The sequence below is a fragment of the Malaya genurostris genome, chromosome 3, assembly GCF_030247185.1.
Source record: "Malaya genurostris strain Urasoe2022 chromosome 3, Malgen_1.1, whole genome shotgun sequence".
Classification (NCBI taxonomy): domain Eukaryota; kingdom Metazoa; phylum Arthropoda; class Insecta; order Diptera; family Culicidae; genus Malaya; species Malaya genurostris.
Window position 1 is genome coordinate 174,532,891 of NC_080572.1, and position 115,672 is coordinate 174,648,562.

The window sequence follows — 115,672 nt, forward strand, 5'->3', positions numbered from 1 at the left end:
AATTTATCATAATGTTCTACGAAAACATTATTTTTGTGAGTCGTTCCAGATTGCACATTCACGGAAAATCAACGTCATGATGTAAACATGTAGCGTGTATCAAATCATGCTAAGCTATGAAACACCTTGCGATAAAGTTGCATCAGTATGTTTCATGAACTTTTTGTTTATTCAATACATTTCAATAAGTAACTGAAGAAAAAAAAATTGATGCAGATTCTGAAGATTCCAAAGCATATGGATATTAATGAAGTTATGTTACATACTCTGCGAACAATCCCTTTTTCACGAAAACACAAATCGATTGTTGGTTGAAATGCCCAACGTTAACATCCTAATTACCAATTGTTTACTTTCCGCAAACTGGTTATTCTCTGATTTTCCTATATAAATGCCGAACAAACCTCATCCGGATACAGTTATTCAGCAACTATCGAACAACTACATCGCATTAAAAATGAAACTATTTGTATGAATCGCGAAACTATTTGTTTTTAAATGTTAATTCTAATTCCATATATTTTTTCTAAAAGCAGATCTGTTTACTCGTAACTACATCCTGTGCGTTTGCTCTGCCAGTAGATCAGCAGACGTCGACACAAACTAGTACTTCAACAATCAGGAACTTTGGAGATCGTTTGCAACCCAAAACCAGTGATGATAAACCGTTGATTACTCAACAAAATCCAGCTCAATGGGTTAGTCAAACTTCAACCAGTGACAAACAGATCAAAACAGAGACCGCTACATTGAATTTGAACAACCAGGATACTGATACTAGCACCAATAGTCAAACAAACAACAAAAACACTCAAAAACGAGATACACAGAGTTCATCGGTTCAGCCAGCATCCGCCGTAAGTCCTGCCTCTGTTACAAATGTAAACAACAAGCCACCGACAAGTAGTGTCTCTACTTCAACTAAACAGACACAAACGGTTCGACGTGCTGCAAAAAATCCGGCAACTACTTCGGCTGTTCAACAAAACAACAACGACAACAAATATCAACCTGCTCCACTTTCTAACAATCAACCTTCCAAAGCAGTTCCAGCTGTGCAGCCAGTAAAAGCCAACTGAACAAATCTTCGAAATGATTATTTGAACTGAAAAATAGAAGAGGTTATCTTATATTTTTTTTCTTTAATAAAGTTACTCAATTAGCAAAACAATTATTATTTGTTTAAAGTTGTTCATACAAAACGAAATTTTTCATGTTTTTCCATGTCATATCAGAAACTTATCATAAAATAGCGATTTGCTTTGGCCTTGTTAAGGCTTAGAGCCGTCTTCAGCATTTTTATGAATTTTTTGTTGTAATATAAACGGAATTAAAATGGTGAAGAATTAAAATGGGTTTTCAGACACAAGTAATCACTTCTCATATCTCTTGTATACATGATATGGTTATTACCATTAGGACATAATTTGCTTCCGCAATTCTGTGATATTCTGTATAGGGAAAATTATAAACCTACTTCTAAACGAGGGAGAGGAACTTATAAACTAACTCAAGACGCCCCTTTAGCCCCCCTCTAGATACGCCAGTGCCCCTTTCGCCCCCCTCTAGATACGCCACTACTTTCCATGTCCATTTGCAGAGCACAGCAGTCCACTAGAGTAGTGATGACGCGATAAATTTTTAGATCATCAGCGTACATGGTTTTAAAAGATGTTAGTCTATCACTAGATCTTTGATAAATAGCACAAATAGTAGAGGCCCAAGATGACTTCCTTGGGGTACTCCAGATGTGATAATGAAACCGCTCGAAAACGAAGAATCAAGTCGAACAGATGCATTACGATTTTTAAGATATGAAAAAATCCAAGCGGTTGGCCAGTTTGGAAAGCCATTTCGTTTCAATTTCTCAACAGCAAGTAGATGTGGTACGCAGTCAAAAGCTTTCGAAAAGTCAACATATATCGCGTCGATCTATTGTCGTTTTTCCATTTTGCTAACATGCGTCGACTCATAGCTCATCGAATTCGTTGTGTCCGACCGTTATTTGATACAACCGTGTTGGGCCGATGAGATTACGTTGTTAACTGCTGGATACAGAATCCCTAGTAGCATACTTTCAAAAATTTTGGGAAGGCAACTCTGGATTGAAATTCCTCTGTAATTTATGACATCATGAACGTTTCCGTTTTTGTGACTTGGTAAAGTTAGAGCCTTCTTCCACTGAGTCGGAAAAGTATTCTCAACATTGTTTGACGATCTACGGTTTGAGTCCATCCGGTCCGGCTCCCTCTGTACTGTCGAGAATACAAAGACAATACAATTTGACGGACGGAATGTTATTTGGGTTTATTCTACACTGAAAATAATTTCAACTAAAGAATATTAGAAATTTCATTGCAAGATTTTTTTCAGTGTCGGAAAATAACCATCGATCTGTCAAAAATCAAATTAACCGCTCGAGTGTCAGATTTTTACCAAAAGTTAAAATTAACCGCGAAACGGTTCACAGCCTTAGCACACTTTGAAAGAAAGACGCGAATAGTTTTTAGTCCTTGGCTGACGACGAGTATTGTCCCTGATGGTTGACACATTCTTGAAATCCACGGCTAGTTGTTTTATTACGCATCGAAATTCCAAAATAGCTTGGGATCATCCGTCAGACAGTTCTCAATACGAGATATGTATGAATGGAATGGACTAAAAATTGGAAAAGTGCCCTTAGTTTGGAAAATCTATTTAAGTTTTCTTTAATTTTTTTGCAAGAACTGTACAAAAACATTCGAATGTAAAAATCGGACAAGCGGGTTCTTCCATTACAAATGTTTTTATCCTGTTTTTGCCGACTGTCACTGTGTAAAGTTTCCTGCGCATTTCACACAAGCACTGTATGTATTGGAAAAAAGTACACCCACTCCTCACTAGCAACGCTCTCAGTGTCTCTGTACAGTGGAAAATCTATGAGCAAATTCAGCAGCTGCAAGATTCATATGGGTGGTCTATAATATACACGCTTAAAAATAGTTACTCAAAAATGAGTAAGATCTCACTCATCTACAGAAAAAGTGGAACAACTCTAATTTAGAGTAACTCCGAAGTTACTCAAATTTGAGTTCTTCCACTGGAAACGATATTTGGGTAAAATCTACTCATTTACTGAGTAATACTTTATTCATACATGTACAAAAACAGAGTAACTATCACTCAAATTTTGTGTGAAATTTTATTTCACATATACCAAATTTGCAAAAAAATTACTCCTTTTCTGAGTGTATTGTATTAAAATGTTAAATAATTGAACTCAATACTATATCAAGTGGTGGTCGCTTGGAGTAGTGTGTTATGCTCAGGCACCAATCATACACTTATTCCTCATAAATGACATTTGAGCATATTCGTTTCCATTTTAAAGCACAACACGAAGCTGATCATTCCGGTTTTTGCAGACACAACACCGTTTGTTTTGATCGACTCACCCTCGAAATACGCGTCTCACTAACAAAAAATACAACCTGTTGCTACAAATGGTTATTGCAACTTTTAGACTTATCGCGAATGCGAATAGTAACTATAAAACGAGATTTTGCGTTAAACTCAAATTTAGAGTAGGAGTTACTCAATATCATTGATGATAACTACTCAATTTTTGACGTTTCCATGTATCATTTGAAAATGAGTAACTAGTACTCAAACTTTGAGTAACTTTTTCTAAGCGTGTAACTGAAATTAAAACAAACGTTTCCCCAGCAAGCCGTTTTAGTTTTATTTATTCGAACAGTTCTACTGTCAAATTTAAAACTGGTATATGTTGCCGTTCTATTTTTTTTCTATAATTGAAACACAGATAAAACGCTACTGGGGCTGCCAGTTTATTTTGTTATAAATTATAAATTTAAATTTTAATACTCATAAATTATGCATCTAGAACTAGAACACTCCTGAACATGCCCTAAGTTTACTTCATTTATGGTTTTGACCCAAATTTCCAGAACCGAGACTCGCGGCTGGCTGTAACCGAAGTCGATTCATTTGGCCATCATTTAAAAACAAAATCAACATAAAGTTCTTTAGAATTACCCGGGTTTTATTTATTTTTAATTTTTTTTTCTGCGCGTGTGTTAAAGTATTTTGCCGAGTGAACACGCTTCAAAGACTTAGCGAGCGCGAATGAATTCAAAGAACTATGTTTTCGAAAATATTCGAAGTTTGACTTTGAAACTTTGCAATTATGTTCTCACATAATATATCTATCGATTATATTTGAAACCCGTTTTCCCTTTCATGCCAACTGCATAAAGTTCTACACCAATAAGTTTTTTGCGAAGCGGCATGATATCAAATCTTTATAAAATGAAGAAGTTTTATTACGTTGTATTAAAGTCAGCAAAATGCTCTGTTTGATACATTTTTTCGATGATGAAGGCGAAACACAAAAAAATCTTTGCTTGCCACAAAGAACAGTTCGGCTGAAAAGTTCGTATCGTTTAATAGAAACACACATTTTTTTGCCAAAATTCGTTTTTATTATTCAACATAATTGCCATCAGAGGCGATACAGCGATTATAGCGATCTTCCAACTTTTCGATACCATTTTTGTAGTACGATTTGTCCTTTGCCTCAAAATAGGCCTCAGTTTCAGCGATTACCTCTTCATTGCTTCTAAATTTTTTACCAGCGAGCATTCTCTTGAGGTCTGAGAACAGGAAAAAGTCACTGGGGGCCAAATCTGGAGAATACGGTGGATGAGGGAGCAATTTGAAGCCCAATTCGTTCAATTTCAGCATGGTTTTCATCGACTTGTGACACGGTGCATTGTCTTGATGAAACAAAACTTTTTTCTTCTTCAAATGAGGCCGTTTTTTTTAAATTTCGTCCTTCAAACGCTCTAATAACGCTATATAATAGTCACTGTTGATGGTTTTTCCCTTTTCAAGGTAGTCGATGAAAATTATACCATGCGAATCCCAAAATACAGACGCCATAACCTTACCGGCCGATTGTTGAGTCTTTCCACGCTTTGGGTTCGGTTCATCGCGTGCAGTCCACTCAGCTGACTGTCGATTGGACTCCGGAGTGAAGTGATGGAGCCATGTTTCGTCCATTGTTATATATCGACGAAAAAAATCGGTTTTATTTCGATATAACAGCTCCAAACACTGCTCAGAATCATCAATTCGTTGTTGTTTTTGATCGATTGTGAGCTCACGCGGCACCCATTTTGCACAAAGCTTTCTCATATCCAAATATTCGTGAATAATATGTCCAACAAGTTCCTTTGATATCATTAGGGTGTCAGCATTTTCGATCAACTTCACTTTACGGTCATTGAAAATCATTTTGTGGATTTTTTTCACGTTTTCATCGGTAACAGACTCTTTTGGACGTCCACTGCGTTCATCGTCTTCGGTGCTCATATGATCAGTACGAAATTTTGCAAACCACTTACGAATTGTTGCTTCGCCCGGGCAGAGTCTGGATAACACTCATTAAGCCATTTTTTGGTATCGGCGGCACTTTTTTTCATCAAAAAGTAGTGTTTCATCAACACACGAAATTCCTTTTTTTCCATTTTTTTCACAATAACAAAAGTAGCTTCACTCAAAATGCAATATCTCACAAACTAATAATCAGACAGCTGTCAAATTTATGCACGTATCTTTTGAAGGTTGGTACTAACTGAAAATGGTATGGATTTAATTCTAGTGGCGCCCTCTCATAGAAACGATACGAACTTTTCAGCCGATCTGTTACATATTACCTCATTTAGGGGTTAGCCAAATTTTGTGGTAGGGCACATAACCGTTTTCATTATTTTTACGTTTCGTCTTTGACTCATCAGTGCAGAGCAGTTCAAATTGAACTGCTTAGTGCTAAACTCGGCAGTTCAATTTGAACCGCTAAGCAGACGTAAAGTTTCTGCTTCTTACAGAATATTACCTGCCAAATAATGTACTTTGATTTCTACTTCGAGAGTATCTTCGTCTTAAAATGGTTATCTATTTCAAACTTGTCCGTTACTGTTCTATACACTTGATCTGACAAATATTTGAAGTTAAATTTGATTTAATTTTCATAATCAATACCGATATGTATAACAAAAGTTTCGTATGAAGTTTTCGGTAGTAAGTTTGGGCTACCCTTTGAGCACACGTGATTACAGATTATAGTTCTTCATTCAATTCTCAAAATTACATTAAAAACAAAAACTTGAATAATACTATAACAAAATACTTTTGAATCATTCAGTCTAATCAATAATGCTTTTTAGCGTTTGCTATCATGTGTAACACTGTTAGAACAATAACGGTGAATCATGGTTTGACACCATTTTTAACCGGTTTACAGAAAGATCCCCAGAGGCTTCATGCTTGTTCAAACATCGAAAGCTATACCATAATAACAGATGACACATTTCTTCTGTAAATATGTGCTTGCCAAATTTTCAATTTGTGCAATTAACACCTATTATCGTGCGAAGGTCTTCTTTTTCGTGGTCAGAAATTCGAGACATACGATAACGAATATTTCGTCATTAAACATTGCAGTATCGAGTTCAGTAATCTGTTCTCAGTTTTTAATGTAACTGTTATGTAACGACAGTAGAGAAACTTATTACAAGGGTACTATATTACAGGGACATATGTTGCTCTCATGAATAGTTTATATCATTCAGCTTGTATTTTTGGACATCGGCTTAAAAAAGGTTCAAAATAATTGTTTTGTTTGAAATACATGTGAATGCTTTGAAAGAAACAGTTACCTATATTTTTAGCTGCTGTATATGTCATTCGGATTGTAATTGTTGAAGTTAGTGCTGGTATAACGAAAGTAAGACATTCAGTCGTACTGAAAAAGCATGGTTCGAAAATTCCGACCCCCTATTTTTTCTTGAGCTTGAGCGACCACCTGAGTTAAATTATCTCATGTCTATTTGCATTTCTAGTGATAGCTACGTGGTGTCTTCAATATCAGGTCAAATATATAAGATAAATAAGTTTCTATATGACTTCTATAAATTATACGACGCATACGATTCATTTGACGAATCTAATAAATACAAATGAGACTTTTGTTTCAGTGATCCGTTACTGATCGGAATTAGCAAGAATTGTACAGCAAAGATGGTTGGTAAGCTACCGGACAATGCGTAATTCAGGTTCTTAGCCTCTTGTCCAGTAACTCCTATCCCTACCACTCCGCGGGGCCGGCTGGGGTACGAGTAACCATAGGAAAGACCTTGGTCGTATACTGACAGAGAAGGGGGGCTTGCCTTTTCTTTACACAGAGCGAGCCTACCCGAGCGTCTGTTCCCCATGTTGGGGGGGCTCGAAACAGCGTCTGTTCTCCATGTTAGGAGCGGCTGATTACCGTCCTTGTGTCAGTGTGGGATTCTAAACAGTGCTGACACGATGACCCTCGGGTGAGATATGAGGTTGGTGCAGGCCTAACATGCCGCCCGGAAAAACCATGTTACCCACAATCAAGGAAGGAATACGACTAGGAACAAAGGACTACGATTGGAAGCTTGGCATGTGGAACTGCAATTCGCTTGGCTTCCCAGGACGACCGAATGCTGCAAGATGAGCTTCAAATCCGCGGCTTTGATGAAGGTGTGAAAAAGTGGGCATCGAGCGGTTAACTTCTACCAAAGCTGTGGCACAACAAGCGTTCTCGAAACGGGAGCTGTAGTGTTGGGCAAGATGCGCCAGCACGTGATTGGGTGGCAGCCAATCAGTGATAGGATGTGCGTATTGAAGATCAAGGCCCGTTTCTTCAACGTGCACGTGATCTGTTGGAGATAAGTGAGGAGATCGGCAAACTGAGGCACAACAAAACCGTGGGCAATGACCAGATACCAGGCGAGCTGCTCAGACATGGAGGTGAGGCACTGGCTAGAGCGCTGCACTGGATGATTTCTAAGATTTGGGAGTAGATTCTACCGCAGGAATGGATGGAAGGAGTGGTATGTCCCATCTACAAAAAGGGTGATAAGCTAGATTGTTGCAATTACCGCACAATCACACTTATTATATTTCTCCTGAATATAATCTGGATCCAAATGTTTTCTAAATGAAATTGATTGCTGCAGTATAAACGAATGAAGAGCATTTAAACACAATAGTTATTATTATAATACTACATAATCTGCCTGTCACTTAGGAAAAAAATATTAATTTTTTTACTTTAAATCTGAAGTTTGATGGTAACCTCTCCTATCGGAGTTAGGTGATCAAATATTTACAGGTGATCAAACAAACAAGTTTCCTACTATTTATTAAATATACCGATCTATGCTATCTCTGTTATTAACACTGCACTGTAATATTAACGGATTTTCGCGATTGTTGATTTCTATCATTCAATTAAAAATCTTGAAATACAACCAATCACATGAAAGATGAAAAACTAGCAAATAAAACTTTTCTCAGGAGTTAGATAGATCATTTTGTCGTAAAGTTATGAGAAAATATGTTGGAAAAAATTGTTTGTTGAATGATGAGATAACTAAGTAAAATAGAGCGAGCAGATGTAAAACGTAAAATCTGGTAACTGAAGGAAATAGGAAAGTCCTACATTTATAAGCTTTTACGACATGAAAAAAAAGCAACCTTGAGTGGATCTATTATAAGTCAAGTTGTTTCGCGCCTGATTCAATACGGCTTCTAGGCTGTTTCTGGCAAGAGGAAGACAATAGGTTGTAGAATAAACTTACCTACGGAATAATAGTAGCGGCTTACTTCCAAATTGTCGGTAATATAAAGGCTTTTGAGGTAGCACGAGAGCTGAGAAACATTGGAAAGTCAAGATGGGACAACCGATCAGGATGGGACCACCCTTCCCTATACCAGGTTTACCGGTGTCGAATTTGGTACCAGAAAATTATGATTTACAGAAAGCATTAATTTTTTGTTTTAATTTTAAAGACATTCACTCTTCGGGCCAGAAACACTTTCTGATCCTATGTGCGGGGTTGGGAATCGAAACCAGGTGGGCTGCGTGAAAGGCATCGATTTACCCATCACGCTATACCCTTCCCCTATTGAGATATATGGTGATCATGCTCTATCGGAAGCAACATACAAAAGAAAGAGACAACCCCTATTCAGGATAATACAATTGTCAATTAAGGGTAAAAACCATTTCATCTTTTGTATAGTTTTTGTATAGATAGTTTCTTGAGTTTCTGGAGGGTTTGCACGCCTCAGTCTACAACCCCCCCCCCCCCCCCCCCCTCACCTTTCCCTGTACACGTACACTAAAACTATATATTAATTTTAATATTGCATTGTGGATTTACACTTAAACAGAAAATTAACCCTCTAAGTCTATCCTTTAAAAACATCACATGAAATGGAAAAAATCAAAACATTCAAAGACACAGTCAGTCACGTACCCAGAGGGGGGACCCGAGGAACCCTGGTCCATCCCGAAATCAAAAACAAAACAAATATTTTTTTATACGAAGCGAACAGTTGCAAAACTAAACAGTATTTATTTTAAAATCGGGGCAAAATAAACAACAAAAGTAATAAAATTGTACTGGATGACCGGAAAGAGAAAGTGCACGAGCTTGCCATAATTGGACAAGGTTCTGCAGAAGAGAAATATATGATGCCGCTGGATTCGGTACATACTTATTTATAACCAAAAAGACGAACGCAAGCGCACTTCGAGTACATGTTTGGCTGGTTCCAATATTAAACGCCAGAGAACAGGATGATTACCCGACAATGGACTGAAGTCGTGCTTCGAAGCGGCACGAGTGCTTGGAAGGAAGACTCAATGGGTCGGAAAGATCATGATGCCAGTTTTCTGGGATTGTCATAGTATATTTTTGAAGTATACACTCTTACCAGCCGCTGCCTAATTTTGGGTCAAAATCTACCCAAAAAATCAAAAAATCTCCCCAAATTTGGGTAACGAGTGATGAGATCAAAATTTAGATAAATGTAAGTTAAGTACTAGAGCTATGCCATAACAAAGCACGCTACCCTTTTTGACCGATCAACTCAAAGTTTGAGTAGATAACGACCTAGTTTTGGATAGCTATAGAATAGCTCGACAATGTGTGATTTCTCCTAAAAAATGGGTAGAAATGATTTTCATTGTACTTTAATGCAAGTATTAGCGTGCATTAATGAAGCGATGAAAGACTGAAATCGCTATGAAAGGGCCTTACATGGAACACATGAGCATCGTTGGTTGAAATCTTTGGCTTACTCGAACTATTATCTGTTCCCAAACCTGAAGTCATCTCTGAGAAATCGATGTGAGTTTCATTATGAAATTTTAAACCGCTAGTTACGGAACATGAAATCGAAACATGTATAGCTAAAGTAAGTTTGTATGATGATATGTTTCAATGATGATAGTTCCAGTAGAAAAGTTAAAAGTGTCTTGTATTATGTACACAAGAAATATTTAGTAACATTTTTTTTTATCTGCGGGCCCCTCCCGAAACGAAATCCTGGGTACGTACCTAACTATTACACATTCTCCTTATGAGCTCGTTTTGCCCATAGTCAGTACGCTGAAAGTCAAATCAAAAGCTCCGCGATGAGAGAATATTAGGAGCATAAATTTGTCCCATCAATATTTTTTGTATTTTATTTATGCTATAAATAATGAATGGAAAATATGATGCCTCTTGAGTGAGCAAGGATCTTTCGGTATTAAGAGTGTGAAGTCCTTGCCCGGTTGACACTGACCGAATGTAACAAAATCATTTGCATTTAAATTTCGACAACTGATACGTACTGGCTCTTGGTTTCCGAGAAAGACGTTGTCAAACAACCCATCTATGATGATAATGTTTGTTGTTGGCCGCGGTGGACAATGTGTGAATTAGTAAGATATATATTTGCTGGGATAAAAAAATCCCTTCCATTTAGTTGCAAATAACACAAAGTGTGAGAATTTTATCACATTATAAATATAATCGGAATCGCACGAGCTATATTCATTTAGTATCTAACCTCGTATGACATTAGAAGGAAATGTTTCAAGCCGTAAGTTATCCGATTAATCGCAAAACCCCTCATGCTTATATGTTTCCTTTTCTGTGACAGGCTATAATAATTGTTCTGGCAATAGGCAGCATAGGCTGCATTCCTATTGAGTCATCATCTAGCAATGTCGGACTAGATCGGCCTTCTCCCATCAACCCGGAAGTTGTCAGTGATCCTAAACCAAAGGAAACCTTGGTGAGTGCCTCAGAAAAGCCAAAATCGGGGGAGAGCTGGTTACAAAAAATTCCTGCAAAGGGAGACAAGCTAAGTACCGAGCTGGATCAAGCTGAACCTAGCATATCGCAAGAACCAAAAGCAAAACGTCAAATTGATCAACCGGAGGCTCCCATCTCCAAACCAGCATTCAAACGAGACCAGCAAATAACCACAACGACAAGTAGTCCAAAGCGTTTGAGCACAACTACAGCTGAACCGGTGTCTCTAAAGACACCGATTGTCCACACATCCGGTGCTAAAACAAAACGAAGTGCAGATGATGGTTCATCTACCAGCACTAACAGCACTCGCCCAACCAGCACTCGAGCACCGCTCATCAGTAGTGACAACAGTGACAATGATAACAGCGGTCCACATTTCGTACGACCGGTTCCAGTGGAACAGATTCTGAAAAATATTCACGAGGGTAGTCGAGCCCATCAACCATCACCAATTGTGTTGCATCACGACGAAAATAAAACTGAAGCAACGAATGTAGCTAGTGATACTACAGGCAGTAGTAGTGACAAAAAAGTATACCATAAAGCAGCTAGTAAGAAATCGGAATCTGAAGAACACGAGCAGGAGCACGATGACGAGGACTCATCAGAGGAAAAGAAAGTTCAATGAGAATAGAACTTTCAATTAGTGAGACAGACTGTTGTGATACGAACCAACGTATTACGGTTGATGAAAGATTGTAGCAGAGAGCAGACCGACACGTTCAATAAATGAAAAACTATGTCTATAGTTCCACAAATGGGCCTAACTGCAAACGAGAGCCCCTCTTAGTTTACTTTTTCTTTTGATAATTACGGAGTCGTTCCCGAAATCTTTGGAAAGTTTCCAATATAAATCTAAAGCTTGTAGATTTAACTGGAAAGTTATTCGAAGAGTAAGACGTCAAATATAAAATAAATTCGGTAAATCGTGAAAGCAAAACTAACAAAGAAAAACTGTCATTTTCAGTTAGGACCTTTTGTTTTTGAACTATAGATATGTTGTTTTCACAAGCATCTTTTTTTAAATGAATTATTCTTTGCAATATTGTTAAAACTTAGATTGGGTATTTGGTAACAAGTGGCGATGTTTCTGTTCTATTATATACCTGGTTTAGTTATTTCCGTTAGGACATCATTTGATTCTGTCGTTCTGTGATTTTTTTCGTAGGGAAAATTGTGAACCTACTTGTATTTGAATTTTCGCTAGCATACAACTTGCATACTTGGTGTAGTGACGCCATTCTCATAAACGTATACTATGAACGTATTGTCCCCTTCAAACACAAACAACAGACATCCCAGTAGAGATGTCAATGTGTGTAAGAAATTTAACGGTTGTTTTAAAACGCAATCACCAAGTAGCAATTCTCTTGTAGAGGCGCTTCGAGTAGCCCAGCAATCCATTATGGGCTCTTGCGTTCGAGCTTTTATACAATGGTCATTCATGCGTGCACTTGTATGCTTTACACAGCTTTGTTTTTTGCCTTTCTCATATAGAAAGGTTATGCAATCACTTGAAAAACCGACTAGTGAAAATTGGTCATATACCATTCGACTCAGTTCATCTAACTGAGCAATGTCTGTGTGTGTGTATGTGTCAAATAATCTCACAAGGTTTTCTCGGAGATGGCTGAACTGATTTTGACAAACTTAGATTCAAATGAAAGGTCTCGTGGTCCCATACGAAATAGGGTAAAGTGTGTTCAATATTGTACACCGTCACTTAAACCGGCGAAACAAAAAACGTAAAAAAATTTCTAAACTGGTCTCAAAACTACACAAACCGATAGTCATTATCAGTAGGCAACTAAACAAACCGATTCCGGCTATCCTGGTTCCCGGTATCCGGTTCCGGAAGCACCGGAAATAGTGGTCATATATACCAAAATGGATCTCACTCACTTTTCTCAGCGATGGTTTGACCGATTTCTACAAACTTAGATTCAAATGAAAGGTCTTCCGGTCCCATATGGAATTTCTTAATTTCATCTGGATTCGACTTCTGGTTCAGAGGTTATAGGGTAAAGTGTGTTGAATATTGTACACCGTCACTTAAACCGGCGAAACAAAAACCGTGAAAAATGTTGTAAACTGGACTCAAAACCGTTATTCCCAATCTTAGGCTCAAATGAAAGGTCTTATGGTCCTACCAAAAATTACTGCATATTTTCGGATACAACAAACATTTAAATCTTCATTTAGAGTGCGATGGCAAAATTGTATAAAATCTTCAAAATTTGAATGAAAACTAGTAGAGTTTGTACGTCATGTTAGTTGGTGGCCGTTAGAACTGACTTCTATTATACCGGTTCTCGGGTTCCGGTGCCGGAAGTGCATTTAATAGCACTTCGTTTTCTTAAGGATGACCTTTGCGAGCAAAGCACTGTTTCATTCTGTACCTTATGATCAAAAAAGAACCGGAATTTTATTAAAAAATGCAAAATTTCAATTTTTGATAAATTTTTATGTTATCGCCTTCAAAGTACTCTCCTCCTGCGGCAACACATGCATGCCAACGCTTGATCCAATTTTCCATACAAGTTTTATAGGCCGCCGAAGGTATGGCCTTTAGTTCACGCAGCGAATTCTCTTTTATGGTCTCTATGGTCTCAAAACGCGTTCCCCGCAATGGCAATTTGAGTCTGGGGAAGAGGAAAAAGTCACACGGAGCCATATCTGGAGAGTATGGTGCTTGGTTGATGATATTGGTTGAGTTTTTGGCCAAAAACTGCGACACACACGACGCTGTTTTTGAATGAAATTCAGCTTTTTTGGCGACGCGTTTCAAACCCAAAACATCAGTTAAAATGTGTTCGGCTGATCTATAAGAGATGCCAAACAACACAGCAATCTCTCTAATCGGTACAGAACGATTTTGCAACACGATTTGCTTCGCCGATTCAATGTTTTCTTCAGTAACAGATGTTGTTGGGCGGCCAGGGATCTCATCATGATCCAAGCTTGTACGACCACCTTTGAAGCGTTTATACCACTCGTATGCCTGTGTTTTTCCTAGACACGATTCACCAAAGGCCTTTTCTAACATTTTCAACGTTTCGGAACACTTAAATCCATTTGCAACACAAAATTTGATGCACGCACGTTGTTCTAAATTTTAATCCATTATAAAAATCGCCTCACGAAAATTTTTCAACTTCTTTGTATAGACGCCAAACAAAAACTCTTCGTACGATATGCGTCAAAATTTGACAGAATGTGTATAAAAGTGTCGCCAACGTTGAGAGAATAAAAGTTCACTGATTGGGCAAGCGCGGGAATTTTAAAATGAAAATTCCGGTTCTTTTATCATAAGGTATGTTATACTAGTAAATACACAAGCAACTCCTTGGTTTCTTTCAAAAATCGAAGAGAAAAATTTCTAATAGAATATCACAATCAGAGCTGCTAAATGTCACTATCAACGAGCAACTTTGCACGACGAAGATTGGAAAGTTTATGTCACTGGACTGCTGCCAACCAGGCTCTACCAATCATCATACATTGACTGTCTGAGAGCCGATCTGTCATAACTTAAATTCTCTTCATATTATACTCACCAGGACGCTCATTGATTGCCGATGCGATTGATATTATCTTCATTTCTCCTGTCACTGCTTGATTACGATGTGACTAAATATTAATCAAGCACCATAAACATTGAATTAGATTCATGTACACCAATAAACTCCGAAATCCAATGACTTTTTACAAAGAACAATGAACTTTATCAATTTATGTTTATGTTAGTACTCTCATGGAATTTTTTTACTTCAACAGGGAATAGGAGAATGAGAGAGAGAACAAAATGCGTCACCTGTCTTTGACTGAGTTTACTTCTACTTGGTCATTGAACTATCGAGTATCTTATTTGACAGACACTTTGATCGTACCGTACAGTTGACGATGATTTTAGTTAGTCTGTCAAGGTCATTTGACATGACTGACAATTTGCAGCTCTGATCACAATACACTAAGGTCTTTTTTATGCGACTTCTTTTATGCGAATTTTCAGAGTTATGCGGTTTTTTATGCGAATTTTCAGAGTTACGCGTTTTTGCCTTTCTCATATAGAAAGGTTATGCAATCACTGTGAAAATTGACTTTTTAACCGAGGCCCGGAGGGCCGAATGTCATATACCATTCGACTCAGCTCGACGAACTGAGCAAATGTCTGTGTGTGTGTGTGTGTGTGCGTGTGTGTGTGTATGTAACAAAAATATGCACTCACTTTTCTCAGAGATGGCTAAACCGATTTTCAAAAACAAAGATTCAAATGAAAGGTCTCATAATCCCATAGCCTGCTATTGAATTTCATTCCGATCCGACTTCCAGTTCCGGAGATATAGGATGATATGTATCAAAAAAGTGAAAAAAAAATATGCACTCACTTTTTTCAGAGATGGCTGAACCGATTTCCACAAAATAAGATTCAAATAAAAGGTATTATAGTCTCATAGCTTGCTATTAAATTTCATTTGAATGTGACTTCCGGTTCCGGAGTTATATGGTAATATGTGAAAATTTGAGAAAAAGTTTACACTCAATTATCTCTGCAACAACTCAACCGATTTTTGCAAACGAAAATTAAAATGAAAGGTCTTATAATACCCTAAAAAATTGTGGAACATTTTATCAGGATCCGACTTCCGGTTTCGGAACTAAAGCGTGATAAGTGGAAAATTACCAATTTTATTAGTATTTTCCCACAAACGATGGTCCAAATCCCATAAAACTGCCTGATAAATTCTTCTGGTTTGCAGAGCTTGTTAGTTCGTGGGCATGAAAACTTAATTCGGCACTACTGGTCCCCTCTTTTCCTGTTTCGAGAGCACCGAAAGTGGAGAAGAAAAACTCCTAAAACTAAATTCACTTCGATTTCTCTGCGATGCTTGAACCGATTTTCACAAATCTTGATTTGAATTAAAGTTCATACTCTCTTTAAACATACTATGAAATTTCATCCGGATCCGACTTCCGGTTCCACAGTTGCAGGGCGATGAGTGTCAAAGTTTTCAAATCGCCATATAGAGTGACAATATGTACAACACCGAAAGAAGAAGAAAACACAAAACTAACAAGGCGTGCTTTATTCTATTTCGTACACGTTGTGTAGTGATGTCAATAATAATAATAATAATAATAATAATAATAATAATAATAATAATAATAATAATAATAATAATAATAATAATAATAATAATAATAATAATAGTAATAATAATAATAGTAATAATAATAATAATAATAATAATAATAATAATAATAATAACAATAATAATAATTATTATAATAATAATCCTATTACATGTTTTATGCTGTTTAGCTTAACTTACATATGCAGAAGTAAGAGAAACACAGGTTCGTTTCGTTTGTTAGATTTCGTTTAATTGGTTTAATCGAAATAGAGCATGAGATAGTAAGTATAAGTTTAACTACGTTCAAAACTGTTCCAATTTGTAGGTCATATTTGTTGGTAGTAAACGAACCAACTTCGGCTATTCCGTTTATCTGAATCCAGATTCGGAAGAATTGGAAATAGTGATCAAAAACTGCAAAAAGGATCTCACTTACTTTTCTTGGAGATGGCCAAATTGATTTTCACAAACTTATAGGTTCAAAAGAAAAGTCTTACAGTTTCATACGGAATTCCTTAATTTGTTGTGGATACTACCTTCGGTTCCGGAGCTACAGGGTAAACAGGTTTTATAGAGTTTGTGAGATTAGATCCGAACAAATTGTCCTATTTCTATTCAATAAACAGTTGTTTTTGCGAATTTCACGATTATATTTATGATGTAATGAGCAATGTGAGAACGGCATCATTACACCACTAGGTGAATTAAAATAGGTTTTATGCGAATTTTCAGTTATGCAGTTTTTTTTTATGCGGTACGTAAACTCGCATAAAAAAAGACTTCAGTGTATTATACATGAGAAAGGCATCATTACACCACTAGGTGGATTAAAACAGGTTTTTATATTCAGTTTTCGGTATGGCCATCAGAACCATCTGCGATTTTTCCACAATCTCAACTCGGGTGCTGAAAAGGGCAAGACTTTTCGTTCTTGGTTACATCTTAGCTTAGCAAGTTTAGAGTGAGTCCTAGACCTTATACATACTCAAATCTCCAACTCCGCGATACCTACGGAAGAGACTTCTGGAGAATAGGTAAAACAGCAATATTTCCTCTCATCCTTATCCTTTATCCTTACCTTTGGACGATGCAAAAGGGGACGGCCGGCAATGGTGGGTGTCATGCTGTTGAAATGATCAGTTTTAGTTGAAATGACATCAACTTCCAATACAATCTCCGAAGCAACTCTAACTAGGCCAATACCGTCGTTAGCACCGTAACCTAACGCAAAAAAAAAACATTTCTTCTGGACTTATTGGCCGAAATTAGAATAAACGAAAAAAAAAACAACTATATCGGAAGTTCGGATCATAAAATCAAGGGCTCTATAATATTTGATTACTACCTTCGGCTGGCATTTATTATTTATTGATTCCCGTTTTCATCCACGGGATCCCAAATATCTCGTGTTTTTGACAGCATTCATCGATCATTCTTTTATATGCAATAGTATTAGGTGTATGTGTTGTAATCTTGTGGATGTCTTACATGTGTATATTTTTTTTTTGTTATCATATCACGCGTTTTCACTTGGTTTTCATTATGACAGTTGTTCATTTCTTCACACACTTGTAGAATAGGGTTCCCGCTACACATTCAAGGGAAGTAATTACTGCGGTTATTTTCATTCACACTTGAACCAATTATTTGCTGTTACCGATTTTTGATTATTCTTTCTGCCTTAAAATTTATAATATCTGTACGTAAGCTTTTTGTATGCACGAGCGGATGAATTTTACGACGAAGATGATTATGAATGCTATTTTTGTCGGTTTATCTAAAAATATATAGTGATTTTTGCGTTCATCAATTTCGTTTGATTTCATCATCATTTGATTATTTTGGTAAATTCCTAGAGAGACGCTATTATTCTATGGTCTAAGAATAACCGTTCGCTTCGCGGTGCATGATTACAACGGATCGGTTTTGTCGGTTGTAGATGACGAAACATCCCTTGAGTAATATGCCATATAATTGTGGTGTTTTGAACGCTACTACTTTTATAGAATATAATTGTTTACGACTAGCATTTTACTGTGTTATCATTAGAGATAGAGTTTAAATAACTTAGATTACGCACGAATAAATTGGATTTGCTACGGCTATTTTTACTAACCGTATCTGTTCTCACCATACAAGGATGCGTAAAAGTACTGTAAAATATAATATACTCTGAAGGGAAGTCTCAAGTGAAAAAAATAGAAAGTCTTAAGCTCTTTGGCTTAAAATGTTGTTTAATTTCGTTCGACATCCATATTTCAAATACATTTATAGTTGAAATTTCGCTCTGGAAAGTCATTGAAGAATATTCATGTTATGAAGCTTATAAGCTAGCATTTAGACTTATGCATAAATTTAAAACAACTGATTCGCGAATGAAACAATGTTGGGAATTAAAATCTCGAATTAAAATATAATTCATTAAACATTTCAGTTCTGATTTCAGGATAAGCTTTTATTATCAATTCAACCATCGATTTAAAACCTATTAGACCATCCGTTAAAATCAATTAAAATTAGTCCACTTTTATATTTGGCAATTTTATTGAGCGTTGAAAGTTGATAAACTTTTTGCATTTTTTTTAGCGACGGTAATTTATCCAATAATGACTGAATCGTTTACCCGTCCCTTTTGTTGAATTGTTTGGCGCTGCACAATAACCAACGAAAAGTCCTCTTCGTTCTCGGTCTAGAATTGGGTTTCGTTCATTTATCGATCAAGAATGCATGCATGCTGTCGGGATTCCGTTAGCTTGCCGATGTTGAGCAAACATGCCGACATCACGACGTAATGACAGTTCGTGATCACATTCTTGGCTAATAAATTATTCATACAAGGGATGTTCAAATGGAGAGCTTGTTGTAAAGGTTGTGTATAAAATTGATTAGACGGCATGCATAGATATTTTGAATTATAATACAATAGCATAATATGTGGTTTCTACATACAATTTGAGTTTTTATTAGCAAATTTAGAAATTTCGCAGGGCGCACTATTCGCTAAACGTGTTCAGTTATTTTGATTGCATCACCAAACAAAAGCAAGATTATTAGATGCTTCTAGCCAAAACTACTAATTAATACCTGTATTTTCTCTGATACTGATTGTAGTACTAGTAGTAATAGTAGTAGTAGTAGTAAATATTGGTAAATATGCTGTATGTATAATGTATATCTGATGCCAGTGGTCGGCCAATCACTTCCAAAATAAAAGTTCTAGCTGCACGTCAAAATCGGCAGCTGACTGCTTCTAGCATTCCTGGCATATCATATGAAAATAAAAACGAAAAACAAAAGAAAAAAATACATGTTTTGCGCACTCTTCTAACGGTAATTTCAAGTGGTATTGGCTCCAAAATTGTATGAGTATTTAAATAAATAATATGTCAACTATGGTCCATACTTTTGTTTTGGTAATCCGTGAGTCCGTGCATCTACTCATTTGATATATGTTTTTTCAACTGGTTATAAATACAACATTAGCCAAAAACAAGTTTGAAATTGAAAAATTGGAGCCACTCTGTTTCAAATTGAATGCAGTTTACTCAATTTAAAACTTCCACTGCCCAATGCATGTGAATGGCTTGCAACTCAGCTTTCCTACAATGGAAAGAACTGACGAAAGAAATGTCACCTGTGAGCTCAATTTAAATGTGTGACGTTGAACTACATTTGATTTCGAAATTCATTCAGACGGTCCTGTTGTTTCAATTATAGTTCCCAAATTTGACAAATTTAAATATTCATTTATTTGAAGAGTTTTCATAACCGATATGAATTATATAAACTACTGAGTATTCTTGAGTGAATCTACATTAACACAAATTATGGGTGCTGTCAAATTATATGAATGCCTTTAGTAGTAACATACAAGTTTCTCATCAATTTGGTACTTGATAACCATTAATTTTTTTTTGATGTCGTAGTCTGATTCACCTACAAATTTCCAAAGCAATGGTGGTATGGTAATGGTAACCATAGCTAGTATTCTTTCAATCGACGGTCGTCAAAAGGTCAGATAACGTACTCTTATGTTCCTACCTCATGTCTCTCCCTGTTTCTATGATGACATTTGGTCAATGGGAAGTCGATTGAGTGCTATCGCCTTCTGCGTTAGTAGCAGAATGAGAGGGTGCGCATTTGAATGGCAAAGATCAAGCATTTGTAAGAGATCGAAGGCTTCTGTAACTCATATGATACAAATATTGCATTGAGACGGGGCTGATCTAAGGAACGGTGACCTCGGAACACGATTTGCACTATATACGAAAAAGGGTAAATTTACAATCCTCGTGAAACAGCCATTGTTGAAGAACGCAATAAAACAGTTTTCTTCGCGGTCGTTGAGCGGAAATCAAAAATATATCAGTTAATTTAGCACATTTTTCCAAATAAAATTATATTCTCTCATGAAGATTTATCTAGCGATAGCGGAGAAAACTGTGTTTGCGTTTTTCAACAATGACTGTTTCTTAAGATTGATTGTAAGTAAAACCTGAAGCCACAGAGATAGCAGATCTCACTCTAACTAATAGATTTAATATATGAAATGAATAGTGAAGCTCCACATAAATAAGAATACGGTTACCCTAAATCATGCAACAGTTGCTGCATTTTACATTTTCAGCAGACAAACAGTAAGATGAAAAATGAATCATCTTTTCTTCGTCACACTAATTCTTCAAGTTTTACTCATATGTGAATATTTTACACAATAGACTGCACGGAATCACCAAAACTGTGCCAATGAAAATTAACACAACGTAAGTTCATAGTCTCGAAAAAATAACGAGAAACTAAGACTCCTCCTTAGAACGTTTCCTTGAAATCAACCAGCATTACTTGAAATTACCTGTGCAGCGCGTTGGATATTTGCTTCAGTGATTGACCAACTTCAAGTACCAATTTTTCGTTGTCCTGCATGTTCTTGTTGCCGGCAGATCGAAGTGATCGCGACTGATTTTCGACTCGCGTGACCAGTTCGCGGAAGTGGAACTTTGTATGTGGCGGTAAGGTTTCATTGTCGGCAAACGTCACACAACTGGACTGCAGAGAATTAAGTCTTTCGCTCAGCTGCAGCCATTGGGAAGCGGAAATCGAGTTGACTGGAATTTTTAGATTACTTTCGAGTAGCGTCACCAATTCAAGGATTCCCTCGCGGCTCGCCGACGACGAGGGAGCGGAAGACGAAGAAGCGGTTGATTTTTCCGACAAAAGAGAACTATTGCTGTCGTTGGATTTCGATGTGGTAGTGTTGCTGGCGTTGCTGATTGACGTTATCAGGGTTGGATTTGGAATTTGCGTCTGAACAGGAGTGGCATAGATGGATGTGAATTTTGATGGCTTTACCGGAACCGCAGGCTTTTTTGCTGTAATCAATTGCGGTATTGGCTGATGTTCATCACTTTGGGTGGAATTAGTGTTCGTTGTTGTTACGATTGTACTAGGAGTGTTAACGCAAGCGGTTTCCTCATCCGGATTGTTGTTCAATTTGAGATTCGCCGAACTTTTGACGCCTAGCTTTGGACTCAACTGCGTATTCTGTTCATTGGGCGATTCTTTAGCCTCCCACAGCTTTTTCAAACTGCTAATACTACCAGTACTCTTCCGTTTATCACCTTCGTCTCCAGTGCCTCCACTACCGGTAGATAAGTTATCTCCTCCACTACCACCGCTGCCGTCTGCTTTTATCGAATTACTGTCCAAGCATTCTCGTTTCTTATCCTCCTGACTAAGTTCAATTTTAATTTCAGTCTTTTTCAGCTCAATAATTTTATTGCTATCGATTGGTGCCACGCTGGTCACCACCGAAGATGTTGTCTTTTTCAACTTCAGTGAGTTGATCTCATTATTCTCTAACAATAGCTTGTTGATCGAGTCGGGTTGAGATGGACCATTTTTGGTTGTTCCATTGCGTAAGAAATCGTTCCGCTTACCCTTTATTTCGTTGTCACTTGAAGAATGATCACTGATTGATTGATTATTATTTAGAATGTTGCTATTGTTATTATTGACACTGTTCGAATGCAGTTTGTTATTATTGTCCATACTAGAATCGCTACTACCAATCGATGCACTGGTATCGCCAAGTGTCGTGCCATTGCTGTTAGCTGTTTGTTCGTTAATATTTTCGACCCTACGCAATCGGGACTTAAAATCGATAATATTAGCGGTTTCCTCTTTCTTGGGGATTTGACTTGGGATTCGTTTTGGGTCGATCTTCTTCAATTGCGGTTTGAATGAGGGCTGCGTTGTTGGAATATTGCTATTGTCAGCAGCTTTGGTCTTTCGCAGCGAACTAACATCAGAGGATTTGTAATGAGTTGTCACATCACTTGGTTGTAGCGGTGGAGGGGGTTTTGGTAAATTCATATTTTCCGCTAGTTCACTGACTAATTGTGAAACGGGATCAGATGAAGTTGACAGTTTGTGGTTATTTTCTGCATTGAGGATTGACTTTGGCACATTTGCTTTTTCCTTAATTTCGGCTGCGAGTTTCATTTCGAGTTTCTCTTTGAGACTCGGGGGTGGTGGAATGGGAACGGATGGTTCGTTACTGTGAACCATAGCATCTGCAGGGCTACCGAGAGAACTACACGAATCTGTCGACGGTTCTCTTCTTCGCAGACTTACTCCGAACCGGGAACTTGCTTCTTCAACACTTGGTTCAGTGTTGGAAACATCGTTCGATGGTTTCAGGAGTTTTTCGGACGGTGGTCCTAAAGGTTGTTGCACTTCGAATTCTTCCGGCGGTGGTGGAAGATCTACCGGTGGAGGAGGAAATTCCAAATCCGCTAAAGTGGGGGGCAACGATCTTTTAGGACTATTGTTTCCAACAGTTCCACGGAACGAAGAAAATGTCATCATTGATCCATCAGTGGTGGTTCTGTGTCTTTGTAGTTTGGAAAGACTAGCAGTCGCTGAATTGGCCATAGTGACTCCACTGGATGAGTTACTACGGATCATTTGAGGCTGTTGTTGCTGCATTTTCAGTGCCGTTCGCTGTGCTGATAGTAAACTGTTGGAAATAACATTTGCTGCTGCAATCGGTGGGGGTGGATCGGGTGGAACAGAATTGGTTTGCATTTGTGATGGCACTTGCTGCCCCATTGTTCCGTCAGTCTGTCTCAGAGACTCTAGATATGCTCCTATTCTGGCCCCCTTTGGAAGCGTTCCGTAACGGTTAATAGCCTTTTTAACATTTTGCACCTCCAAGGCACCAACAAGAGGCTGCCCAGCCGCGTTTACCGCAATTCCTGTTGGTAGCGGAACACTTCCCGGGACGCTTGGATCTCTCCGGGGTGCCCCCTGAGGCAATCGCTTACTACTGCGTGTCTCTAAGCCTCGATTTCCCATGATTGGAACCCGTTTGAAGGAACTTTGCTGCGATGAGGACTTCTGAAAATTACCGATCGGTTCCTGGCTGTCGGTATCGGTATCTGGTGTGATTTCCGTTTGTTCGTTCTCGGAATCCGTGGTTCGATGGACCAGATTGGCGAGATCTCGAGTGAAACCTAAAAATAAGACGATTGTTAGCAGTTAGTGGGTTTCAGAAACAATGAAATTCTATTTCTAATACAAATGATTAGTGTTTCGAGTTGTATTAGCGAAAACTATAGTTTTGTGAAATTGAACATACTGCAGTATTTCAAATATTTGTTAGGAGCATTGTTCATTAAATATTTTAAAACATTAAAAGTTCAAGCCTTTAATCAGTTACAAAAAACCACCAATATCAGTTGATTAGTTCAATGTTTTTCACAAAAAGTATTCCAGGTGTTTCTAATTTTCTTTCCTCTAATTTTCTTACCGTTCGTCTTCGACTCGTCAGTGCAGTTTATGTTGTACTGTTATGCCACCTAGCAGTTCAAGGTTTATGTTGAACTGCTAGGTGGCATAACAGTTAAATTTAAATTGTGTACCCTTGAAAAAATTTAAATTTGGTGAGATTATTATGTTTTACTAATATTATTTTTGTTGGCCGTGTTAAGAGAATATTTGTACCGCATGAGCTCCTGGTCATTCTACGGTAAAATACTCTGTTTTACTTTTTTCTGTAAATTTTAATTTGTCGTTTTACGGTTAGGTTAAGGCTATTTGGAAAAAATAGCATTTTCAAAAGTGCTACTCTATCTGCTTCAAAATACTTATTGCGTCATTTGCTTAAAGTATAATGTCATTTAATGTATCATTCACCAGTATAACACTGGGTATAATGTACATTTGGCAAACAATTTTCATAGTGTGTGCAGCTGTGAATGAATAATTCCCGTAACAGTACTGTTCGTAGGATTACCTCATGTATAGGTCCAATCCTTAGCTTGCACTGAGAAGTTCAATTAGAACTGGAAATGAAATGGTAATGTATTTGTACGTACGTATTTGTAAGACGAAACGTGAAGAAATGGTAATGTATTTGTAGCGCCTTCGAATAAATATGTCTTGATAATTCTACGCAAATATCTGTAAACAATAACAATCTATTCTTTTTAAAGAGCATCATCGCAATAGTTTTCAAACATTCTTAAAAATTTTCAAATTATTTGATGAAATCTAGAAAAGATTTTCGATTTCTTCTAATATGGCATTGAGAGTAACAGTGTGTTGAACAAAACAACGGGTCCAACTTTAGTGATACACACTGTAGGTGTATTGGACAGCCCATGTGCTGAAGTTGCACAAACTAGTTGCTCAAGTGGTAATATATAACTAAAAAAGTTAGTAATAAACTTAACTTTTCGCTCAATATCTTCCAAAAGCAATGTCAGATCTGCGCATTATTTCTGTAAGATAAAAATCATATATAAGGTTTTTGATTTAGTTTTGCATTCGTTACGTATGTGATATTGTAGGGTAGCAGAGGTATTTTGAACACTTCATATATTTTGGCTCACCTAACAAACTTTATGGATTTAATCGATGTTATGTAACCCATGTTGCATCAATTTGATAGCAAAGCCTTGGTATTACATTCCTGTAGTGGAATTTGACCTTCTGTTTCAACAGACTTCGCAGCCGATTCAGAGTGTACAGAACCATTGCATGGCTAGTGCTACGACTCTACTGACACTACGAATCCTTCCAAGTTGGGGCTCGAACATACGACAACTGGTTTGTAAGACCAGTGCCCTATGCTTTGAATCACCAACCAGGGACTCAATTTGAAGCTAATCACATTAAATTATCTATTGCGGAAGAATTTTTTAAAATATATTACAACATTTGGTGGATATTTTTACAAAGTGGGCCAAAATAAAATCAATCCTAACTAAAGTGAGCCAAAATACCTCTGCTACTCTATTTCTGCAAGTTTTATGATAATGTTCTCATGACTGCAAGTTTTGCGTTCGTTTCAAATTAATATATCTTGCTTCACTTTTTTTGCATTTCATGTCATTTTTATTTTATACTAAAATACAAAAATGCACACACTGACCACCTATTTTTTTAGTAACCCACACCTTATCCTTTGACTTAAAATTTATGATTTTGTAAAAAGGGGATCATCTCACTCTGACAATGCATAGCTCCCAAACACCGTTGAATTTCGAATGATTCGTTCTATGATTGATAATAAAAAATAAACCTAATATTTGATGATTTTAAAATACATCACCTTCATCACTATTCATACCTATGGGCTATGACACGGTGTCTGCATAAATTCGAATATAAATATTTATCGTCTTGCATCCTTATCTAACCATATATTATAGAAATGTTTATTAGAAAAGTAGTAAAACATTCAACCTAAGATCCAACAATGTGCGATTGATAACCTGGTGCCGAACCCTAATGATAATTTAATAAGCGTCTTTCCCAGAGATATTTTTCCACGATCCACAAACAAAAACACGAAAAACTATTCATAAGAGGGAGATGTACATAGTAAATATTGCAAAGTTTGAAAAAAAACTTCTCCCGCGGTGGACGACCACAACAGGGAAAAATTGGGGTTAAAACACGATAATAATAATAATCTTAACGATATATTTGGTTGTAGGCTTAGTTGAGCAGAGGGAAAGCTGCTCCTATTTTCTATCAAAAAAAGGGATCAAAATAGTGTCCGACCCGTTTCGTCAGCTATAAAATCAAAAATGGCGATCACATAAATATATTACACTGAAACCCAGCAAAACAAGAGTGAATGATACTGACTATTTCGTTATGTAATGATCCATAACCTACACAGTTCATTCACTCGATAACACACGATTCACACGTTCTTGTTCGTTGATTAATTTCGGAATATTTGTCTGTGTTCATTGACATTGAAAATCTTTGTTTCTACATTTTCCCTCAAATTCAATAGAATTGCTTATATTCATGAGGTAAAAACAAAGAATGTTAGTCACTCAGTTTGTTAGATGAAAAATTACTCCGGCCTACAAACTATCACCAGAAGTAACCCAAGTAAAAAATGCGTCAACTGCATTGGTTTGATATTCGTAGACCGGATCACCAAACCACACAAATCCCACATCCGAAAAAACAAATACCTCGAAACAGCCTATCGATAAGGAAACTACTGCAAGAAGTCGATTTAGTGATTGGTATAATACCGTTTGTATTCTGTTCGCATTCGCCGGGTTTGCCACTGTCCTCATCCCGGTACGTTGAATCGCGACTAGATGATAACAAACTGAAAGGAAAGGTAAGGAGGGTGTAAACATTTTCGATATGACCACTGTTGATATAAAACAATACTAACCTTGTTCGCTTCGGTGGCGCCGGTGCTGTTTTACCACGTTTGTTAGTAGTTCTTCGCATCTGTACACCAGCCGTAGAAGGTTTGTTGGGAAACGTACTGAGCTTGGAGCTAGAACCGGTATCTGCAAATTGAAATTTATTAAATGGAAAATACAAGCTGCAGAATAAAAGATTCACTACCTGAAATAGGTGTGATGACAGGTTCATGCATTGGAGGCTGTTGAGCTCCTATTTGGGGTTTCTTACCCATCTGCGGCGTAAGCTGGACGGGGAGGGCCGCCCCCTGTAGTTGCTTCTCTACCGCTTCAGTGATAGATGATTCCTGTCAACAAAAAATCTATACAGATAAGAAAAATTAGCGCTTGGAGACACACTTTTTTCAATTACCTGAAACATGTGCTCTAGATCGTGATGTATGCTCTTAAAGGTGGGTCGTTCCAAGGCGTTCCACTGCCAACATTTGCGCATTAGTTCGTATACTTCTGGAGGGCAACCAGGTGGTCGTTCCATCCGATACCCGGACTCCAGTCGATGGAAAACTTCCGTCAGATCTATTCCAGGGTATGGTGACATTCCGTAAGTGGCTATTTCCCACAGCAGCACACCGAATGCCCACACATCGGACTTGGTGCTGAATTTGTTATACGCTAGACCTTCCGGAGCTGTCCATTTGATTGGAAACTTTGCACCGGCATGTGCCGTGTAAGTATCGTCTCGCATCAATCGGGCCAGCCCGAAATCGGCCACCTTCACGAGGTTGTTATCGCCGACGAGACAATTTCTTGCCGCCAGATCACGGTGAATAAAATTACGACTTTCCAGATAGCTCATACCGGAAGCAATCTGGGTCGCCATGTACAGCAGTGCAACGGCATCCAGCGTTTCTCGGCCAGCCGAACGAAGGAAGTCCAGTAGATTGCCGTGACTCATGAACTCAGTGATAATGTAGAACGGTGGTTCTCGCGTACAAACACCTGAGAATAATAACGAAATAGGTTAAAACGCTTCGAATACATACAATTGTTATTATTAGGATCACTTATTAAACCGATTCGACGTGTTTTTGCCATCAAATACCGTTCGCTAAAGTGCGATGAAATCAAGTTTCTAACCATAAATCAATTATACAATCGCTACTCACCTATCAGTTGCACCAGGTTCGGATGTTTCATTTCCTTCATAATAGCAGCCTCTTCTAGAAAATCCTTCAGTGCCATCGTGTCTTCCTTGAGCGTCTTCACTGCCACCGTATTCCCATAACGTTTCCACACAGCCTCATACACTTCGCCATATTGGCCGCCGCCGAGTTTATGCTTCATGACAATATCAGTTCGGCAAATTTCCCACTCATCCGGTTCGGGGCTCAGCGGGAAAACAGTCGGTTTGTTCTGCTTTGGTGCGGGATATAGCAGTGGCGTTATCAGTCCATGACCCTCGTGCAGGACACTGTGGTGATGCACAAGTTCTGCTAGGGTATTAAATTTAGCCTCCGCCGTTACGTACACTTTGCCGTCCGAATCCTCGGATATCCTATAGTGATAGACACGTCCATCATACCTTAAACTTATGCTGCGCTGTCCTGGCGAACTTTCACTTTCCCGTACCAGAAAACTACCATTGATTCCCGAGCTAAGAAGATATTCAGCTGCGTTTCGCGAAATGGGTCCATGGTACCAGGAGTGTTTCTCCAGGGAATTCAAAGGTGTAACGTAGTTCGAAGGCACCCAACCAACATGACCGGAGTCGGAATGTGCCTCACACCATTCACCGGATTTATTATAGGACAGTATCCGTACTTGTTCGCCCTTTCGCAGACTCAATTGGTTTTCGCCACCTGCTTTGAAGTCATACAGGGCTACAAATAACTGCGGATCGTCTTCCTCCGGGCCCGGAGCAAGTAGATTTTCCTTGGAAGTCCACCGATTTGCATTTTCGAAATTTGATTGAGCCGTATTTGAGCTTCCTTGGGAGTGCATGGTGCCGGTGTGATTTTCCGAACCGTCTTGACTTTGAGTGAGCATGTCAGCGGAAATGAGGCTGCCCGGTGGAGGAATATGTGGAAGAGGACGAGATTGCAGTAGTGCTTCTGTAAAGAAATATAAGAATAATAGTAATGAATTATCATGCTAGTTGATGTCACGATTTGGCAATCAGACGGTCGAAACGAGCTGGAATTTTCTCAACACACAGAAAACAGATGTTTCCATTTAATTATAAGTTTCGTGGCAATATCAAACATAAGTAAAGAAATGACATTTGAATTTCTCAAATTAAACAGTGTGGCGACTAAAGGTTTTTATTCTATTTTTATCACAACATTTCCGTCAATTGGTGTATTGCTCTATGGAAACTAGATGTGAAGCCAATTGGATAATCCAAAAATTTATCACCTTGCATATACGTCGATTGGAATTGGATTTTCACTGATATACGTCTCGTTTGACACTTCCAATAGATCAGTTACAAACGAGAAAAGTACCGGGGTCCAATCCCATATAAAAAAACCCTTCTTAATCCACCTAGTGGTGTGATAATGCCTTTCTCTTCTTTCACAACAGTCTCATGAAAATATGTTTCATACTTTTATTAAATAATTTTGGATACTAATTTTGACACCAATTGATTCAAATTGATTCGAGTAGTTCACAAAAGCATGCTTCAGTGTTTATGTCACACTGTCAGCATCATTTTTCCAAACTAGTGCTTGACATTTGCGATGCCTCATACAAATGAGAACAGTGATGCTAATCTAAAAAAGTTTGTTAAAATCGGATCAGCCATCTCTGAGAAAATTGAGCGCGTTCAAATACAACGCTTTTTGTCGGTTACGTCACTTATACAATCATATCTTCGGAACCAAAACTCACAGCCATTTGATCTTCGAACTTGATTAATGGTCCGACAGTAGCTTTCAAACGAGCCCGAGTTTGTTAAAATCGGTTCAGCCATCTCTGAGAAATTTGAGCGCGTTCAAATACAACGCTTTTTGTCGGTTACGTCACTTATACAATCATATCTCCGGAACCAAAAGTCACAGCCATTTGATCTTTGAACTTGATCAATGGCCCGACAGTAGCTTTCAAACGAGCCCAAGTTTGTTCAAATCGGTTCAGCCATCTCTGAGAAAATTGAGCGCGTTCAAATACAACGCTTTTTGTCGGTTACGTCACTTATACAATCATATCTCCGGAACCAAAAGTCACAGCCATTTGATCTTCGAACTTGATCAATGGCCCGACAGTAGCTTTCAAACGAGCCCAAGTTTGTTCAAATCGGTTCAGCCATCTCTGAGAAAATTGAGCGCGTTCAAATATCTTCGAAAAGTGCACATACATACACACACATACATACATACACACACACACACACACACACACACACACACACACACACACACACACACACACACACACACACACACACACACACACACACACACACACACACAGACATTTTCCGATCTCGACGAACTGAGTCGAATGGTATATAACACTATGGGTCTCCGAGGCTCCGTTCGAAAGTCGGTTTTTCCAGCAATTCTAATACCTTTCTATAGAGAAAGGCAAAAAGCCTTCTTAGTCCACTTAGTGAAATTTTCATATATCTTGAAAAATCACCATAGGGGGGAGTACATGAAATTTTCGAAATCGAAAAAAAATTTTTGATGCCAAAAGGCTTAGAATTGCATGAAACGTCGAGATTTAGTGTCATCTCGAAAAAAATTTTTTTTGAAAAAATCGACTTTTTGGGACTTAGAAAAAATACGAAAGTCCCAGAAAGTTGATTTTTTCAAAAAAAATTTTTTTTGAGATGACACTAAATTTCGATGTTTTATGCAGTTTTAAGAGTTTTGGCATTAAAAAAAATTTTCGATTTTGGAAATTTCGTGTACTCCCCCCTATGGTGCTTTTTCAAGATCGAAAATTGTCAAACCTTTACCACCGGGCAGCACCCCTTAAGCATGTCCGATTTAGGTCAAATTTTGCATGAAGGCTTTTTTCGAGGTGCTTAAACTTTTGAGCACTAGAACTTAACGAAAATAGAGGTGATACCAAAATTTTGGGACCCTTATATATATATATATATATATATATATATATATATATATATATATATATATATATATATATATATATATATATATATATATATATATATATATATATATATATATATATATAAGAGCGGTAAAAATCAACGTGTTTTGTCGGTTACGTCACTTATACCATCAAATATCTGGAACCAAAAGTCACAACCATTTGATCTTCGAACTTGATCAATGGCCCGCCAGTAGCTTTCAAACGAGCCCAAGTTTGTTAAAATCGGTTCAGCCATCTCTGAGAAAATTGAGCGCGTTCAAATACAACGCTTTTTGTCGGTTACGTCACTTATACAATCATATCTCCGGAACCAAAAGTCACAGCCATTTGATCATCAAACTTGATCAATGGTCCGATAGTAGCTTTCAAACGAGCCCAAGTTTGTTCAAATCGGTTCAGCCATCTCTGAGAACATTGAGCGCGTTCAAATACAACGCTTTTTGTCGGTTACGTCACTTATACAATCATATCTCCGGAACCAAAAGTCACAGCCATTTGATCTTCGAACTTGATCAATGGCCCGACAGTAGCTTTCAAACGAGCCCAAGTTTGTTCGAATCGGTTCAGCCATCTCTGAGAAAATTGAGCGCGTTCAAATACAACGCTTTTTGTCGGTTACGTCACTTATACAATCATATCTCCGGAACCAAAAGTCACAGCCATTTGATCTTCGAACTTGATCAATGGCCCGACAGTAGCTTTCAAACGAGCTCAAGTTTGTTTAAATCGGTTCAGCCATCTCTGAGAAAATTGAGCGCGTTCAAATATCTTCGAAAAGTGCACATACATACACACACACATACATACACACACACACAGACATTTTCCGATCTCGACGAACTGAGTCGAATGGTATATAACACTATGGGTCTCCGAGGCTCCGTTCGAAAGTCGGTTTTTCCAGCAATTCTAATACCTTTCTATAGAGAAAGGCAAAACGGTATACTAAGAGTTTGGATTTTTTTTAGCGATAAATCATTTTACTGTCGCTGAAAATATTTGTAGCATTTAATGGTGTTTTTAAAAATTTTCGAAAATCCCCCTAATGCCATTATTGATCGTATAGTAATAATGGCTTCATTTGTCAAAATAAATCAAGAATGATTAAGTCCATATGAGTCTGATAAGCAAGTATGGAAAGTGTAATGAGAAGCGAACATGTTACTTCCCCATAAATACAAAACTCGATTATCACAGTCATAAAATATATGATGAAAAATTATGAGATATGAAACTGTCAAGCCGTAAAAAGATTCGTTAAAGCTATTAACAAACGTCATTAACAAACTTTTGAAACATTTTACACACCAAATTTCTTTTTTGGTGTTTTCTACGCATCACACACGCATCTGTCAAAGAACTACTGAATATCGATGTTCGGTGTTTGAGCGCTTAGTGAAATGAAGCTAAACCGTTTTTGACAGACTTCTAAACTCATACACTGATGATGAATTCAAATAAAACTCTACCGATCATTCAGCAAATTAAATTTAAATTAAACTGATTACTGAATGCTCAGCTGTTTGAAAGTCAGTAAAACTTTACCGACATCCGTAAAACTAATTTGGTTTGTAAAGTTAAAGTAACTGAAGTAATTCTATCAGTAGCGATTTTCTTTATTCATTTACAATTTTTTGGGTAGGCTCAGATAATCTCTAACCGATCGACCAAAACATTAATAGATGGTTGAAGAAAAAATTGCTGATATGACCCTTTAATCCACTTCTAATTGAATCAGATGAAGATTGTATTGAAATAAAATGCAACACTTTCTTTTGTGTGACACTTTATCGTTTAGGTAAAAATTGATAAAATTTTGAGCAAAACTAATTTCATCACAACCTGTCAATAGTTGGCTTTCAAGCAATTATAAGTGCTATGGTCGACCAGTCCTACTGAGAGTTCGCAAAAAAAATAAAAATCGACTATTCGACCCTGTCCCTTGTAGTAAAAACGTTCGAGAAGACCCAGACGACTAAGCGTTGAGATGGCAACGGAAGAAATGCAACCTTATGAACGCAAAAAAGGTGAAGGATTTCTTCAAGTGTAATACGAATATTTCGAATTGAAACGTGATCAAGAAGATCAACATTCCGTCTACTTAATCCAGGAGACAATGAAGAAGATCGGACTGTCTTCGTGGAAGACGCAAGTCCAACCGATAAACAAAATTCGGAAGTCAAATCCTGCGTCAAGAAGCTGGTACAGCTGAAATACATCGTAATGGATGACGAGACGGACATAGAAGCGGACGCCAAACAGATCCCTGGTATGGAGTTTTTAGTCGGCCGTAATGTTGCGGAAAATTTCCGGAAGAGGAAGGTCGATAAATTTTGACAAGATGCTCATGATGTGGCCGGCGATCTGCTGTTGCGGTAAATTCAGCAACTGTTATAGATCATATACATAAAGAATAATGCATCCAAATGCGCCTGTTACCCTTCCTCCGGTCCCACGAAGATGATATTCTGTTTTGGCTGGATCTGACATCGTGTCATTACGCGAAACTGTTTATGGACTGGTGGCTTTGGTGGCGACGGAGGTCAATCCGCTAAACTCGCCAGAACTTCGCCCAATAGGAATTGAAGGATTTGACAACTCGCCAGAACTTCGCTCAATAGCAAAATTATCAAGGGCAATCTCCGGAAAACTGGGAAGTTCTTCAAAACTGACAAGGATTTGACGAAAGAGTGGAAAAAAGTGTGTAAGAAAGATGGCGCAAATATGGAACAGGATATGATGGGTGGCGTTAGGTCCAAGATGCGGAAAGTTAGCCTAGGAGAAGAGGTTGTATAAATTTACTGATTCTATAACATTTCCCTGAAAACTATTCTTCAGAACATAAAAAACCGAAGCTTTTTCCCCATAAATTCATTGCCCAGAAAGTATTAATCTCCAGAAATACAAACTGTAGAAAGTAATAAAATCCAGAAAAAAAAAATTTCCAGAATGTACCAAAGTCCAGAAAACCATATACCTGAAGGCATTAGTCGTTAGAATATTGTTATTTGTATAATGCCGTTTGGCAATATGGTTATTTGGCATAATAGTTATTTGCCATAATGATCATTTGGCATAACAGATCAACATGCTGCTTAAGAGAATTTGTTCTAATTTACTGCGATTTTGAAAGGTCTAATGCAGCTACGCCTCATCGTTTTTAATGGCCTGTTGTCCGAACTCACTGCCGCTCGTCCGGACTTAACTGAGGGATAGTCTCTAGCTTTGGGTAATCCGGACAAATGCCAATCAGAGGCGTCTTGTCCTCATGTGCACCTCGTGCACTGCACAACCGGACAAGTTGAAGGAATCAACTGCATCCTAATTATTTTGTTGTTAGCTGTCACGTTTTGCTCTGTGAGAACTCGTATGCCCATTGCCAGGAAAGGCTTCATTGCTTATGCTTATGGAAGTTGAAAACAAATTGCTGTCTCAGTTGTAACGTCGAAGGGGTTTTATTGATGATGTTATTGACAGATTTACTCGACGTACAGAGCACCGATGATTAGAAATAAGTTTAATAAAAAAAATTCAATCCAAGAGTATATCGTTATTTCATTGTATTGAAAGACACAAGCGAATACCCATTCTTGAATTTATAGTTTCACTTACAACGAACTGTTACATCTGATAGCATACCACAAAAAAATGCACAACCCATCAATTTTGTCACGAGACGCCACTGCTTGGCATTACATTCCTTTTGTGAAATTTGACCTTTCTGTTTCAACAGACTTCGCAGCCGATTCTTAGTGTACAGAATCATTGCATAACTAGTACTATGGATCCTACTGACACTACGAATCCTTCCAGGTCGAAAATGCGACAACTGGCTTGTAAGACCAGCGTCCTATGCATTGAACCGCCAACCTGGGAAAATTAATAAATCACTACAATAATTACTAATCGCCTTTGTTATTTCAACAGATTCACCAACCAAATCAATACTTTGATTCATCTGTTGTACGCTACACACTTTAAAAAATCCTTGTGATTTTACATCTTATAGGATGCACATAAATGGAGCGTCGCTTTTCACACAAATTCACGAACAGAAGAACATTTAATATTGTGTCTAAAACTCCATGACATGAAATTCGTTGAAATAAAAAAAGAATACTGATAGCAACCGCCGCGACTTGAACTTGAACTTGAATCATTGGATCGCGAGTACATCTGTTAATCGACTGAGCCACAGAACATACATTTGCTTGGTTGGTAAAAGGTGCATTTTAATTCATACAGTCGCACCTGCTAGCAGAATGCAAGTTACAGTCGAAACCAGTAAAATTCAAGCTATTCTAACATTAAGTCATTACAAATGAAATTTACCGTCATTTGACAAAATTAGGTCCTTATGAATTACATCGTATGAGAAATTAAATCACCTGTAATATTCAAATATTTTTGGTGTGTATTTATGAAATAACTGTAAAGTTTTTTGGTATCATTTGCTTTGAGTACTCTTCTATACCATTAAATGTTTAAGTTTTTGCTGAGCTATGTGTAGGTTTTAGTAATAGTTTAAGAGATTTCCATAACTGCTTGCTGTTTTTCTGATTTTAATCGATCTTCCTCTGAACATATTCGTATCTAGTCTTCTGCAGGGCCTGTGAATAAATGTTTCATACACTTTATTTTCACTGTGATTTTCCCATCTCCAGGGGAACTTGCTATGGAAATTGCAATTGTCTCATGATTTGAAATCTTGCAATCGGTCTCCACACACGAATAAATTCCGTCAAAATTGAAATATACGTAATCAATCGAAGTTCTACTATGTCTCGAAATTCTTGTAAATTTATTCACAGTTGTACAGAATTCCTAGGGAAAAACTGGATTATAAAAAACTTCTCAAATTGCGATAAATGACAGCAAACAGTTGTCCAGACCCATATTAGGAAGCTATGCACGGAGATGATGACCAGATACAGTTCCTGTGTGATGAATGACTGAACATGCGTTCTGCAACAGAAAAAATAAATTTAAAGTGATTTCAAAAAGAAGAAAATGACGAAGTTCACATCAAAATATCACATTTACTTTGTGTACCTGTGAAAAGTGTAAAAGAGGTACCATCAATTGTGAAACATGCAAGTTTGAAGGCCTCCAAGAACATTTTTTGTCACTTTTATTTTTTAAAGCTTGCTTCAGATAGAATTGGAACAAAGACAATTGCCTGTATTTCAGTTATTTTTTATACAAATGTAGCGTTTAATTTATACTTTTAAGAAAAAATACGGATAAAATTATTCGCCACGGTTTCGAAGGAATTCTCGAATTTTTCCTGTAACACGGTTCATTAGGCGGCACACACCTTCTTCGTCCATCGTTTTAGCTATCTTATTCCACCAGGTCGTCATCTGATTGATGTCTTTGACAACCTTTCCTTTTGCCTTGAGTCTCCTCTTCATGATTGTCCAGTATTTCTCAATAGGGCGGAACTGGGGGCAGTTGGGTGGGTTAAGGTTTTTCGGAACAAACTGGACCCCTTTCTCTGCACACCATTCTTGAACGACTTTGCTGTAATGACGGCTTGCCAAATCTGGCCAAAACATTACGGGATGGTCATGGGATCGAATGAACGGCAAAATTCATTTCTGGAGACACTCTTTTTGGTATAGTTCCAATGTCATTGTCTTATTTATGTTCCGATGTCATTGTCTTTATTTGTAACGAAAACTTTCGTTTTTTTGCCACAGCCGCAAATGCCCTGCCAAATCATAAATTTTCTTGCAAATTTGTCGGCAAAAACAAATTTAAATTTGACTGGAACATCCCTCTGAGCCGTTTCCAAGTAAAATTTTTGACCTGGGATTTGCCCGAAGTCAGCCTTGACATAGGTTTCATCATCCATTAGAAGACACCCGTTGAACTTGGTCAGCACCTGGTCATATAGTTTCCGAGCACTAATTTTGACCACACTATTCTGTTTTATGGTCCGATTTGGCTGTTTGCTAGCTCGATACGACATGATTCCTTTCCGGAGTCGAGTTCTCCTCACGGTACTATGGCAAAGCAAAGTCTTGGCATTACATTCTTTCGTGGAGTTTGGCCTTTCTGTTTCAACAGACTTTGCAACCGATTCTTAGCGTACAGAATCATTGCATGGCTAGTACTATGGATCCTACTGACACTAAGAATCCTTCCAGATCGGGGCTCGAACATACGACAGCTGGCTTGTAAGACCAGCGTCCTATGCATTGAACCGCCAACCCGGGACAACGGTACTATGGGCAGCACAGAATGTTCTGGCTAAATCACGGTCCGACAGATTAGGATTCCTCTTAATCGTCTTCAAAATCTTACCACGCAGTCTCCGGTCCACAGTTCCACTCCGACGATTGGCTTGAGGCTTCCGAACCGTCGTTAATGTTTCCTTATACCGTTTGATAACGCGCCATACGGTATTTCTGGGCAATTTCAGCTATTTAGCTAGCCTAGATGCCGACCACAATGGATTTTCAAATAACTGTGCACAATTTTTTCCCTTCTTTCGGCTCCCATTGTGATTGTTTACAAAGTACAGTCGATTTGCGGAATGTCAAAAATCATACGTGAAGCTGACAAAATTCCCGACACGTGGGCGCCAAGAACTTCCGTCCACCAAGAGCGACACAATATGAGCAAAAGTTTGTTCCAATTCTAAATGAAGCAAGCTTTAAGAATCAAAAACACTTTATTTTGGTCGAATTTAGCTTCGGCTTTATTCGAAGAGCGTTTTGGATTGGTTTAAGACTAATTCGATTTACTTTACTTGGAGTAAATTAAATTAACTGAACTGCTCTAAGTTAAGTTTTATTGAAACCTATAATGAATCTGAAATGAGCCTATCTACCAGGTTTTTCACATTCAGAAATAACCATAACTAGTGGCATATAATTACTATATAACTATCAGTGGCAAATACACCTTAGGACCACATTGCTATGTATACAAACTTTGGTTTGGTAGGAAATGCGATAATTTGCTTGATGCATTTGCGGCATCAAACACAGGAGTTTGCCTCAGTGACAGGTGAAGCATGCACGGGTTGATTAACACAATGATATCACCTGTGAAACCATAATACTTTATATTCAATTACCCAATTCAAATTCAGTGGCAACTATTCAGTGTTGAGCTATTAACCTGGATACAACTTTTACATGGATCGTCACAAATTCATTATCGTATCAACTTTATCATCTTTCGTTAGGCAGGTTCAAGTAACAACAGCTGAACCGGTGTATGGAACCAGTTGCAGTTATAGTGGGCAGCTGTATTATGATCGTTGCCTAGTGTCGTGATGGACCAGGGCCATCGTCAGAAGAGCGGTGGTGTGGCGTACTTGCGAGTGGATTAGTTTTCACTTTCACGTCTGCATATGGTAGTGGCTGACTTTCAAACGAAACATACTACTTTGTATCGATGTCGAGTAGCGACCGACGCTGCGACACGTTACAGTAAATTAACTAACCACATAATTATATGAGTTAGTGGCTCTCTTTCACACGTGAAGGAGCGCAGCCAAACGACACTATAGTGATTCGCATATAATCTCCCTCTGGTAGGTAGCAATAGGCTCACGAGCCCGCGCATCGGGTTGGGTCAAATTAGTCACTTTTGAGGGCGGAAGTTGAGTTAAATTCAAATTAGCATACAAGACGAAAAAGCGGAAGCATCGCATCTCCTAAGGCGGTGAGTTCTATTGTCATCAAAAATAATCGTAAGGAAAACAAACAGGCAACGCCGACGAAACTCGGACATTTACCGTATTTTGGAAGAAAAACGAACACAAAAAATAAATGATTATGATAATTATCCTCGTGTTGAAAACGCGTGCATGACTTTTAGTATGTGCAACGCACATTGTGTATAAATACCAGCCGTGTGCCGCCGCACCACTATTGATTAGATAGAAGAATTTTTCTGCATCCAGTCGTTGAAACGATACAAAGTTTACCGGATAAATAGGATTAATTTATTCATTCAAATTAATTGAAGTGTTCTACGATAGTGGCTTGGAGTCCTGCAGGAGCATGCAGACGACTTTCCAATATTTGGTTTTCAGAGAATGTTGTTTAAATAGAAAAATAGAGAAAAGTGGGCCCCTTGATATTCATAATTTTCTGGAGTGCAATTTACGGACTCCTCGCCTATTTGTAGATAGTTGGGTATACACTGAAGTCTTTTTTTATGCGAATTTACGTACCGCATAAAAAAACCGCATAACTCTGAAAATTCGCATAAAAAAAACCGCATAACTCTGAAACTTCGCATAAAAAAAACCGCATAACTCTGAAACTTCGCATAAAAAAAGACCGCAGAAGGGTAAACCGCATAACTCTGAAAATTCGCATAAAAAAAACCGCGTAACTCTGAAACTTCGCATAAAAAATACCGCATAACTCTGAAAATTCGCATAAAAAAAGTCGCGTAAAAAAACCGCATAAAAAAAGACCGCATAAAAAAAGACCTCTGTGTACTGTGTACTATGATTCTTTGAAACGCATCGTACTGTGAAAAATCATGTTAGAACATGACTTTCTAATCGAGCTGATTAGACTCATTCGTATGACGTTCGTGTGGATCTTAGTCAACTCTTTAGACTGCTGGTATGGCAATTTGTTGCCTAATATAGTCTGAAATTGTTGACGTTGTTGATCGTTGGAACTGTGGAAGATTCCTTAATAACCTTTAAGTGTGAAACTACGGAAACAGTGCTGACCATAATTTGTTCTGATACTCAGTTGGTGTTTATTTCTATAATTAATTCATTTTTGTAGTTTGTAGTACACAATATTCCAAATTATTTTTTATGATAGATGGTAAAACGATGCATAAAAACAAGAAGGCAATTGAAAAGAACAACATGAAAAACGCTTTTTAATCCATCTAGTTTGATAATGAGTTCTCTTGTCATAAAAATAACAAATTCTACATTTATGAATAGTTTGTCGAAATTGTTTGAAACATCTTCGAGAAAATAGCCGTTTTGTCGGTTACGCCATTAATACAAAACGGAAGTGCTCTTTCCAATCCATTTGAACTTTATCTGTGACCACATTATTGTTTTGAATGAACCCAAGTTTGTTCAAATCCGATCAGTCATCTCTAATAAAATTGTACGGATAGAAAAAAGTGCGGTTTGTCTGTTACGTCACTTATAATATAAACTAACTTTTTATCAACGTTTCAAAATGTCAGATGACGTTTCATCGTAATATGCATCCTGTTAAATTCGACTACTGTATTGGTGGTTCAGTCCAAACTAGAGTGAATCTGGTAAATTATTTGGAAATACAAATGGATGAAAAATTGACATTCCATTCACATCGATCATTAATAATCACGAAAGCGTTACGTCAATTGGAACTCATTTCTAAAATCGCTAGAGAATTCAAAGACCCACACTTATTGAAGGCTTTGTACTGTTCACTGGTTCGGCCAATCCTTGAGACCGCGTCAGTTGTTTGGATTCTTCAAATTCATCAAATTCAAATTCTTTCACCAAATTTTGTGGTGCATGCGAATTGAACGTGTTCAAAAACGCTTCGCTCGTTTGGCACTACGACACCTGCCGTGGCGAGTTCCAGCAAATCTGCCAACCTATCCTGATAGATGTAAACTAATTGGAATCGATATATTGCAACGTCGCCAAAGAATTCAGCAAGCATTGTTCGTCGCCAAATTGATTAACGGAGAGATTGATGCACCTGAGTTACGTTGTGAAATAAATTTTCGGACACCAAATAGAACACTACTAAGGGGCTGTCCATAAAAGACATCACGCTTTTTTGACGATTTTCGACTCCCCATCCCCCCTTTGTCACAAATTGTCACAGAAGCAAAGACCCCCCACCCCGCCTATGTCACATGTCACGAATTCAAAATAAATAAAATTCATCTCAATACATTCTCAATATGAATGACAAACCATACAAATATGAGGGAAAAATCGATTTATTACATGCTGTCATTAGATTAAAAAATATCCCTAAAACTACAAAATCATCGGAATTATTTTATTAATATCAATTATATAAATTAACAAAAGTATTTGGTTGGAATTGATGAAACATTTAAATCATCTGTTTTATTCTTCCTAGGGGTACACAGATATATTATTGTTTTAGGTAAAGAATAATATTTCCTTAGTGTAGCATACAAGGCTGAAAAAATAAAGACCAAAACCTCATCAAAACGAGATCACTGCCGGAGAATCTTTTCATGATCAGTTGATCAGTGAATTTTAAATCACATCGATCAATATCGGTACTGATCTTCGGTCACACAATGGGTAGTGATTTTGAGCTAAAATGATTCTTGATTTATGTAAGTTTAATCATTGGATGATTCGATAAGCTTTGATGTTGGTGGAGGAAAATCACATATGATCAAGATAAGACATGACATGATCTACGTCTGAAATCGTTGATCTCCCGCCCTGGAGATGGAGTACAATTGAATAAACTGCATCAGAATCAGATAAGAGAAATTCTTATGATATACTATTATCAATGCTAGAAAATCAAATTACTGAAAAAATTGTCAGTGCATAACTTAAGTTAAACCGTTTGAAGGCATCTTTTTCATTTTTACTCATATTAGGCAAAATTTATTAATTTCGCTAATTTACTCGCTCCTCCGTGCACTTTTGCTGATCACAACAGAAATGATTTGCTGCATCATTCATTTCCGAATTTACAAGAAGAAGCTTTTACATCAACAAATACACGTTTTCCTATAGAATGTAAACGTTTATTGTGGAGATTTTTTCAGGAAATAGGGCAAAGCAGTAATATAATTAGGTATTTCAAAAATGCGCTCATTGAAAAAATTGGACGTCACATTCCAAAAACCTCCCCCTCTTCCCCCTGTCACAAAAGGTCGCGTTTTATGGAACACATCCCTCCCCCTTGCGGCGTGACATCGTGACATTGTGTTTTCTTCTTCCACGTTGCACGTACCGGTGTTGTACATATTGTCATTCTATATGGTGGTTTGAAAACTCACTTTGACACTCATCGCCCTATAACTGCGGAACCGCAAGTCGGATCCGGATGAAATTTCACAGTAGCTTTTGAGACAATGGGAGCTTTAATTTAAACCAAGATTTGTAAAAATCGGTTCAAGCATCGCTGAGAAATCGAAGTGAGTTCTATATTGGAAGTTTTTCTTCACTACTTTCTGTGCTTCCCGAACAGGAAGAGGGGGGATCAGTAGCGCCGAATTTAGTTTATATACCCACAAACTAACAAGTTCTGTAAGCTAGACGAATTTATCAGACAGTTTTACCGGATTTGTACCTGTTTTTGACCATCGTTTGTGAAAAACTACTCTTGAAATGAATAATTTTTCACTTATCATACTTAAGTTCCGGAACCGGAAGTCGGTTCCGGAAAAAATGTTCCAAAAATTGGTAGGAAACTATAAGACCTTTCATTTGAATCTTAGTTTGTGTAAATCGGTTTAGCCGTTTCCAATAAAATTGAGTGTACATTTTTCTCCGATTTTCATATATTACCCTATAACTCCGGAACCGGAAGTCGGAATTCAATAGCAGGATTTGGAACAATAAGACCTATCATTTGAATCTAAGTTGGTGAAAACCATCCCTGATTTTTGGGCATACCACTCTGTATCTCCGGAACCGTAAGAAGGATCGGGATGGGCTACGGCAAGGTGATGGACTCTCTTGTATCTTGTTCAATATTGCCTTGGAAGGTGTGATTCGAACACGACACGAGTGGCATGATCTTCCGAAAGTCCGTACAACTTTTTGGCTTTGCTGACGATATTGATATTGTAACACGTAACCTTGAGAAGATGACGGAAACCTACATCGGACTGAAAACTGAGGCAAGGCGTATCGGACTGGCCATAAATGCGTCAAAAACAAAGTACATGAGAGGAAAAGGCTCTAGAGAAGAAACCCTACGCCTCCCACCACGAATATTGATAGACGGTGACGATATCGAGGTGGTTGACGAGTTTGTGTTTTTGGGCTCACTGGTGACCGCAGACAATGACACCAGCAAAAAAATACAGAGAAGTATTTTGGCAGGAAATCGTGCGTACTTTGTAGAGGAGCGCAGCAAGCAGCCATGGACCGAGTTATGTGGAGACGTATTCTTGATACAGCAAAGGACACCCCAGGCCTATAGCTGTTAGGTAAGGTAAGTTGATCGGCTAAGCCATCTCTGAGCAAATTTGACGGTAAAAAAATACAACGCGTTTTGTCGGTTATGGTACTTATATAATTATGTCTCCGGAACCAGAAGTGACAAAAATTACTTTTTATGCGATTATTGGAATGAACTAAATCGCTTTTAAAATAAAATAGTATTTCGGTACAAGGATGGCTTTTATCGTATCAAAGAACGTTCACTAGCAACTCTTCACACGATTGAATCAGTGCCATCAAAGAGAAACGGAAATCATCGCAACAACAAAAACTCGGTATGGCTCATTTAACATAGAATCGACAACAGTGCGAGAGCGAATTTCTCTCGATGACATTTCGGAGAATCAAAGATTAGCACGCTGCTGTGGGGATCCTCTCTGAAGCAACAAACGGTAGCTTATTCTCGTTTCGCGATCCGATTCTATACAGGCAGTTGATAATTGCGATAGAATCATTTTACTATTGCCGCTTATTCTAACTATGTGCATATAACCTTTGTATAAGTTGTGTCTATGAAAATGTCTGTGAATGCTCCACACAAGGGTTTTGAAATATCGCAACATAGTACGAGAATCATCAAGTTGAATCATCGATTCGATTTTCTGCGATAATTGTCAACTTGCGATTCTCTCTTGGTAAATTCCACACAGAGCCGGTCAAAATAAGCCTGTATATTTTTTATGGGCCGTGAAATACTCAGAGTATGAAGAGGAGCGAAGAAATGTAGCAAAATTCTCTCACGGTTCATGCATTGAGAGACTCGAGTTCTTGTAGCATCTTCCACCGGATTGAAAATGTTGTATACAATATAGATAGCAATATAGCAGCTTCTGTCAAATTTTTGGCAATCACCAACACTGTTTCGGTGTGCTATTTTCAAATTCTACATTTATCATAGTTTGTAGAGCTCAGTTGAAATATATTTGATAAAGTATTGCATTTTGTCGGTTACGACATTTATACGAAACGGAAGAACAAGTCTGTACTAAAGTTCAAATGTATTAATGCTAATACTTTAGATTTCGAAAACAATACCGAATGAACGACATGAGCGTTATAAAGCAAACTTTTGCGGGCAGCGGGCCATTTTGCCGAGAGTCTTTTCGCCAAATACCATTTCACCAAAAGTTGTTTTTTCCGAATGAATCATTTTGCCGAAAGGTTAATTTTGTGTACATCATATAATTAATTAAAAAAAACTATAAATTCTGGCTATTCATCCAAAATATTTATTTGTTTATAATTCCTGGAAAATTTATGTGACACAGCCTCATAACCGAAGAAAAGATGGCGACGCCAGCTGAGTTGGTCGCTGACCCGCCGTCGGAAATGACATTCGGTGATTGACACAAACCCCTTTTGTGAATTACCCGAATCATTCTGAAATTTATTGAATCTGCCTAATTTGTTTTTAAAAATTAGTTCTGTTCCAATGATGAGAGAAAGGCCATATCACTGCACTTTGCGGATAAGGAAGCTGTTTTTTCATAATTTTTACGTACACACAGATCATAATGCTGTATTTCGACTGAATCTCGGTCAACCCAAAATTGACAAATATCAGTCTTTGCTGAGATCGTCAGCTTGCTCCGCCAAAGCGTATCTCGGAATGAAGCATGTCTATTACTGAACAACCAGAAATATTTCGTTTTGACATTCTCATTTGGCAGTTTTTTATTAAACATGATCTCATATCAGATATCCAGAGATAGGTGTTTCTAGCTCTTATGCAAATAGTTTTCATTTAGATAATTATTACAATACGAAATTATAACAACCCAAAGGAAAATTTTTGAATGACCAATCAATGTCTAAAAACAAAAAAAACTTCTGCCATATATCCGAAAAAAATTCGTCTGCTTCCACATAAACGATTAATTCTAAATGTAAACCAGTCTCCACCCAAAACCTAGAATACGTGCTTACACTGAATGGTATCGTTTTTTTTGTTTGGAATTTACAAACACTTTAACACATCCAACTCTCCGCCTCGTTTCTTTCTCTTGGTATGTACAAGTGAAACAGCAGGATTGTATTGGAAGCTGTCCAACTGTGATTTTGTTCGAGCAAGGCTGCACATGAAAACATGAGTCACTGCAGTGTGATGGGCTTCATCTGCATACGGTAAAGCCTTGCATGCAGTTGATAGTCAAGGTCGTTATCGACCGATTGATACTCAATGGCACACACATGGCTATAGCGAGTATATTTTCTTGTGTTCTATACCGTGGTCTGGCTTGGTTTAGTAATGCTGAATCATCGATTAAACGCTTAAGGTGGACCGGTTATTCAGATGATAATTTGTCAATCTGTGTTATTCGTGTATAAATACGGCACGGAATGCGATAAGCTAATATGACACTATACATAAATTATGCAAAAAATCGCATTCCGCAACATTCTCAAACAAAAAAAAACGAAAATCCAAGTTTGAGCAGTGTTTACGATTCGGTTATAAAACTTCAACTAGCTTGGCGTTTTCGGGTTCAAATAATTTTTTTTGTTCAGCTCGTTGTTTTCTTAAAGTCAACAACCTAGATCCAAAAATGACTGAGACTAGACGTGAGCTCCATTGTATGCCATACTCACGCAACAGATGATAGGAATTCCAGCAGCATTTTTCTCCATTCGGAACAATTAATGTGTTGGGCACGGTTTTTCTTTCCTTTGGGCCATCTCACAGTTACCCGTTTTCGTTTTAGACCAGGGCAGGAAGAAGTGATTGACATAGAAAAACAATAGAATCTGTTATTTAAATTTGTCATCAGAAGCTTCGTGTATGCGCATTCATAATATTGCAGCATTTGGCTGTCTTGATTCCTTGTAAGTGGTAAGAGGGCTTGGCACATACATTTTGTTGACCTCACGCAGAAGCGTTACATCGAAGACTACCTGCATAATTAGATGCATAATAACACGATTGCCCAGATATTTGCAAACAGTGTTCATCTAGTGGTATGCCTGGCGCTGGAATGAACTTTCCATAGCTTAGTGCTAAGGAAGGTTAACGGTTTCGGCGTCTTCTTACAATTCTGTGGTGATATATTTACACACTTTTTCAGAATAGTTTGTTTGTTGAAAAACCGACTGGTAAAAATTGGCCCGGAGGGCCAAGTGTCATATACTATTCGACTCAGTTCATGTTAGATTCAAATGAATGGAATCTCGGTCCCATACGGAATTCCTGAATTCCTTCCGGATCCGACTTCCGTAGGAAAACTATTATTTTTCAAAATCTAGACGTATTAATCATAGCTTCTACTACTATCTGAAATACGTATCTATTATTTCGGGTTTGAAATTCAATTTGAATTTGCAGGCAAAGATTGATAGTATTGCCGAAACCGTCGGTGTATAGAGTAATCGACCGATCCATAATCGAGTGTTGCTCTACAAGACCGAGGAAGGCTCGTGCAGTACCCCTATCACGGCTGGAGTACCAGAGGGATCCATCTTAGGCCCTCTCCTGTGGAACATTATGTACGATAGCGTACTGAGGTTGAGGCTCCCACCGGACGTCATGATAGTTGGGTTTGCAGAGGATGTCACACCGACAGCTTATGGTTCGCAGAGGTCGAACTGGAGGACTGGCTGCGTAGCAAACAACTGCAACTTGCGCATCAGAAAACCGAGATGATTGTGACCAACAACAGGAGACGTCGATAAACGCCGGTAACTGCGAGATCTCCTCCAAAAGATCGCTTAAGCAACTGGGAGTAGGCGACAAACTCAAGATGACCAACAGTTCACAGATATGATATAATAAAGGTAGATTACTGGCGGAAGTGACCGTATCGGTCCTCAGGTACGGTAGCCCAGTATGGGCCATTACTAAAGGTGGAACGAAACGTACAATACTGGAGTGTCTTCGCGTGATCAGCGCGTACCGAATCTGGAGAAGCAGAATGTGTGGTAGCAAATATAATGCCTATTGGTTTGATTGTCAAGTAGGATGCGAAGTGCTACAGCAAGTGGAGCCACAAAAACACCCGTAGAACCGCAAAAGCTGCTCAACCAACGACTAATTCCAAGAGTCTCCGGATGGATCGATAGACCCCAGCGCGAAGTTAACTTTGGCTTGACACAATTCCTTACAGGCTACGGTTGTTTCAGGAAATATCTGCACAGGTTCGACCATGCGGCACCGCCTGCCTGCCCAGACAAGATCGATACGGCAGGCACGAACTGTTTGCATACTGCAACGAAACTGGAGCGTTGAATAGTAACAGGTAGTTGCAACCGCCGAGCGCTAAAACAAGAAGGATCAGCGAATAAGCGTCTGTTCATGACAGTACCGCTACGTATTGATGGTCCCGGGAGCAAGAGACCCTAGCTAACTGTATGACCTTTTTTCTTGCTCGGTGGGTTCCGTCAAGGGCCCCTAAGACCGTGGGTCCGGGGCTACGTGCCCACACTGTTCCTCTGAAAAAGCGGCCCAGGTTCGTGATAACTTTCTTCGTCTAGCAACTTCCCGTCAGTGTTGTCAAGATTCTTCGTCGGGGACTGAACGAGTAGATCGTAACACCGACAAATCTCATCGAAGCGCCAGTGAACCGGAAGCCATCCTTCAACCGGAATCACTGACTCAACCCAAGGATCCTTCCGATAGATTTGTCAAAGGGTATCTGAAGTGTCACCCAAGTGTCTTGGGTGAAGGTTAGATCATTCGTCGGTGTAGATTAGATCCTTTGTCGGGGACTATCCGAGTAGTAGCCATAACACCGAATTCGATTCGCCGGGTGCCAGTGAATCTGGAACTCCTTCTGGTGTCACGTGTCATGTAAATGAAGATTCGGTGTTGGGAACTTCCTCCGTTAGGTAACTCTCCGTCGGTGTAGACTAGATCCATTGTCATGGATCACCAGCATGGGGTCGCCGAAACACCAGGGAAACCGAAAGCCACTCTCCAACAGGAATCGCCAGACCTACCTCGACACCAAACTGATCGAATCTTCGAAGTGAAGCCAGTGGCTCGAATCCGGGAGCTAAATGGTTTGAAACTGGGAGCTAAATTCAAAAAGTAGGAGAGAAATGTGCAGCTCTCCATACTGGCGATGAACAAAGCCGGGAAAGAAGCTAAGAGCACCTATGGCCTTCCACCCTGAAGTAATACCTAACGGTGGTACCGCGGCGGTAGATTTGGAGATTCAAGGTGTTTTAATATGTAGTTTCAGTTACAGTTAGGTAGTCTTGTGGAGAGTCTCACACCGTGTGAAGAGAAATTTCATCTTGTTGAAAAAACGGAAGTAGCATCCGGATAAACAAAAACCAGTGGCGTCGCGTGACCAAATTGTGCACTGATCATGTGGTATGATATCAGAAGTAACGAATCGTTGTAAGTTAAAACTAAAGATTGAGGAATAGATATCCGCTTGTGTTTTTCAATACAATGGAATAACGATCTACTTTTGGATGGATTTTTTTTAAATAAACTCATTCAATAATACAATAATATAAATAATAAATGTATTAATATTCGATCCAATAGAAGAATTCGGCGCTCTGCACGAATCTGTCAATAACTTTATCAATAAAACCGCTTCGACGTTGCAACTGATACAGCAATTGGTTTTCAACTGTCATAAGCATAAGCCACTGTGTATATACAAGAAACGAAGCCAAGCGTGACAGAGATAACAACTAACAAAATTGATTGTGGAAACTATATCGTATATTTTGCCGTGATTTCGTTTATTCTAAAGTTTAAAATTGTACTGGATTGTAGATCCTGTAACGTGCTTTAACTAGTAATTATTCTCTTGTGTGTGCTACATTGAATCACGAAGTTATCATCAGAATTGATTACTATATTTCGGCTGAACCGAGAAGCCTAAATAACAAGTGATAGTACGGCATCATCCGCTGTTGTGTTGCCCGCACTGGGGCGAAGAGGAAGAAAATGACTTCTGTTCAATGCAGTGTGTGCTCTGCGCGTATTATTTCTGAAACCGATCGGATTTATTGTTTCGGTGGCTGTAATCAAGTGCTTCATATGAAATGTTCTGATCTGGGCAGTGCTTGTTTGGGTTTGATGCAAAAAAATATTGGCTTGAAGTATATGTGTTTCGACTGCCGTAAACATCAAACTACGCTTAACGATGTGTTAAAGATGTGTTCTGAACTGCTATGCAAAATTGATTTGCTGTCCACCGCTGTGAATAATCTTGAACCGAAATTTTTGGACACGATTAAATCGCAATGCCAAGAAGTAGAAGACCGCGTAGTACTGCGTATTGAATCTACTTTAGAGAATGTTGCTCAAACTGAAGAAACTTTTGCTACAGTCACTCGTTCCGGAAAAAATTCAAAACGAAAAGCCACTGATTTACCAAGCAATGACAATACAACGAATCTTACTGACAATAGTGGACTGTTGAGATCCGGCAAGAGACGTAAAACGGTTTTTCTAAAAACCGATAAAGCTAACACCAAGACTAGCCACAGTTCAGAATCAACAAGCAGCCTGCCTAGTACTGAAGTAGCATGCAATGAAACTATCATGAAAATGAAGCAAACTGTTCTGTTTAAGCCGAAGAAAACCCAGCCGATTGAAGCAACAAAACAGATAATTCGCGAAAAATTCGACCCAGTTACCTTTTCTGTGAAAGAAGTACAATACCGCAATACCGGAGAAGTTTCAGTACGTTGTGACTCGAATGAGCGTGCACTAAAACTGATAGATAGTGCCAAAACTTTGTTGCACGAGAACTACGACATCGAACTGCTGAGACCACTACGACCAAGATTAAAAATTGTCGGCATTACAGACGAATTATCAGAGGAGGAAATCGTTGAAAAAATCAAACTGCAAAATAATTTACCTGAGACAAGTTATTTGAAAGTTATCAGAGTGCTGAACAAACAAACCCGGAACAATAGTGGATTAACAGTAATAGCGGAAACCGATGCTCTATCGTTTTACCAATTGACAAAATTACAACGAATCAACATCGGCTGGGAGCGGTGTAAAGTTTTTGAAGTTGTTGACGTCATGCGCTGCTATAAATGCTCCGAATATGGACATAAGGCGGCAACATGCGTGAAACAGCTGTGTTGCCCAAAATGCGCGGAGGCTCACGAAGCTAACGAATGTGTTTCTGATATTGCCAAATGCATTAATTGTCACAACCAGAATGAGAATTTGAATGCTTTAAACACCGAGAAACTTGATATCAGTCATCACTCTTGGAGTTCACAGTGTCCCCTTTACAAAAAGCGACTAGAAAAAGCCAAACTTAGAATTGATTACACTATCTAGCAATCAATGTATGGTGCCCTTCCGGATGAGGATGTTCAAACGATATCGAATGAGTCAGTTGAATCTCCTGCTCTGTCAGGTAAACACATAACAAGTATATGTCCTTCCGAGGCTTCGATAGATACTACGCACGCTCAAAGTGGACTACACTTCCAGCTCTCTGCTGCTGTTGCCGGTTCGACCAATGATCGTGAACTCCATGAGTTTAACCTGCCAGCCACTCAGGGAACCAATAATAAGGATGTAAACCTCGCTCTTCAATCTCCTGATTCGTTCATCAGTCAAATTCAAGATACTGCTACTGAGCACAGTTTCTCAGGTAAATTTACTACACGTATATGTTCAGTCATAGCTGGGTCAGAAAACTACACTGCCTTAAATAGCCCCCCTTGCGTTCCAGACTTACACTCTAATATGGATACCGGCGAGCTGACTTTGTACTATCAGAATGTAGGCGGCATCAACACATCCATTGCAGAATATTCACATGCCTGCTGCGACGACGCATTTGATATTTATGCTTTTACCGAAACTTGGTTAAATAATGACACACGATCTAGTCAATTATTCAGTTCTAACTACAATGTATACCGTCAGGATCGTTCGAGCTCTAATAGTTCTAAACGTCGCGGTGGGGGTGTCTTACTCGCCGTTCGCTCGTGCTATAAAAGCCGTTTAATTGTTCCTCCTGAATCATCGGGTGTCGAACACGTATGGGTTGCAATCAGTTTACGCACCTGTACACTCTTTATCTGCGTCATCTACATTCCGCCTGACCGTACCAATGACACTCAATTTATAAATGAACACTTGCAATCCATGTCTTGGATCGTCTCTCAAATGCTAACAACCGATAACATCGTGATTTTAGGCGACTTCAATTTCAGTGGAATACTATGGCAATCCCATTCATCTCGCTACCTGTTCCCCGATGTTAGTCGTTCATCTATTGGAGCGTTGGCTACTCAGCTGTTGGACGAGTATAGCACAGCCGGTTTAGTACAAAAGAATGGATGTACTAATGATAACGATCGAATTCTGGATCTTTGTTTCTGCAGCAATGAAATTGCAAATACTTTTTCAGTTCAGAAAGCTCTTATTCCCCTAGTCAAAAGCAGTACTCATCATCCACCGCTTTACATCAACTTTCTCTGCAGCCAACCTGTCACATATAATGAAGTTACAGAAGCAATATCATACAACTTCCGTAAATCTGATTTTATATCAATGAATCATTTTTTTGAAAGCATTGATTGGAACAATGTACTTCTCCATTGTGACTCTCACCAAGCTGCTGAAAAACTGAGCCATGTATTGCTTTATGCCATCGACCAATTCGTTCCAAAAATTACAAACTCCCATCCCCAGCCTAAATGGGCCTGCAAGCGACTCAAACGATTGAAAACTGCAAAAAAATCCGCTCTGAAAAAATATTCGAAATACCGAACCGATTACCTTCAATCTCGATATTTAGCTTTAAATAACTCATACAAACGGCTTAACAGAAAATTATTCGCAGCTTACCAGAAGAAGGTACAAGACAATCTGAAAAATAATCCTAAAGCTTTTTGGAAGTATGTCAACGAGCAGAGAAAGGAAAGTGGACTTCCGAGTTCGATGGTCTACGGTGATGTCGAAGCAACTACGACTGAGAGTATTTGTAACCTTTTCCGTGAACACTTTGGCAGTGTATTCAGTAACGATAACCTTGACTACGAAGCAATCGAAAATGCTGCTAATAACGTACCTTACTATCCATCGGTGGGTTTTCCAGCCAGTGTTTCATTTGACGATGTTATTGAAGCGTGTAAAAATCTCAAATACTCTTCGAATCCAGGTCCTGACGGTATTCCATCAATAGTACTAAAAAAATGTGCTTATAGCATTGCAGCTCCACTAGCCTATGTGTTCAATTGTTCGCTGTCTTCTGGCGAATTCCCTAACATTTGGAAAAAGTCAATATTATTTCCTGTGCACAAGAAAGGCGACAAGCATATCATCTCGAACTATCGTGGTATTGCGTCATTGAGTGCAGCTTCCAAGTTGTTTGAGTTGATCGTCATGAACTTCATGTTTCGCTGCAGCTCACATTACATCTCTGCCGATCAACATGGATTTGTTCCTAGGCGCTCAACGAATACAAATTTAGTACGTTATACATCATTTATCATCCGTGAAATGGAAAAAGGTCATCAAATAGACGCTATTTATACTGATTTATCAGCTGCATTTGACAAGATTAATCATAGAATTGCATTAGCAAAACTTGAGCGCATCGGTTTCCACGGAAGGTTCCTTGACTGGATAAAGTCGTACCTTATTGGCCGCAAAATGTCGGTAAAAATCGGAGACATCACTTCTCAATCCTTTGCTATCACATCTGGCGTACCACAAGGAAGTCACCTAGGACCTCTTCTGTTTCTAATTTACATTAATGACGTCAATCTCTCGTTGAAATGCTCTAAGCTCTCATACGCAGACGACTTCAAATTATTCTTCAACGTGTCCTGCCAAAACGATGCTAAGTTTCTTCAGGAACAACTTGATATTTTCGGAAACTGGTGTCAGGTCAACAGAATGGTACTGAACGCATCAAAATGTTCCATAATAAGCTTCAACCGTAAACGAAATCCAATAATGTTCAACTATTCGCTTCTCGGTGTTGATCTACATAGAGTAAGCTGCATCAAAGATCTTGGTGTCATACTTGATAGCAAATTAACTTTTTGTGAGCATATATCGTACATCGTCTCAAAGGCATCCAAGCAACTCGGTTTTATCTTCCGAATGACGAAGTCGTTCAAAAACATCCACTGCTTAAAAGCATTATATATTGCCCTGGTTCGCTCTGTACTTGAGTTCTCGGCAGTAGTCTGGTCACCTTATTACCGTAATGGAGTACAACGAATCGAAGCTGTGCAGCATAAATTTGTCCGATTTGCTCTACGTCAGCTGCCTTGGAGAGACCCTTATAATCTTCCTAGATATGAACACAGATGTAACTTAATTGGACTTGAGCTACTTAGCGATCGACGCAACGTCTCTAAAGCAATGTTTATCTCCGACTTGATACTTGGTCATATAGACTGTCCTGATCTTCTTGAACAAATGGATATAAACATCCGACGCAGAACTCTCCGGAGCAACTCTTTCCTCGTCATCCAGTTTTCTAGAACAAATTACGCGAAGAATGAACCCCTGTCTAGTATGGCTCGCATATTTAATCGATGTTATACAATATTTGATTTTAATCTATCTCGTGTCACTCTCAAACGTTTATTTATTGCTTTTTTTAAAACTTGACCTATTATTGAATGTATTTAAGAACCTTCGTATGTAATTTAATTTTGCTTAAGTGTAATGTAGTTAATGTTTGAATGTAAAGTATAGCTCGTATTAGTTTTAAGTAAAATTGTATCATTTGGATTTTGTATTATCTGTTGGTACTAAAAGATGAGGAGGTTTTGCGCCCTTTTGAGTAAGTACTAATAGTTGGTCAACTCAAGAGGGTTTTTCCCTGCTCCAATAAATAAACAATAAACAATAATCTCAGAGATGAACTGAGTAATTATTTCTTTTTTTTTTTTTGAATATGTACAGTAACTCATGTGCACGGGAAAGACACTTACATAGCGACAAGAAATACTTGAAATTTTCGCAATTTCGGTGCACAAGGGAAAGAGCTCAAGCTCAGAGCGCCACGTACTGGCTACAGTAATGTGAAAAAATCGTTTGACGGTACCATCCGACCTACTTTCATCGAATAAATAGAGAAATTAAAAAATAATTGAAGGCGAACGGGATTGCAGTTAATTCCTTCAATTTGGCCAGTTGAGCAGTGCACGAGGTGCACATAAGGACGAGTCACCACTGACAAAAACAGCAACCGATTAGAGCACTAAAAATTGTGATTAAAACATAAAGTTTATGAATATAATGAAAAATCAATGAGTTTCATTTTGGTGTATTTAGCCCATTACTTTCGAAACTGGAAATCGCAAACCGTAGTTGCCAGCATAAGTTTGGGTGTAGTCATCAATTTCGGAAACTGGAATATACTGCCTGATTTTGATCCATTTTGAATAATTACAAAGCGTTGTCTTGATAATACATTCCTTTTGTGGAATTTGGTTTGTGTTTCAATAGACTCCGCAGCCGATTACTAGCGTACAGAATCATGACATGGTTAGTACTACGATCCTACTTTCACTTAGAATCCTTCCAGATTGGGGCTCGAACATACGAAAACTGGCTTGTAAGACCAGCGCCCTATGCATTGAACCGTCAACCCACTTTACAACACGTTATTTTAATTGCAGTGTTTCACACTCTTCGTCCTATAACTCCGGAACCGGATTTTTTGGAAACTTTTGTTACATAAATACCAATCCATTCGTGAACGGTTCAAAGGAACTAGTTCTCCCAGAAGAATAATGAAGAAATTTGAAAAAATGAAGGTGAATGATTTCGAAACAGTTGCAAATTTTAGAAATATGGTGTAAGTGTACATTCACGAAAAGGTACTCAAAAGTGTAAAGATTGTTAGAACGAAAACACACAAAAAGTCACTGTAATAACTATCACTGCACTTGCTTTCAACAAAACGTTTTTTTACATAAACATATAACATTTCCAAATAACGGTTCAGTAAAACTAGTTATTTTGGCAGAACTATCAAGTTCTAAGCAGTTCATCAAAACGATAGATTTTGCCCATCTCTAATAGATACATACTTACCCATAAACACTTTTATTTTTGGGGTATCGGTGAAAAGTAGTATTTCACAGGGCACCCACTGCTCAATTGAGGCACGTATTAGTAAATTGAAAAATATACACTCCCTTTCATTCCAGCTCATTCGTATGACTTACCAAATTAGATTTAATTCAATCAAGCTTACCTGAAAACGAAAAAAAAACATTAAATTTTACCATCTGCATATTAGGATATCAAAATAAGAATAAAAAGAATGTTTTTTTTATGTTTTTTTTCATGACGCACAGTGGAAGCTCTCGGGTTCTAAACATTTAATTCCATACGAGCTAGATTAGTTAGCCTTGAACATCGGTAACATGAAATCGTTTACATCACCGAAGTGATGTTTTGTCAAAAGGAGTGAAGTTTGCGCGGTCACCAGTTAAGTATTGATTCATACATCTAAGCATTTAAAAGACCGTCATTGTACTCATTTTATTCTATTAACAGTTGTTTACTATTACCTTTTTATTTTTTTACTTTCGTTACACTTCCTTTTGAATTTCTGAGCACGTTTGTGATGGCACAAGCGCATTTGCATGCACGTTTTGAAGTGATTTTATTACACTCCTAAATGTACTTTTTTGTGAGCTCACATTGAACAACGAGACAATTTCGTTGTTGATGTATCACAAACACTCTTTAACTAAATGATCTGATTGAACCCAGCTCTTCTTAAATTAGTAGTGTTGTGCAAAATTTATCAGAAGTCAAGGTTGACAAGTTTTCTAGCAGCCATGTAATGTCTACCTACTTGGAATGTTTCTATATAACCCGATCAAATCGTTCAAATCTACATCGTGACAAAGACTTGATAATGGGTACTTTTTAAACTAACTGCAAACGAATGAAAATCTAATCACTTAAGTCACGATCTACCACATGCAGGGCTATTTGGATGCGACAGGCGAAATCCGAAACGAGGGATACTCTACTCTTTTCACTTGTATAAACAAACCATTAGAGCAATGGTAAATTGCACCTCAATTATTTGTATAAACAAGATAGTTCCGAGCCGCCACCACGGGAATCGTAATGCAGACATCAATTGAAAGAGCAACAGACTTTACATGTTTGTCATGTGGAGTCAAACAGGGAGTTCCCGATCCCGCGCTGTTGTTCACCGTGACGTATTTTGCAATTCGATTGGATCAATTTCATTTTCGGAAACAGCATCTGAAGTTTCAGCGAATGATACTGACACCAGATGGTAACTTGTTTAAACTTAAATATACTGTTATGAGAACAAATGTTTTGTGAAGACATTTGAAACGAAATATTAACACCATCAAAATAAACTTCAGGAATGTGGTATAATCAAGATGAGCGGATATATCATAATTTGAATGAGCAATGCTATAATTTTTGGAACTCAATTTGAACTTTATCTATAAATCGCGATGAATCGGAAAACGTATATAAATCAGTATGCAATTTATGCAAATATTTGATATTTTCGCTGACTTCGAAAGTTAATAATTTTGCACTTTCGCTTTGAGCAGTAAGCGATTTTTTTTAAATTATACCTAACAGCAGCTCGACCTCAAAAAACAGCTACGGTTGCACTTTAATACCGTTCGAAAATTAGCAAGTATTGCAAAGGCGTGTGAAACCCAACCCAAGTGGAACGAACCGCTAAGATACTCGAGTAAAAAAAAATAATAATAACAAGAACGTTAGAGGTCGCGGCCATGTTCATCCGTTAGCGCACTCGATAGTGCGCCATCCACCGAGTTGGATAGAAAATGCTAAATCTCACTTCGATGTACACTTGCCAAGACTAATTCAGCATGGAAATGACGATCGCGAAACTTATTCGAGTGTGGATGAGAACGAAAGTGAAAGTGAAATTACTCCGAGTGGCGGCCAATGTTTTAATTATAAACGCACTTGATAATCGCACGAAGAAAAATAAACAGTCCCACTGCATGTGGTATGGCACAGAAGAAAAAAAACCACAGAAAATATATTATATTGACTGTGTGCAGGTAATAACCTTCAGGATTGCAATCGGGAAGTAAAACTGCATATTACAAAAAAATTTCTTGAATTTATTGAATGATTACGTCAACGAAACGTTAAACAATTATTTGTACTATAATGGTTTTCCAAATTAATTTGTTTATACTGTGTATCCTTGTTATCGTTCAGCTGTGATGCTACGGCGCGCATCCGATTGCGCCTCCAACAGAAGAAGAGTTCGATGTCTGCGTGAGAAAATGATTATGTATACGGGAGTGGTTTGTATTACCGACTGCAATTATAATTATGCCTGCAAATCTGAGCTAACTGAGTATAAACAGGCTAGAGCGGATTTCGTAAGCCAACAGAGTTATGATAGATTTCGAAACTGGTGTAATTTACACATAATATATAGTCTATTCTCATCCCTGACCTATGACGAGACTAACTGTACAGCTATACTCATTTGACGATGGAAAATATGTGCGAAAGTTTTGGGCAATAATGGTGCTTTGATCTGACGATGGCTGGTTTCATAATGTGAAACTGCCGGTGGTCTTGAATTCCACGATGATGACGTTTTGAGATTGAGCCAAACTTTTAGGCGGTAGCAGACAGCAAGATGCAGCTCCGGCGCAGGGCAACTTGCTGTTTTATTTTCTTACCATCAAACGACCATCTGTGTGTTTGAATTTCATTACTGCGGTTTTGTAATTCGAGCGTTACGAATCGTAGTTATATAACAGGCCTGATATTAGCGAACTCACTCACCGACAAGACAGTTTCGCTGAGTGAGTGAACTTCATTGAGAACTTTATTATTTCGCCACAAGAAAAGCCTAATAAAGGAACCTGACTATACTAACTTTATTTGTGAAAAGTTGATGCAAAACTAGGGAAAATCTATCTTTCGAAATAAGAACACTTCAATAAAACTTGTTTGCTATGTCTTTTCAAAACAATTGTATTCAATCTCTGTCTGAATCATCTAGTTGTAGCTTGCTAGTTCTTCTATCGGTTCAGTGATTGATTGTTGCCCGAAAACCCATTCGCTTCTTCTCGGTGCACTCAATTTGACAGAATGTGTACTCGGGAAGTACTATATAAACGGTCTTCGTAAGAAAGGACACACTTTCATTTAAAGATAAAATTTTATTCGGGCAGACTGTCTGCTCCACTTTATTGCTTACACACCACGTTTCGAACGATGAGATAATTTCCGTTAAAAATGCCGCAGCATCGTGCACAAGTGGTGCACTATCAGGGAAAAATCACAAAGAAATTATTGGTGTGAAAGTGATGAATAATGCGATCTGGAAGTTCGGGAGAATTATTCCATTGCGAATCTGACACAAATTGGACGAAAAAAAGAAGCAACGCTCTCTAAGTTGGAAATCAAATTTGGATAAGCTTGCTCTAAGACAAACGGGAAGTTAGTTCGAGATTTGGCTAAAAAGTCGATAAGAAGTTCACCACCGCCGCCAACGCGCGGCAGTTTTCGACAAGAAAAAGTTCTGTATCGCGATGAATTAATTTTCTCAAATTTACCTGAGAATTGTCGCGATGAACTATTTTGATCTCTGATCAAAAGTCTGATCCATCCAAAGTTGTTTTCTAACCAGCCCGTACACATTTTTATGAAGAACATTAGTAGTCGAAAATCTCTCATTAACTGTTGATAAGCAATGTAGAGAATCGCGTTGAGTTATATGGAATATATAAATGGATATACTATTTATCCCTTTCTCACAAAGAATAGTTTTGTAATCACTGTGACATTTGAATTAAGATCCGACGAACCGAATGTCATATACCATTTGGTTCAGTTCGTCGCAACCACTATGCGCTTAATTTTCTCAGAGATGCCTACACAAATTTTTATAGATTTAGATTCAAATAAAGGTTCTTACAAAACCCCGTACAAAATTCCAAATTATGTTTGGATTCTACTTCCGGTTCCCGGTGATTGGAATAAAAAATTAATTTTTCAATGGTGGTTTGTCATACGTGAACATATAAAGAGAAGCAAATTCCTGAATAATAATGAGCAGAAGCTGATGGAACTTACTCCGAAATCTTGAGTATGAATGAAGTGATTTTTACAGAGTTAGATTCTAATAAAAGAACTTACAGATTCTTACACGACTTTATCCAGATTGGATTTCTGGTTCCGGTAAATCGCGCAAAAAACGCGTAACTTGGGAAATCCGCGTAAAAAAACCGCAAAACTAACGAAATTTTTTTAATGCCAAATATCTTAAAATGCATGAAACGTCAATCTGGTGTAATCCAAAAAAATATATTTTTTAAATCGACTCTGATTATAAAATTATCTTTAAAATACGTGAAACGCCGAGATATGGTGTAATCTAAAAAAAATTGGAAAAAACGACTTTGGGACTTAAGACCGCGTAACTTCGGAAATCTGCGTAGAAAAAACTGCAAAACTGAAGAAATTTTTTTAATGCCAAATGTCTTAGAAATGAATGAACCGTAATCACAAACAAAATAATTTGAAAAAAAATTCTTAGAAATGCATAAAACGTCCAGATCTGGTGTAATCTAAAAAACATATAAGAGAGATGACTGAAAAATAATTAGGGACAACAGATCTCGATGTTTCATGCATTTATAAGACAAAACAAGAAAACCGGAAAACCGCATATCTTTGGAAATCCGCGTAAAAAACGCGTAACTTCGTAAAAAACCTCATAACTTCTGAAATCCGCGTAAAAACACCGCACAAAAAAGACCTCAGTGTAGATTATGAGTGTTGAAATCATCGTTTAAATTGATGATGCAAATAAAAGTTTCTAATTTTCGGTTCCGGAAGTACCGGTAATTGAGATCAAAAACTTCAAAATGCTACTAACAACGTTTTCTCAGAGATGACTTAACCGATTTTCATAAGCATAACACACTAACTAAGAAAAAAAAACATTTTGTTGGCAAAAATCGACTTTACTCGGCATTTTATTTTATTTTATTGTCTCTTGCCTCAAAATGGACTTCACATTCAGCAATTGCTTCTTTATCTGAGTTGAATTTCTTACCGGCGTGCATTTTTTTAGATCAGCGAATAACCAGTAATCACTGGGGGCCAAATCTGGACTATACGGTTTATGAGGAAGCAACTTAAAGTGTAATTCGTTCAATTTACCTATCGTTACCATCGACTTATGAATCGATTCAATGTCTTGGTGGAACAGTGGTTTTATCTTCGACGTATGAGGTCGGTTTCCTTGTTTTGTGCATTCAAACGATCTAACAACGCTATATAATATTCGCTATTGATTGATTTTCCTTGCTCAAGATAGTCGATGAAGATTATACCACGTGCATCCCAAAATACTGAAGCCAGAACCTTCCCAGTTGACTGTTGTGCCTTTGAATACTTTGGATTTGGTTCAGTGGGCAGTCCACTCAGATGACGATCTTTTTGCTTTCGGAAGTGAAGTGATCGATCCATGTTTCATCCATTGTCACATTTCGATGAACAAAATCTGATTTGTTGCTTGTAAACATAATCAATTGGACATTCAAAACGTTCGCCATCAACGATGTCTGTACGAACACTTTCAGCTAATTAATGAAGGAGCAAAGTTCGGATAACATAGTAGATCCGGGATCCAATTCCGAAAACACAGGATGGAGCGTACATAAATTCTACACCCGAATTTTCATATAAACGGTAACATGACACTAGGTGGATTAAAACAGGTTTTTAACGAATAAAATGTGTTCCCTTACTTTCTGGGATGGTCTATATTTGCAACTCGTGTTCTGTCTAATATTTATTATCATTTTCTAATCTGTTTCCATGGCTACTAATGAACATTTGAACATTAGACATGTTTTCAGTGCTTGAGAAAGAGATAAATTACATATCATTTTGTAAGAAGCACGATATTCAATCGTGTATAATTTTATTGCGGAATCGGTCGGATCTTATTAAAAGCATTCGCGAAATGTTTAATAAGAATGCAATAAATCCCATCGCACGCAAGGTTTCACTAACAAGAAGCAAAGTGTGTTGCTATTTCTTTACACTTCGTCTTAGACTCGTCAGTGTTGAGCCGTTCAAATTGCAAGCTCGACAACCGCTAAACAGACGTGAAGTTAACGCTTTTCAAGAAACACTTTTTATATTGCGCCGAAGCGAAATGTTTTATCTGGCGTCCCTATGGAAGTATGTTGTTAAAAATTTCAAAAATGCCATGTCATGTTTATTGATCTGGTCAAAAAACAACCGGGAATATTTTAGAAATTATTCTTAACACAGTTGCTAAAAATAGTGATCATTTAATCAAATAGTAGAATTTATGTTCAAAGTTTGGAATTTATGTTTCAATTTGATGTCATTAATATAAATCGTGTTTTTTTATGTGCTCTACACAGGTTTCCTGTTGAGACTTTCCTTTTTTCATAGGTTTCCTGTTGTACAAAAACCTGTTTCATAATAATAAGCCATAGGGAAATACAATGGGTTGTTGATTTAATGCATATACATTCTTCAGAATCACAACAAATTGGCTCAAAAGGCATGTTCTCATGATTTTTGGGGATGAGAGAATGGTGAAATTCTACAAAAAACAATGTGATATCGAGGCGTCGGGATTCATATTTGACGCGAATCATTTTACTACGCAGTAGACTTACTGAGCCTCTCTCATTTTTAAACACTGTTTCGAAAAATACGAGAGCAAAGCATTGGACAATCCAAACTGCAATGAATATTTATCAACTTCACTAACTTCTCTTATTTTTGGTGATTTCGTGGTTTATATCGATTATATAGAACTTAGTCTTATTGTCACTAGCAGTGCTGTAAAACTTCATTCAATTTAATTGAAATCGAATGTGTGCACACACTGATGATCACTCTACTGCAGTAAACTTCACATTCTAACACACAATATTCGCTGTCGCACCGAATGGGCATCATCCCGTGCTTCATTCGTTGTTCTTTCTACCGAAGCTCAGTTTAACCATCGTCAGTTTATCTCTTGATGTAACAAAATACCGTATTGAATGGGAGAGCGGCCTTTAAGTGAGGTTGATGTAAACATTCGAATTGGATGAAGATAATAGATGAAAGGTAAACCAGTCATAATAACTGATAACTGAAATATCAATTACAAAATAAACATAAATTAATTGTTCCCTCTTTATGTTTCAGTTTTAATATTTCGAAACACATCTCAATACATTTCAAACAGCTGAAATTATCGATTTTAATTTGCTGGTGATAATTGAAAACATAAATGAGAACCGCAACCCTCTATTTATCATTATGGTCGAAGAGACTTTAGTATTTTCGAGTTGATGTTGAAGTCTATTCATACGCACTTGCTCACTATGCACAGTGAAGACAAGGAAGCCATTGAAACAGGTAGACTACTTGGCTCTACAAAATGAGCAAGCAAAACTTTAAGTGATTAGGTACGATTATTAAGTTGACGATGAATTCTGGGAGCTTCGGCAACAAAAGTAAAATGAATGAGAAGGGTTATGCTGACAGTCAACGGCCATAAATTTCATTTTCATCTAATAATATTCGATTTAAATGAAGTTTAACCGCACTGATCACTAGTCTCTCGGATCAAAAAGACCTTCTGACTATATGTGCGAGTTTGTGATTCGAACACTGGTAGGCTGCCGTGGAAGGTATTGTTTTTTTACCCATCCCGCACTGCCCGTCCTTTGATCCAGTATTTCTTATTTCGTTGTTCTTGGTTATTGTGCATATTTCGATATACCACTTTACCAGAGCTGCGATACATAGTTTCTTGATGGAGCTACCCTATTAGCTATAGCTGATCAGGCAACGCATTCAGCCGTTTGATCCGGGTTAGATGTTCGTTTCGCTTTACCCTGTCAGGATACGACAAAAGACCCCACCAGGTTTGGTTAATCGATTTTCACTAAGGTTACTTGTATCCCAGCCAGCAAATTTCAAGGTACAAATTTCCAAATAAATAGCGGAACGTGCCACTTGAGCCTATTAGTTTCTGTATGAGATACGAATGGCTGTCATTTAGCCGAGATTTTTGATAGCAATTTCAATGTTTTGAACAAGTTCCGTAATTTATAAAATGCTATAGCGTAAAGGATATGAGCATCGTTATCATGACATGTTCGCAGCACTTGCGCCTTACCTAATATATCTATAATATAATATTATAATATTTAACCTTTTAAATCTGATATTCAACATTTGCAGATTTATTTAGAAACCTATGATCAAAAAGCAAAGATTCTTAAACGGAGCTTGATTTTCTTTTTCAACAGACTTCGCAATCAATTCGCATGGCTAGTGTTACGATTTTTCATTTTAAAGCTTGCTTCATTTAGAATTGGAACAAATTTTTGCTCATATTGTGGCGCTCCTGGTGGACGGATTTGGAAGTTCTTGGCGCCCACGTGTCGGGAATTTTGTCAGCTTCACGTATGATTTTTGACATTCCGCAAATCGACTGTACTTTGTAAACAATCAACATGGAAGCCGAAAGAAGGGAAAAAATTGTGCATAGTTATTTGGAAAATCCATTGTGGGCTGCATCTAGGCTAGCTAAACAGCTGAAATTGCCCAGAAATACCGTATGGCGCGTTATCAAACGGTATAAGGAAACATTGACGACGATTCGGAAGCCTCAAGCCAATCGTCGGAGTAGAACTGTCGACCGGAAACTGCGTGGTAAGATTTTGAAGACGATTAAGAGGAATCCTAATCTGTCGGACCGTGATTTGGCCAGAAAATTCGGTGCTGCCCATAGTACCGTGAGGAGAACTCGACTCCGGGAAGGAATCAAGTCGTATCGAGCTAGCAAACAGCCAAATCGGACCATAAAACAGAATAGTGTGGTCAAAATTCGTGCTCGGAAACTATATGACCAGGTACTGACCAAGTTCGACGGGTGTCTTTTGATGGACGATGAAACCTATGTCAAAGTTGACTTCGGGCAAATCCCAGGTGGAAAATTTTACTTGGCAACGGCTTGAGGGGATGTTTCAGCCAAATTTAAATTTGTTTTTGCCGATTAGGCAGGGCATTTGCAGCTGTGGCAAAAAAACGAAAGTATACTATACCAAAAAGAGTGTCTCCAAAACCGAATTTTGCCGTTCATTCAATCCCACGACCATCCCGTAATGTTTTGGCCAGATTTGGCAGGCTGTCATTACAGCAAAGTCGTTCAAGAATGGTATGCAGAGAAAGGGGTCCAGTTTGTTCCGAAAAACCTTAACCTACCCAACTGGCCCTAGTTACGCCCTATTGAGAAATACTGGGCAACATGAAGAGGAGACTCAAGGCAAATGGAAAGGTCAATCAGATGACAACCTGGTGGAATAAGATAGCTAAACCGTGTTACAGGAAAAATCGAGAATTCCTTCGAAACCGTGACGAATAATTTTATTCGTATTTTTTCTTAAAAGTATGAAGAAAACGCTACATTTGTATAAAAAAAATCTTGAATTCAATAACATAACAAATAACTGAAATACATGCAATTGTCTTTGTTCCAATTCTATCTGAAGCAAGCTTTACCAAAGCTCTTAAATATCATAAGAGTTTCTTAAGATGAATCCAATAAAACTTCGAACAACGCCTATTTGATTTGTAAGTTTGGAACCACGCTTCATACTTATTTTCGTAAGTTTTAATGCAAAACATTGATTAACAGGATGATACCAGTTTTTTTTTTATTGGTGAAAAGTACTGATCTGTCATATTTAAAGCTTCGTGTGTGTGACTGCTAGTTTTTTAGCGATATACGACTGAAATTTGAGCAATTTCCGAAATAGTGAATCAACACGAAATGTATAGTATGCTGTTTCCAGACAAATTTAATCTAATGACTAGTCAGTGTAGCAGTTATTATTCTAAGAACTACTGAAACTGACTAAGAGATCATCAAACCGAAAACAAGACATAGATTAATCGTACATTTGACATTGAAAACGACTGAGACGGGAAACGAATGCGGGCATCGCGAGTGTCGGTTTATTAGCATTTTTTTCTCTCAATATCATCCCCTGCTGTGTCGTTGAAATCATCATCGGCGAAGATTAGCGTGGTTTCCCAAAATTATATTTATAACAACATTGCATTCTGGGACCGTTCACTAGAGAGACCATAATTTTTTTCTCTCCTCTCTTATGAATTCAACTGCCGGAGATTCTCCTCGCTACTCTCGTTCACGAGAAAACAAAGTCCATATAAGGATAAAGCCCGACACCGACAAGCCATATGCAGCTCAGTCGATTATATCGTACGGGATAGATGAATGAAATAGGATGGCCTGCGGGTGAAACGAATCGGACTGAAACGGAGAGCGAAAGGGCACAAACCCGGGGGTGGTTTGAATTGAACTACGTCGAAAAAAATGCGTTTGGGTGGGCAGTCTAATAATGGCAGTGAATGTGTTGAGGCTGAAGAGAAATAAAGTTCCGGTCCTAACGATCAGTTAAGCATCAACAAGCAGAGGGAAGGTGGACGTAACAAAAGAAACGCAACGAAATGCAAGATGGAGAATAAAAATCGATATCATAATACGAAAAGAAGCAAGGAGACTACCGTTCGGTTTTGTATTGTCCAACAGTGATGGGACTATACGACTGCAAGAAGTCGAAGATATTTACAGGTCATAGGATATTTTTTTAGAGAAAAAAATGTCATTTTAACTTTTTTTTGCAAATTGTATTCGCAACCATTAATAGTAGCAAACTAACAGCATTATGAGTCTACTGTTAGCTTTAAACTAAGAATATTGTTTTTACTGTTAGATTTATCGCATTTATAGTAGTCATAACAACAAGGTTTTGATAGTAAAAGCTTGATGGGGTTTTGAAAAAAAACCCATTTAAATGACATATTTAACAAGCAAAATTACACTAAAAGCACGAGAACGCGATCAATCAAGCTCCGTATTGTGAAAAACCGCTTCTTGTTTTATAAACCTCATTATGCCGACAGCCTACAGATATTGAAGCATAAAGCTTGCATCAATGAAGGTAAAATGGAGAAAAGTGCCGAATTGAAAAATATGCCGACGCAATAATTTTCCTTATCCCCGCTGTTAATGGATTCAACTCTAAAATTTCAATGTTCAATCAAAAAGTGGTTACTGAAAGCAGTACAGCAAAAAAAAGCCATCATCATAGCTCAAGGCTGCTAACTCTACGTAGATGACTAAAAAGCAAACCGCCAAATAAAGAAACCTACGCAATCAGACTTCTCGTTCACTGCTGGTTTTCGAATGCTTTGGAATGTTCCTGTACCTGTGGCAGTACGTTTTTAATCTCGGAGATATCGCGAAGTAGAAAAAAAGCAACCAGAAAATCGCCCGAGACTTGAATTGACTGTAGACGGAAAAAGAGAATATAGTACACAAAAACGAGGAAGCACTATTTTAACGAAGAATATAAAATCTCCCAGAAACACGTCATTATCCTCGTCTCATACTAGTAAACTGTGTTTATCTGTTCACCATTCCATTTGTGTCTGGCTATGGGAACATGACAAATTCAGTGACGTGGTGGTATTAATATTTGAATTTTCTAATTTCGAGTTATTTTGGAAACTGCATTTATTGAGCTCGACAAATTATCAAACATTTAATCACCTCCTAAACGTTAAAATCTCTACACGTATCAAACGAAAGTTCATGAATATTTAATTGAGAAATACTAAATCATTTTAAAACAGGTTAAAGGTGCTAAGCTTTTTATAATTGCTGTGCTCATCTTAAGTTGCGTAAAGGTGTCTGTGCGAAAAAGCATTTGTAAAGTGTTGTATTATTTATAATTCCGTTAGAGAGCATTTTCAATCAACCTACAACGAGATGAGTTATGTTGAACCAGGTAGTCGATTAATCTAAAAACGCACTGATGCGTTTGGTTCAACGGGGCAAAACGATTACAGATTTAACTTCAATAAAACTGGAGCACAATATTATACTTGAAGCAAGGCAATACATCTACCATTTTACAAGATTCATCAATGTAATACTCGTTCCCCATAAATTCGAGTTAAATTGCAACAAAGTACTGTCAGAGCGTGTCTATTTTTGTACCAACTCCAACACCCACCTATATTTGCACTTGAATCACCCCCGCTTGTTTCAGAGTTTCTGCCATGAATGCGATACTAAAGTGACAGCTATTGGACGAATGAAGTGTGCGGCAAAGTATCTCCTATTCAACCAACGGTGCACGCGGCGAAGCTCACGTCACGGAGACACACGTGAATTGCCACCGTAGTTGTTGATACTGCATAAATGCAGTGCCTACGTCATTCTGCACTGTTGCAGGAACGGTCAAAAGTTTACGGTTAGTTATGGAACTACAAAACATTCCACACTTTCGCTAACCAGGTTGGAAACTTTTACTATCACCATATAGTACGAGAACGTGTAGTGTAGAATTTATGCACAAATCCGACATACCGATGCACTTCACCTGTTAAGGAAATGGAAACTACGAATCGTGCATAATGCTTTTATGCAAGTGGCAGATTCGCTATGCAGAATAAGCATAAATCAAGTTGAAGTGCCTAGCGAAGCATCGTTATAAGTAATTGTAGTAGTAGGAAATAATGTTGAACATCATTGTTCAAAACTCAATGGCACAATCATGAATTATGAAGCATTTTTTTGAAATTTTTTCACTCAAAATAATAGAAAGACTATTAAGTTTCAGCATTGCTAGGACTCGGTTTAATGTACGTGTTTCCCATTTCCCCCCAAAACACAACCAATTCCGCTCCTAACTGTGCGTGTCATGTATTCAGCGTATCCGTTCTGGACAGGTCAAATCCGTCAGAGACAGATATACTGAGCCGTACTTAATTATGAATTATGACTACCGAAGCCATACCATGAAGAAACGCCCGTTCCTGTGAGCACGTTCAATGCCATGTTAAATCAAAGGGAAAGAAACGAATAAATCGGAAGCTTGGCATGCACCAGCAGTGGTAAAAATATCATAAATAACATCAATTGAACGGCTGTCACTGTAGTTAAAAATTACCGTCTACTTCTTCCTGTTCGTTCGGGTTGACACTTCCTCAATACTAAGCATTATTTTCAACACTGGACCCGTATCGCCATTGCAGGTTCAGTATCGAAACCATGGTACCGTAAATATTTTTTTGATTGTATTAAATTTTCCAAAACTGATAGATATTTCTGATACGGAAGCAGACGAAAGTTGGTCTGAATATAGGTAAACATGAAAAAATTCCGGAAACATTAATTAGTTACATCATGGAAGATCCTTCTGAAAGAAATATTTTTACTCAATTTGTCCGTTTCACCCCCATCGGTTTTTTGTCAATAGGAAACATTCCTATTTAAAAAAATCAATTATGATATAATGTACGTTACATTTTTTGTTTCCATTATATACTGCCCATACTTGCATATCAGTCCCATATGGAAAATCGGCATGTCGAGAAAAAGACGATTAAATTTTTTTTTGATTTATTGTGCTACCTAATGCTAAATCGTGGTGTTATTACATGAAATATCGGTAATACACCTTTGCTATACCAATATTGAAACAAATGAAATTATTGATATTTGCACTGAATGGAACTGATATGCGGGTACTTTGCATATGGGACAGACATAAGTTGATATTTTTTTCACATTTTTCTGAACAAACCATAAACTTTTCTTGCAATTTCTGAGAGTATATTAAGGATAGATTGTATTCCTGAAACTAACTCGATATTGACGAAAATCGATATGGGACTGATATGCGAGTATGGGCAGTATAGGTTATGTTACTCATACCCGGGTTGGCGGTTCAATGCATAGGACGCTGGTCCTACAAGTCAGTTGTCGTATGTTCGAGCCCCGACCTGGAAGGATTCTTAGTGTCAGTAGGATCCATAGTACTAGCCATGCAATGATTCTGTACACTAAGAATCGGCTGCGAAGTCTGTTGAAACAGAAAGGCCAAACTCCACAAAAGGAATGTAATGCCAAGACTTTGCTTTTTACTCATAACCGTTATATAGGTTATGTTACTCAAAATTCGATATTGTCCCCTTCAAAGTACTCCCCATCGACTGCAACACGCTTATGCCAGCGCTTGATCCAATCCTCGAAACATTTTTTATATTCACTTTTCGGTATGGCCATCAGAGCCCTCTGCGATTCCACGGAGCGGTTTCTTGAGTCGACCAAATATGAAGAAGTCGTGAAGAGCCAAATCAGGCGAATTCGGTGGTTGCTGAATGGTATTCGTTTCGTTTTTAGTCAAATATTCACGGATAACGATGGCATTGTGTGACGGTTCGTGCTCGTAATGCAAGATCCACGAGTTGTTTGCCAACAAATCTGGTCTTGTTCAGCTAATTGCTTCACGCAAACGTCTCATAACGCCCAAACAGTACTCCTTGTTTACGGTCTGGCCATGTGGAAGGAATTCATGATACACAACATCCTTGTAATCAATGAAACCTTCTTTTTCGACTGAAAACGACGTGGTTTTGTCGATCGCGGCTCATTCGGTGTACGCCATTCATTCGCTTGATGTCTGGTTTGACGAAAATCATGTCTTTTGCGACGTCAACGCTTTGTTGTAAATTCAATTCCATATTGCAAATTGTACAAAATCGAGGTCACGTACAATCGCAGATGTACTCAATGCAGTGTAACTTTTACAAATGTCCAGGTATCAATCTGAAAATTTGATAGAATATAAACGACAGGTGTGGCTACCTGAAAAAACTAATAAGGAGAGCGCCACACGGTGGTGATTCGGGGAATTTGTTGCTCAAGTAGTATTTAAGTTTCGCATTCTGCTCATCAGTGCATTAGCAGATTATGTTGAATATCTAATGCCACCTCGCGGCTCAACCCAAGAGGTTCCAAATCCCCAAATAACTGAGTTATAATCGTTCAAAATTATGACAGAAAAATATGAGCGGGAATTTTTCAATTTTTATATGACACCCGGCATTTTATATCGAATCTAATATTCCCTAGAAGTAATATCAGTCCATTGAAACTTGTTCTTTGCTGTTTTTAACAAAATGATAAAAAAAAAATAGAATTTTTAGTGCTTGCAATTTTCGATCTCTCGATCGGAATTTTTTTACGTGTTTCAGGATTGCATGAACGGTAGCGATCTGGTCCTAACTCCAAAAACATTGAAAGAAAAAACAAGAAAATTTTCAAATTAAGATGAGACTGGGGTTCAAATTACGCCTTCAATAAATTTTCTGGATTGTTGTTTCAAGATTACACCAGATCTTGACGCACCACCACCAGCTACACCAGATTACAATAGAATTTTGTAATCCAATGACTTTCGGTTGAAGTCGCCGCTCTAGCTATCAGTATTTTTTCAATTCAATGAATTTCATGTACGAGTCCTTGATCGTAAATTTTGCGTGAACTGTGACGCTTCATTTATGTGCAACTTATAAGATGTAAGTTTTTTAGAATCTTCACCTTTCTTCTTCTTGTCCCGAGTTGGCAGTTCAATGCATAGTGCACTGGTCTCACAAACCAGTTGTCGTATGTTCGAGCCCCGACCTGGAAGGATTCGTAGTGTCATTAGAATCGTAGCACCAGACATGCAATGGTTCTGTACACTCTGAATCAACTGCAAAGTGTGTCTGAAATTTTCGAAATCGAAAAAAAAAACTTGATTCCAAAAGTCTTAGAATTGCATGAAACGTCGAGATTTAGTGTCATCTCGAAAATTTTTTTTTTTAAATATCGACTTTCTGGGACTTTTTTTAGACAACACTAAATCTCGACGTTTCATGCAATTTTAAGATTTTTGGCATCAAAAAAAATTTTCAATTTCGGAAATTTCATGTACTCCCCCCTATGGTGCTTTTTCCAGATCGAAAATTTTCAAACCTTAACCGCCGAGCAGCACCCCTTACGCATGTCCGATTTAGCTCAAATTTTGCATGAGGACATTTTTCGAGGTGCTTAAACTATTGAACAATAGCGCTTTACGAAATTAGAGGTGATCCCAAAATAAGAGTGGTAAAAATCAACGTGTTTTGTCGGTTACGTTACTTATACCATCATATCTCCGGAACCAAAAGTCACAGCCATTTAATCTTTGAACTTGATCAATGGCCCGATAGTAGCTTTCAAACGAGTCTAAGTTTGTTAAAATCGGCTCTGAGAAAATTGAGCGCGTATAAATACAACGCGTTTTGTCGGTTACGTCACTTATATAATCATATCTCCGGAACCAAAAGTTACAGCCGTTTGATCTTTCAACTTGATCAATGGCTCAACAGTAGCTTTCAAACGAGCAAAAGTTTGTTAAAATCGGTTCAGCCATCTCTGAGAAAATTGAGCGCGTATAAATACAACGTGTTTTGTCGGTTACGTCACTTATACAATCATATCTCCGGAACCAAAAGTCACAGCCGTTTGATCTTTGAACTTGATCAATGGCCCAATAGTAGCTTTCAAATGAGTCTAAGTTTGTTAAAATCGGTTCAGTCATCTCTGAGAAAATTGAGCGCATTCAAATATCTTCTAAAAGTGCACACACACACGCATACACACATACAGACACACACAGACATTTTCCGATCTCGTCGAACTGAGTCGAATGGTATATAGCACTACGGGTCTCCGATGCTCCGTTCGAAAGTCGGTTTTTCCAGCAATTCTAATACCTTTCTATAGAGAAAGGCAAAAAGGTTTCCTAATCCACCTAGTGGTGTGACAATGCCTTTCTCTTGCCATTTAAATAGTCACATTAAAACATTTGAAAGATTCTATTCTCGGCCATTAGTATTGTGGAGCTTATTAATTACCATAACAGTGACTTTCAAACGGGTCTTTGGAAATCGATTCTTTCATCTCTCAAAAATTTTGGTGCATTCAAAAACACTGGAAATTGTAGGTTGCGTCAAATCTAACATTACATCTCTCGAACCGGAAATGTTCGCCATAACCCTTACAAATTTGATTGACATTGTTAGCTTTCAAATAAATTTATCGGAATTTGTTGAGTCATTTCTGAGAACATTCAACCGATGAAAAATGTGCGGTTAGTCGATTAGCTTCTCTCTGAAAAAAAGGACCGGTGAAAAAACAACGCGTTTTGTCGGTTACGTCCCTTATACCATTATATTTCCGGAACCAGAAATCAAAGCCTTTTGATCTTCAAAGTTAATCCATAATTCAATAGTAGTCTGGGCGTGTTACAATCGGATTAGCCATCTCTGAGACAATTTAGCGGTGAAAAAAACAACGCATTTTGTCGCTTACGTCACTTATACCATCATATCCGCAGAACTAGAGATTAACGCCATTTGATCATCAAACTTGATATATGGTACAATAGTGGCATCAAAAACGAGCCTAAGATTGTTGAAATCGGTTCAGTCAACTCCGAGAAAATCGAACAGAAAAAAAACAGTCAAAATGACTTCCTTGGGCTATCCAGTGTTAATCCACCATATGCGTATAACGATGCCTTGATATTATAAACACATTTTCTCAACTCTCGAATGAAAACAAGTAGGAGTTTCGAAGTTTCGAAGATGTCTCTGAAAAATCGATGTGAGCTCAATTTCCAATATTTTTGACCGCTATTTCCGGGCCTTTCGAAACCGGATATCAGAAACAGTTGTGGTCATTGGATTTCGATTGGACTCCGATACTAAAAATGCGTTGCATTTCCGAAATCCATTTCCTTTTTTTCTTACCAAGAAAAAGAAACGGTATCTAGTAATGGTACAAATCCCTAATGGATTATGAAAACGCGAAATTCGAGGCGTTTTGTTCTGATAGGCTAATAGGTAAATGGGCGAACACAATGAACTATTATATATGAAGAAAAATATGTTTGTGTAATGAAGAAATTTCAAGAATATACATCTTTTCTCATTTGGCACATATATCTAACGTTTGCATGAAACTATGGATTTTCATTTTTGTATGCAATAACAAAACAAAACTTATTCTAATTCAGTAAACTTTCGAACGTATTTGAGCTCGTTATACAGCAAAGAAAATGATTCCTGCGAGGCAAGAAGGTCTATTAGGTTTAATTGAAACCCTAATCAGTGGCAATAGATCTATATAAAAACTGCGTTTAAGCGGAAATCACATCCATTCTGTTGCATTTAGACTCATAGTATGGCACACACATGGATGCCCATACCACCATTCTTTCTATTAGTAGCTGTTTGCTTGTTTGTGTTTACATTTTCTGTTTATTTACCCCGTATGTATATTGCCTATAGGTGCACATCATCAGTGCGTCGAACGCATCAACCATAGAATCATAGTAAGAACAACTGGCACCAGGCAAAATAGCTTGAGCATCAATGGACGAATTGCACGAGGGAGACTTCCTTCGGCACATGTTCTTCGGTAGGCAGCTGTCGACTCTTTAGATTATCTGGAAGGGGATATTACTTTGAATAGTAGCGTCCTGCGGATTATCGCCGTTGGGACGATGTTTTCTCCCGAAGAACATTTATTATGCGATTATGCGTAGTACAGTGTAGTGAGGAAATGTCCGATCGTTATGTATACTAAAATATTGTGTGTGTATTTGTGTGTGAGTGTGACATGATTCTGGTTTAGATTAGACTATTTGAGTACCTTTTCAGTACACAATAGGAGGACAAGAGTGGCGATACTCAACTACTGGTCAGCTGATACAAAGTTTAATTCTATTCTTCTACGCACTAAATGTAAAGCTAACAGCATATGTATGGAAAGAGGTTATCATTGGACATATCGTCAAAATCAAGACAAATTAAGGTGCGGTAGGTCTAACATCTTTTGAACTTAAATGTCACATTCACTTCAGATGTAGAACATTAGGAAATATGCGGCTGCATAATTTTCTTATGGTATCAAAGTTGCTGACTACTGGCATATTATTCTCATCGTAAAATGTTTCCCTAAAGCAGGCTCGTTGTATGTATGCCCATTTGTCAAAGTTACATTATTCGGATGGAGAAAGGTATGTCTGAAACGCAACCAAACGAAACGGGCGAGTCAGAGGAAAACAAGTTTATCTGTACTCTTTGCAAGCTACTATTTATGTGTATGCTTTGCAGTCCTAATATGGGAAGATATCCAGATCTGACGTGGTCACTCCTTTTTTAAGTAGATACTTAATACAACCCAACGGATGGATGCACATTTTTATCGTTTCGCTTGAACTCACACGCTTAGGCGGAGGTTTGATGTTGAACAATGTACCAGTCGCATTTCGAAGAAGCTACCAGTAAGTCGTTGCTGCGGAAACACAATACCACAGTTAAGATATTCAATGAGAAAAAAAAACTGCTGCGAAATGTGTCACTTCCGTGCTGAATGATTGATTATCTACGTTAATCGCTTGCGCTATTTTATTTGAAAAAAAAAACTTCTCTATGTACTAAGACAAGACGGTTGATACAAAAAATTCTCTGCGACAGTTAAAACCTTTCGTTTCATTAATATAGATTTTTGTGCACATATATATGTTTAAGACAGAATACAGATTTATGGTAAATCTCAAAAACAATACACGAACTTCATAAAAAGATAATAATACTGTCACTTTCTGAATGAATGATTGAATCTTGATTTCAAACGCAAATTCAGGATACTACATTCCAATGCGGAACTTCACCTTCGGTATCGACAGACTTCGCAGCCGTAAGTGTAAAGGATAACTGCATGGTTAGTGCTACGATCCTATTGACACTAAAAATCCTTCCAGGCCGCACATACGAGTTTACTGTGGACCTAAACTGTCAAGCCAGGTCTAAAATGCTATTGAAACTGGGGTTTTCAATGCTTAATGTGAGCTTGAAGTTACTACTAATACCAGGACACAGAAGTGCTTTCGTTTAACGTTTATTTAGGTGATTGTTCCCATCGGAAGCAATCGAGCAATTTTAGAAGTTGGTATCAATACATCAGAAGAACTACGATTTTTTTGTTCAAAGTTATTATTATTATTGTAATCCTTTTTACCAGGGATAGAGGTTGTTCGCCGGATTTTTTTAGAATTTTTATTTCAAACGTCTTATTAAAACCAACAATTGACGTTAATGCTTGAGTCGAACGTGTATCTAACACATGTCATAGCAGTTATTCTAAATGAAATGTACGACTGTATTATGAGTAAATTTATTGCTTCTAATCTATACAATCATATGATTGGTGATAATATAAATATTTTCATCAAGAGCTTAAAGTTTTGTAAGTGCCTGTAAATTGTTCATTTTTAGAAAAGGCACTTACTACAACTTAAGATGCTTTTTTTATTACATTTTACGGTTAGTTTTCTATTTCTTAAAAAAATATGCAACTTTTTAAAGTATATGTTTCTAGAGGGCCATATTTAGAATACACCGAAACTAATGAAATTTTGCATACGTCTTCAGTATGATCAATTATTCATTTTGCACAGTTACAGAGACCGGTTTTTCTATGTGCACTCTCTTTAGATCGTTGTAATTTGTTTATTTTTACGTTGCGTGGCGTTGCGTTATGACGAGGGTTTGGCGGATTACACACTGATATCATCATGTTTTCTGTTGATTGACAAATAAGAATTATTTAGGAAATAGTGTTGGGAATTGATACCATTTCCAACTCAAACTGAACATCTCAAAACAGCATATTGGCCCCTATTGCCGGCCGGGCGTCGTTCACAGGTAAGGATAAGAAAATATTTCTGTTTTACCTACTTTCCGGAAGGACGACGACTCATAATTCCATAGTTGCAGCGGAGATTAAGATTTGGGTAGGTATAAGGTCAAGGATTCGTTCTAAGCTATTAGTATTAGTTGATTCTGTTGATTTTAGCTTGAGCTTGAGCGACCATCCCTATTTGCTACTCCGTTACTGATCGGGATTAACTGAAATTGCACAGGGAATTTCCAGATGACCCGACCTGTGACTGTGACGATCCTTCAATGTACATCTTCTGGTAACTCCACAACTCATTGATCAGTACCGGTGCCGCCCAGGCCCGAATGTAGATCGTCTAAAGAATGGGAAGGGATTGTTAGTTCAACAGTTAGTTGTAACTAGAGGCCGTATATACTACTGCGCGCTTCACAAGAGTCACGGGAGAAGTACATTTGTTCAAAATTAACGAGTGAATAGGATTTAGACAAAATAGTTGATTCATTGTAGTGTAATTCAGTAATTCAGATTTCACGCGCATCTTGATTGTTTATTATTTCCAGTTTATTATTCACTGCGAAAAATTGTTAATTTGTTATATTTGTTGATCTGGGCAGCTGACTACCGATACAAAGTTATTAATTTATCAAACAAACAAGTATCTGTGTTATCTCTGTTTTTAAAATTGTAATATTAACGGATCTTCGCAATAGTTGGTTTTTATCACTCAATTTATAATCGTGAAAGAGAAGCAATAATATGAAGAAGAAAAAATATCAAATAAAACTTTTCCCAGAAGCTAGCCGGAAATTGATAAGTTGAATGAAGTTTATTGAAGAGATAATTTAGTAAAATAGAGTAATCAGATGTGAAACGATGAAAAAATCTGATAACTAAAGGGAAAAATGTCCTGAAATTGTCACCTTTTTCGACATGGAAGAAGGAACCCATTGGATCTATTCCTGGTTAAAATCTTTTTCTGCCGGATTCCACACGGTATCTAGGCTGGCACTGTTAGGAGAAAGATAATAAGTACCATCAATCTCCTAGTGGACCCCAGTCCCTGCAGTATAAGTTGATTCTGTTGATTTAGCGACAAACGCGAGCTAGCAAATCGTTTGCGATTTCAATTTCTCGGATTTCTGCGTGAGATTAAAACACTTAGGTTTAAGAAGAGGACCAAATCTCCTATGTTCAGTTTTTTTTAATATTCCTCTTATTCATTAGCTGTAATCAGAAATCTCATGTCCAAAAGAACATCGAGAGATGAGAATTGTACTATTTTTGGATATCTTGATTCATAAATAGAAAATATTCATTATACCAAGTGTGCATGCACTGCCGTTTTTTGCCTTTCTCATATAGAAAGATTTAGCAATTACTTGAAAACCAATACCATTCGAATCAGTTTGTCAAGATCAGAAAATGTCTGTATGTGTGTAAATATGTATGTAACTTTCTTGAGAACTCGAATTTCTCAGAGATGCCTGAACCGATTTTCTTGTGTTCCCATACGAATTTCATCAATATCCGACTTCCAGTTGTGAAGCGGGTAAAGAGTGTTACAACTTTCATACCGTCATTTAATGCGGCGGAACAAAAAACGTAAAGAAAATTCTAAACTGGTCTCCGAACTACTCCAATCAATAGTCGTTGTCAGTAGACGGTCAAACAAACCTGGCTTTCGTTTTCCAATTCCGGAAGTACCGGAAATAGTAAAATATTCCAAAATGGGACTCATTAACTTTTCTCTCTTTTCACAAACTTAGGTTCAAATGAAAGGTATTGTGGTCCCATAAAAAAGTACTGGATTTTGTTCTGATGCGATAAAATTTCACATTGTTGTTTAAAGTACGAAAATTTTCTGAATTTTAATAAAAACCAATAGAGTTTGTAACTCATGTTAATTGATGGCCACACGAACCGACTTCGATTATATCGGTTCCGGAAGTATCTTCAATATTGGAACTTACTTCGTTTTCTCAGAGATGGCCTAACCTATCTGAGAACTGTGTCATTTGGTAGGTTTTACAGAGAAAATTATTTAAAAAAAAAACACAGTATTATATATAAGAAAATGAATGCCGTATAATTATCCCATATGTATAGAAAATCCCATAGAATATGGAACTATTTTTCTTAGAACGGTAGATTTGTGATATGAAAATGGTATCATTACTTCTCTAGTTGGATTAAAACCAGTTTAAGATAAGAGATCTGCAGAGTGGAAATATTATGAATATGATCTAGATTAGGAACATATATTTCGAAAATTTGGTGTTTAACAAAAGTAATGCTGTTTTGCACTCCAACTGTTATTTTTTAATATTTTGTCATTTTGTTGCTTCCTTTTCTGTTTCTTCGGTTCTACAGCCTCCTTGTATCGATTATATGATTGTTGTATGCTACTTTTTTTAATTACCCCCCTAGCATTAACAACAATACGCTGAGCCACAACACGTTCAATACGCTTGACAGAAGATTTAACATTTTAATAAGCCTAGAAACTACGTTTAGAAATCCACAACCTATCCAAACGTCTATCTTCTGGACTAACAGTACCACCCATCTTCGCCACTAATGCTATACGTATCCACTTCAAGACAAAAACTCTTCAATTTTGGCAAACTTGAAGGAATTCGAATTAACAGCAGGGACCTTTAAAAGTTGGCCTGGGGTAGAAATGTACCCCACGAGACCGCCTACGTAGTGTTTTGTTGAAATCGAAAAAATACGGAATTTTGATTATAACATTTTTGAGAGCAAAATATTTAAACACAGTAAACGAGAAAAAATGTAAAGTATATTATTAACTTCAACATTGCTGATCAATAGCAATGTTATTCTTGAAAATATACGTAACCATTTGATTAAAAATATTATAGAGTAGTGGCATATACGAGTGAAGTTATGTCGATATTTTCGGCTTTATGAATAAAAAAGACAGCAAACATTCGTTATACTGGAATAGATTATAATTTTTATACCGTATAACACCAATGTTTAATAGCTTGCAACACATGATTTTGCATCCTCTACATCCCACCTTCCTATCTTTCGCATATGTAATCTGCAATAGCCCAAGCTACATATGGCGTTAATAAATACTTACAGTTGTTGCTCACAACCATATCGAAAAAAATACTATTTTCAAGTGTTTAGGAAAACATTTAGCAAAGCCTGTATTACATTCCTGTAGTGGAATTTGACCTTCTGTTTCAACAGACTTCGCGGCCGATTCAGAGTGTAGATAACCATTGCATGGCTGGTGCTACGATTCTACTGACACTACGAATTCTTCCAGGTCGGGGCTCGAACATACGACAACTGATTTGTGAGACTTGTGCTCTATGCATTGAACCACCAACCTTTTCAAAATCACTTGTGGAATGCTGGAGTTATAGTAAAATTGAGGTAAAAAGGGAATTTTGACGTGTTTATGGACTTATTTTATAAAAAAAATATTACATAAAAAAGTAGCAAACATTGTATTGCATTTCTCAACTCTTTCCGCAACGATTATGTGATTGGAAAAGCGCACTTTGCTTGTATGATGTACAACAAGTTCCTTGTTTGATATGTTTCACAGCAGTAATATTTGTTGAGAGAAAACTGGATATGAAACTGTTTAAATGAACATATTGTACAGTCAGTTAATAATACCGATCTGGAACATAATCCTTACAGGTTTAAGAGTTGGTTTCACAAGCAGTAATATGAATGAATTTCACATTTGTAACAAAAACACATGGAATCACTTGTGTAACCTATCCAAGTAACCGTACTGTAGCAATTGTGAAACATGTCAATTTTAATAAGTTCTAATTGCTACTTGGGTTATTATAAAGGCTTCTTTGTGATAGGTTTTGAAATGAAGTTATAGCGTTTATTTGTGAATACTTCGAAATTTAGTAATTACAATCAGATTTCATTTCTGAGGTAGAAATTCACGTGTAGAAAAAGTCACGAGAGCGTTCTAGAGTTAAGACTTATTCAAATTAGGAGTGTATTTCAAGACTATTTTAGCCTAGTATTTACTTCAAAAATCCTTCTAGAAAGGAACCATTTTAGAAAGGAAGTAAAGGGCTATTGGCATAGTCGTAACATTAGCAAAATCGCAAAGTTATTTTGCCGATTACGTGATTTTCTAACAACCTATTGTGATCAAATCGGATACATCTTGGCTTCGTCTCTAAGAAACAATACCGTAGAAAAAATAGTTCAAAAATTGACCAATACTGCAGTTATAACGATGCGAAAACTCGAAGCAAATGCACCTATTTTCATCTTACCCTTACTTGTACTAATGGCTCTGAATTTGAGAATGAAAGTCTGAAACTAAATTCAGCAAGTCAATTTTGAAACTGAATTCAGGTATTAAATTCTTGTTCATAAGTTTTGATCTAGAATTCAGAGCTAGAATTCATATCATGAATCTTGTTGGAGAATTCTGAAGTTGAATTCCTGCATCAGAATCCTGGTTACTTAAATTAAGGCATTCAGTTCCAAAATCTAGTCAAGAAACCAGTTACGAGTTTAGTTTCAGAGTCTAGAATAAGGATTCAGTTCCAGAGCCCCAGTTTCAACATTTGAACCTGTATTCTGGAACTAATTTCTGAAACTGAGTTATGAAACTAAATTCTACCCTTAAATTAAGTTCAGAATTCAGGTGGATCAGAATCCAGTTTCTGAATTCAGTTTCTAAATTCAGTTTTAGAATTCAGTTCAAGAATCACGCAGTAGGTCAGTTTTTGGTGCTGCTGGTTGAAGACTCGCCACGACGTCCGAAAAGCAAATTGGAGCAAGAGATTTTTTGTGTGTTTTTTTAACATTAAATAATTATTGTTTCTGTGTTATTACATAGCTGTATGATTTTACATGTTAAGTGATGTGATTATATCTAACTTTTCATCTTCGATATTTTGGTTAATTGTTAATGTTACAGATTTTGATTTGATTTCCTTTTTAACAGTTCAACTGGGGATGAACCGTTTGATTTGATGAGAGCACAGCCTAAGCGTTTGAGACTTTATAACACGAGGGAATTTGTAATAAAAATCAAAACATTATTATCAATACTGATTATAATAATAATATTTTGCATCGGCGCGATCTTATAAATCCGGTGGCACGATCAAAATAAGGTAGTTAGCGCTGACCATTTTTTTCTTAAAATCGTCAGCATAAAAACATTATCGGCGACGGTGGCGCACAGATCTAAGTTTGGCAACCACTGCTCTTCTGTAGTTTTTTGCACTTTATTCCGGATCCGATCGATGATAAGTACAAAGGGTCTCATCTGTACTCTTCTGGAATAGGGTTATGCTTCTAAAAATAACTTTAATCATTTCATGATAGTATGATCCGGAGCGTCAAATGATTTCGAAGGGCAATGCCGGAAATGAATCGAGGAGTGTTTCATTTCTTCTAGTTGCTCAGCCTCAATCGTAATCAATTTTCTATAAGTATAGATAGCCACAACCGGTTGATCGTAATGCTCGAATGGAACGAGAACTACGGCGGTAAGAGTTATCAAAGTGTGAATGACTTTCAGAAACGTACCGGTAATGGAAGAGCAAGAAACGTGTATGAGATTTTTGGTTTCGCTCTCAACGCTGCTGCTATGGTAAGATGTTTTAGTTGATGTGATATAGGAGTCTATGTATACATAAAAACACATCAACCTGCGTTAGTTATCAAAATGTTGAACTTGATTGACGCTGTAATACTGCAGGTCTGGATGGGAGAGTTCTCATACCGGAGGGAAACCTGTTCAATCATGCTGTTAAGGCTCAATGTCAAACCAATATATTGAAGCTGAATGTGAGCGTTTATTCTTCACATTCCGCATCAACATTTTTATACAACTAGGGAATCCGAATACTTTCAACTTTTCACACAAAATCGATTGAATTCATCGCATATGGCAAAAACGTGTGCCTTTAATCCCCTACAAGTGCAGCCAAAATCTGCAATGTACATTACAAAAGGTGCGACGCGTATGTGGAGTGAAGCCAAACCACTGCCATTGTGTGTGTCTTTACTGAACCGAAGCCAGCCGACCTATTCATGCGACAGTTCCGTTGTGATTAACGTGCAACAAACAGGGACTGCCGCGACAGCAAAATGTGGGGAAACCCTTGCATAATAACAATGGAACATGGAAACAAGCACTTGTGAACACCAAATGGGTTGAGTAGAACCAAACTAACTGCAGACAAGGAATGTTTACGAAAATTTTTCGTTGAGCTTAGATATGATTTATTTACTATAGCATTTGCGTTGTTTTCAAAACCCAAAAACTGTGACAGAGCACCTAACGTCAGGTTAAATATGAAAAGTACCATTTGCTATCGTTGAACCGTTATTACCTTCTTTGAATCCGGGCGTTCGAAAACGGCTTAAATGGGCCGCTGGCATCGGAAATGAAAAGAATGGAAAAAAAATCAATGTCACTTGCGTCATAGTTATTAACAATACAAAGAATAATTTTAAAATTTTCCTATATCAGGAAATTCAGGCATTCCTGAGTACTAGCCTAAACTACAATACAATGACTAAATATCACTATCTCTCAGTAACAAAAAGCAAGCAAATGCTAAATAAACTATGTTAAAAGTATTATAATGATGAGTAGATTCCATCATATCTACACGCAAATTGATTATAGGTATGCAAACTATTCAATATCAGAAACGAGAATCTACAAAAAAGAGTAAGGGCTTAGAGCAAGAAAGAGTTGAAAAACTACAGCTTTAGATCAAGCAGAATATTTCTAGAGAAACCCTTGTAAGAAAAATTAGAACAAGCTGTTGTTGTTTTATGGTAAGGTTTTTCGAATGGCCAACGTACCGAAATCTGGCCAATGAGGATGTGACAAACATGTGCACATGAAAAAAGTAATGCATAGTCTTGACATTATATTCCGATTCCGAGACTTCGTAACTGATTCATAGATTACATGCATGATTAGCTATAGTGATTAAAATCCTTCCAAGGTGAAATTCGAACTTATGACAACTGACCCATAAGACCCCGATCTTGCGAAATTGTATTGAAGACGGGCTGCTACTTGTGACTGTGGTTTAGTCCATACTACTTATTAAATTATCAGCATTCAGAAAGATCATTCGATTATAATTTAGATGTATGACGATAGAACAATCAATCATAATGAGATAGATATATTATTTTAACACAACTGAAGTTTTTACGAGCTGTCAGCAAAATAAGATTCTAAATAAGTATAAAGGTTTTACTGTAACAATGCTCATCATGAACCCAAAAAACGCAGAATAGAAGCAGCACCAATCTACACGTCAGTGCTAAACGATAAGATCACAACATATTGCTAATTAGTTGTTAACTAGTTTCGCGGAATCGAACGAACCAGCTAATGCCGTTTACGTGATCGCCATTCTTTGGAGGTTCTTAGCCCATAAACCTTGAATGCTTGGCGAAAGGGAGTATCTCTGAATCGCATGCATATCTTTAATTTTACGAGATAACTTTTTTCGTTGTTCTGAAGCATGTACGGTTTAAAAAAACAATGAATTCCACTTTGGCACCATTCATTTGATTTATTTCGCCGTCTTAATCATAGCCATAAGGTTCTGCACGATCTCAGAGCCGACAGTTTTTTGCATATTAACCCATGCTTTCTTCAGTTCTTCTACATGTTTCACTATTTCATGTTGTTTTAGAAGATGTTCCTTCATAATGGCCCACGATTTTCCTATTGGGTGCACGCCCTTCGTGTAGTGACATGATACCAAATCTTGCCAGAATATCGTGGGACCGTCGTGAGTATCCGAAGAAGGAGAACTCACTTTTGGAGACACTTTTTCAAATATACCTGACGATGCTTGCGGCAACGAAAGTACAAATCGCTTGCCAAGTTAAGAACTTCTTGGCGAACTATACCATCGTTTTTGTCCGGAGGTTCTCAGAAACATCACACTTGTCGTTGGCATTCACATACAGGTTTCCAGGAATCTGGTTAAGTCCTCCTCAACATATGTCTCGTCATCCATAACGCAGCAGTGTGGTTTCGTTAACTTCTGGCCGTAAATTTTTGTGGCACGGCTTTTTGTTGTTGTATTCTGTTTCTCGTCATAATTTGGGGATTTTGGGGATAACAGTATACGTACGTAGTCTCACTCAAGTTTTGGTACTCTGCACGGAAGTCTTGATCACATGCAACTTTTTAGCCACATCTCGAATTGAGGCGATCACTTTCCTTTAAAAGCACGAATCCAGACTGAATCGAATAAACCTTCAAATCAAAATATGTTATCTGATGAACCAACAATGCCTGAACTTGCATTTTCACATCACAATAAAATATGTTCTCTCCAGAAAACAGATATTGGACACGCAGCTTTGCTTGCACCAGTTAATGCTAAGCTGGATGCGATTACTATCAAAATACCAATTGTTTGCAATAAATCAAAAAAGCTTCCGTTAACTTTAGTGAATTTCCTAGATCAAGTTTCAGCGTTATCATACATTGGTTCCAGTCAAGTCGTCGAAACAAAAAAAATATTCGTGAAAAATTTGCGTTCACTTACAATCTTAATCCCACCGGTGGACCGCTATGAAGTTTGAAATTGCGAATGGAACTGTGTTCCATTATGGTACAAACTTTCAAGAAACATCCGAGTGCCCAAAAGGAGGAAGGGAGGGAGATAGTGGTCTTAAAAGTAGTCCAATGACCAGGAAAGTGGTGCCGTCCAGTTTAAGAGCCGTACAAACATGTCAATTCGAAATGCTGTAAAAAGTCCAAGATGTCCAAGTCCGGTTTCTGTATAAAACCACAGACGTGCTAGGTTGGATGTTCACAAAATGCAAAGCTTAAATGAAAAGTGAAACATCACTACGAAAATCCGCGCCCAGAAACTTTGCCACAAAGTTGCTCAACAAATGGTGTTGCATCGTGATGCATGACGGAACTTTCGTCAAGTCTAAGTTCGATGGTTCGGGGTATGTTCGAAAGAAGAAATTATTAGAATTTGCAAAGAAGTTCCTGATCTGGCATGCGATTCGCGGATGTGGTGAAAGAGCGGATCTCTTTATCAAATCCGAAACATTCATATGTGTGATTTACACGGAAGAGTATTTTAGAAGGCGTCTCATACCATTCATAATGAAGCAGCTCTAAATCAACTCTGGAACTCAAATCGGGAAGTAATCAATTGCAAAAATATAAAGATATTAGTGACGTTACCGGCAAACTGCACTTTTTTCTATCCGCTCAATCTTCTCAGAAACGACAGGGCTCTCCTTTAGGTAATTGATAAAGCCTGAAGATCAAATGACTGACACTTCAGCTTGCTGAGATATAATGGTATAAGTGACGTAACCGACGAACCGCATTTGTTATCCAATTTTCTGGAATATGGCTAAACTGATTTAAACCATTTTAAACTCCTTTGAAAACCTCTATCAGGCTAGTAAACAATTTTGAGAATGGCGATCAGCTCCGGTTTACGCGATATGATCGTATAAGTGACGTAACCAACAAACCACATTTCGCACACTGATGGCTATACTGATTTGGACAAAACTGGACTTAGCTTAATGCTGAAGTATGGTTACAGATCACGTCAATCAGATTACGCAGTTTCGAGTCTAGGATATAATCGTATAAATGACGTAACCGACAAATCACATTATTTTCTCAGAGATGACTCAATCGATTTCGACAAATTTTTTACGTTCCGGACTTAGTAAAGATACTGTACTGCGGTACAATATATGTGTTTCAAATATATACAACTTTACGTCTGCTTAGCGGTTTATGGTCAACTGTTGAGTGTCGTGGTAATTCAACACACGCTGCTATGCACAGATGAGTCGCAAACAAACCGTAAAACTAAAAAATATTAGTTCAAATGCAACATTATTGATCCTCTCGGTTTCAGTAACGGAACGCGTACAATTTCTGAGTGAACCGAATCAATCTGGAAATGATTGCATCTGCCAGAATTTGTGTCAAAAAGTAGATCAATGACGAAGATGTTCTATGAGGTCATTTGAATGAAAAGAGAAAGATCAGTGGGTTTTCTTCGATTCGGTTCGTACCGCAATCGTTGGTGGATGTTCCGCACATCCTCAATGAACTAATACAATATCAGGATGCAGAAAGCAGGAAAAATAAATATTTACTAGAAAGTTACTGTACTAAATGCAACACAATAGTTAACTTAAAAATTTAGCAAAAATTCAATGAGTTAATGAGTCTCATGAGTGAGAAATCAAGAAGATAAGAATTTCCCGACATGTGATAACGACTGAATGTACACTAGTGAGTTATTTGAGTAGGAAGGATTGCTCTTTGTATAGGCAAAATTAGTTAGAAGATAATTAGTAAATGAACCTAAATTTATATTTTTCGTAAACGGAACGTTTGAATAAACTTTTTCTATTGCCAATTTCTCGGACTTTCTTCTCGATATTGCCGATATAGGTTTTCCATGCAGTGGAATTATTGGACGAGAAGTTATTTTTGGACGCTTTTAATGTTCACGTATTAAAATATCACATCGTAAGGATGATTATTTATTCACCTTATATGCTTTAAAACATATTTTGACTCACAGGGAGGTAAAATTGAAACTCTTTATTGGATTACAATTGAAGTATGTAAAACAAAATGTTTTACAATTATTACCGTTTCATACCCACAATTTTTCAAAGTCTCATTCCAACACGATTAAAACTAAGAGTTCACAATTTGTTAAACTATCTGTTATTCGCTTATGAAAAATGTGAAGACAGAAATTACAGCTTCTCAAGAAAATTTCTTGAGCTAATGAGAATCCCGTGTAATGGATCTAATTACTTCGTTTCTGTTCCACTTATACTACAAAGACTACGAGAAGATAGAAAGTGAAGTAAACATTTCAAAGCATGATAAGCAGCACGAGTCATTTGCCGTAGGTCTACGATTCACCGTATCTGTATGTTGAGGATTCTTTAGCTATAGCTTAATCAACGCGTATGCACCGATGTCGGAGCGAAAATAAAACAAAAACACTATGTTAATTTTTACTAAATTAGACGAAATTAAAAAAAATACTGAAAAATCGATGCGATTAAGCATACCGTGTCTGAAACGGTGCAGACAACGGAGATACGACGAAAAGCTGATCGGGGAAGCAAAAAGAAATACAAGAAATAAAGGACACAAAATTTTATATTTTATTGTAACATTCCTTGTTGTCGGATTTGAAGTGTTTTAATGGCAGTTTGTTTTGAAATGTTTGCTCTTTCAATGTTTAAGATTTTGATTCGAAGAAGTCATACTTGATGGAAGCCGCGAGCCTAAAATTAATGAAATTGACTAAATCGATCGTGTACAGTGTACGATGTGGAGCGGCAGAGGAGTAGAGCTAAGAATTGGAAACTGCAGCATTTGAATGGATAAGGACGATTAAGGCAAACCCAGGACTGTCGAATTATGATATCGCTAAAAAATCAATGACAGCCAATGCAACGTTAGAAAGATTCGTCTGTGAGAAGGACTTCGATCTTTCGAACAACTAAATACGATACTGAAATAAAATCTAGCGGTCGAAAGACATGCCCGGCAGTTAATGAGATTCTTACAAAATTCGAAGGATGCATTTTCAAAAGTTCTATGAAGCCTTTGAGCAAGGTGTCCTTACCATCCACTATGAATCCCACTACACTGTGTATAGTGACGTGATATATCGTATAATTCAATGGTGATAAAATATTATTCTAGTGAAGAAAATTTATGATCTGGCAAGTTTCTTGCAGTTGCGGATAAATAACCCAGGTTTCCGTGATGCGACAGAGATGAAGAGGTGAGACGAAATTGCCGCTCAAGTTAGCCAACAGAGTGTCCAAAAAATGATTCTTAGAAAAGTTTGAGAATTCCTTTTGATTGTGATGAAAAATAAAATATTGTTTTAATTAGTTTTCCTCAAAAGTGCAAAAATGCCCTTCGATTGTAATAAACTCAACATTGCTATTTCATTCTATGATTCCGAGATAAAGCTGCTAATTTGCTTCCGTATATTAAATGACTCAATCTTTAGTTAGCGGAAGTGGGATGAAAAGTATCGAGTAATACTCATGTTAAAGAGAAGACTCTTGCACCCAAAATTTGCGACAATATGAAATGGAAAATGAAAAAATACGAAAACACATGAATCATGGATTATATGTGTCACGTGAATGCTGAAAACGTACACACTTAAAAAATCCCTGTGATGTATAAGATGCACATAAATGGAGCGTCGCTGTTCACTCAAATCCACGTGGAAGAACATTTAATATTGTGTCTAAAACTCCATGCATGAAATTCGTTGAAATAAAAAAAGAATACTGATAGCAACCGCCGCGACTTAAACCGAGAATCATTGGATCGCATGTACGTCTGTTAATCGACTGAGCCACAGAAGCATACATCTTCTTGGTTGGTAAAAGGTGCATTTAAATTCATACAGTCGCACCTGCTAGTCGAAACCAGTAAAATTCAAGCTATTCTAACATTAAGTCATTACAAATGCAATTTTCCATCATTTGACAAATTAGGTCTTTAAGAATTACATCGTATGAGAAATTAAGTCACCTGTAATATTCATTTTTTTTTTGGTGTGTATAACAAAAATGCTGTGGGAGCAAATTATACGTCAGAACTTCACTACTTGAATCGACGACTCAGGATCCGATAGCTACAAAATCTAAACTTTGTTCGTATTGGTTCCGGAAAAGTAATAAAGTTAGTAAATATTTACAAAAGATTTTATTCTCTATTCAAATAAAATTTACCGCATTCATAACCATTTTGGTATTTGATTTGAGTTACTACTTAACTCGAATACTTAAATAGAACAAGCAAGATGCACAGGTAAATACCATTTTTCCAAGAACTTCTATCCAACAAAACATCTGTTTGATAATGTAGCTTACCTAGAACGAGAGTAGAATTTAAAAAAATTAAAACAAATCATTTTTTCAAATATACTTAAAATAAAAATTTGGACAATATGTGTTACTAATATGATGTTTTGTGACACTTTTGAGAACAATACTAAAATCGCGAATAGTAAATACAGCATTATATAATAAAATCAACCAACTTGGATAAAAATCGTGTTATTTTACTTCTTTTGAGAATGACATATTCCAGCGTCAAGAATGATATATTTTCACAGTTCGATTGTCCCACGACGCTAAACTTTTCGTATGACTTTCAAGGCAAATCCACAGGGTTTCGATTAATAGAAGAAATTGGAAGAAATATTTATAATGATTCCGTAATCATCGGATGAGAAAGTAAACGAAGAGAGGTTTTCATTTGCAACTAGACTTTTTTTTTTGGGCAATCGAGTTGTTTTAACACATGATATATGCATTTGTTGTATATTTACGGGCCTGCATTGACAGTTGGTTATGTTTCACATAGTTTAGTTATTCTTGAAAAATCCAGTCGTTTGACGCATAACGTATTTATAAATTGCATCATATGTGGATTTGTGTCAGTTGAAAATTTCATACTTCGGTACCAACATGTGATCAGGGCATATCAAACGATAGGTTCTTGTGAATATTACAAAATGTAATACTCATTTCTCGACTCTATAACTACACAATAATCGATATAATCTCGAAGATGGGAACCCTCTCTACGGAATGATGTACAATGATTGAATGCTTGAAACTCGAGTAATGAGCATTATTTTTTGTAATTTTCTCATACCTTTTTCACACGTGTGTATCGATTTTGTTAATGTACAGCTTTGCTTCTGGAAAACTAGTTCTGGTTGACCACTGATGTCGCAATCATATCAAACCGGTCGCACTGCGTTCATTAGAATCGATACTGCATTCTCCTCAGAGAAGTCACTTAGGACCACTGATATTTGTTTTATTCATTAACACTTTCGCCCCATATGTATCCATCCATGGTTAGGCCATATCCGAGAAAATGAAGTGAGTCCCACTATTCGGAATCCGGGAGCCGGTATAATCAAAGTCGGTTCGAGAAAAGGGACTGGGACTCCATTTTTGAGTCTATGGCTTCAATCTTCGGTCGTTAATCGAATATCGGGAACCGGGAAGGCCGAAATTAATTTGTTTGGCTGTCTACTGACAATGACGTTGGCAAGTTTAGAAATTATTTTACGTCCCGAATCCGGATAAAATTTAGAAGTTTTGTATGGGGCCATGAGGTCTCTCATTTGAACCTAAGTTTGTTGAAATCGGTCACGCCATCTTTGAGAAAAGTGAGGAAGTAATTTGAAATAAAAATTTTTTCGTTCATCACCCTGTAATTTCAGAACCGGTAGTCGGATCGAAATAAAATTAAGGAACTTTTTATGACACAATTATACCTTTCATTTGAATTCGAGTTTGTGAGAATCGGTTCTGCTGTCTCTGAGAAAAGTTAGTGCACTTATTTGCATTTATTTGCACATATCACCCTGTAATTCCGGAACCAGAAGTCGGATTCGAATACAATTCAGGAACATTGTATGGGGTTACAAGACTTATCATTTGAATCGAAGTTCTAAGGTTCAGCTATTTCCGAGAAAAGTGAGTGAAAAAAAATGTGGCTTGCCAATCTTGGAATCCCGTCGTACTTTTCTCTACCTTTCCCGCGTTCTGAAAAAGTGCCATTTTTGTGGATACCTTGCACTACATAAATATTTGTGATCTTTTTGATTCCTATTCTGTATTTCGTCGCCAGTGACAATAAATTTCACACATTACTTTTCGCTTCTCCATTTGTCTCTCGGCGGCACCCATTTCTGAATTTTCGAAAGCGGTTTTCACATATTCGAAGTGCTAGAGCACGATCACAATAAACTTGCACAAGCGACTGGTAGTTTTTAATGTGGAACACATTTTTGTTTTCTATATAGGGATGCAAATTATAAACTCAAGAAAAATACACGTAGAAATGTGGTCAGGTTTTGAACAACTACAGCTCAGTCAATTTTGTATCAATTATTAATATTATGTCACCATTTGATTGGAAATATTTCTACGATTCGATTTGAATGTATCAAGCAACGTATTTTCAATTATAAATGATGGAAATTTTGATTAGTAAAGAGCAGTGTCCTATTTTGTCTGCCAAAAATCTCCGGCATATCGGATTTCCCTGCTATAGACAACGGTTTTGAAGGAGTAAGCGATATATCAAAGGGAAAGCATCGCTCTGATTGGTCAATCGATGCAAACGCGAAACTGTTGGAGCACACAAAGCTATAAATATAAGCAAAATTATAGCTAACGTTTCAGTCCTACGCGTAGCATGCTAGTGCCATAAAACGATTTAAAGCTTTAATTGGTATGCTCTGATCTTGTGTCATGCAAGCTCGGATGAAACTCCATGTTATCTCGTTTCGCCTGAGAAATTGACAACTATCCCAGGGGAAATTTGGAGTGCGTAAGATTAATTTCTAATTTATATAAGATGAACTCGATTGATAATGAGAAAAAGTTCATCGCTTCAACCGAAATCGCAGAATGGTAGAGAAACTTAACGCTATAAAAATAACTGCCTGCATACAAAAGTTGAACACAAGTTTGGCGTATCGCAAGCGTGAACAAACATATAATTGCATACATTTGGGCTATTGATGTAATTTCGTCTGCTATAAAACAAATACAAATCACGACAAATAGAGTCTATATTCTGGGTTCGCGTGTTTGGTGTTGGTTCCTAATAAAGATCAATCTAAGCAGACTCTCGTGCATTTGCGGATTCAAAAGTGTGACGATTAATTGAAAATATCGATCATTAGAAATTTTGGTTGCCTTGTTCCACATCAATGGCTCGAACAACCCCATGGGACTGATCCTTGTAGTTTTTTTAGAAAATCGTCGAAGCAGTTTCGACAATCAATACAACCAAACGAAACGACAATGTTTTACTGACTGCAACATGAAGCATGCAATGCCATCCATCGGAAGAAACTGGAAATACACCATGCATTTGACAGGAACGGCACCGAACGATATCGTATGACCATTCCAAAATCTCCTGTTGCACAAGAAGACCCACAGTACGTCATGGAGGTGATTTGAAAAACGATCGATATTTCCGCGGAATTATATAAAAACTGATTCTATGAATTCCGCATCGTAGCCGTGGATAGTATCAAAAGGCTCAGAAATAAACTCTGCAGTGGAATTCCACATCGAGTCGCTTGTTAGGTTTCCAGGATCCCTGATAATTCGAACAAGCGATTGGTCACTAGACTGCAATTTACTGCACGATAATTATAACAGCTGATAAGTGTTTTCTAGAAGGATTTTTACGGTGAAGTGAAGAGTTATCTCTGCAGTATACCACAACCATACTTTATCATCACCCAAGCAAGTATAAATGTTTATTCTAATTTCGATTAGAGTACCTAATATAAATGTTTAAGCAGTAGGAGAAATCAGCCATTTTCGCAGGATGCACAATACTTCAAATCGTCAATTTGTGATTTCACTCAATGAACCATACAGTACCACCCAAAGCAACGGTAAATGATAACTGTTCTGCACATGCCATTTCCCATCGTACAGCCAAAATGCACTGCCATGCATGACTCAATGCTGATCCGAGTGAAACTTATGTGATCGTGCCGTAGATTTTGGTTGCATAAAATTTATGCCGAAAAAAACCGTTTCACACACGCGGCACGTTCATTGCCACTCGCTCATTGTGTGGAAGAAGAAAACAGCAAGGTTTTTTCATATGGTGTCATTATTCGTAGCTGTAGGTAGTTTCATGAAGGCCAAAAGATTGAAAAAAAATGTCGCACACTGCCAGTTGGTGAATAAAAACCAAATGCTGCTTGGCCGTGTCGTTGTTCATGAGCTGAAATCAGAAAGTTCATGATTAGGTAAAATAGAAATCATGAATAATGATGATTAAAGGTGAAGATTCGCTAGATTAAACCGAAATCCGTTTGGTCTATACAAAATTTAAGCAGTTGAAGCACCCACGTTGTAGTTTATTCATCTCTTCAAGTTAATTAAAGTTTATGTTTATTTTAATTGATTCCTTCTACATCGCGGTGGTTGCGTTGTGACCTTCCCAATTTATGTGCCGACAAATAAACATTATACATCAGAAGTAAAAAAAAAAGCAAAACCGAATTGTGTCACAATAAGATTCCTGGTTCTTGAGAACGACCGGTGGTATTTTATATTTACTGGTACTAGGACATATAATGCTTTACTATATAAACGTTGGAGTAGGAATTATGGTAAGATTAATTCATTTCTAGTGATTTGGAGAGCTTTTAATTGCCAAGTACATTAAACGGAATGCATTTAAATATTTTGAGAGCACGTTGAGATACTAACTTGATTACTGACATCGAAAAAGGTATATCACCTTATAGGCTCAATTCAAAACGGTACCGTGCAAACTGCCAGTCATATGGCCAGACTAGTAGGGGAATGTAATTAAAAACGACCGAAGGTTGAAATGACAATGTCGACAGAATGTATTTGTGAGTGTAGATAAGATGGAAGCGTGGGATAACTTAATTGTGAGCTTACTCATATAACGACCGAATGGGACTTTTGTTGATGGGAACGTCACAATACTCATGTATTTTTTTATATTGTCTAAGACTATGAGAACAGAGCTAGCTACAAATCATTCGACAATACTGTGCAATAGGCTATGAACTTGGGATAAGTTTTCGTTCCATAATATCACTTTCGATTGAAGAGATATAAATTCAGCAAAAGCACATACTCAGATTAGCTCCTCAAGTGACTTAGATGAGAACGACCCGAACAAATTTAAAATGCAGAAATACATTCGGTCATGATGTCCAACTAAAATCGAATCCATAGATCGCCATGGATATATGCTAACAATTTATCGATACAATCAAAATAAAAATACTTTTTATTATTCGAACAGATATTCAAATACCTCTCAGAGCTATAGGTTCTCAAGCCTACAAGCGAAACAAATTTGGTAAATTTCAACCGAATTAGCTCATGTCAACCATATAATCACAGAACTATTTCAGCAGAGAGAAAAAAATTTGCGCGAATGTGACTTGGAGTCGAGAGTCGTTTTTTAATCTTATGTTATGAGTCATTTGGTTTTTTTAATCCTTTTAGCCAACATTGTAAACAAATTTCACGGAATGATAGATCTTTAGCGGATGCAGTTACGCAGATTATTCATTTGAGCTGCAATATATAATGACACTAGTTTAGTATTTTTTTCATATACGTCAGGTTTCAAAATTAGCTCTATAAATACCATGCTACCGTCATTGTAGGGAAGTAATTTATTTCTTCCGCATTTTCGCATTCCTCTAGAAAAAAAACCTCTTCTTAATCCACCTAGTGGTATGATAATTTCTTCCACTTTTCGTTCAAACAGTCTTATTAAAACCAATATACGATTATTTCTGACACGGATTTGGGCAAATTTTTGTCACAAATGCATTCCAATTGTTCCGGTTAGTTCACAAAAGCGGGTTAAAGCGCATATCCAACAACATTATCGAAACCAAAAGTATCAGTAATAACACATTGGAACTTGATCATTGGTTACTTTCTGGAAAAAATGTAAAGCAAAGTCCTGGCATTACATTCCTTTTGTGGAATTTGGCCTTTCTGTTTCAACAGCCGATTCTTAGTGTACAGAATCATTGCATGGCTAGTACTATGGAAAAAATGTGCAGATTATAAAAAGCGGTTAGTCTGTCAAGACACTAATACTATTATATCTTCGGCACGAAAATATCTGCAATTTGATCTTCGAAGTTGATCAATGATTCAATAGTACCTTCCAAACAAGTCTATGATTGTTGAAATCGGTTTAACTACTCTGAGAAAATTTAGCGGAGACAAAAAAAAGTGTTTTGTCGGTTGCGTCACTAAAAACATTATTATTTTTTATTTATAAATGCATTTTATTTCGACTCATTTGCTCTTCGGCTTACCGTGGCCGTTTTACAATGAGAAAAAAACATTTTTTTAAATTGCTGGATCTCGTTATCATCTTCTTCCTTAAACGAGAGGCGTTTTCATTGTTTTTCAACGAACAAAGAGAGAGCAGTGGTTCGCTATTATCGCTCCCGCCCATTGGTTCGGTGTCACTATTGTTGGTGGAATCATCGTTATTGGTTTTATTTGTCCAGGTGTTGGGTGCGTTGTTCGCTGTAGCTGGTGTACCTTGTTCTACATAGGATACAACTGGTTTCGCTGAGGATGTTTCATTGTTGTTTTTTTTTTCATAAGATATATTTATTAAGGCACAATGCGTTAGCTCTATGATTCCAAAGGCATTTTCTAATAATAAGGATTGTGTAGGTGCTGGCCTCTAATGTTTTACTGGTGACGTTGCTACTCAATGGTAGTGGCCGTATGCTTGTCCGTATGGGTCCATGGAAGACACCCCCGAGTCAAAGACCCGGCCGGTGGCCCGCGTGCTAGTTATTGACAGGAGTGGTCCTCCGTTCTTGGGATCAGCCAGGTGACGTGAAAATGTTTTTAAAATTGTCGCATCCTTCTGTGGGACCGCGGAAAACACCCCCAGGCTGCGAAGACCCGGCGGGTGGCCCGCATGTCAGTCATCGACTGGAGCAGCTTTACGTATGCGATGATGGTGATGTTGCCGAATAGTATGAAGAAAAAAAAATAGAGAAGTAATTGTTGAGGAAAACTGATTGTTAAATAACTAATATCGACAAATATTTAGTTAGTTGACATCAAGATGGTGAAGAGACTGGGGAAAGGGGAGCGAAAAGTTAGTAACAGCAAAAAGATCTTGTTAGTATCGATAAAGATGGTAGACAGACAGGGGATTGGGATAATCGGGCGGATGTTAGTGTCGAACCTATAGATGAAGAGTATTCTTAGTCTCGAAAAGAATTTCATTGTTGTTGATGGCTGTCACCAGATGTACTGGGGTTGGTGTGGAGGTAACACCATTGTCCTTTGGCGTGGATGTTTTCTTGTCCAGTTTATCACATGGCTTACAGTAATGAACAGCTTTTTGGCAATATTGACATATAGCCATCTGATTGTCATAGGTAACAAGTGATTTGCATGGAATCCTTGTATTCTGGTCGAGAATCACATAAGAAGGTATAGCCTTCTTCAAGCGTATGCGTAACAAATGTACACCATTTAGAATACCGGGGAAAAAGTTCTTACACGCTTCCTTTTCGATAGAATGAATCTCTCCGTACTGGGACATAGTTTGGTGAATATAATGATCGGGGACGCATGTAACACATGGATCAATAAGTCCCGAGACTAACAATGGAAACAACATTTTTTTGCAAAACTTTTTTTTATTCATCAACATAATCACCTTTTAGGGTGATACAATGTTTCCAACGTTTTTTCAATTTTTCAATACCATGTTTACAAAAAAAATTATCTTTCGCTTCAAAATAAGCTTCAGTTTCAGCGACGACCTTCTCATTTGAGCCAAATCTTTTTCCTGGAGCATTTTTTAAAGATCTGCAAAGAGCCAGTAGTCACTGGGGGCTAAATCTGGCGAGTATGGGGGTGGAGAAGCAGATCAAAGCCCAATTCGTTCAATTTCGCCATTGTTTTCATCGACTTGTGGCAGGGTGCATTGTCTTGATGAAAACAGGATTTTTTTCTCTGCATGTGCGGTCGTTTTTTTGCGATTTCCTCCTTCAAACGCACCAGTAAGTCAATATAATAATCACTGTTGATCGATTTACCTTTTTCGAGGTAGTCAATGAAAATCACGCCATGCGTATCCGTAACGACGCAAGAAATCTTTTTTGTTGCGAGTAAATAGCGATAAACTGCTTTCTGAATCATCGACTCGTTGCTGTTTTTGTTCCATCGAAAGCAATCGCGGCACCCACTTGGAAAACACCTTTTTCATGCTCAATTTTTCATGAAGGATAGTAAATACACTTCCATATGATATCTGTGTCATCTCGGCAATCTCACGGAGCTTCACTTTACGATCTTTCATTATAATTTTTGTCACTTCATTCACATTTTCCGGTGTAACGGCTTCCACAGGTCTACCCGAGCGTTCCGCGTCATTTGTGTCGGTACGACCACGTTTAAACTCGGCGAACCACCGACAAATCGTTGCTTTTGATGGACAAGAGTCCGGATAACATTTTTCAATCCATTGTTTCGCTTGCACGGTGTTTTTACCCATTAAAAAACAATGTTTATTCAAAACACGAAACTCTGGATGTAAACAACATAATTTGTCTTGTTGCATTACAAAAATGCACATGTTCAATATCAAGACGCATTTGCTCTTTAAGAAAAACTTCAAGTTCTCGTATCGAAGATCGATTTTTGCACTTCTTGAAGTCAACAATAATTGTATTCTTTCGTATCGGCGGCGGTAGCTTTTGTTCATTTGGTTCACTCATTTCTAAATCGTTGTATTATTCACTACACAATACTGTACTTTGGTTCTGCCGTCCCGAGCGTAAGCGGTTTGGTTTTATCGGCTGAATCGGATGAGATGTAAGAGAGAACTCGTTTTTCAAAGCATCAACGGCAACCATTGTGACACAACTCACACCCGTTACAACCAACGCCGACTCAAACGCTTCGAACAGTGCTACGGATGAACAAAAGACGAAAAACCAATTCACTAACACATGGGCTGAAAAGTCCCGGGCCTAACAAAGAGAGCCCGATTTTTTGGCTCAAAATTAACTTTATTCATTAACGTAATCTTCATTAAGAGCAACGAAATCATTTCAGCGCCGCTCTAACATTTCTATACCACTTTTGTAGAACGATTTATCTTTTGCCTCAAAATAGCGAACACCTCTTCATTCATGCAAAATTTCTTACCGGCGAACATTTTTTCAGGTCTGCAAACAGCCAATAATCGCTGGGAGCCAAATCTGGCGAATACGGTGGATGTGGGAGCAATTCGAAGTTTAATTTATGTAGTTTTGTCATTGTTTTGATTGGCTTGTGACACGTTGCGTTGTATCGATGAAGCAAAATTTTTTCTTTACCATATGCGGTTGTTTCTTTGCAACGCTCCAATAACGCTATATAATATTCACTGTCAATGGTATTTCCTTTCTCAAGATAGTCGATAAAGGCCATAACCCTTCCAGCAGGTTGTTGTGCTTTCAGGCGCTTTGGACGATGTTCACCAGTTGCTGTCCACTCAGATGACGATCGTTTCGATTCCGGAGTGAAGTGATGAATCCATGTTTCATCCATTGTCACATATCGACGCAAAAACTCCGGTTTGTTAAACATGGTCAAACACTGCTTAGAATCATAAACATGTTCTCGTTTTTGGCCAACAGTGAGCAAATGCGGCACTCACTGTGAACAGCGCTTTCCCATAGTCAAATACTCATGCAACATAAAGCCAACACGTTCTTTTGATACCCTTACGATGTCAGAAAACTCACGCAACTTCAGTTTTTGATTATTCAAAATGGTTTTGTGAACTTTTTTTTAGGTTTTCTGGTGTTACCGCCTCATTTGGACGTCCACTGCGTTCTGCATGATCGGTGTCTCTACGACCAAGTTTGAAGTCAGCAAACCAACAACCAAGATAGTGAAATTGGTTATGTGCCCTAGCACAAAATAAGGTTGGTTAATCCTTAAATGACCATCTGAATCGGCCAGTATTAGTCGAAGCTTGTTCTCGTTCGGCACTTCAGGAAAGACTTAGCACTTCTGTGCTTATTACAAGTGTGTTGCAAACAGCAATAACTTTACGTCTGCTTAGCGGTTCAAATTGAACTGTTAAAGTTTGCAGTAAGCAGTTCAATTTGGACTGCTCTGCACTGACGAGTCTAAGACGAAACGTAAAGATAGTAACATTTTATTGCTGTTTCTGATGAAGCGAAGTCTCCATCAAACTTGTCAAGCCACTGCTTCGCTTAAACAGTTTTTTTTTCCATCAAGGAGCAGTGTAAAATTAAACCACCAAATTGTTTTTGATCCATTGTTCTGAAAATAACAAAAGTAGCGTCACTCTTAGCACAATAACTCACAAATTAATGAATAGCCATCTGTGTGTTAGGTCCGGTACCTTTCAGTCCATGTGTTCAACAACGACTCCGAAAACACCAAAAACAACAACAACAACAACGACGACGGGAAATGGATAAAGATGCAATTTGTTAGCCAACGGCCTCCTAACTCATGCGCAGCTCTCTCCCGAGAAAATGGGTTACAACAATATCCAGTAAAAAAAATTATTCCTTGATTTTAATTACACAAAATTTAATAAGATAAATCAGCTCTTTTAGGATCATGACCGTAAAATAAATGCATGATTAAAAAAATCAATCGAAATTCGTTCCATCAATTACCTCACGACACAATGGATAGCATGATCGTATTGTATACTACAAACTTGTGTACCACTCACTTCGAAAAAGAAATTCAAGTTTTGTAAAATGGCATTACTTTATCTAACCACTTTATGATACAATTTTCACAAATAACGCTTCACTAAATTATCACATTATGATTGGTATTTGCCCAGTAACATATTTATAAATTCCGAATGCAATAAACTTTCTACGAAGCATGGGTATTCTTTTATCATGAATGAATTCAATTTCTGGACATCGAAAAATGAACAACTCTTGAATAACTACTGGGCTGCTATTTCTCGCGTGAAAATAAATCATAATTGAATACGGAGCGAACCTTGTTTGTTGATTGCCGATGCAGAGACGCAAGGTAGGTCAATGCTGTTTGAAATAATATGATTTCCTTTTGCTTTTTCGGTTTTTAAATTGTATGTACCATCCGTACGCGTTACGTGCATGACGGGGCTGACCAGCGAGAGTTTATTCACACCGTCGAATTTTTCCTCTTGCACACACTTTAGATGGGACGGGCAACGGGGGAACGGCGTTCCGGGGCGAGGACGGTGATGAAAACGAGGAAAGATATTCGGCCCTTTTACTTGATTGTTTACACGTTGTTTTTCATCACACTTTTCCGGACAGAAGTACCATGCTCCGCAAGTTTCCACGTGCTGCCACGTCTGTACCGTCTGTACGTTTGGCAGCGCTTCGATGACGGGGCGCTGAATCTTCTGCGTGCGTAGCGATTCAAAGAAAACTTCCAAAATGAACGGTTTGCTAGTCTCGTGATAAACATAAGTTAAAATTCACGTTGGAGCTGACGTCGTGTTCTTGTTTTTTTCTCTTTTTCTGATCAGATTAGGAACACGGTTACTTCACCATTGACTAAGCTGATGATTGTGAAAGGGAAAGGTGCTGTTTGTGGGAGCGACGTGCTTCGATTACAGCAAGTATAGCCGTACAAGCACGTTCCGAAGATAATAATGGATCGGAATTCTGTTCTAGGTTTTTTTGCTCTTCAATCAGGGGTAGTGGATCGATATTTCGGTTTTTCGTTGATTACGATTACATCATAAATTACCATGATTAATTCCCAGCAAATTTACCACGACAAACAGGCAGGCAAAACCAGCCGATAGTTCAAGTACACTCAGCAGTCTGATTCGCACATTCATAGCCGTTCTTCACCACTAATAAAGGCGCACAGCCTTCAATAAGTGCAATCGTGAAGAATATTTGAAATGCGATATGAACTGCTACTCGTCGTTCTACTGGTCGTCGAATGAACCAACACAAGTCACAAAGGCTGGCGGTTCAGACGTGACGGTTTTGTTTCTGTTCTTGTCCGTTTTCCCTTTACGTAGCTGGAACTGAAGTATTGCTCGTATGTGTTTGTAAATGTAATGTAACACATGACGGTTTGGTTCCCAAGTGTGGTTAGCCGTAGAGTTATTTCAAGCACTGCACTATGAGCGATAATAATTACGATTCGTTTTCTCTACGTAATTCGTTCTTGCTTCTAGTGCAGATTCAAGAGCAGCGGGCTCGGTTTTGTTGCAGTCTCTGAATCCAGAAGCGTACTTATTTCAACGTTTCATCTTTCTGTCTGAATACGATCTGATGGAAAAACAAAACTCCCCATGCTTGTTTCTTTCTATTCTATACAATAGAAGATGATGTTACGGATTTCAAGTATGACTTTTCGTAAGAAAACAACTCCAAATAGGAAGTGAATCTGAATATAACCCATCGGAACAATTAACGACTGACGCTAACAAGCGTGAATTCGTATGGTACAAACAACGTTTCCGGAACTTAAATCTCGTGCTCATTAAGTGCAGCGCGATCTGTTTACAAAGCTCGCAGTGACACTTTCTGTGGTGCATCGACGCCCATGGATGCGGTTCCTGATTCGTACGGAATACACAATCTTGGTCAGCGCGTTAAAGTAGCGTGTAGCGTAAGCAATACAGTGTCATAGAGATCTTCAATTGATGCTACACGGTGAGCAGGTTGACTAAATTGTAGTATATAGAATTTATGTGGTTGTTCATTCGATGAAGATGTATTACACCGTGCGGCACATCTCGGCAAGTTTGAGCACCTGTGAATTGTTTTGTTGAATCAAGAAGATGAAGTGATTTTTCTTTCCAATTGAAATTCTAATTACATTCATATTTGAGGATGATTTCAATTATTTAACTATGAAATATTAAAAACTGTACAACATTTCGAACCGTTTGAAACAACAGTTTACCAACTTTTGTTTCTTTTTTGGCTTTATTAGAAAAAAGGCTATGCAATAATAACTTTTGAACAGAAGCCCGGAGGGCCGAGTGTCATACACAATTCGAATCAGTACGTCGAGCTCGCATTTGACAGGTCTTGTAAGTCAACTAACTTGTATCGGATATCACGGTCTTCAGAAGTATAGGAATAAGTCATTTAAATCTCTAAAATGGACTCACTTTTCTCTGCGATTGATTTGTTAATGAATACCACAGTAATATTTATGAGGGGAGCGGGTCATTTCGCCGAAAGTCGTTTCACCAAAGAAGTCATTTCGCCGAAAGGGTTGTTTCGCCGAAAGGGTCATTTCGTTTACATCTCATAATGAATTAGAAAACTGCAAATTCAGGGTATTTATCAAAATAAGCTATTTGTTTTTATGTATCCTGGATAATTGATGTGGTCCAACCACATAACCGAAGCCAAGATGGCACTTAGCCGCCGAGGCGACGCCAGCTGAGTTGACCGCAGACCCGCCGTCGGAAGCGGCGGCCTCTTGCATACAAACCTGTAACCTCCTCGTTTGCCCGGTCTATTCAAAGCTAGGTAACTTTACTTCAGTTAGGTCCGAACGACCGGTAGCGAGGTCGGATAGCACACGAGCAAACCGATGTGGCAAAGCTGCGTTTGATATTGCCTTTCTCATATAGAAAGGTTATGCAATCACTTGAAAAACCGACTAGTAAAAATTGGCCCGGCCAAGTGTCATATACCATTCGACTCAGTTTATCGAGCTGAGCAATGCCTGTGAGTGTGTGTGTGTGTGTGTGTGTGTCAAATAACCTCACTAGGTTTCTCGGAGATGGCTGAACCGCAAACTTAGATTTAAATGAAAGGTCCCATGGTCAGTCTCATCCAAGTTAGACGATAAAACAAAACCGCTTACGTTCGGGCCAGAAGAAACCAAGTACAGTATTGTGTAGTGAACAAAAGAACGAACTCGAAATGAGTGAACAAAACGAACAAAAGCTACCGCCGACACGAAAGAATACAATTGTTGTTGACTTCAGGCAGTGCAAAATTCGATCTTCGATACGAGAACTTGAAGGTTTGCTTAAGGAGCAAATGCATCTTGACATTAAACGTGTTCATTTACTTCAATGCAATAAGACAAATAATGTTGTTTATATCCAGTTTTATAAGGGGTTGGATGCAAATCAATTCGCAAAAGACAATAACAATGTGCACTATGTGGAACACGAGAACATTAAGTGCAATATTCCAGTATATATGGATGATAGTGCTATAGAAGTGCGTGTGCATGATCTTCACTCAAGCGTCACCGATTCTTATATTCGCAAAACTATGTCCCAATACGGAGACAATCTCTCTATCGAAAAAAAAAGTGGAAGAATTTTTTCCCCGGTATTCTAAATGGCGTACGTTTATTACGTATACACTTGAAGAGGCCTAGACATTCTTATGTGACATTCGGTCAAGAAACAAGAATTCCGTGCAAATCACTTGTTACTTATGACAATCAGATGGCCACATGTCAATATTGCCAAAAAGCTGTCTACTACGGTAAGCCATGTGATAAACTGGACAAGGAGACAACTACACTAAAGGACAACGGTGCTTCCTTCACACCAACCCCAAGCAACCCCAGTACACATGTGACAGCAAGAAACAACAATGAAGCCACCAACCCTTCAACGAATCCATCATCATCCCCTATAGAACAATGTACACCAGCTACAGTTAACAACTTACCCTCCAACCAACCAGCAATTGCAATCAATATACAAGGTGCATCTACAGCAACTAGCAACGAAAAGAAGACTGAAATTGACAATTCCATCGATGCGGCAATGGATGACGAGACGAACCACGAGCGAAGTGCCCCTCAATCCTCCCAGGAGGGAAATGGAAACTCCTCTCCTCCTAGAAAAAGGGTGACAACGAGATTCAACTCAAAAAAAAATATTTAAAAAATCGACTCAATCGGCCACGTAAAGCTTGTACGCAAATAGGCCTGAATAAAAATATATTTCAAATAAAATAAAGGTCTCATGGTCCCATACGGAATTCCTGAATTTCATCCGGATCCGACTTCCGGTTCCGGAGTAATAGGGTAAAGTGTGTTCAATATTGTACATTGTCACTTGAACCGGCGAAAAAATAAACGTTCAATTTTTCTTTTAAAACTACACAAATCAATACTCATTATCAGTAGGCAACTAAACAAACCGATTCCGGCTATCCTGGTTTCCGGTATCCGGTTCCGGAAGCACCGAAAATAGTGGTCATATATACCAAAATGAATCTCACTCACATTTCTCAACGATTATTAGACCGATTTCCACAAACTTAGATTCCAATGAAAGGTCTCACGGTCCCATACGAAATTCCTAAATGTCATCCTGATCCGACTTCCAGTTCCGGAGTTACAGAGGACATGATTCCAATCCCCTTTTATATGTCAAAGGACAGGGGAAACAGATATTTTGATTACATACCATTAATCATGGGAGATTTGATTAGTATTTTTCATTTCTTCCACAGATCAGTGGCCAGTATACTAATAACTAATATTTTTTCTGCAGAGGAACTATAATCTAATTGCCCTTTAGAATTTTTACTATACATAGTTATTATTTGATTTGAATACAATAAATGCAAAATAAATGTAAAATGACATTAAACCGTATATTATAACCTAAATATTTGTCAATTTATTTGTTCTGATTCATGTTTCTCTCTCTGGCCCTTCCTTATTCAAATTCTTTCTTAAGCCCTAAACTCAAGTTGTAGATGGAAACGCATGGTATTTAGTTCTAAGGACATGTAATATATTATTTTAGAACTAAATACCATGCGTCTCCATCGGATGATGGATGACAATTTTATGGGGACACATGGTTTTCCGAATGATTTATTTTTTTAAAGTCTGATGTTATACCCGTCCACATTTTTTAAAAATCTGAAAAAATTACAGCATAATATACACTGAAGTCTTTTTTATGCGAATTTACGTACCGCATAAAAAAACCGCATAACTCTGAAACTTCACATAAAAAAGACCGCAGAAGGGAAACCACATAACTCTGAAAATTCGCATAAAAAAAACCGCATAACTCTGAACCTTCGCATAAAAAAACCGCATAACTCTGAAAATGCGCATAAAAAAAGTCGCGTAAAAAAACCGTACAATGAAAATCAGAAGAACCACCCTAACTCCACCAATATGGCAGTTACAGGGTTAAAATTCTGGGAAAATAATCTCCAATATAAACCCTTTCAAACAGCGTATATCAATTTTTATTGTTTGGGGGCGGTTTTTATATGCAAACCCGGCTACACCCTTTAAGAAAAAAGTATTTTTCGCTGGAACTGCTCCCACTTCTCACAGAGCCAAACGTGACTAAGAGAACAACAAATCTCAGAGCTGAGCTGAGTAATTCCTTTTCTTCTTGAATCTGTGCAGTAATTCATGTGCACGGAAAAGACACTAACACAACGACAAGAGATACTTGAAACTTTAAGTTGGATTTATATGAGATGTGTGTAAATGCATGAAATTTTGGTGCAGAAGGCAAAGTGCTCGAGTTCAAAGCGCCTTGTATTAGCTACGGTAATGCGTTATGAAAAGATTGTTTAACTTTAATTGACCAGCAACCGCAAGCAGCTTAGGATGAATTTTTGCATACTGTGCTGTGAACAAAATCGCTCGTTGTTTTATAGTCGGTGCCTAAAATCTAAAAAAAATGGAAGACAGATGGGGATGCAGTTAATTCCTTCAATTTGACCGGTTGTGCAGTGCACGAGGTGCACATAAGGACAAGACGCCACTGTACATAACGCCCTTTACTTTGAACCACCGACTCATGGCAAGCCCGATATCGCAGTATTGAGCAAATTAATTAGAAACATCTATAAATATCAGAATCCTTCGAGCTAGAACTGACTACGGATTCAATTTACCATTTCCCATTTTGTGAGTATCACATATTCAATAGTTGTTTAGATTACGATAATTGTGAGATGTTGTTATGTATCATTTGAATAAATGGAATCTACCCTCGGTATCTTAGAACTTAAGCACTGTACCTTCAAACTTATATTAGAGAAAAATAAATGGAATATGTCGATACAAAAGATGAGAAGGTTTTATCGCTGTTGTAATTAAAATCGCAGTTGCATAGGGGTTTTCGCTTACTTTCAAATAAAACAATAAAGTGTTCAAAATGTAGAATGGATTTTTCGGTATTTCTTTCCAGAGCATTAAAATAACTTTGGATTCACGAGCTCTAGTTCCGGACGAATGACGTTGATTCGAGAAAAGTTCAGTGTAGTGTACATTCTGTAATGTAACTTTGTCTTAGTCTTATAACGAATGGATTACAAAACATTTTTTAGTGATTAAGGTTTCAACTGAAAGTATTTCCAACAACTACGACTAAACTAGCGAACGAAAGAGAAAAAATCTCTCGACAATAAAACTGCTAGGATGTCTGAGAACGAAAAAATAATACACAATTAAATTCCTTATTGCTCTTCGCCGCATGAGTCACGTTCTATCAACAACAAATGCAATATCCAGGAAAAACCATTAGCATCGAAAACGTCAATAAGAATTCCGTGCGATTTCGAGCTGCGAGTCAATATTTTTACTCCACACTTTCTCCTAATTTCAGACATCCGCACGTATCGGAACGACACGAAAAACAACTGAATCGGTGTAGGAAAATTGTAAACCATACATACGAACAACGGAGGAAACTGTTCAACTAAAATGCGAACAACCGAAGCACGCGCACATCGATGTTCAACTACTTCCCGAACCAATATTGTTGCGCTTCTGTCAGGTAACAGTTCCATTGAACTGCAAAAAAAACTTATGACTCTTCCTGATTCCAATACCGTTTCCGCTTTTATTTGTTGCTATTGTATAATGGTCGATATCCTATTGGTACCTGAGTTCCCTGGCTGAGTTCAAATACCGATGAATAGATGTCGACATCAGCAAACGCGAAATTGTAATCCTCCTCAGGGACGACAAATCCTTGAGCGAACCAGGAGAGGGTTGAAAACGATATCCGCGCATAGTACTCCATCCGCATAGCTATCGTCTCGTGTCCCATGAAAGAAAAAGCAATGTCCATATCCTGTGGGATGGAACATCAACATGAATAGCAGCAACAACTACCCGATTCCGATTCTGCGCACTGCTTCGACCGGCAACCGTTGTGCTGTTTGCTTTGTACTCCACACAAGTCAACACACTTGAGAGTTTCGATTTTCGCGTATGAAGTGCGGAGAGGATTCGTAGTAACATTGGCTTTGTTTGCTTTCTTTGGCCCCGGGATCAGACTCGAAATATTTTTGTGTCTGTGAGCAGGAAGTGGAGCGGTCATGTCTCGACAAATGGAGAGCATGACTCAAAATTGGTGTTGCTTGGCCCAAGCAGTTCCTGCTAACAGCCACAGAATTATAAACGACGACTATGACTCTATATGCAAAAATTTCACCCCGTTCCAAATCGAACTAGGAGGTGCTGTCTGTTCCGGTGGCTTGTGTAGTACATGCTTCTACTTACAAAGTGGTGTCTAGTGGATCTTCACAGCTTCGTCATTGCCATAAGCAAGTAAATGATGCTAAAATCATTGCGCAGTAATGTTATTCAAATCACCGCCTTGTCTGGAAGATGCTGCTGCTGGTGGTGCTGTCTAAACCACTTACGAGAGAGTGTTGAAATGAATTCTCGACACCTCATAGTTATCGTTGCCGCGCTGTTCTAGGTTTGTATCGAACCATTACGCATTTGTTCGTCAACACGATGTGGGAGGTTATCAATTTGTTATAATCATCAGTTTATTCCTTTGTCCTCAAGTCTGTGCTAAATAATTTCAACTTGTACAAAACTGTTCATGCGAATATAAAAGTTTTTATTTGTTTTACACAGGATAATTGTTCATAGGCGATTTGTCTACATCGAAAAATCCATCGGTCCTTTTTAAGACCAACAAATCGATTCCAAATTATTGACTTAGCGAATACACTCTAATAAATAAGCAGTCCGATTGATCATGATTACGTAATTTCCAAGGCTTCCAAACTCCTAGGTTTCATCTTTCGAATTGCTAAAAGTTTTCATAACATACATTGCTTGAAAGCTCTTTAAAGACTGTCCCAGAAAGTATGGACGCAACCAAAAACCGCTGCCATTCATTGCGACATGGAATCAGAATCTGTCAATTTTTATGGCTGCGTCCTGTTGTTTACACTCTTCTCTAACCACTTATGCAGTTGTTTATTCGTTTTCATTAGATTGTTACGAAATGCGTGGACTTTCAGCAGAACAACGTCGAAAAATTGTGTACAAATAGTGCACAGAACCTGGACTGTCACTGAGAAAGATAGCAAAATGGAAGGAGTAAGTGAAAAAGCCGTGCGAAATGCAATCAGGAAGTTCGGTGAGGATAACACCTTTGAGGATAAATCGGAAACGGGTCGAAAAAATGGTCCTGCTAACCCTCAGTTGTATAAACGTATACTGAAGGCGTTCGAGCAAAAGAAGGAGGTTTCAGTTCGGGATGTGGCCAAAAAAGTGGGCACTTCGAAGTCAAATGTTCTTCGTGCTAAAGAACGTTTGAATCTTCGAACCCATAAGAAGCAGAAACAACCAAAACGTAGTCCGAAACAAGAAGCATCGATCAGGCCGAGGGTTCGAAAGCTGTACGATACGATTCTTGCTGGAAATTTGATTTGCATAATCATGGACGACGAAACCTACGTGATTACAAATCCTTGCCGAGACCACAATATTATACGGTGCGAGAAGGGCAAGTGTTGAACCAGTCCGAGACATCGATTGAAGTCGAAAAATTTGGTAAGAAAGCTATGGTATGGCAAGCAATTTGTAGCTGCAATAAGATTTCGAAACCCTTCATCACTACTGCTTCAATGAACAGCGAAATATACATCAAGGAATGTTTACAATTGTCCCGGGTTGACGGTTCAATGTATAGGACGCTGGTCTTACAAGCCAGCTGTCGTATGTTCGAGCCCCGATCTGGAAGGATTCTTAGTGTCAGTAGGATCCATAGTACTAGCCATGCAATGATTCTGTACGCTAAGAATCGGCTGCGAAGTCTGTTGAAACAGAAAGGCCAGATTCCACGGAAGGAATGCTTGGAAATAGATGGCACACATTAGCAGCACTTGTTATCCTTCGCCATCAACAACATAAATGGTTATTCTCCCTTTACAACTATTATTTGCTTTATTTAATAAAATTTTTTATTCAGGCCTATTCGCGTAGAAGTTTTACGTGCTAGAATGAGTAATTTTTTTTGTTAGGTAAACTTTTTTTTGTTACTAGATCTCGTTGTCACTTTTTTTTCTTGGGGGAGAGAAGCTTCCATTTCCATTCAGCTAGCATTGAGGGACACTTTGTTCGCGGCTCGTCTTATCATCCATTGGTTCATCATCGGTGTTATTGTTGTCAAACGTACTGTTGTGGGTGACTCTCGTTTTCTTTTCCCTTTTCATTGCTATACTCAGTCTCGGCAACATTGTTATTTCCACAGTTTGGGCCTTGTGGTACATTCATGACAGATACTAGGTGGTTCGATGATGAAAGTTTTTATGAAACAATCCTTGTGTATTTGTGATTCATAGTTATCTTTTACGTCTAGATGCATCTTTTACGTCTAGAAGGCCAACTTTCAGGCTTGTTCGCTACACTGTGTTGTCTTTGTATTTGTCGTCTCGACCGTAAGCGATTTTCAACTGTGTCGGATGAAGTGTGAACACAAACTGGCCACCACTATTGTTACAATTAATCATTTTTATTATTTCGTTTTCTGTTAAAAATTTGATTGTAAAAAGTCGTACGTAACCATATTCGAAAGTGAAAAAAAATGGCGTGCTAGTATTATTCCAATTCACATCAATCCGGTTGTGTTTAACCGTAACCTTTTTACTTTATCGCATTTAGGCCAAATATTATTCCCCAACTTAACACTATATAATCTGAAGAGATGCATTAAAAACGCAAGATTCTTGCTAGCACAGTGTCCACAATTGTTACATGAACTGTATGATAATGAGTCTTTTGTAAAATATCCTGCAATATCACCAAAGTTTGTTGGTTTTATCTTCGATTAAAGAGAACTGTTTGAAGTCTCTTCATAGTGCATACCAGGTTTACCGGTATGAAGTGAGTGTTATGTTACAAATGTGTCGATAATGAACATTTGGTGTGAACGAGCCTTAAGTTTTGTTTGTTTGTTTGGTATTACAAACATATTTAATATACATCAAACAACATCATATTTTTCCATCGTTTCAAAAATATCAAATTTTGTACAAGAAAGTGATGGTTTGCGAAAAGCATTATTTTTTTCATTTGAAGAAAAGTGCTGCATGCTTTTAATAGAGCTGATCGTGCTTTATCAAAAGCAACATGCAACAAATGGTTCAAACGATAATGATTTTGATGTGAGAAATGAAGAACATGGAAGACCGTGAAGATGATAGTTCTAGTAAAAAGCAAATGAAAGCAATGTTAAATGTTGCTATTTCTGATCGTTTGAAAGCTATGGGAAAATCAAAAAGTGTGGAATATGAGTGCCACATGAATTGAATGGAAGACAGATGGGAAACCGAAAAAAACATTAGCGAATTTTTTTATTCATAGACACGACAGAAAATTAGTTTTGCATTGAATTTTTGCGGGCGATGAAAAGTGCTTTAATTTTAAAAATTTCAAAAGAAATAAACCATGGGTTAATCCGGGACAACCATCAACATCGACCGTAAAACCAAATCAATTCGACAAGAAGGCAATACTCTATGTTTACTTGGAAAGGAGCCATTAAAACCTGATCAAACTGTTAATACTAATCACTACAGACAACAAATGATCAATTTGAACCATGAATTGATCGAAAAACTACCAAAATGGGCTAGAAGACACGGCTAAAAAAATTTGTTACACTACAGTGCATCTGGAATCTGCTGCTCCACCCGTTGTATTCACCAGACAAGGCCCATTCCGACTACCATTTTTGAAAACAAGTCGATGGACCACACATTGACTGAGCAGCACTTCGAACTTCCTACGAACAAGTTGCAAATGTGTTGGGTGTGTGATTTGTCTCGTTTGCTGCAAAAGATCCTTGAATTGCCAGAAAGGTGGTCCAGATGTGTAGAAAGCAATGGACAGTACTTTGAATGTTTTCTTTATTTTCCCATTTAAAATAACGCTCACTTCATACCGGTGTGTCTGGTAAATAAACTCAATCCGGCGTATGGATTGTGTGTTTTTGTCAGGTGACTAATTTGTCAATGACACATATGAACACTGTGCCAACAAACGGTATATTCGAAATGATCGTTGGAATGATAAAAGAATCTAATTTGATTGTCCGGTGTATTAGTTTGTGCTAAAACATCCAAAGTAGCAGGGATCACTGTCAGTTAATTTGACTTCGATATTTCACAGGAATGTTTGCAAGGTGATTTTCAACACTGATTCGAAGCAATCGGGATTAATGAAAAACTTTGAGGAATATAAAAACTACAACCCCATAGGCTATTGTTTGATGTGGAATTAGCCAACAGTTCAATCGGTTGACATAATACTTCGTGGTTCTGGTATACAACAAATGATGGACGGAAGGGGCCAAGTCTGGGGAGTATGGCGCGTGCGACAAAAGTTTCCATCTGAACTCAGAAATGATGTTGTTGACCGCTTTCGCTTTGGAGCATCCTAGTCGATGCTAGAGCTTTGCTTGGCACAATTTCATCATTTGTCGTCGGTAGTGACAAGGATTTACAGTTTTCTCTGTTTGAAAAGCTCGTAACAACCTCTTTTATCCCACCGAATAGTTTTCTTCTATATCGATTTTGATTGGTTCTTTTCGGCAAGCATTAACTGAGAGAAACGAAAGATATGAAATGAAAAGACGGATAGGTATTCTAGATTGAATCAGTTATAAATTTAGAACGGAAAAGTTAGCCTAGGCAGGCTCATATAGGCATGATCAGAAGAAAGAAATGAATTCTATTTTACCTTCTACTTGAGGGGGTCAAACACCGGTGTCAGTAGCATAGTGTGGTGAAGAACTACACTTGTTACACGACCATACTTGGGGACTCGAATTTAGTGTTCGACCCCCTCAAGTAGAAGGTAAAATAGAATTCATTTCTTTCTTCTGATCATGCCTATATGAGCCTGCCTAGGCTAACTTTTCCGTTCTAAATTTATAACTGATTCAATCTAGAATACCTATCCGTCTTTTCATTTCATATCTTTCGTCTCTCTCAGTTAATGCTTGCCGAAAAGAACCAATCAAAATCGATATAGTAGACATTATGCGGCAATTAAAACCAAATAACGAATAGTTTTCTTTTCGAAGCGATTGGGTTTTGCAGTTGATGTGGATGGTTAGCCAGGGTCGCCCCATTTTTTTCTGGATTCTCAAAATAGATGTATTTCTAAAATTTTGTCACGATCCGGAGCAGAAAACCCTTTGTTTTATGTCACAACATATTTTGCTGTCTGTCATTCAGTTCACGTGAAACCCATTTTCCCACCTTCTGAATTCCATTGATGAGTAGAGTTAAACAAACGTTTAACCATTTAAATCAACGTTGACAAGTAGCGGCCGACGAAGTAATGTTCCCAGTAAGATTCGAACAAAATATCGATCAGATTCATAGTAGCACTTTTTTGCAAAACGAGGTAACGATTCAACAATTCTCGCAAAAGCCCTTTACTTGGACAGAATTTAGACATGTTCACTTTGCTAAATGTGTATGACACTAACTTGCAATTGACAAAACTGCATCTCTTTCGAAAAAAAAACCTGCATTATTAACTGACACAACTGATAGTATGTTTTCCCGTTTTTTTTTAATCCGGAGAGCTGGATTAAAAAGTAAGCAAGTAGTTATTTTTTTAAGAACCATGATGCATCTGTTCACATTCATGATACGATTTACAGCTCAGTAAATTGGTTTATGTTGTACAGTTAAACTTGAAAACAATCTAATATAAAAATCAAACTTTGAAGTTTTTCTATTCACGTCGAACACTTTTCTTTTAATTTCTTATTCTTCAAAAACCAATACTATAAAATCTACCTTCGCACAGTGTTTTCATTACAATCAGTTCAATGTTTCAAAAATTGATCTCTAGGGTAATTTCAATGCAGTTTCAAACTTACATTGTATCTATATAATTAGCACTTTTCAAAACAGGAGCATCAGAATAGACATCAGAACGAATAGACGGATGTGACAACGCTCTCCAACAGATTGTACAATAAATTGGGACACTAAAATTCCGTAACCAACAAAGCGTTGGATGATACATGTTAGTATGTGATGTTACTTTCACAGTTCCTCACGTGTCATGTACAGTCGACACACTTTCAACTGGTCCGTTTTTCATTTCCAGCTCGGCAAAGATGTTAAACAGAAGGTTTATTTTTAGCCACTATGTCAGTATTTAAATGAAAAGGAAGTGAGTTTCCCCGTATAGCACTTTCGGTTTTTAGAACTTTCTACTTTTCGTTTATTTGATTTTTTTAGACTGCTATATTTAGTAGTGACTATAGCTATACATGGACGACTGAAAGCCAAAGCTAGATTATATTAGGATTCGAAAATCTTCTTTTGCTATAATCTAACGGCAAAATTAAGAGTGTAAAATTTCAAAGTTCATCATGGCGAATCAATTACCAGCAGTTATTTTACTATCCAATTTTTACAGTTTGAATTAAATTCTTATAACATGCGATAAGGGGATAAAATCGTTTTCAAAATGCATTAGAAAAAACAAAACAATTGCAAACATTGCATTGCAAAAACCAGTTATGTTTTCACGGTTTTTATTTTGTAGGCTTTCATTTTCGGATCGCTCGCAGTGTAATATTGTGAAAACAGATGTTTGCAAATAGTGTTGTCATTCCATTTGCCTCACACATTTGAATAGAATTAATTTCTCCGCTTACAACCTATATAAGTTCGGGGTGAGCGGGTGTAGAAATTCCCCTATAAATCGAATCCTTGCCTTTGCTGTGTTTGTATATTCCATAATTATAAAGATCTCTATCAATCAGGGATAAGGGCTAGTAAAACATAAAACAGAAGAAAAATATTGCATTCTGCTGAAATAAACGAGGGAAATACAGTGATTCCTTTATATTGTTTTCACTCCCCTTCTGAAAACCGTTCAGACAGCACTGCAAACAGCTTTTGTAATCGATAATGACAATGTTCTAGACAGCGCTAGGAACGCTTCCAGCCCAGTACGCATTCTTCTGTTGTGTTAGTTCTGTCACCGCGTTCACCGTTGGTTTACTTCCACTTGGGATACTGTTCCTACCAAGTGTATTTTAACTCTAGATAAATTTTGCTAAGTGTCAAGATATCATGGTGTTTTTCATGAGAATTCAATGCATTTTTCATTGAATCGGCACATAACTAAATAAATCAAAATAAAAAGTATTATTCAAACCAACTTTGACATTTTCAAAATTATGACAAAATTTCTATTTATTAGCTCGGTCTCACCATGTCAGTCCCTACTCAGTTTGAATGAACATTGCGAACTGCTACACATCTAACTTAGCGCAAGTTTTGCTTTGCTTGTTTGACATAATCTTGCTGAAACAAGAATAATCGTGTTCGAATCGAGTGAGATATTTTGTCATAAAACAAAATCAGTAGAAAATTTATTTATATACCGCTAGATCTTCGGTTGAATTTTGTTCTCATCACTTAATGTTAAATATGTGGTATTACTCAAAATATAAATGTATTATTCTGAAATTCAATAATAATAACTGGAAGTGAAGGCAACTTTTTTTAAGCGATTATCAAAAATACCACACTTACCACTATGCTCCGTAAAGATGTTCGATCCAAGAATGCGCGAATCTTTCGGCACCCGGGGCTTGTTCCGACTGGACCGAATCGAACTGCCGGCACCCAACGTAGAAGCAGAGCCTATTGGGGCACCCCCAGAGCCACCGCCGCCACCGACAGAAGGGCGCTCCTTGACTTGCTGGGCTCCCATGATTCGGTCGTCTGTGGCGCACAAGTAAACTTGAACTAGACGGTTCTCTCAGCACCGGAAGTGAGCCGCCAGCATTCCAAACTCTCCCTTCAGTAAAAAAAAATAATATTTTCTCCTATCTGGATGCCACTATTTACTGGTACAAAACCATTAACAAACTATCAATCTTTTATGATATACTTCAGTAGCACAATTTTCACTTCTTCCAATTAATCAACTTCTATACTCACAACTACCCATCGGATAAAACACACATACATATAACCACGATTTTAAATTCTTTTTCCAATACCACAGCTTCCGAACAGTACAGAAAGCAATTTATTCTTTTGCCTCTAGCCGTAAGTCTCCCATGTCTGGAGCCAAACCCCTTCTCTAGGGTATTATATCCGGATGACCACACGGAATCCACAGCTCATATCGGGATGAACTGCATTTTGAGGTCCATGTCACTTGCACTGAAAATTTCCATTCATATCTTCTTACTGCTCCTTCATAACCCGGTTAGTATCGTTGTTATAACGGGAAATGCCAGGCACAGCCCAGCTCCGAAAAATCACTTCCTTTTTCCATGAATGTGTAAGCTTTTTTGTTGTCGGAAACTCGAATTTTCCACTGCACCCCAATTTCAAAATACTTTTTTTCACAATCAACTTACTTTTTATCAATAACACGTAGTAGTATTTCACCCATAGAACACTTTTTCCGTCTATTGGATAGCAAAAGTAAGAAAAAGAAATATGGTCGCGGATTTCTGTAATCGCGAAGCAAAAGCGACTGGAATTTGGAGATGGACGTCCTCTCGATTGGCTATCGCTTTGCAGACTCGGGTGGATGAAAAACCTTTTGCTTCTTCTTTGAGTTTTAGTCACAAGTCGAGTGAGCAAAGTTTATGGAACAGTATGGTTGGGTAAATGTTTTCGCTAGCTTTCTTCGCTGAAAGTTCAGTTCCCTATACAATTCGAATTCAAGTAACAGCGATGCCAGCTTTCTGTTGGTACTATTATTTCTGCATTAAATTTTCAAAACGACTAAAGCAACATTTCGGTTAAACCGAGAAAAGCGTTGTTAAAAAATAATAACTCAACTTTAAACATTATTTCTCAATTAATAATTT

At 37.7% G+C, this 115,672-nt stretch overlaps 4 protein-coding genes across 7 annotated transcripts; 3 read left to right on the plus strand and 1 right to left on the minus strand.

The window, feature by feature from the left end:
- Nucleotides 1-365: 365 nt before the first annotated feature.
- On the plus strand, nt 366-1,171 carry LOC131436317 (rho GTPase-activating protein gacK-like). 2 transcript variants are annotated; one of them, XM_058604980.1, is made up of 2 exons: nt 366-469; nt 537-1,171. In XM_058604980.1, the coding sequence occupies exons 1-2, from the start codon at nt 392-394 to the stop codon at nt 1,077-1,079; spliced, it is 621 nt and encodes a 206-aa protein (XP_058460963.1). In that variant the 5' UTR covers nt 366-391; the 3' UTR covers nt 1,080-1,171. The 2 variants fall into 2 exon arrangements, with proteins under 2 accessions (XP_058460963.1, XP_058460964.1); XM_058604981.1 differs by having other exon boundaries at nt 434-469; nt 534-1,171.
- A 9,671-nt stretch (nt 1,172-10,842) lies between these two features.
- On the plus strand, nt 10,843-12,212 carry LOC131438706 (uncharacterized). The gene is made up of 2 exons (XM_058608895.1): nt 10,843-10,968; nt 11,029-12,212. Exons 1-2 carry the CDS (start codon nt 10,957-10,959, stop codon nt 11,812-11,814), a joined length of 798 nt encoding a protein of 265 aa, XP_058464878.1. The 5' UTR covers nt 10,843-10,956; the 3' UTR covers nt 11,815-12,212.
- Nucleotides 12,213-17,654: 5,442 nt separating this feature from the next.
- LOC131439096 (tyrosine-protein kinase Abl) lies at nt 17,655-115,411 on the minus strand. Of its 3 annotated transcripts, none has more exons than XM_058609709.1 (9): nt 114,375-115,411; nt 82,281-82,322; nt 28,173-29,117; nt 27,419-28,005; nt 27,212-27,353; nt 27,033-27,153; nt 26,821-26,963; nt 21,174-23,835; nt 17,655-19,580 (listed from the first exon to the last, which is right to left on the minus strand). In XM_058609709.1, exons 1-9 carry the CDS (start codon nt 114,553-114,555, stop codon nt 19,538-19,540), a joined length of 4,866 nt encoding a protein of 1,621 aa, XP_058465692.1. In that variant the 5' UTR covers nt 114,556-115,411; the 3' UTR covers nt 17,655-19,537. The 3 variants fall into 3 exon arrangements, with proteins under 3 accessions (XP_058465692.1, XP_058465694.1, XP_058465693.1); XM_058609711.1 differs by having other exon boundaries at nt 26,884-26,963; nt 114,375-115,410; XM_058609710.1 differs by lacking the exon at nt 82,281-82,322 and having other exon boundaries at nt 114,375-115,410.
- On the plus strand, nt 48,969-50,558 carry LOC131439098 (uncharacterized). The gene has a single exon (XM_058609712.1). The coding sequence runs from the start codon at nt 49,200-49,202 to the stop codon at nt 50,556-50,558; it is 1,359 nt and encodes a 452-aa protein (XP_058465695.1). The 5' UTR covers nt 48,969-49,199.
- Nucleotides 115,412-115,672: the final 261 nt, after the last annotated feature.

Coding starts and splice junctions, on each gene's coding strand:
- LOC131436317 (XM_058604980.1), top strand. CDS start 392: ATGCCGAACAAACCTCATCCGGATACAGTTATTCAGCAACTATCGAAC. Junction 470..536: donor CATTAAAAATGAAACTATTT/GTATGAATCGCG, acceptor TTCTAAAAGCAG/ATCTGTTTACTCGTAACTAC.
- LOC131439098 (XM_058609712.1), top strand. CDS start 49,200: ATGACTTCTGTTCAATGCAGTGTGTGCTCTGCGCGTATTATTTCTGAA.
- LOC131439096 (XM_058609709.1), bottom strand. CDS start 114,555: ATGGGAGCCCAGCAAGTCAAGGAGCGCCCTTCTGTCGGTGGCGGCGGT. Junction 82,323..114,374: donor CATCTTTACGGAGCATAGTG/GTAAGTGTGGTA, acceptor TTCCGATGCCAG/CGGCCCATTTAAGCCGTTTT. Junction 19,581..21,173: donor ATATCCAACGCGCTGCACAG/GTAATTTCAAGT, acceptor ATGATATGCCAG/GAATGCTAGAAGCAGTCAGC.